Source organism: Python bivittatus, unplaced genomic scaffold (assembly GCF_059951505.1).
Source record: "Python bivittatus isolate LINGU-HERP-01145 unplaced genomic scaffold, Pbiv_v1 ctg000480_np1212, whole genome shotgun sequence".
Classification (NCBI taxonomy): Eukaryota; Metazoa; Chordata; class Lepidosauria; order Squamata; family Pythonidae; genus Python; species Python bivittatus.
This window is the reverse complement of record NW_028277075.1, coordinates 67992296-68136474: the sequence shown is the minus strand read 5'-3', so window position 1 is coordinate 68136474 and position 144179 is coordinate 67992296. Positions and strand designations below refer to the sequence as shown.

General features: G+C 39.2%; 5 protein-coding genes and 1 long non-coding RNA gene across 14 annotated transcripts in view; 4 read left to right on the top strand and 2 right to left on the bottom strand.

The window, feature by feature from the left end:
* The first annotated feature begins 17363 nt into the window (after positions 1 to 17363).
* On the top strand, positions 17364 to 36974 carry LOC103051256 (bestrophin-1). Its single transcript, XM_007426544.3, has 9 exons — positions 17364 to 17520; positions 18641 to 18735; positions 19788 to 20021; positions 26345 to 26499; positions 27361 to 27438; positions 30500 to 30652; positions 31216 to 31296; positions 32066 to 32217; positions 34818 to 36974. Exons 1-9 carry the CDS (start codon positions 17369 to 17371, stop codon positions 36010 to 36012), a joined length of 2295 nt encoding a protein of 764 aa, XP_007426606.1. The 5' UTR covers positions 17364 to 17368; the 3' UTR covers positions 36013 to 36974.
* Positions 36975 to 39192: 2218 nt separating this feature from the next.
* On the bottom strand, positions 39193 to 43789 carry FTH1 (ferritin heavy chain 1). Its single transcript, XM_007426536.4, has 4 exons — positions 43524 to 43789; positions 41828 to 41974; positions 40304 to 40429; positions 39193 to 39509 (listed from the first exon to the last, which is right to left on the bottom strand). The coding sequence occupies exons 1-4, from the start codon at positions 43632 to 43634 to the stop codon at positions 39345 to 39347; spliced, it is 549 nt and encodes a 182-aa protein (XP_007426598.1). The 5' UTR covers positions 43635 to 43789; the 3' UTR covers positions 39193 to 39344.
* A 3609-nt stretch (positions 43790 to 47398) lies between these two features.
* LOC148215003 (uncharacterized) lies at positions 47399 to 55926 on the top strand. Its single transcript, XR_015797136.1, has 2 exons — positions 47399 to 47621; positions 54731 to 55926. It is a non-coding gene; the product is annotated as an uncharacterized LOC148215003 (long non-coding RNA).
* On the bottom strand, positions 55668 to 83433 carry LOC103048679 (inner centromere protein-like). Of its 7 annotated transcripts, none has more exons than XM_025165617.2 (20): positions 82420 to 83432; positions 81785 to 81997; positions 81241 to 81381; positions 80446 to 80562; positions 79120 to 79835; positions 76876 to 76924; positions 71592 to 71622; positions 70481 to 70598; positions 68989 to 69082; positions 67557 to 67692; positions 67358 to 67477; positions 66564 to 66575; positions 66202 to 66311; positions 65863 to 65983; positions 62830 to 62925; positions 62075 to 62172; positions 61668 to 61749; positions 60992 to 61096; positions 57666 to 57825; positions 55668 to 57124 (listed from the first exon to the last, which is right to left on the bottom strand). In XM_025165617.2, exons 3-20 carry the CDS (start codon positions 81375 to 81377, stop codon positions 56910 to 56912), a joined length of 2517 nt encoding a protein of 838 aa, XP_025021385.1. In that variant the 5' UTR covers positions 81378 to 81381; positions 81785 to 81997; positions 82420 to 83432; the 3' UTR covers positions 55668 to 56909. The 7 variants fall into 7 exon arrangements, with proteins under 7 accessions (XP_025021385.1, XP_025021384.1, XP_007426594.1 ...); XM_025165616.2 differs by lacking the exon at positions 82420 to 83432 and adding an exon at positions 82104 to 82199; XM_007426532.4 differs by lacking the exon at positions 81785 to 81997 and having other exon boundaries at positions 82420 to 83433.
* An 853-nt stretch (positions 83434 to 84286) lies between these two features.
* INCENP (inner centromere protein) lies at positions 84287 to 120667 on the top strand. 3 transcript variants are annotated; one of them, XM_007426530.3, is made up of 18 exons: positions 84287 to 84481; positions 86289 to 86433; positions 86998 to 87105; positions 90141 to 90895; positions 92615 to 92663; positions 93383 to 93416; positions 94842 to 94938; positions 97569 to 97620; positions 102469 to 102583; positions 102667 to 102804; positions 106943 to 107052; positions 107142 to 107262; positions 108332 to 108454; positions 114668 to 114840; positions 115034 to 115148; positions 115271 to 115369; positions 117659 to 117809; positions 119443 to 120667. In XM_007426530.3, exons 2-18 carry the CDS (start codon positions 86297 to 86299, stop codon positions 119646 to 119648), a joined length of 2583 nt encoding a protein of 860 aa, XP_007426592.1. In that variant the 5' UTR covers positions 84287 to 84481; positions 86289 to 86296; the 3' UTR covers positions 119649 to 120667. The 3 variants fall into 3 exon arrangements, with proteins under 3 accessions (XP_007426592.1, XP_007426591.1, XP_088002297.1); XM_007426529.3 differs by having other exon boundaries at positions 84288 to 84481; positions 86995 to 87105; XM_088146171.1 differs by lacking the exon at positions 84287 to 84481 and adding an exon at positions 84830 to 84900 and having other exon boundaries at positions 86995 to 87105.
* Positions 120668 to 136318: 15651 nt separating this feature from the next.
* The window catches only part of CIMAP1A (ciliary microtubule associated protein 1A), a 9715-nt gene continuing 1854 nt past the window's right edge, over positions 136319 to 144179 (top strand). The window contains exons 1-5 of the mRNA XM_007426543.3: positions 136319 to 136427; positions 138600 to 138797; positions 139789 to 139890; positions 140643 to 140764; positions 143298 to 143435. Coding sequence (XP_007426605.1) covers positions 136319 to 136427; positions 138600 to 138797; positions 139789 to 139890; positions 140643 to 140764; positions 143298 to 143435 — 669 coding nt within the window. The remainder of the gene's footprint in view (positions 136428 to 138599; positions 138798 to 139788; positions 139891 to 140642; positions 140765 to 143297; positions 143436 to 144179) is intronic.

Here is a 144179-nt window from a genome sequence, read left to right as displayed (position 1 = left end):
GAGTATGCCTGGCTGTCAAATAGAAGAATAAGTGAGAAAGAAACAAGTCAGTCAGTCAGTCAGTCAGTCAGTCAGAGATATTGTTAATTTATGATAGAAAACTGGTTTTATATTTCTTTATAGATCCAGGAAATTTTTAAGATCTTGTGGAAATGTGCCAGAGAGATCTATTTGGCCCTCAGTCACCAAACTAAGTACTACAATAACAACTAAACATTACAATTAAACACAACTGTGTAAAGCTTAGAAACAGCAACACAGAAAATAATTCTGTGATATATAAAAATGGTTGACAGAAAATATGCTGACAGAAATTTTTCAGATGGATAGCAAAAAATAACAAACAGTATTTGGGATCTTAAAGACTAACATGTGTTTTGTGACATAAATTGCTTATGTGGCTCTCCAGATCTGTAAGCCTACCAACCCCATAATCCCCAGACAGAGGGTTGTCATCTAACATAACTGAAGGGTAAGAAGCTGGGTGGCTAGCAATTTCCCTTTGTAAACTTCACTCCGTTTTCTTAAAATTATTTATTAAATTATCCAGGAAGAAATACTTAGCAAACACGAGTAGGAAAAGGCAAAGGTCTCTTTTACTGTGGAAGCAGCTTTATAAAAACCTACTCCAGAACAGTTACAACTGTACAGCTGGAGGAGCCCACCAATTGCAATAACATCTGAGTGGAATTTAAATTGGTTCCAGACACTGTGGTTCCTTCTCTCAAATACATCACCATCTGGAATGCAGCATTCCCTCAGACTATATTGCTTCTCCAGCTTGGCTCAGCAGGAGAGACTGGAGTCTAGAGGCACAGGAAATGAGCAGAGCAATATCCCGGGATGGGGATGGGAATCTTCAAATGGGGGAGGTTAGACTGCGGTGATTTGAAACTTTCTGGAGCCTGAAAGCCCGTAGGCAGTAGGTTAAGGATGGAAACAGAGTGGCTACGTGGCTTGGATGGTTAGTCAGAACTTTCCTGATGTGCAGAAGACAATGGCCCGAAATCCCCAAACCCTCCCCCAAAGAACCATCTGGCTGCACACGATAACTGCTGGTTTTCTCTGGGCACAGGATCTGGATGAGAGACTGCTTGCAGAGGTCTCTGGTGCAAAACATTCAATAGCAATTGCTATAACAGCAACAGCCATCAAATCCTCTGACCATTTCTAAAACTGAGTAACAGTGCTGCTTATTAAAAAGGACTCCCTGAATGTAGAGATGGAAATTCACCCAGATTTGCTTATTCCTGGGGGAGACACATTCCTAAAACATTTTCATCTTTGGTTGATGGTTACTAAAGAGTAAATGTTCATTTTTAACTTAGCTCCTGCATCTCTCCAAAGCCATTGAAGAACTATTTGGATGCCCAGCAAAAACCAGCACAAATATTTGCTGTGCTTTTTACTTGCCTTGCAGAACTGACAGCCCACAAAGGTGGGCCAGCTCACTCTTTGAAAAAATGACTGGGATGGAAATGACCTACTAAAACCCACATTTTCATAGGAGCTGAATGATAGAAAACAAAGAGGATGGGATAAGCTTATTGCCTGGTTGCAGCTATTACAGTTGAAGAGATGTCTTACAATTGTAAAGTATTGGTTGATGGTGAAGTGTGTGAGTAGGGAGGAGTTTGGTTGCTAGTACCCTAGTGAGTTAATGATAGAGAGATGGGTTGTCCATTGGGGTCACATGCTCTGGACCTAAGCTAGGAAATGTTTAGTCTCTTCTCTCTGATGCAATTCACACACAAAGCTATTTGGAAGCGATAAAAGTATTTCTGTCCCATAACCTTTTTCTTCTTCACTTTGGTGTGTATGTGTGTGGGATTACAATTATTACCTTGCATAGCCCTCTTTTGCTCTGCTACCTGTTGTTTGGCTTCATCCTTTTCTCTGAACACTCCCCATCTTTTTTTAGGTTGATTATGGTCTAAGGAACATTCCCCAACCTGATATTCACCAGAGATGTTGGGTTGCAGCTCTTAGAATTCCTTCCTGGCCAGTCAGTGGCTCTCCCGGCTGAACATTCTTGGAATTAACTTCCAGTATATCTGGAGGATGCAGAACTGGGGAAGTCTACCTTAAAGCAACATTTTATTCCCAAGATAGAGATCAGGGCTGTCAGCTCATGGGGCTGAATAGGGTGGCTCATCAAAAGATGCATTCACGTTCTATGGACTCAGCTGAAAATCTTGGTGCAAATATTAATGCACATTGATGTTTTCACATGCAATAACTACATGCACTTTAGCCACACATCTCCTCTGAGGGATCAGTGCACATGAGTCCAGTCTTTGCTTCCTTCAAGGACTAGTCAAAAAGATGAGGAATGAATCACCAGATAAATGGCACTTCTGTCATTTATTAGTCTGTGTAATAATTAACTCCCAGTCTTAGCTATCAGTGTACAAGATCCTAGGTCTTTGGAGTCCAGCAAATTAAAAATTAGCAAACTAGGCTAGAAACAGGAGTGTAGTACATGTATAGGCAGTTCAGCTACTAAAAAAGTGTTAGTGACTATTATCTCTACAAAGGCATCTACAAAGGTGATTATGAAAATTAAAGCTGATCAATGGGAAATTTGGTGGGGCATCTGTGGGAAAGAACTAGCATTCAACATGTTGGATTTCTCAATAAAGGATTATGATACTGCCTGGCCAAGGCTTGTTAGTATATGACAATGTTCTGGACATTGTTATTTTTTGTTGGTTTTACCATTGTTTCAGTGTATGTTTTTATGGTCTCAGCATGAGTGGAATTTGCCAAGGCTGCCTTGCCTGCATAAGGCCTCTGATCCCTCTCCTGCTCCTCCTCCTATTCCTGCCTGTTAATGTGCAGGGAGTAAAACAAGGAGAAAGAGTGGAGGATGCCCCTGGCTGCATTTGCATGACCACTTTGCCTATCAAGTAACCCAGTTTTCTGGGTTTCCTGCAATCCTAATTCCTAATCCTACACTGGATTAGCCCAATAAACTAGACTAAAATGTGGCTAGCCAGTTTGGTTTTATGTGCACGAGAACACAACCGCTGGTAGATAAGATCAGGAAAGCAGACACATGCTGATAAATAGTGGCAATCATGAGGAGGCAAGTTAGAAGAGGTGGATGCACTCAAGGAATGGATGCCCATTGAGATTTCTGACCCGAAATCTTCCTCTCAAAATGAAACTGGCCTTGCCCACTTGGCCTTAAACGAAACATGCAGTAGCTCCACAGGATTTAAGAGTGGGTTATTCCAAACAGTTTTGGGGAAAATGATATAGAGTGAGTTAATCAGGTTGGCCATTATCTGGCAACAGCCAAAGTCAAGGACAGAGTTCTAGTCCTAGGCTCCTTGAGTAGACATCTGTGGCAGTGACAAGCCAAAGTCTTTGAGTCATAGTAAATGCTGCTAACTGTAAGGTAATGCTTTATATGCTTATTTTGAAATGAGTGCATTTGGGGTTTGCTCTTTGGCAGGATTAGCACAAGACATTTTGCTGTCATGGCAAAGAAGATGGCATGATATTTCTTATTCCCTCCCCCAATTCATAAGAGGTGACCAGGTCAGCTGCTGAATGTTACTCCAACTCTGATAAAAAGATGATGTTCTCCACCAGAAGGCAAATAGCTAGTTTGTGGAGCACAGGACAAATCAGCCATCATTCATAACTGTTATCTTGCAGCAGAAGTGAAAGGCCACGGAACCCAAGAGGACACTTGCGCCTCCTAACTCTCCCCACTACCTCATGCAGCTGGCTGCAGCTGGCAAAACTGAAGCCAAAACCAAGGACAGGCATGGTTGTGATCATTTGTCAGGAGGAAGTCAGTGGGCAGGAACAGGTATTCATCTTTCCCATGCAGGAAGATTGTTACAATTGGCCGTACTTTAAGGGAAGGGAGAGGTGGGGAAAACAATGAGAGGCTCTTTTGTAGGAAAGAAACAGTAGAGATGGAAATGGACAACACCCCTTCCCCAGCCTGTTGATGAATTCTTCCCTAGAAATGCCCCCCTCCTGCCTTCACACACAGCAGAAATAGGGCAGAGGTCCAGGAAATGCCTCATAATGTAGGGTTCTGTTCTGGTTTTGTTCATATACATACCCAGGCTAGGCAGAATAACAACTGATATAAACCAAAGCCTGCACCCTTTCTTAAATATTTCTTTTTATGTCTCAGATTTAAGCTCTTTCACACATTACAAATCTAAAGCCTTTGTTTATAAAACGTGCTTACTTCAATTTTTCTAACATGGCCTGAGGCGTCCAGTTTCTTGTCCTTTGCTGGGGAAAAGACAGCAAGTCCAAGTTCCTTGCTTTAGTTCCAGCAGCACTAAGAACTTGGTGGCAAATTGGGCCAGAACTTGACACCAGCAGCTGGTCCAAAGCCAGGAAGAATCTGGACTTTTCAAGCTCCTACCCACTGCCCTCCCACAGTGAAGATGATAAGAAACTCAGCACTCAGAAATAGAGTCTGGACTTCAAAGGTGTGGGATCCAGGATTTCTTGGTGGAAATGTGAATTGTGTCTCAAAAGTTATTGGGGGGGAACTTCAGCATGGGTATAGTTGTCAAAGAGAGAGAAAGGGGGAGAGAGAATAAAATAAGACCTTGGAAACAGAGGCTCTTACTACCTCTACCTCTCCTTGTCCAGTTCTGAACGTTTGTCCAATTGGTTGGAAAGGTTTCATGAAGAATCCACCTGAGATCCTTGAATCTAAGATTTCATTTCAAAGAGGGTGTATGAGAGAAGAATCACAGCATTAAGTCCTAGTCAGCATTAAATAACATACTTTGATGACCAATTAACTGCTGCAATAGGAAAAAGAGATATGTTTAAATTTGAAGCTCCCCCTTCCTTCTCATTTAGAGCTTCCATGTGTAGCACATGACACTGATGTCTACATACCTTTTCTTCTCAAATCACTTTTATGATGAGTTTTAAAATTAACAGTCTGCGCCCTTGCACTTTGCACCAGCTTCCAAATGCTCTTCAAGGGCAGCCCCATTGCAATAGTTCAGTGTGGAGGAACAAGGGCATGAGTGACCATGAGCAGGGCCTCCCAGTCCAAGAACGGGCATAACTGATGCACAATATGAAGCTGTGCAAAAGCCCTCATAGCCACAGCTGAGGGTAAAGGACGTGCAGCCTTTCCAATTGCATCTGCTCTCCCAGTATTCCTGGACTAAGCAGGGATGGGTGGCCTTGTCTGCAGGGAATCTTTTGCTGGATTCATTAATGTATAGTCACATACCAGTGATTGTGAGAAAAAGCTTTTGATCAGTGGTATCTCCATAATAAAACAGGTTTCTGGATAGATTCTTGAACTGGGAACTGGAAGATAAAAAGAAGAGATGATAAACTGGATATAACCCAATCCAAATATGTGGATAGTAGAGATGGGAGATGAAATTGCCCAACTGGGCATAGGAAGGGAGAATAGATGATACTTTTCAAAATGGTTGAAAAAAGTTTGCTACATTGTCATACTGACATACACAATGGTCACCTATTGTTATAACAATAATAATAGCGCAAGCATTTGAAAAATTTGTGAAAGCACTTTACAAAGGGTAATAGCAGCTTAAGTGTGCCATATTACTTTAAATATACTGGGAAGTATGCCAGCTTTTCTCTACTACATTCCTGCTGTCACTCACAGGTGGCCTCCAAGCCTACCTCAGACCTTCATCTGAGGTTGCCTCCAAACTGAACCAGTGAGCTGATGGCCTTTTGCGCTCAGGCAGTAAGATGGTTTTCCAAATCAAAATGACTTACTTCAATACTCCAATTTCAAAATCCAATAAAATCAATTCAAAGATGCAAATCAAATAGACAATTTTAATTGGATTTGATCTGATTCACAAATCCCTATCAGAAGCCATCTATTTAAGCACCCCTATCTGGGAATAAACTTCATTAAATACAAAGGAACTCATCCAATATATAGGAATAATACTGCAAATGTTCCTAGATCTTTATCTAGAGTGTAAGAAATAATTAATCTATGCAGAATGCAAAGGAAGGCAGAGCTCTTATATTCTGAATAGGTATTTAAAGGGGGGAATTTTGGAATGTGAAGCTTGCTGAGCAGAAAAAAACTCATATTTATGATGCAGTACATTGACTCAAGCAGTGCTCTTCAATCTGTGTTATTGATGGATGAAGGGCGTTGTAGTATAATACATCTGGAGGGGCTACCAGGTTAGGAAAGGCTCTGTTAGAACAAACGCTCATATTAATGACATTATTTAGTGCCATATTCATGATCACTAATGCAGATCAGAATTCTCACTTCATCCATAAAAGTGCATGGAAAGAAGATAACCTATTCAATCATGCGCATCACAATGTGATTAATAGTTAATTGACAGATAATAAGGGATGGATCTACACATTGAGGTTCCTGGCTTTGTAATGTTTGCAGTGCTTCCTACTAGCTATACAAAACTATGCAAGTGATCACTTCCAGGAATACAATTACAGTGAGCCCACTATGGAGTTAGCTTTGCAGAGGGATCTAGCTCTACTTTTCCTGCTTATATTCTTAAAATATATAAATGAAAATAGATAAGAAATGTTCAAGTATTAGCATAGTTCTTACTCAGTCTAATTTTAAGATTAGAGCCTGAGGGCATTTTTGTAAGATGTGAATAATCAGATGGTTCTTGGAGACATGCTCAGTAAAGATTTCTAAACATGGCCTTCCCAAAACCCCATGGCTTAGATCTCCCTTTGAATATATACATATGCAAAGAAAAGGGCAAGCAGGTCAAATCATGGCTCTCTTCTCTCCCATTTTATCCTCATAACATCCCTCTGAAGTAGGCTGGCAAAGAATGGCTGGCCAAGGCCCACAAACTGAATGGGAACCATCTAAATGTGGACCTCGTTCAAATCTCCTAATGCATTTCACTGCACTAGCTTATGTAACTGAAGAAGAAAGGTAGAGTAAGGAAAAGTCTCATGGAAGCTGCTAGTGAGATGAGGTTAGTTTCATGTCTGAACAGCAACTGATTAGGTGAAATCTCATCAGCCCAGTCCTTGCCACATAGTCCTGGCTGAGTCTCCTATGCAAGGCAGAAACGGGACTTTCTCTCAAGAAATCCATGAAATTCAAGGAGAGAAAAATACTGCAAACCCTGCTTTGTTCTACCTGTGAGTTGAACAATAATTCAGCATTATTCAACAGTCCAAGTCCTTCTAATACCACTTCAGATTTCAGGTGGGGAATCCTATGCTTGTTTGCAAACAGGCACACACACATATAACCTACAAGTGGAAACCTAACATGCTATAAGAAAATTAACCCATACCAATGCAGAAAGTTGCCTTCTAGTGGGTTTTCTTCCAATAAGAAAAGTGGTTTGTGTTTGTTAAGAATTATATCCTGCGTTTTTTCCAGGCGTTCAAGACAGCTTAGAATAGGGATCTCCCACAACAATAACCCAATGAGATTGGTGGGGCTGAGATAGACTTTGGACTGGCCCAAAGTCACCCAGTGGATTTCCATGGCTGAGGGTGGACTTGAACCTGGGTCTCTCCCTAGTCTTTGTCCAGTACTTTGACCACTATACCACACTGGTTCTCAGCTGGTTTGTAGTCTGGATGACATGTGCTTATTAAAGTACATACAGCTGTTTGTGAGGTATTTAAAATAAATCAAAAGTCTTTCTTGAGCCAACCTTGACTTCAGAGGTTGACTGAGAAATAGACTACTTGGGACGTTGAAAAATTATCCTGAAAGAAAAAATTATCCTGAAAGAAAGCAAAGGCAAGCCACTTCTCTGTTTATTGCCAAGAAAACAAGAGCAGGGATTGAGTTTGACTTGAGCTCAAATCTTTTTATTTAAAAATTGTACATTGAATCCACTATTTGGCATGCTCCCTCTGCATCACTACTGGGGCCAAACATAGCAGACAGATTTTACATATTCAAAAAATGGTATACTGAACAAGTGAAAGAAGGAAGATCCTTAGGCGTTGTGGCCTGTTAATGGTACCCTAGTTATTTGCTTATTTCTTATTCAGAAAGGCCTCTTATGTAGACCAAGTCCTTTCGGAGGTAAAAGTCCAACAAAGCAGGAAGAAAATGCAAGGAAGGTGGTTTTCTTCTCTACATTTCTGCACCAGCAAAAGAGCAAAAACCTGCAGCTGTAATGAAACATCTCCTCTTTCATCTTGGCACCTCATTAGTTAGGCTGAAACCTATGCTGGTCTCTGGGTGCAGGAGGCCTCTAAGAAGACCTCTGCTGAGTCAGTGCAACAGCACCCTCCCACCTTTGCTCCCCTGCTAATCTATATAATTGATTTGAAAACGTCTTAAAGCCATCTGAGTTGGTGATCATCAGAATAGCGCTTGTTCTGAAGACAGTGCTGCATCACAGGCTCTGCTAACCCTAGTGCTGGATTAAGCAGGTACGCAAGGACTCCCCACTCTCCCCCCATAATATTCTTTTCTGAAGCTGTTTATGCTCAGCCTTTGGAGCCCCCTTGTGGTAAAGCTTCGCCTTTTCACATTTAAAACATGGAATGGAGAGGAAAGAAGGAATTTCCTGCATGGAGTAAAGTTTGGTGATTTTGCATTCTGAACAGTAGCCTTAGAGTATGAATAGGCAACCAAACCCCGGGGGCTTTTTTCGGCCACCTTTGAGCAGAGGATTCCCCAGTGTTCACTAGGACCACCATTATTTATGTCAGTGTTTTTCAAACTTGGCAACTTTAAGATGTGTGGACAGCATGCTGGCTGGGGAATTCTGGGAGTTGAAGTCCACACAACTTAAAGAGGCCAAGTTTGAGAAACGCTGATTTGGGTAGCTCAGTCCCTTGCTCCCAAATCAAAAAAAGTATGAAAGGAAACAGAGATTTTGAGCCAAGACATAGGCAAATATATGTAGTTCAGCTACAGAGTATTAAAAAAAAGTCCAAACTGCTTCAAGCGCATTGTGAGAGTCAGTGTGTTTCTGGGAATCTGTCAAGGGCCCTATCTCCACACCTGTGTGACAGCCTCACAACAACAGGCATTACACTCCTTACACTAGTATTGGACCCACACACTCCTAGAGGCCATTTTTGTTCGGCTGAGGCATATTTTGAAGTATGACCTGGAAAATGGCTTGAACAAAGACAGCAACACAAAACACAAAGGTACAAAGGAAAATATGTACTAATACCGTAAGAATAATCATTAATATGATATAAATAAATACATATAAATAATACATAAATATAAATAATCATAAACATGATCTAAATATGATAAATAAGCAAATAATAGGTCTGTCCCTTTCAGGGCTCTGGAAACCCTGAAGGTTTTATCAGCTCACAGGCTTCCACCAAAGTCTCAGTCCCTCAGGTCTCCCTTGATATCTTTGCTCCCACAGGAGATCCGTTGCTTCTCTGATAATATTTGCTCACTAGTTGCATGTTCATTACTAATTTTGGTAGTAATCTGGTGAATATTTCTTTCTTTACAGTTCTCTGTTTGCTTGCTGACTGTTCTGCTCCTCGTTTGCTCAGCTTGCTAGCATGTTTTTTGCAGCCCGGTTGTGTGTCTTTTAATGTTAGGTGGTTTAAGCGGCTTGAACATCTAACTGCAAAGGAGGACTATAAATATTTTGAATACTTTACTGCACTGAAAACCACTGTGTTCTATTATGGCTGCTGTACAGTGACCATATTTTCTTGGAAAAAATAAAAGACAAACCTGAAAAAAGGGCAAATCTGAAAGAGGTTCATGAGGATAAAAAACTGTTTATGCCGATGACTTTGCTTCACAAAGGAAGATTCAAGAGCAAAGGCAAGAAAATAAATAATTAAATTAAATAAATATATAGACAGCTTTCTGAAATAAAGGACTGTCCTTTATAATAAAGGACATATAGTCACTGTAATTAATCACTGAGTGATTAAAAATATAATCAAGAATGTCAAGAAATGTTATACTTGTGTGTAATGGCTCTCATGTAGGCTATATTTAACCTGGGAGATTCTCACCCCCCTTTACTCTATGGATTTTTAAAAAATGCTTTCAAACTGACAGCCAGTTAATGTGTAAACCATTTTCTACACATATATTCCTAAATAATGATATTGTGCTATTCATTTATTCAGCACATGTATATCCTGCTTTTCAGACAGTTGTCCACACAAAGTGACATATCAACAGTAAAGGGGAAAGTTGCAAACATATAGGAAAAGATTTAAAAACAACCCAATCTGAACTGAAGAAATTCAGCTAAGATTAAGGTTGCCAAATTTGGACAAATACATTCTTCAAACTATTTCTTCCTGTCTCCATTCCCAGTATTTGATAGTTGTCTTCACTCCAGACGCCCCCCCCCCCAAATTGGTCTACAGGAGTTTATCATGAGGCAATACGGGGCGGGGGGGATGCCCATTGTATTTGCATGTATTTTTAATTTCTAAATTTCCATGCATCCTCTTTGGAAGATAAATGCCTCTAATATTTCTTTATCTTTCTGATTGTCTAGAAGCATACTTTCAATATCGCATACGTCTGAATGGAGGTAACCTTTCCTAATCTAGGAAAAAGCATATCAAATGTTTTATATGGGATTGGTGCAGCCTTTCTTTTTACACAGGTGGATAGGACAGAGAATTCCTGTGTGTAGTCCATCTTTAAGTTGCTGACAGAAGCAGCTCCACAACCCCCCACGAGATGGAGCTGAGCTGTGTACACAGAATGCACCTCGCTCATTCTTTCAAATCTGAAATAGGACTAATCACAACTTCCTTTTCTCCGGCTCTTTCTCTCTATATCATTGGGCAGCTTCCAGAAATGTGACTCCTAGCATTAATAGTTGTTGATTCTCCAGTGAAATCTGCAATATATATTACTTGTAGACTAGTGGAAAAGCACAAATTACCCCATATATTTATAATCTGTGTACTGATCACATCTTTGTCCACAAATTTGGTTAAGAATTCCCAAATAATCTGTGTCTAGTTCTAATGAATAGCAAAAAGATAGCTCATTAGGAAAGGTTAGTTATGTTAAAGTTAGACTGAAGTGAAGCAGAAAGACAGAGGATGAGCTCTGTTTTTGCAAATACTAATAGATCATCACTGTGACAGTTTTGGTCCTTCATCTGCTTCAGCTCATGGCCAGGTGGTTCATTCAATGCCATGGTCTCTGTTTAGACCAAATTTACCTTACACATAGGATACTGTCTTTAATTATCATTATCTTCATGCCTAATATATTTAAATTAAAACCTAGCTTGGAGATGGAATACTAATATAATCAGCACTCCCTCATACTACTTTCAGGTGCTAGGAGGTGATTTCTGTGCATCCAGAATGGGAACACAGAGAAATAAGGAACATCAGCAAATTTGGTGGCATCCATGGGTTTGAGAAAATATCAGACACAGACTACATAAGTGTAAGAAAAGTAAATGTTGGAAAGGCCACATGTTTGGAGTTACATATTCCAGTTGTTTCTGTATTTGTTTGTTTTCACTCCATTTTCTTTTGGCAAATATGAACAGGTTCAAAACATAGCTCCTTAATTTGTGTGCCCTTGATATAGAGGAGGAAAAAAACTTTTTTCCTACCCAGTAATCCCTTAGAAGAAGCACAGATTACCCCTTCCCCTCTTTGCCATTTCTAATGAATTTCTCAATTTGATCTGATCAGAAAATCCAGTCTAATCAATTTTATAATGACTTAATTTCAAGATATTGATAGAAAATTACCTTTTTCTTTATGTCAGTGCTATGTCCGCAACTGAACTGATAGTACTGCAACTTTGAAACGCATTGCATGTTGCAGCACCCAGAAGTCATGACTGTTCTTTAGCCAGTATAAAGAATACCATTTTTAAAGGGAAAGAGTATCAAGAACGGTGGACTACATGTCATGTGTTCTATAAGTTTGATAGTCACAGTGACAGTACGTGTGTAGATCCATCCATCTGTAAAACATTCACAGAACTTATGCCTCAAACAGAACTTCCATGTCACCTTGTCAAACACAAGATGAAGGAGATATAGCCTCTATCCGAACAGGAAGAAATGGTTGGAAATTGTACGGAAATATTAAAAGAAACTTCCAAAAAGTACTGTAAGGGTTTGATAGTTGAACAACCTGCCATGGTAGTCTCTTCTTTGCAGAAGGTAGTGAAGAAAGAGTTTATGAACAACTGTCAGAGTTAAATCTACACAGCAGAACCTGCTTGGAACAGCAGAATTTGACTAGATAACTTCTCGGGGTCCTTTCCAATGCTACAGTTCTATGATTAGGCAGAGCCCTCCTTGCATGTAGAACATGTTAATTGATGAAGTGATGTGATAGCACATCAAGATCAACACGCACTTGGAAATCAAACCTGGGTTCAAGAACTTGGAGGCCGCAATGTCCCAGCTCACAGCAAGACGTAGTTTGCGCCTGTGTGGGTTGAGCTCCATCCAATATGACAACCCCCTTATAAACTTTGTGGAAAATTCCAGCCCCACTTAATCCTGGGGTTTCTTAAAAACTATGACATTTCAGAAAGATCCAAACAGGAAAGAATTAGTGTGATAAATGCCTTTCTTCTTGCGGAGGCCACGGCTGTGCCAGGAGTCAGCCAGCAGGAACAGCCACAGCTGAAGGGCCACCCCCTGTTTCCCCTCTCCCAGGCTGCTGCCTCTCTAAACACACAAGGCTTACTCAGAAGATTAGGAAAGAGCACAGCAAAAGTCCACACAGTGCCTTTTGTAATGGGAGTGGGATTAAGACATCAAGTGACCAGCTGTGGCTCCCAAGTGGGTTTTAGGCTTCTTAGAGCACCAGGTCACTGTCAGGTTCAATCAGCCACACGCCATAGAGGTGAGAAGAGGTGGAGCACTGAGTGTGCTGCAAAGGAACCTTGCTGGAATCCACACCAGGCCCATCTTCTCAACTCTGAGGGACGGGGACAGAACCTATTGTAAGTAGCTCCTCTGTTGTTATTGTATGTGGAGGACCTGCTTTATGTTTCTGTCTTTTTTACTTGGACAAATGTATCTGTGACAGTGGAGGTGAGTACCAATTCTCTGTGTTCATCAAATCATTATGAGATGCATGACTTAAAAATGAATAATTTGAAATGAACAGAGGAGAGGAAGGACAGAGCAGATCCTGCATTTTTCCAGGATCCACAAGAGGGATGGGAGCTTCAGTAAGTCTAGCTTTTCTTGCTTACACTGGTAAAGCTGTACCTGTCACACTCATATCCATCCTGCAGCCAAGTATAAAGTGGATCATTTTTAGGTACCTGGTCACCCTACTGAGAATCTAGTGTGTTGTTTTGTTTTCTTTGATGAATCATTGGCATTTTCAATCTTTTATTAGAGTTCTTCAAAATGTAAATATTCTTACTGAACATTTACACTGAATTAATTAAATTAAAGATTATTTTGGAATGTTTGGGAGCTGCTGCCTTTTGCACCTAAATAATCATTTTTAAGCTACAATTGGCTTGTGTTCTCTAAGATCTATAAAACATTTTGAATATAATGGCTTCTGCTTGGGATCATGGCTCTTTGTTCCAGATTGCCAAATCTGGGGAAAAAGAACATCTTATCAGTGTATATATAGCATAATATGCTTTATAGATTGCTGTCACCATTCCATGCAGTAGGAAAATCTGTCTTTAACCACACTGGCTGTATTTAGGAATGCCAATGTAGACTGCACCCTTATAAGAAAAAAGGAAAATGAATTTAAAAGAAGATGAATTTTTGTTGTTTGATTTTTGAAGTGAAACTTTCATTTTTGAAGATATATATTAGATTATCTGCCTTTATGAGAGAATTTATAGAATTGGTTACTCCTTACATTTATGAGGAATTTGCCAGGGGGGAGTCTTGCAAAAGAAATCACTAGAACTGTGTGGCCTAAGATTAATCCATCTACCAACCAAGCAGCCTGCCTTTTTACTTTTAGAAAATATTATAATCATTCCCTCATCAGCTGTCTTTGTCCCAATGTGTATGTGTTGGAAGAACGAGATCTTGGGCTATAGAACTGGCCCACAGAAAAGGTGTGCACTGATAATCAAAGGTGCTTCCCATGGAGGATTTTTACTATCAAAAAGTGGTCATGCAGCCTTTCCTTCCATAACAGATTTTTTGTTGTTGTTGTTGTTCCAAGGAACACCAAAGGAGGGGAAAGTAGTGGGGAAACAGCAGGATTATCAGTGGAAGATGAGGCTTGCCTCTCTCCTTATAAAATTCTATGAATGAAATGGGGCAACTGAACAACAAAAACCTTGTCTAGAAGCATCTTTTGTCTCTCCTTGCCAGCTCTGCAAGGTCCAGTTAAAGGATGTCCTATCTGCTAGTGGACTATCCCTCCTTCTTAGCAGCCTGAACATCCAATAAACTGAAGGATGTTCTGTAGCTTTGCTGCATTACATAAGGAGGCAGTATAGCTTTTGAATCTGCTCTCTACTCTGTTCCTAGAAATACGATCTGGCAAAAATTCATGGGCGTTATTTACACAGACATGACTTGAAGTTTTCCATGTTTGGTAAAAATGAGAATTCTGCATGTGCGTTTCATGGTAGCAAATCTACCTGAATGCAGTGAAAAAACGAAAGAAGTAATAAAACGAGTACACAAATCAGTGATATCTGCAAATGATCCTCAAGTTCCCAGTGTCTGCATGAAAAGCATTATTTTTTTTTATTGTTACTCTATTATTTATACCCCTACATTAAGATCCCTATAGACTCAATGCATGCTGTGACTCTGGCTGAAGTAACACTGATATATTCTCCTCAAAGTACAGAAAGGCAGTAAAGATGTAACGTACACATTAATTCCCCACCAAATAATACTGCCAAGAGAAAGAGAGAGATACCTGCCAAGCTACCTGCTATATGATAAGGAGAGAACCCCCCAACATTTAAGGGCTGAGTAGTATTGTGTACCTGAAAGGTTCTAACAATGCATTTCTATTTATAACACAGATGCCCATTACACTATTCCCTTTCAGGGTAAGCAGTGATAGGCAAAGTGCAAAACAAGAGCAAGAAATAGTAAGCCAAAGAGGCTAAAGCATGAGATAAGAAACAGAAGAAAATACAAATAAATTTGGTTTGCATCAAATCATTCATTATACTTCTCCTGGAAACCTTTTATGGACTTTTTGCTGAAAAGGGAAAAGAAATGAATTGGTGATTTATGGATTTGCTGATTAAAAAGGGTTGAATATGAGAAGAAGAGAACCATGTTGTAACTTTAAAGAGGGAGGAAAGATTTGTTTGTAACTGCTGTAAAGAAGATTGGAAGTCATTTCTTTATCTTTTCTTTTTCCTTTTTTCTACCTGCACTGTCTTTTCTACTTCTTCTTTTATCTTTTATCTCTTTCTTTCTTAATTTCACTCTATATAATTTCATGTTTCTCTTTTACTTATGTGAGCATCTTTAATAAAGATTATTTTTAAAAAGCCATTCATTATACTTCTCCATACCTTTTTATCTTCAAGGCCATTCTTCCCCCTTACACCACGCTCATACACTGATTCATACATTGCCTTTTCTTCTTTAAACTTTGGGCTTCTTTTTTTCAGGAGCTCATCAACTCCATCTGACAACTTAATAAGTCTTCTCCTTCCTCTTCACCCTTTGATTCTTCCTTAATATGAAATTTGATCCTTGTTCCTTCTCCATATATGCCCAAACCACTCACCTTTCTATTCAGCACCCATTCATTTTTGACACTATCTCTTCTTGTTTTACCACTTCTTACATACCCCATTCCCACTGCATTCAACTCACTTATATGTTTCTCCTGACACACCCCACTTTTGCTTTCAGATAACAATGGGCAAAAGCACTTCCATAAACAACCATTTCATTTCTTTTGACAAACATGTATTCCTCACAACAGCAGATCACATACTACCCACTATTTTTCCATCGGCATTTGCACTTACAATTTTCTATCCAAGAGTCTTTTCAAATTCAAGCAATCTGTAAATGTTATTAATAAGTAAACACATTTTCTGATCTTTAGTAAACATTCTACCAAGGTATACAAATTCATCTACTTGCTTCAGTTTTTCCCCATTTATATATAATATTCAATATTTCAGTTTTCATTTTTGGTCATCATATACCTCCAGCAGAACTTAGGCAGAAACACAATATAAACACTAGAACGTTATGAAAAGCATCTAATCCATCATGTTGAGCAACTCCAGGCATGATGCGGCTGAGCCAGGAGAACTGTCTCAATGAAAAATTATGACACTTACACCATCAGGAGAAAAAAATGATGTCAAAGATTGCATTCCATTTTGTTCTATCTTAGTTCTTCCTCCCTTGTGTGTCTCTGCAGGACAAGGACACGAGATGTAGAAAGTCTCTCCCATCTCATACTTTATTTTATTTCTGCACTCTGCATTGCAGTGTGTACAGATTCACCCCTTCCAGTCATCATTAGCCAAGAACAGTACTTCAAAGGAGTGTTGCTGATTCCTTGGGGCGATGTGGAAAAGGCCCTTTGGAGGATCAACATGCTTTAATCTTCCTTTTAAATCTGTAAACTCTCCTGGGCAGCAATTCAAACCAGAGTTATGGTACTGCCTAATAAATGACTTTTCCTGCATTGCCTTGTTTTGATTTCCATGCTTCAATTTTGCCCCAATTTAGGAGAAAGCTACATGGAGAAGCCTCTCTATAATGTTACCCCCCCCTTTTTTTTTTACTACACTTGTCCTCAGAATTATTCTTAAGTTCCTTCCTTGTCTGCAAATAAATCTTTTGGCAGTCTGTTTTCATGTTTGTGTGCTCTCTCTGTGCAATTCTGAGCAGTTTTGGGTCTCTGAAACAGCATAAAGACACCATGAGCTGGTGGGTAGATTGGCTGGTGGTTGCTTTAAAATGCTGTTTATGTGCCTTTATCACAATATTTTCTTTCCATTTTCTGCAATGTACTTTCCAATATCAGAGAGATATACAGCTATTCTCTCTCTTTTCCCCCTCCTGCCCCCTTCTCTTTTCCCCTCATCTTCTTGTCCAGCAATTTGCTGGTTTACTCTTACTAGAACCCTTGCCCAATCACTTACAGATGACTTTTGGAATTAGGTCGGGAGCTGTATAAAGTTAGACCAAGATTATGGCTGCCCATGCTGGGTATGCTGGATATAAGATTTCCACAATGCATGTACTGTATATCAGGAAGAGTTGAGCTTGACTTAGCCCAAAGTGTGCATTTACCACTATTTGAGTTCGTGTCCTTGGAGATATGTTTATCCATGATGGACCCTGTTTGTTCCATTCTCCAGCTTGTCATGATTTTTTATTTTTTTATTTTTTTTGGTGTGGCCTTTCTATGGATCTTTCCTCTTGTCTAATTCTTGCCATGCTACTGTTTGTTTCTAGCAGGCCCTGTGATGACAGTGACATATACATACCGTGTGGCTGATGCCCGCCTCGGCACCTTCTCACAGCTTCTGCTTCAATGGAAAGGCAGCATCTACAAGCTCCTCTATTGTGAGTTCTTAATCTTCGTCTCATTTTACTTTGGCATCAGCCTCATCTACAGGTGAGCATTTAAAGTTCCCCAAACCTGGATAGTTTTCCTTGTGAAAGAGAGGAGGAGGATAGCTTTGTCCCTCTTAATCTGGCTGTTACTTCTGTATCTTCTGAAGGTGTGTAGAGAACCAATGCCTCTCAAAAATTGTTTCCCACTCTCCTTTCTGCTCTCCACCCACTTCTCAACAGATAAATTGCATTAGTAAGATTTTCCTTCTGAGGGGCAATTCATAGGATGCCATCTCCCATTCCTTATTTCTGCTTTCCCGCTGTTTCTTTAGCCTCTTTCATTTCCATAAAAAGTGTTCAAAATATACTGTAATAGAGACTAAGAACTTGAAACAATACAATTGCAAAATAATGATGGTAAATTGAAATTTCTAGATTGAAAATTCTTTCTCTTCCCCCTACCCCAGCATGTCAAAAAAGATAAATGCTTATTTTATTTTTTTATTTTTTTCCCCTCTCTCTGACCATCTGAGCCTAAAAGCACCAGTTAAAAATATTCACACAACCTAATTTCTCTCTGTAAAGGGCTTCCCCACCCTGGGCACCCTTTAGATGTGGACTTCAGCTCCCAGAATTCCCACAGAGTGTGGCCATTGCTGAACATTCTGGGAACTGAAAGTGCCCAGATGAAAGAAGACTGCTCTATAGTCTACTATGGAAATTGCAATTCATTGTTACCATACATGCATATATACACACAAATTACCAATTTTCTTTGAAGAGAATCAAAATAGCCAGTTGATGAAAGATAAAAACAGGGTCTCCGATCTGATACAAAAGATCTAACCAATAGTGGTTCATAATTGCCAACATTCCCGTAATAAACAATAAAGGAATTGCTATCTGCAGTAAAGGTTACATATTTCCCAGGTTTAAAGAACAGTCTTTTGAGTGGTCAAGAAAAACTGGTACTTTCTTACAGCAGAAGTACTGCATTAAGACATCTAGCCTGTGTGGAACAAATAAAAACAACTGTAATTTTGCAAAACTGCACTAACAATAGTCAAACCAGGTACAGGAATGCACCTCTGGCTATATTAGTATGCCAATTAATATTTTCTTTGTGCCCACCACTAAGAAATGTTTTTGTTGTTTTGAGACATATCCCAATATGTTTGCAGGTTAATTCTGAATGAAAGTCAAAGGCTGATGTTTGAAAAACTGGCCCTCTACTGCAATAGCTATGCTGAACTGATACCGGTGTCTTTTGTATTAGGTAAGGTTGCAGAAATGTGAGACAAGTGGTGTGAATGGTGAAGTCTCTATTTATATGTTAGTTAATTGACTCATTTACAACAAGCACTAGCTCAAACCTTAGTGCTTAGGACAGAAAATCCAAATGGTGTTTCTAGTCCTTTATGTGATCTTTTAAAAATGAAATAAGTATTAATTAATTAGTGTTTAATGAAAACCATTAAACCAAAGTCCACCTGAACTGGCTGCCTCTAATTTTATTTATAATCCATTCTCTCCAGTGGGTTTAACTCATTTCATTCTCACCAGAGGCAAAATAGAGATTAAAAGATAAAGTCTCATTTGTGTTGAGTTCAACTCCTGCTGACTTCAGGAACAGATCCCTTATTTTTTTTTATTGGTAACATTATGGAAGCAGGTTACTGTTTTCTTTTTTCAGATTTTTTTTTTTTTGCTTCCTACTTAGTGTAGCCCCCCGGTTTTTATTGCTCCTTTTAAAAAGATCACAAGAACTAGGGAGGCTGGGGGAAGATGATGAATGATGAATTATATTTTTAATGTATTTATTGACTGTTTGTAGCTTTGTTGTACACCACCCAGAGTCACCTGTGGTGAGATGAGCAGCTATATAAATTGGTTTAATAAATAAATAATACTAAGTATTATTGTTATTTTTAATTTATAGCATGTATAATGATTTACAAACCTTTCTCCTATTGCAGAATGTTACTGCAAGACAATTTTGCAGTGCTTCTTTATTTTTGACCAATATTTTTATCTCCAAGTGATCAAAATGTTGAAAAATGTGCAATGCTTCTCAGCAAGAGCTTAATCAAAACATTAGTGACACCATTCTACCATTCAGGCAGCTATTTCTCCCAGCACAAAATCTTTGTGGTAATAATTTTGATTATTATTACATATTCTGAAAACCAAGTTGGGGCTTTCATCAAAGCCTGAAATTTGTTAGAAGAGCACATGTATTCTTGGACAATTAAATATAAAAAGTTGGATTCTGTTCACAGATAACTGATTGACCTTGAGTTGTGCCTCACTGTCCTCTTTTCTTTCTAGGCTTTTATGTAACCTTAGTAGTGTCTCGCTGGTGGGGACAGTACGAGAGCATCCCATGGCCTGACCGCATTATGAATCTGGTTTCAAGTGGTGTGGATGGGAAGGATGAGTATGGGCGTCTTCTGCGGCGCACGCTGATGCGCTACATCAATCTACTGAGTGTGCTGATCTTGCGCTCAGTCAGCACTGCAGTCTTCAAGCGATTTCCCAGCATGGAACATGTTGTGACAGCAGGTAGGCATTGCCAAGACAGCTCAGTGGTGGCTAACTAGCTAGGATAAAATGCAATGGAAGTTGGCGCATCCCCTAATGATGCTTCTGGGAACTCCAAAGTTGACTGCAGCTGTCTCCAACTGCATGTCCTTCAGATGTGGTAGACTGTAACTGTTACCAGACCTGTCTAACAGGGGATGAAGGAAGTTATATTCCAATACATCTGGGGAACACAAAGGAAGGGAAAAATGGCTTACCAAGATGCAGACAGTGAGAGTAAATAAGTAGCGTTTAATGATTACACTTGCATCTTACTTGCCTTTTCTCCAAAGGATCCATAGCATCATATATAGTTTTCTCTCTTTACCTATTTTATCCTACAAAGCAGCTTAGAAATAAAGATAATGCTTGCTGAATAAGTCCACTGAATAAGCTGTAGGACTGTGACAATCTGAAATGGTCCTTGCCTGATACTCCCTTCTTAACACTGCCTCTCAATCTCACATTCAATCTATGAAGTTGGAGGGCTCAATCACTTGGAACAGTTGCAACTGTTGTTTATAGTGAATCTCAGAGTGCAGATCATAAGTAACTGGGTTTGATTTCCTTTGGGAGAATATTACTGAACCCTTATGAGGTTTATAACAGTCAGCATCCACAATCACTTAAAAATTCAGGTACTTAATATTCCTTTGTCAAGACCAACATTCTGGCCACATAACCCACATAGATAATCCTATGGATATCTATTAATCTTATTGCTGTACTGAGCAATATACTCAATCAAACTAGGAGGCCTATGCAGACTTTGATGATCACCAGTTGTGTAAAGGTATTCTTTTAAAAAGGATTACTCCAAGCAACTTGCCCAGGCCATTAAGACTCCAGCCCTTTCAGCCTCCTCTAGGTTGTTTAGTTATTTGGTATGAACTGTCTTGTCTCCATGATCTTCTATTTACAGGCTTGACTATTTCTGTCCTACATTTCTACTTAAAAAAACAATAAAAGTAATTAGTGTAAGATCCATTCAGCTCTGAAATCAAATCCTAGATTTAACAAGGAATCCTGTAATCCAGTAAGAAGTAACCAGGTTGATGCATTGCTTCATCCTTAGATCTACCAGCAAGTGTGAAAGTTGGAGGGTGTTTGGAGAGGTTGTTTAAGGGGCAGAGCCATGCATTGACCAAGGAATTAGCTGTATCAGCTCAAAGGCTGGTGTACCTGATGGAGCTCATGGAGGCCAGTCTGGGGGATCCAAAGGCAGTTTTTTCCCACCAAGAGAACATTTCATGTCAGGAATTTCTGCAATCACCATGGGGAGCATTTTGGCATGTTCCAGGAGGCAGGCCTTCTCTGCCGTGATGCCCACCTTGTGGAATCTTCTCCCCCAACAAGTGAGATTAGCTCCATCCCGCTCAACATTCCCCAAGTCCTCAAGATCTGGCTATGTGATCAGGCCTGGGAGTCCCAGGGGACCAGGGAGATTTTGCAGTGGCTCCCTTATTAATATCATCCCCTCCTGTTTTGTGTGCTTTTATAGTATTTTTACTTGTAATTGTTTTTATGTATTTAATCTTTTTAATTATTGTATGCTGCCCAGAGTCACTTTTATGTGAGATGGGCAACTATATAAATATGACAAATAAATAAATAAATAAATCAGCAGCAACTTTCTGTGATAACAGACCCACTCCCTTACTGGCGGTCTCTACTTTATTATTTATTTATTTATATTTCAAATTTAGTCACCGCCCATTTCACTGTGGAGTGACTCTGGGCGCTTTATAGTAAAAATAGAATAAAACATTAATTAAAATAGATAAATATTAATTAGTTAATTAAAATATACTAAAAACAAACTTCCTTTATAATACTTCCAAGAGGCAGATGTTAATTAGATGTTAATAAACTCACAGAGCATCATCAAGGCGCCAGCCATCCCCAGGGTTGATTGTAACTTTCCTCACCCCACGCAAGTTGGCAGAGCCAAGTCTTCAATTCCCTCTGAAAAACTGGGAGGGTAGGGGCCCACCTCACTTCTGGGGGGAGAGTATTCCATAGGGCAGGAGCAACGGCAGAGAAGGCTCTCCTCCTAGGACCCGCCAGTCGACATTCTCTCGCTGACGGGATCCGCAACATGCCTTCTCTGCCGGACTGGGTGGGACGGGTCGATGTAATGGGGGCAGCAGTAACTTTACCAGCAGAGCCAGTGAAGTGGCATCAGCAAGCCGTCCCGTGCCTTCCAACAATCAGCTTGGGTGGGTATGAGATAGGATTTTTAATTTTGGTTGCAATGTTTTATTTCTGTCGGCTTTGTTGTTCTAAAGTTTACAGTTTTCCTTATTCTGTTCCTATACATTTTTATTGTTCTAAGGCTGCCTATAAATATTTACACTGAAGAGCTGCATAGAAATGTTATTAACAGAACAGTTTAAGAAATGCTACCACTGGAGCCCCATATTTATATTCTAAGGGATAAATCTAGCTGAACTCTCTGTAGCAGTGTTTCTCAACCTTAGCAACTTTAAGATATGTAGACTTCAACTCCCAAAATTTTGGGAGTTGAAGTCCACATATCTTACAGTTGCCAAAGTTGAGAAACACTGCTCTACAGTATAGCTAATTTTGAATAAGAACAGTAGTTGGACTTGATGGCCTAAATGCCTCCTTCCAACTATATAATTCTTATGTAAAACTATTCAACTGCAGCTCTGCAGTGTCCAATGGAAAAAAATCCCTTTCAGAATCCAACTCATGATATACTGAAAAATGTTCTTCTCCCCCACCAGAAGTGATCATTTGTGCAGACGGAGGGCATGGAAAATCATACGCTGTGAATTCAGTTCAAGGGTTGTGATTTGAACTATACCTGATATGGCTGGGAGGGGGTGGGCTCTGTGATTCTGCAAATCATAGTTTGCTCCATTTCCACCATAGATCCATAAAGCTGGTGCCTCTCCAGTTGGCTGCTTAGCTTCACAAACACTTTAGGAGTGAGGAAACAAATCTGCAACTCTGCTTCACTATCAGAAGTGGAATTTAATTGGACTTCCTGGTCTCATGAAGTTCAATGAAGTGAAGCATCAGCACAGCCCCAATACTATAAAGATGGATACATGAGCATCAGATTAACAAGCAAAAGAGAAATTAATTCTCTGTGTGTGTCTTTCTCCAATACAATTTCTAGTACTGGGGCACTATCTAGTGGCCATTTTTCGTTCTATTTCTGCCTTTTATTTCCCTTTGCTGTGATTCCCTGCCCCCATTTGGCTTGGAAACTTTTATTTTTAAAAATAACTATTTTTTCAACAGAGCCCAACAGTGTGACAAATATGAAAGAGCAACTAACAAAAGAGACAGTTGAAATCTGACGATATTATTTGTCACTAAGGCACCAGGAACTCAGTTTTAGTGCAAAAAGAAATATACAACATGTTTGTTTTTTTTAAATGAAAAGACTGTTCAAGTTTTTTTCCTCTGAAATTCGGTTCATGAAGTCCAGTTGCACAGGGATAACTGAGGCAATTGGAAGTTCAGGGTTTTTTTCTTCGACTCAGTGGGAGTGTAGCATCAGAGATCAAGCAGGAGTGGGAGTCCCATTTATCTCCAAACCCTGTGGTCATAGATCATAAATTTCTGTGTGTGGATCCACACTTTGTGCTAAACCACAATGTGGATTTTGTTGTGGCTTAGTGAAAGGTGTGAATGCAACTATTGTAGTTTATTCAGCAAATCATATGGCTTAGAACAAGTTCTGAACTTGTAATAGTATGTGAGAATGACCTTGCGAGACAGAGGGAAGACCCACAGGCAGGGGAACAGTTGGAGCCTGAAGTAGGAATGTGGGTGTAGCAAATGTCTCAGAAGGGACCCTCCCTAGTTTCTTGGGTTGTAAAGGTGAGAGGGGAGAGAAGTACTTTCAAACTTGCAAGATTCAGTTAATGTAACCTTACAATAAAGTAGAATTAGTTCATCTGGGAGTGCTTCCTGTCTGGACTACCTCACAAGGCTGACAGAACTTAGCTATTTGTTTTAACCAGAGCTTGTTGAACAAGTTACAGTGATCTGGTTCATATATGCCATAAACCATTAATTTACAAGCCACAATAGCTGGATTCAAATATCTCGTTAAGCCAAACAAGCACATCCCATTGTGGCTTAATAGAATGAATCAGCCTAAGTGATTCAATCTGTGCAATTAGATTACAGAGCTAATCCAGTAGGGTTCTGTTGAAAGTTTATTTTGATTTTAGATTGCAAAAAATACTTTAAAAAAAATTGTTGAAGGAAAAATTCAGTGAAATTATCATAGAGTGAAGATTTTGTGCTTAAAAGAGGGACAAGGGATGTGTGCGAATGTTCTGTTTTTCACTGTTTATCACCTCTCTAGCAGATTGATAGCTTCAGTTACATCCCAAGGGAAGTTATCATTAGAAAACTCCTCCCGTGAGACTTTTTTAAGATCAGGAAATATGGATAACTATGGTCGATGGAGAGATGAGTAAAGAAAAAACAAATTACCCAGTCTCATTACCTTACAACAATAAAATCAGCATAAAAACTTACCATTAGAAGTTTCAAAGATACCCTAAAACACCCTGAGAATGATGTAGAAAGAAATCAGAAACCTTTTTCAAAAGGAAAGGTCAGAGTTTGGCTAAACAATTCAAACACGAATTGTCGGCATTCCATGTTTCATACACATTAAGGATCAAACTGTGAACAACTTGTTACAAGAGCAGAAATCAGTAGAAGATAGAGAATTCTGTACTCTGAGAAACTCAGCTTTCCATTGAAATAAAAAACCAAGTATCTTATCATTACAGTAGCAAAACTAGGTAAACTAAGTTGAAACAGGCAATGTCAAGAAAAGGAAGGAAGTAGCATTTCTGGAATGTGCACAACTTCTATCTTCCTAGCCCATAGAAATTATGCAAAATGTAGTAAATATATGCAAAATTGTCTGATTTTACATATTTTATGAAGTAGCAGGATTCTACTCTACTTGGAATGCAGTGTACAGGATATACAGAAATACACATTCTTTCTTTGTGCTAGGTCAGTTTTCCTGTGCTTTCTTTTCCACATACTTGAAAACACCGGGCTTATTATACATATCCTAAACTCATCCTTCCTGCGTACCTTGTTTCATTTCCAGGATTGAAGTTCTGCTTCTGCTTCTGAGGAAGTGATCCGTATCTTCCTGGAGAATGAGAATCTGATCTGAGCAAGGTTCTAATGAATTAGCTCTTTATAACTTTAACAGCAAGAGGGTGGGCAGGTACCCAAAGGTACAGCATACCTAGTACTCAGTTTACTAGCTCAGTCAACTCTTGTAGTAGACTACCTAGATGCAAACAGAACAAAAGACAGAACAGGCTGTAAGTTTACAACTGGATAGCTGTTCCTCAGTGGAAGTGGGCCAATCAGCTGGCCAAGCTGAAAGAGTCAGTTGATGCTCTGTCATCCACAAAAGTAGAATACACATCAAGCAGCACAAGTGTGCTAAGAAACTGTATGGCTACATAAACTATTTATGGAGTAGAGTAACCAAAGCGAACAGTATTGTCTGAACACAATCAGGAATGTATTCACTCTCCCAGATGAACACAGATAAATCCAGGACAAAACAAAGAGACACATATGTGAGATACACAAGAAAGGGGACTTGTGGAACTGAAATACTGCCCATTGGCAGAGATGATGGCAGATGGATTCACTAAGCTTTTGTTCAGAGGTTGACTCAGATCACTTTGAGAGATGATGGGAGTGGTAGAGTAATGCATGAGTCTAGAGCCTAGGAGAAGGGATACTGCGAGTGTGACTTCAGTTGTATTGACTTTCAGCAGCTCACAACCTACCAACCACTAGGTACAGTAGGGTATAAATAAAGAATTAAGAATTTCCTCGGTGTTCTTTCTTTAGCTCTTACTGTACTTTGCCCATGAGCTTTCTAACTTCTTCCTGCCTTTATTTTTCAAGCATAGTTGCTCTCTTGATTCTCACTTGAAAGGATATTCTTAACTTGGAGTTAGGCTTTAGCCTGACCTCCATGTATTTCCTACAATAAAATCTCTTTCTGTTTAAGTTATAAAGAGATGTTTTACTAGTCCTTCTTCAGATTAGATTCCCACTTTCCAGGAATAAACAAATTGCTTCTTCCAAAGTTTTCCTCCTAGAATATGTCTTTACACATTCAGGAATTTCAGTCATGGAACTCAAACACAAAATGGTTTCAAAGCTTACTGATACATTCATTCTTCAAAATAGAAACTAGCTAAGTCTACAAACAGCAGAATCCCTTAACTATCCTTTCTATCACCTCTTCCTTTCCATCTATGTAGGCCTGATGACACCAGAAGAGCACAAGAAGTTTGAGAGTTTAAATTCAGCCCATAACAAGTTTTGGATCCCATGTGTGTGGTTCTCAAACTTGGCAGTGAAGGCACGTAATGATGGACGAATCCGTGACAGTGTGCTCCTCCAAGGCATCTTGAATGTGAGTTATATATATACCGGGTGTGTCATGCTTTGAGTTCATTCACTGACCATTTTTAGCTTCTATCAGGGGAAAAGCACCAGCAAAACAGTTGTTATAGTTCAGCTTTCTCCTGTCTAATAACATTAGAGGCCTCCTAATGTTGTCAGGTAAGGCTGTATAGCAGTTTAGATTCGGGAGAGAAAAGGTAATTTGGACTATTTGGGGGCACTCACAGAGCAATTATCAGTGATTCCTTAAAGAAGCTCCATCTTTTACTGGGCTTGCATTTCACTCCTGGGAAAAAACACATTTGGTTTCAGGGCATGTTCTGAATCTCCACTGAATCTAAATCTCTATCCAGCTCTATCATCGTATTGCAATATTCATCATTTCAGCCATTGGACCTGCTGACTATAGGTTGTAGAAGAAGTAACACTATTAATCTTGATAGCACTGTGGTGGGAAAGGTTGCCATAGAGCAGTGTTTCTCAAGCTCAGCAACTTTAAGATATGTGGACTTCAACACCAGAATTCCCCCGCCAGCCTGGGAATTCTGGGAGTTGAGGTCCACACATCTTAAAGTTGCTGAGGTTGAGAAACTCTGCCATAGACTATCAAGAATGGATAGAATGACAGGTAATATAGAATCAGGAGGATCAATGTAGAGAAGTTATCAAGGTCTTACTATAACTTTCCAATTCTAAACTGGAAAGAAAAAATTCTTGTGGAAAAAAACTGTTGACTGTGTTCACTCTTATTCTCTCCTAGGGCCAAAACAGCCTGATCTAAATAAAAACCCCTTGGTAACACATTTTTCAGAGACTGCTGATCAGGCACATGGATAAAAAATCTAATGGTACTTGTCCTTCCTTCCACCAGGAAATGAACACGTTGCGCAGCCAGTGTGGACGTCTTTATGGATATGATTGGATCAGTATTCCCTTGGTCTACACACAGGTAAGAATTGGACTTCAACTGTATTTTTTTCTTTGACTGCAACCAGAATTACATCCCATTTATGTGTCAAGGAAATACATCTCTTATGCGCCTCATATTAGGCCGTTCTTACTCCTTAGTTGAACTGCTGTCTAACCATACGGCAGGGTTGGTGCACTCCGGGTTCCTTCAATTAAACAATGTCATCTATTGAGTCCTTGGAAATATACCTTCTCTGTAGTAGCATCTGCCCTCTGGGACAAGGTTCCCCCCAAGATCCAGATGGCCTCCACCCTGCTATTGTTTAGAAGGGCCTTGAAGACCTGTCTCTTCACCTAGGCCTTTGATAAGGGAGAATGAGATCCCTTGCTTCACTGCGCTTACCATCTTTTATCTTTTTCTTTTATTGATTTTATTGTAATTTCTTTGATTGTTGTGAGCCACCCAGAATTGTTGAGAGTGAGGCAGCATTATTATTATTGTTGGTTGCACAGTCAGCCAGATGTTTAGACTGGATTTGGCATTTTTATCCATTTCTCAAATCCTTCCCAAGGTTGTTGCTTGATGGTGTTAAAGGTCGTTGCAGGATGTAAGCTGTTCCAAGTAAAGCTGCCTTTTGCAATTGACTGATGAAGATTTAGTCAATGCTTATGGTGTTCAAGTGGTGCTCTAGATGTTTTGGGATTGCACCCAAGGTGCCTATTACTGATTGATACTATCTTTGCTTTCTTTTGCCACAGTCATTCTATTTCTATTTGCAGGTCTTTGTATTTTGTGATTTTCTCCATTTCTTTCTCTTCTATTCTGCTGTCTCCAGGTATTGCAATGTCCACAATCTAGACTTTTTTGTCTTTCTTATCAACAATTGTTAAGTCTGGGATGTTTTGTGGCAAGTGCTTGTCTGTTTGAATTCTAAAGTCCCAGAGCACTTTAGCTTCTTCATTTTCTATTACTTTGTTTTGTGGCCCCACCAGTTCTTGCTTGCTTTTATCATTATTATTACTTGTATCCATTGCAAATTCAAACTGCTTGTTCCCCATTGCCTTTATTTGCCTCTGTTTCTGGTCACTGCCACTCAGCTGACTTCCCTCCTAGTGAAAGGGTATAAAGCCTAACAGATTGAGATATGCTTGGATGGTGTTGGAATAAGAAGGAAAACTACTTTAACACTAAGGATGTCTTAAGGCAGCTTCAGTTATGGGCTGGGGATGAGATGAAGCCAACATCAGCGGGATCTGGCAGAAAAAATATATTGCTAGAGCATGTATGTGCCACAGTTAAGAATGAGTGGGGAATGGCCACTATGTATTTAAGCCAAAATGGTTATATGTGTGCTATGCACCAATTGTCACATACAAAGCACATTTATTTATTTATTTATATATATATTTTTTCTGTAGAAAAACAGGTGGCTTTTCATGACTTTCCAACAGTCATGCTTCCTCTGGAGTCTTAACAGCAGTTTCTCAGCTATTGGCAAACCATCCAGTGGCCTTCAGTGATAGCAACCTGAATGCAGAGAACACTGTTATCGACTTCAGGCACCAGGCAGATTAGTTGTTCACCTCCACCCAAACCACAGCCGACTGTTTAGATAATGAACTTTGTTAGATTCTGCTGTGCAGTGGAAGTAGAACCCGCTCCTTGTGTACCAATAAGGTTAATGGGAAATTCATAGTCAGCCAAGCTAAGTTTCCTGCAAATCAGAACCCAAAGCAGATGAAACCAAGACCTGATGTCCATGAGAATTTGTTTGGTGTTGAAAGTCACAGTGTTTATGGAAGCCGTATCACTGGTGGAGAGTCTTTGTTGCTAGAAACAGAATTGAGTAGAGTGGATGAAAGGCAGCTTGTCTTGCATATTCTCCAGGTGCCTTTACATTCACTGTTCCGTTGAAGATAAGGCAGCACTTGCTTCCTCTGTCCATTTCACCTCCACTCTTTTGTTGACATCTCTTTTTCTCACTGGCTGTGTTGTGCATTTGGAATCCCGTTTGCTCGAGCAGGTGGAGTAAAGAGCAAAAGAGCAGAAACTGCTGCTTTAAATTACCTGCTTAAAGAAACAGGTAACTGTGCAACAAGGTAACAAGTCTGTCAGTGTAATATAGAACAATAATAAGTTTTGCCACAGTACACTAGCACAAGCTCCAAATAATGGGTTTATTTCTAGTGGTCTATGAATAAATCTCTTATTGCAGGATGGCATTTGATGTTTCTGTTTAAGTGTAAGTTGCTAACAAAAGAATTATTAAGAGAGATCAATTTAGTAGTCTTGCACAAATAGATTCTAGCAGAGGTTCAAATTTATCTTTGTGTTATAGAAATTTAAGCAATGGCAGGAACAAAATTCTGATTCCAGGCTGTCAATGATGTAGAATTTATATGGAATATTAGCAGTGGTAATCGTAGGAATGTCCAAACCTGGATGCAAAAATATAGAAAGAACAGTGTATAAACTGTAGTTAAATTCAAAGTCTGGATTAAGCAGAAAACAAATACAAAAATGGGATGTAGCTCTTCAAAATCTTCATAGCTTTCCAAATAATTTTCTTCCTCCTGAGAGTAACTCTGTTTTCTTTTAGTACTTTATTAATCCTAGCTGTACCAAGAAAGATCTTTATTTCCCCATCAGGGAAGGGAGTGAACCAGGCAAGTGTAGGAGGATATAAATTTAAGGTTGTAAATGGAATGAAATATGCACTCAGATATTGGAGAAAGTAGGCAAAGCTTCTATAGAGAAAAGGTTATACAGTAATTGAGTTGTATCAGCATTGTCTAAATAAGCAAAAGAGAGGGCATTGTGATGTGGCTTGCAGCAGATGCTTAGAAATCTGTGGCTCATAAGTGATATGACATTAGCAAAAACACAAACAGTGAAAGAGATGTGATGTGACAAATTGTGCTCGTTGAAGACATTAAATTTAACCTCTTGAACTGGTGACTTCAGTGTAGATAATGGTATTTCTGCCCCTATAGAAGCATGCATTGGAATGAGTTGTAGTTCAGTACTGCTCCTCAGGACAAACCTACCCCTAGTAAACCAAGGTGTTTCAAGAGATCCTAACAATGTTTCTTTCTCCAAGGTTGTCACAGTAGCTGTTTACAGCTTCTTCCTTGCATGTTTAATTGGCCGTCAGTTCCTGGATCCAGCCAAGAGGTACCCTGGCCATGAAATGGACTTCTATGTGCCCATTTTCACCTTCTTGCAGTTTTTCTTCTATGCTGGCTGGCTAAAGGTCAGTTCAAAACAGGGTTGTCCACCCCCAAGGAACTTCTGTTTGCTAGGATCATAATCTGGAGCTGGTTCTTGCATCTAAAGTGCCAAAACTATGTTATGCATTAGGTAGGACCAACTCAAAATTCCAATGAGATTCAAATAGCATGTAATGGTGGCATTATTAAATACAGACATGCCTTTTTATATGCTATGAAGTAGATGGTGGAGGGAGGATGATTTAAAGTTTTAAAAGGGCCTGGGATGTAGCCTCTCCATCTACTCCTCTTTTACCCCAACATTCCTTAGCTCCAGCAGTGTTTTTTCCAGGCAGTTTCTAAACTCAGAAATGAAACTGATAAAAAGTTGATGAAGTTGGGAAATCTGCAAGGTCTTTCTCTAATAAATACAAATAAACTGTATTGTAGCTTCCTTCTCTATAGTCCTAGATTACCCTATTCTACTAATTTTACTCCTTATTCCGCTAACAGGGAATGTAACCTTAAATATAAGAGTGCAATATATTTTGCTGGACCACCACTGAAGTTACATTTTTCTGATCTTTTCCTTGTTCCAATTTCACAGGTAGCAGAACAGCTCATCAATCCATTTGGAGAGGATGATGATGACTTTGAAACCAATTGGCTTATTGATAGGAATCTGCAGGTGAACTTAAGGACTTAGAATATGTCCCTCTGAGATGTCTCAAGAAGAATTCTCAATAGTTCATGATATACAGCTTTAGATGAAGAAATTATAGCATATATAAGAACTTAATTTATATTCCCTCTCAGCAGTTCTATAGCTGTCTAATATTCAAAGGAAATATGGCTTTGAAAAATTTTATATAATATCCTCCCTGTTGAGCACCTTGTCAGGTGTGGTGTTACCCTGTCATGAAAACCTGTATGCTTCTAGAGTAATTTCATATTTTCAACATACATTCTTTTACTAGCTTTCTGCAGGTGGATGATTTCTGAAAACTTGAAGTTTAAACCCAAGATCTCCCATACAGAGCTCTGACTGAGCTTTCGCTCATGCTTTCTTGCCTGTTGCTCATTCTTTTGTCATTCATGAGGTCATATGACTTTTTTCTGCATCCAAAAGGACTAATTCCACCAGTCTTACCACTTAGAAAAGGCTGCACAGCTTGTGACACATCTAGCCGTGAACTGAACTTTGGAGGTTTTACAAACCTCCTAGTTTTGTTGCCAGCTTGGGACTTAAGGACTTATCAAGTCATAATTCATTCTTATCTTAGTGCAGAACTCCATTATCATAGGCTGTCCAGATACTAAATGGCAGAAAGCATGTCCATAATTCTTTCTTAGATTGCAGCAGTCCCCAAATTATTAGAAATGGGTGCTTTCTCAGAACTGGAGAAATAAAGAACATTCACCTACTGTGGCTGAAATAGTGTGCCATATCTTGGCAGGTCTCCCTTATGGCTGTGGATGAAATGCACCAGGACTTGCCAACCTTGCAGAAGGATCCATATTGGAATGAATCAGACCCCCAGCCACCTTATACTGCAGCAACAGCAGAATATAAGCGGACATCTTTCCTTGGCTCAACCTTTGATATCAGGCAAGTGAAGCTACAGAAGGTAACCACAGGGATCCCTTTCCTGCCATAGAAAGTACACCTGCAGTGGGCTCTTACATGTGGAACATCATGACACAATAAATGTATTTGCCTTTCTCGTGTCACAAGAGGACTTACACATAGCACTGCAGTATGGATTGGATCTGTTCAGGGCTCCAGCCAGCCATGCCATGCCTGGATATTACTGCTTCTTCTGCCTCCCTAACCCCAGTAGCCAGAAATAATTCCAGGCCCACCAAGCATGCTCATTTGCCATTTGGCTGTTCTGGGGTCCTCCCATCGTTCTTTGCCACTAATTTCTTTTTCTATATATTCTGTTGAAAACATTAACAGTGTTAAAGATGAATGCATCTATTTTTTATAATAATTTTATTAAACATTACAATAAAAAGATACAAACTAATACAAACTAAAAAAAATAGTACAGAAAATAAGGGAAAAAATAAATAGAAAAATAGAAAAGAAAAAAAAACTATAGTAAAGAAAAAGAAAAGAAATATATAAAGAAATGACTTGCCCCTTCATAACAACAAGTACATCACTTTCAGAAATTGCTTTTTAACTGCTTTTTAACTATTAGGAACCTTTGCAATGGCAAGTTTTAGAGCACCAGGTAAGTCTCCTTCAACCCTTAGCAAAAGAAATTTTAAATGCAGGTTTAAGGATTTTTTTAAAAAGTTTCTTTTGGAATAAACAGCAAAAGGGTGATTAGAACATTGATTTTGGAAAGTTACAAACAGACTAAGGGTCTAGATGGATTTGAATGAGAATTTTGAAATTAATTATAAGAATCTTTCCTATGGGAAAATGCTGTTGTTTTGAATTCTTAAAGATAAATGCATCTATTATGGCATAAATCTACTTTTTCATCTGACAAGTGAACTGTACTCTTGTTATTTTTCTGTGACCTGATTAATATTGTGCCTCTGAAAGGTATATGTCTGCTGCAAACCTTGGGATTCCCCTGAAACCTTCTGATGTTTTTTCCCTCTTGTGGGTGGGTGCCACCATTTTGTCTATATTAGAATTTACAGTCAGAGAATGTATATATAGGATTGACACACCTCCATATTTCACACCAGATTAGCAACCCGAATTATTTCGTTTGACCAGTTTGTGACAATAGGAAGCTTTTTCATATGATACCCATTACAACAACTTCATTCATTCAAACCCAGTTTTGTGAAGCTGCTTTTGTCAAGTTACCAAAGCAAACTGTTTCCTTTAGCCCTACTGCAGTTTTCTCCTTGAGTCTTTGTAAAACAAAGATCACTATTCAAGCATATCAAGTTGTTTACTGCCAAATAAGATTGTCTCTAAAAGGACAATGCTATAAATCCTGAAGAATGAAATTATCACATGTCACAGCTTTCAGCTTTCTTGGTGTGATATTTAATTGTTCATGTTTTTTTTCTTTTGTAAGCATGCACAACCTTGCTGTAGTTAACTATCCAAAGCAGGATCAGCCCTGTATAATTAGGCAGACTGAGGTGGAACCCTCAAGCAGCTAATTTGCTATAACATGAAAGGGAAGCAAATTCTTAAACTATTCCATTGTAGGAATAGCAGTAATGATGTCGTTCCTGCTTAGGAGTTGGGGAGGCACTTGTGAGTTTCTCTGCCAAAGTGCCAAAATCATTTGGCCAACCATTGATGCTATGCATCTTGAATTGATTTTATAAAATGTAGTATTGTTGTATGCATTTGATGGAGTTAATTTTATACTGCATGGATTTTACAACTGGAAACCCCTTAGAATTTCTTTGGAAAAACAAAAAAAGTAGGGGATACACAGTGATACACATAAACACACTCATAAATTTGGGAGCATCTTGCTGCTCTGCCAAAATGTCTTAGGCAATCAAGAATGATGAATGTTGGCATATTCATATCCACAAACACAGAGTTGGCATGGTTAGGCACACCTGTGAACTTCTTGGGCCTGCTTCATCTACTCCCTCCTTCTCCTGAGTATTGCTCCCCACTTGTTCCCCTATCTTCTCCCTTAGCTACAAGAGGAAGACAGAGAGGAGGAGGAGGAAAAGAAGGAGGAGTTGCATTGAGCTGGTTCTGCTCATTGGCTATCAGTGTGGCAAGCAACAAGGAACAATAATGGGGAGGGGTAAGCAACAGCAACTGCCCTGAGGAAGAGGGGCTCTTTGAGTGACACAGCCAGTGCTCAGGAACAGGAGGACTGCTGAACCTGGAGATGGTGCTGCTGAGAGTTGCCATGGTCTTTGAAGGATTTTAAGAGGGTTGGGAGCAGAATGTTCATGTAACATTCCTTCCCCTTCCTTGTGTATCTTTTGTCAGTATCATTTTCCTTCCTCCATTGTAATTTGATCATGGATCAATGGTTCAGTAAACAGAAGTGCACGGGGAAATCCCAAGTATTGAAATGACTCTTGGAATTTATTTTGCACTTGTCACCTCCACTGCCTTGAATGAAAAGAATTGATTTGTCTGGTCATATCAGGTGTGGTACCCCAGCTGCACCCTCCCCCCAAAGTCTCCACTGCACACCTTTGATTTCAGTTCTCTTCTCCAATCCTTCACTGCATTCTACTCTTTCCTTTCTCCAGCATGCAGAAGGAAGAGATGGAATTCCAACCCCTGGAACAGATCAAAGAGAATGAGGAAGCAAACCACTCGACACCACTGTTGGGGCACATAAGCCGCTTCCTGAATGTACAATCCCCCAGCTTTACCAGGTCGCCAAGAATGAGCCTGATCCGTCGGAGGAATGAAAATGTCCCTCCTTCTCTTTGTTATGCTTATATTGATGGGGGCAAGCCTGGGAACCCTCCAAGTATTAATCAGCAAAGGGGAGACAGCTTCCCACTAGGCATCAGTTCTCAGGATCAATGGGACACTGCAGCCAGTAAACTGAGAGAATTTGATGCCTTCACATCGAGCCCTTTCTATGAGAGGCCTGGATTCTACAGTGCTCCACAGACGCCCATCAGCTCAATTCCGATGATCTTGCCATCCCAGCGTCAAAACCGAAAAAAACCTCCTGCTCTCTCCAGCATTGCTGCTTGTTCCACTTTTCTGAGGGACAACACTACCAGCCAGTCTCCTCGCAAAGTTGGTGATATGGACAGAAGTGAGCACTTGTTTGGCTCAAGATCAAGAGAGACTTTTTTGTGGCCAGCTGAAAAAAGCCAAGTTTCAGACTCATTAGTCATGTCAGTTAAAGAAGACACAAAAAACATAAGCAGTTGGTCAAAGGAAACATCTCCTCTTGGAAGTCCAGAAGGAGCTCTGTCCTCAGGCGACTCTGTAAGCACCAAGTTTCCCTTCTTTGTTGAGTGCACAGGCCCTGAGATGCAAGCCAGTTTCAAGAGCTTGAATAATCTGAAAAGCCACCAGCAACTTCCAGATAACACAACAGCTCCAGACCATGCCAGCATCCTTTATGCTCACAGCATCAAGACTCCTAATAGCAATGGCCCTACTACTTTCTTTCCCTTCACCCCTTTGACTTCCCCAGGGTTTGAGACATCTCATCTGAGCAAAGGAAATGCTATTGTTGGCCCTGGCTCAGAAGTTTCTCCTGGAGTTATGGAGCAAGATAATCCAACTGTTTCTGGAGCTGCAAGTGACTCAGGAAGTATTTATTACACCGAGGAGCAGAGAAAGACCACCAGCTCTTTGCCCAATGACTCTGGCATCTCTCTAGCAGAGAGAGACTTTGTGGGATTAATGGAAGTGATCATGGAAATAAGTGAGAACACAAGTGATGAAGGAAAGGGAGACAAGGGACAGTTCAGTTAAGTGGGCACAGAGTCTTTTCATATGGATGTTGTGGGAGGGATTGCTTTATTATTTTTAAAATTGCTATCCAGCTTTTTAAGGGTGGCAGAAGCACACACTACAGACTACAAAACAAATGGAATATCAGCTTTAAGCTGGACCACTCATTTCATAAATGCATATGAGCTGTCATTAACAAGCAAGTTAAGGGCCATTCATGGAATTTCAGCATCACACAACTAAGGAAATTAATTTCAGCAGACTTACTTTGGTTCCATGCTTAATCTTTTGTTTGCTATTTTATCTGAAAGTACCAAAGAATGGGAACTTGCTGCCAGTGCTACAAATGCACATCCCGCTCCAGGGAGAGTATTGGAGAGAGAATTTAATTGGGACAAATCATATAATCGGTGTGTAAGTTCATTTCAGAAGGATGCAATGGCTTCTTCCCCCCCCCTCCAATTAGCATACTTAAAAATGGAATTTCTTCTTGTGACTATTACCAGCCCACTTAGCCAAATTATGTTTGAGGTTTATTGGATCCTAGAGAAATTCCTTTACACAAGATCACACTTCATGTGGATTTTGACAGTGATTACAGATTAAGATTGGATAGTGGCATGATGGCATACTCCATTCAAAATGGGCAACACCAGTATGACCCAACCCATCCAGTCAGCCTACAGCGCCAAACTTTCCAACCCAAACCCAAACATTTTTATAGACATTAATATGATCTTGGTATTAAGGACTTGTTAGCATGTCCTGTGCTCCAGATGGCGGGAGAGGGTGCAATTCTTGGAGGCATTCCTGTTGCCTTACGGTACAACTGTACCCCTGACTGAGTAAAAGAAAAGTTGGGAAGTCAGAGGACAGTATTAATCGGTCACTCTAGCAAATAAGGTGCCTATTGCAAGCCATCTGGAAAATATGGAGAATGAAATGCATTGCTAGTTTCAATTCTAAAAAAAAAAAAGCCCAGTGTTTCAACAGTTTGGGGAATGCTATTCTACTTGTCTAAGACAACTTGAAAATAAATGGATAGGTAGAAAGATTGGAAGCTTCTTCTCTGGCAAAGTTTAAGGGGTTTACATTGGGCTGTATAGATCAATGGTAGAAAGAAAAACAGTGTGGTTAACTGGCACAGTTTGTTCACACCCTATCTCGAGCAGTTCTTACATTATACTCTTTCTCTAAGCAAAGCATTAGCAAGAGAAAATCATTCTTTGTTTTTTCATGCACATTTGCCTATAATCTATTTCTGAAAAACATGTGACAGTAACTGAAAGCAACTGAAGAATAAGTTTCAATTCCTCATAACGTAAATAGTACAGGTAGAAAGCAGACAATAGTACTAGTCTGGCTGTGCCATTGACAGATGTAATCAAACTCCTGCCAGGAGAATGGAATACTTGCCAGAATAACTGCAGCCAAGGGAAATATGAAAAATTACTGAGATTGGCAGACTGAAGGGAGTTTGGTTTTTATCTATCTTTTGTGCCTTCAAGTCAGTCCTGACTCCTGGCAACTGCCTGGACAGGTCCCTAAAGTTTTCCTGGCAACATTTTCATAAGTTTTTTTTTTTCCCCCAGACCCAAGGTCATCCAGCTGGTTTTGTGCCTAAGGACTAGAACTCAGTCTCCTGGTTTCTAGCCTGCTGCCTTAATCGCTACACCAAAGTGGTGGATTTCTTTGCCATCTTAGAAATCTTGAAAAGGGCTTTATAGTTCTCCCAAGACCCAGTGGAAATGTCCTCCACGTCCATATTTCAGGAACAAATGACACTTGTGAGAAAGTGGGTAGGCCAAGGTTGTAATTTTCCAGTTACTTTAGCTTTTAGAAGTTTGATCCAGAGTTCAGCAAGGTGAGGCTCCAGAGTCACATGTAGTCTTTAACTGTCTTTTCTAGACCCAAAGGCCTCTTTAACAGAAAACTGGTAGCAGCGTTTGTCATGTCAATGCAGAGTACACCAAAATTGCAGTGCAAGTCATAAGGTAAACTTGGTTAAAAAATATCAAATCTCCAAGCACAGGAAAATCCTGGCTGCACTCAAGCATGTCTAACACTGGCTGACTCACTTAGCATCACTGCCCCACCCCCGCAGACCTCTCAAAAATGGTTCTGTGTAACCTCTGGTTCCCAAACGACACCCACCCCTGGGCTCTAGAGTACATCTTCCACTGAGCTTCCTGGAAGAGAACGCTGCTTACCATAGCTGAGCCACAGAGTACAACCCACAGTAATCCGGTGCAGAACAAGCATGACGTAGCCTGTACTTGGTCAGAATGTATTTGGATTAACATTTCTGATCCGGTGCCACCGTAAGACATTGGATGTGCAGCATCACTTAGAGACCTAATCCTTCCCCCAATATCTCAGATTCTGCCCCATTTAAGGCATCATACATTTAATAAATAAATTATATCTTGCTGGGCATCCAGGCAACAGGTTTTAAACTCTTCTGCAAATATAATTCCACGAACAGTATCGAACACCCTAATAAGACAATTTGTTTTTAAAGCAAGCATACTTAAACTTGCTTTAATTTTGCTAACAGGTTTATTTTTCTAATGGAGTCAAGCACTGGTAACCACATTGTCCTAAAATGTAGACAAAGTTTGAGAATGTATGCCAAATGTTATAGCTTAATTCCTGTATGACACTGAAGGTGGGCTTGTGCTCTTATAAGGAACCAACTTCTCTTACCCATGGTTAAACAGATCCTATAGGTCAAACACGGAACAGCATTAACACACTTTTATACATATCTAATGAAGTGTTTACTCCCAGATAAACATCTAGTAGAGCAAGCTCTATGCTGCATATTTCCCAGTATAAAAAATCAACTTTTATAAGTTGCAGCCCGTACAACTGAAACACAGGTGACAGAACAAGGTTTATGTTAATCAGACGCTTGGATAGATAGATAAATTGGGCAATGTTGTAACCAGGAATCCAAATGTGGACTGAGGGAGTGCAAATTAATAGAAATGAACTACCCTTTGAATCCACACCCAGAAAGGTGCTTTGCATTGGGCATGGTGTTAATGCCTCCTTAAAGAAACCACACCCACTCTGAAGCACATTTTCACCTTTGGATCCAAACCAGAGCCCATTGCTTCATTTATGGGGAACTCCACTTGCTGCCTTGGGTATTTCATTAAAATTTTTACTCAAAACATACTGCAGTACAACTGGAAATAACTAGAACCTAGTCACTTTATTGGGCGTGAGATACAACACATACAAACAGAAGTAAATTTTATACAATTATGAAAATATTAGGGATAAACCAAAGCAGCATGCACAACTGATGAGGATAAGAGTCCCATTGCAGCATTCATGGGAGGTTTTTAGTTCTCATTGTCACTTTCCCCCAGAGTGTGCTTGTCAAAGAGATACTCTGCCATTCCAGACTTTGGTGCTCCCATCTTGCGTAAGTTGGTCACGTGGTCACCCAGCTCTTTGATGGATTTAACCTGCTCATCCAAATAGTGAGTTTCAATGAAGTCACATAACTGGAAGAAAAAAGGAATATTAGAAACTTTCTCTTCCCACAGTACAATATTTTTGCAAACAAAAAAAATACAAACATGAATTACTAAACTGAACCAATGCTATTGAAAAGTTCTACCTCAAGCATCCCAAAGAAAGCCAAATTCTACAGCGTGTACAAGTTACCTAAAATAAATACAGTGGAACCTCGGGTTACGAACACTTCTGTTAATGAACTTTTCGGGTTACAACCAGCTCCGGCCGCAAAATTTTGCTTCGGTTTGCGAACTCCGCCTTGGGGTACAAACAGGACACGCGGTCCGCAGCCATTTTCCCACCCCGACACGTGGTCCGCGGCCATTTTCCCGCCCCGACACGTGGTCATAGGGAAGGGGACTCTCCCTCCAAGCAATAGCCACCTCCCTGTCCTCCATGCCAGAACGGATTAACGGTAATTACATTGAACCTTATGGGAAAATTTGCTTCGGGTTGCGACCAATTTGGGTCACGACCAGAGTCACGGAATGAATTAAGTTCGTAAACCAAGGTTCCACTGTATACCTGAAAGCATAGGCAGCAAAATAGAACTTGATTCTTAAAATATGAAAACAAAGACTAAAATGTCTCATTTATGTGACCTTAGTGCATGCTGAAGACCCATTAGCTCGATATTTTAATTCTTTAGAAAAATGAAATTTGAACCAATAATTTGCCTCTTGTTCTGTTCATGATTTTTAAAGAAATAATTATAAAAAAGTCACATGTACATTGTTTTCAATGCCAGCCAAGGACATTATGTACAGCAACTACAACTTACATGAGGGTCATTTTTGTCAGTTGCTAGCTTGTGTAGATCCAGTAGTGACTGATTCACATTCTTTTCCAAGTGCAAAGCACACTCCATTGCTGTCAGTCCATTCTCCCAGTCATCACGATCTGGTTTCTGATTAAAAAATATATATTTTTAAAGCTGAACCACAAGAATCAGAATGACTACAACACCATACTGCCATTTCAGAACTGGTTGCTATATTAAAAGATGGGCCAGTCAGGGATACTGAGCCAACAGCTTTTATCTTTAAAAGTTTATCACCTGTGTTCTAAGTTGCAAGACCAAATGTTTTAATAGCACAATTTTCCAGTTCTTGATCCTAGAATGAGAAAGGTCATTGACTGAAGTAACTTTACAAAACAAGCCTCCATGAGCTTGCTGCCAATAACTACCACATTCTTCCCATCTCTCCTCCAACTCAGAACCTAGCAATGTGGGAAGCAAAAGAGATCCTGAAAGGTCCAAAGATGCAAGGTAGATGTGGGTAAACTATGGTCTTCCAAATGTCACTCAGCTACAATTTCCAGCAATTCTTTGTTGGACACACTAGCTGGACTGCAGTTCAATGACAACTGGAAGACCAAGATTATTTTCCCCTTGTTTGAAGATATTCTCACTAGGGTAAGGCTTCCTGTAACAAAATCATTCCCTCAGCTTCATCCATACCCTACAAAGGTAGTTTTTCTGCCTTTTAAAACACAGGCATTCTACTAAACTTCAAATGCTTTGTGGGTTGATTAAATAGGTTACTTGTTCTGTGCAAGGACTACAGAATCAGCTAATACAAAAGCATTTTAAAACAAATGCATATTCTCCTTGTACATGTTTTAGCCTAGTATCAGTATGCAGAGGACATGTGTTCCAATGCTTTTTCCAGTGGTTGTCAAGCTTACTATCTAGAAAGAACTCCGTGCAAGTCAGCATGTCTGTCAAGAGCCCCTGCAAGTTCTAAAGACTGCTGGAACACATTGCAGCTTATATGTAGCTCCTACAGACTCTTTATCTATGTAACCTGATCATGGGCAGATATAAGCCATGGTGGTAAGCTTGTCTGTCATTTATAAGGGAGCTATGCTGATACCCATTGTGGGGAGTAATGGGGTTCTCAAAGCCATGGTGATGAAGGCAAGACAGGATCAGCAGCCACACACAGTGTAACATCTGGATGGAGCCACTTCAGATTAGCACTTTCAGAGAACCAATTCAGAGTTCTCATAAGAGCTTCCTGCACACCAAAAGCACTGTAGGTAAACCAATATGTTCTTGCATCTTCCAGGTTTGTGGATCATGAAAGGAAACATTTTGCTACACAAAAAAAATTTCCATCCTCTGGAACTAATTTAACAGTTATACAAGTCTGCTAATTACGTGCAGTTTCCTGTAGTCAAATTTAATTGCTGATGCATGACATACCTTGCATTCTCAATTTCTCTATAAAGCCCTAAGCATAAAGCAGCAGTATTTCATCTATCGTATTCCTACCATCTCATCTTCCCTGGTACAACCCACCTTGATATCATGTAAGAAGATGCGGCCACCTCTCTTGTTCTGCAGCTTCATGAGTTTCTCTGCATGCTCACGCTCCTCGTGGGACTGGTGCAAGAAGTACTTGGCAAAGTTCTTCAGGGCCACATCATCACGGTCAAAATAATAAGACTGAAAATCAAAACACAATCCTTGAATTATGATAGTCATCTATGCTTTACACAGCAGTTTGCATTTTTGTAAGATAACTGCTAGCAGCAGCATCCAGGGGACATATTATGATATAAGCTCCACCCCTTTTGAGCATGCAGTGTCACACACAGGTGGGAAAAAAAGGCAGGGCTTGCATTACTCCTGATGCAGCCTAGCCCTTCGCCTCCCCACAGATGTTGCTTACTACTAACAATCAGACTGCCCATATGGTTGTACAGTATGAAATGCTGATACTTTTGTAGGACTGGCATTCAAGATCAAATCAACAGATTCTTTACAGATCCCACAGCAGCAGCAGGACCTAAAACTACCCCCAAATCAAGATAACTAGTTCATTATAACAAAGAACTGACTCTTTGCAAAAAGAGAAAGTTTAACCATTCCAGATTCCAATTAAGGACACGAAACAATTATCTGGATAAATACTGGCAAATCTAGCTTGCAAAAAATTACACAATATTTTAAAATTTGTTTGAAAAAATACTGTCCAGATTTTTTTTAAACATTTCTGATCCAATTCCTCAATGATAAGGGGATAGTAAATTATAATTTCAGTCATGTGGCAAGCTTCAAGGAGGGTTACAGAAATCCCTTCAATTTTAGAAGGCAGCAGCAGCAGCCAGAGTTAAACACTCATACAATTTGGTTATTTACAACAATCTTCTCCAACTTGCTGCCCTCTGCCTGCATTGGACTTTAACACCCATACCAAGTAACAATTTAATCAAATGTTTCTTACTAGAAATACGGGTGTGAAAGCCCATATTCACAGCAAAATTCGGAGAAACAGGTACAAAGTCAATTAAAGTGCAATCACATTTTACCAGAGATAAGGCTGCAGACACAGTTCGTAAACAAGTTGCGTCACCGCTCCAGCAACCCAAAGGCGAAAGAATTATGGCCAAGAGGGATGCCTCCGCCTGTGGCGCAGTTAAGTCTACAAACCTTTAAGTCAAACAACACGGCTGTTACCAAAAGGGGTGCCTCTGCTTCCGCTTCTAGGCACGAGCTGCGAGGCTCGGCCGAGCACCAAAAATCAAGATAGACTAGGCCTAGGGGACCAGACCGAAACTTCTGCCAAGCCGTCAGATGCGGGAGCCACACCAGCTGAAGGCGTCATTTGGAAAAGGGTTCGGGCTGGCTCCGCTTCCCACGGGAAGCAGCGCGTGCGGGCAACCTCGCGCGCCCGTGCAGAGGAGCCCCGAAACCAACTACAGAAGAAGTCCGAGAGGTGAGAGTGTCCGGAGCGAGAGAAGCGTTTACAACGCTCCTTGCACCAGAAAGCGGAGGAACCGCTCCTTTTCTTACAAGCGACAACGCCTGCAGGAGGCATGCAACTCGCTCACCACACAGGCCTCGCTCGCTACCCAAGGACACTCGAGGGAAGTGGCGTAAACAGAGCTGGCGGTGCGGAGGATTATTTCCTCCAGCCTGCAAGGAGCAATCCGTTACCGAGGTCCAGTGCTCCCCGCCCTTCTCCCGCCCCTCCAAAACAGTCGGTACGCACCATGCTGAGGTACACGTAGGAAGCGTACAGCTCCAGGTTGATTTGCCGATTGACGGCTGCTTCGCAATCCTGATGGTAGTTCTGGCGCACCTGAGAAGGGGAGGAAGCCATGGCAGCGCGGTGGTGGTGGTGGTAGTGGTACTGCGTGAATGCAGAGAAGTCGGAGGGGCCCAAGCAGGATGGGTGGGTTCCGTCCAATCACTGTTGAAGCAGGAACCTCCTTGCGCCGCCGGGTCTCGCAAACGTTCTGAACTCAGCCGGCTGACGTAGCATCTATATATATATGCTCCGAAGTCACGTCACAATTGGACAAAAACAAGCCACGCCCTCGGAGCGGAGAAGGTGGGAGACTCCTTCTCAGAACTCTCCCTTCATTTTGGATGCACGCGCTTGTGGAGTAAGCGTGACTCAGCCGTTTCTTGAGCCTCGCCGCTAGTTTAGATCGGAAGGCTTTGTTTGGACCGGAAGGCGTTCGGGGCGGGATGATTCCAAGAAACTGCTGAGTAGCCGTGGCGCTTACATTTAAAAGAAGGCATTTCGAGGGGAAACCCCCTGATGAGGAACCCGCTCCCCTCCAGACTGAGGCAATTCTGACGCTGCCGAGGCATACGTGCGCAGCGCAGTGTCCAGAAGAAAGCCAGTTGTGCAAAATGCATAGCTCCTAATTGTCAGTACTGTATATGTGTATGTTCAAATTTCCATTTTTATGAACGCGAAAACAGGAATCCATTTTCACCTTTTTGGTTGTAAAAGACTACTGTAGGCCATTGTTTGCATTTTCAGGGGAAAGTTTACATAACATACTCCTGTTAGAGCATTCGGCAGAATCTAGCCAACTACAGTTGATTCCCAAGATCTAAAGCTAAGTCAGAGTTATTTGCTCTTCAAGAAGAGAAATCTCAGGACTACAGTTGGAAAAACGTTCCAGAAAAGGCCCCTTAATGCTGCTTTCAAAAAAGCTACATGGACAACCAGGAACTAAACTTGACCCAAGGGAGTATTTACCATACCTTTACTACAAGCAATGGAAATCAGTTCCTAAATATGTAAATGGGAGTGTTCTTTTAAATGACATCAAATCACAAGTGACCTGAGGAAAAAAAAACTATCCAAAGGCTGGTAAAATAGAGGAGCTGATGAAACAGACATAAGCTTTATTTTCTCACTTTAGATGGATTCCTACTAGCTGATCTTTAGCAAATTGAGGTTGTACTGCAAGACTATTTTGAGCCCTACTGGGTGGGGATCTTGGTCTAAAAGCAGAGCACCAACCCATTGCTTCCCCTTTGTGACCAAGTATAATAAAAGGTACATGATATGTTTTGTCTGTTCCAGGTAAAACTTTGCTGCTCAGCTTTGAGGTGCATGTTCACCGAACCACAACAAGCCCCCATTTAAATAAATGTTCATTTTGCTTTGTAGCAGTATTTTTCCATCATGTTTCTGTAGATGAGTCCCTCCAGAAATTCTATGAAATTCTATTGAAATTCATTAATCTTGAATCAAGTAATTATTATTACAATTTGTTGTTGTTGTTGTTCAACAAGAAAAGGGAACTAACATTCTTCCAAATATATTGCAGTTTTTTTTGAAAGAGTAAGATGTGCCCTTTTTTAAAAAAGGATTTTTACACTGCAGAAGAAAACTACATACACTGCCCTCGTATGTGTGGTAAGCAGCAAGCCAAAATAAATGAAGTCTGAAACAACCTTTACCATTTTTTTTTCTTCCTAAACTATACATTTCCATATTTCCTGATAAGTGCCAGAAACATATTTTTATTCTGGGGTGTATATAATTCTGTAATTTCTTTAAAAAGCATTGCACATCATCCTCAACATCCTTAAAATTTGAGAATTTCAAAATGCAGAACATTTCAGTGAAGTTGTGAAATTACTTCCATGTCAGCTGAATTGATTCAATCAGCTGGAAAGTTGCATAAGGTATGACTTTAGTATACCAACAGAGACAGTAGAAGAGATTTTAGTCAGTGAAAATGCACTTCTAGGATCCCTTGGAGATGATGAATTCCATCCAAACTCCTACACTGCTGGAACTGTTTGTTATTTCAGAATATCCGAGCCTCAAAAAATATAATGAACATCTTTATTTTCATCAAAGAATGAGACCATTATGGAAGAAGGAAATCTTAAAACAATACCAGAATGTCACTTGAATGAATTATAAAGTCTCTAGTAAATGTATTTAGGAATACAGTCTGAAACTATAAACCTCTATACAGGTATTTCCAAATATTTATGTAATCTGTTTACCAAAATTGAAGTTCTTATCATCTCAGCCATGACTTCAGAATTCTTGGATGGACATCGAGCAATGTGCCTGTGATTTCTCCTAAGTCAAAACTGAAGTACATTAATCCTTCTGAAGTTAATGGTTTCAGATATACATTCTGAGCTGTAAAGCTGATTGTAATTAGACTCTAAACATCAGAATTGATTGGGAATGTTAGCTAAATTTGCTGACATTTACAGAGCCACAGTGGAATAAACTGAATAAAGAGCATGGATGCTCAGAGTAGCAGGAACCAGACAAAGTTAAAAATAGCAGGTTAAGAAACAAACAAAACCTTTTGGAAAGCATAGGAAAGGAAGAAGTCTCAGGCCAGAAAGGATGGGAGATCAGTCAAATGCCGTAGCGGGACCCCCTTTGCACATATAACACGTCAGTAACGGGTAGCATTTTACGTGCTGAACACACAGTATGTAGTTTTGCTAGCAATGTTAAGAAACGGAATATCTCCAGGCACAATGTCAGGTGATATCTCAGATTCCCTGAACGTGTAAGGGATTCACTCGGTACCCTTCAACTTCCACCATTATACTGTAACCATGTTCCCCTCTTCTACAGTAGAGCTTGCATCTATCAAGCTTGCTACTGACCAAGAAAGGGTTCTCTGCAAGCCTCAATTGGTATATGCATATGAACAATGTAGTGATGGGGACAGATCTTGACTGATCCCTTACGTGGAGCATCTGGACAATGTATGTGAGTAAACACCTACACAGAGTCCCTGTCAACCTTCACACCAGGGTCTGACACTTTATCATGGCTCTTGAGATGCTTAATCCCTTACTCAGGATTCAACTAGTTCTGGCAGAAGATTCTCAGACTCAAACTGTATCGCAGATCAGAATGAAGCCTCTGACAGTCCATTCATCTCCACAGCAGAACAAGAAATCCAGGGTCTTATTTATTTATGCCTCAGTGCTTCAACTCCTCGCCTTTTCTTCCCACATTTCTGAGACAATAGATCCTTACCTGGTCTTTTGATGGCCCTAAGAGGCAACTGGGAGACACTTTCACAGTGATCCTTCTGGCCTGGGAGCTGCTGGTTAGAGCCTCACTGGTTTCAGCCCTTACCTTATCTGAGCCATATGGACAGATGATGGGATGTGGTTAGCCCATGAACTGGCAGCAGAAAACTCTCGTGATCCCCCTCTCCCATAACATAAAAGAAGAGCTAATGGGTTGGTAGGAAGGGACAGTTCAAAGTTTGAAACATAGGAGTTGTGGGTAAGATGGATAAGAAATACCATTACATAACAGTTCAGGATATCATATAATTATTTAAATCAACTAGGCAAATCTGGGTGTAATCCTTCAGAATAAACACCAGTGTCCTAACTATACACATTTAACAACTTGTTTTGAGCCTGACAACATGTTACTCAGAGAGGAAGTAGACGTAGAAATTCTATCGAGTGAATACCAGGGCTGATGTTCTTAAAGTGTGATTGCAACAGGGAGTGACTTCACTGAAACTACGCATTAAGCTGTGGAGGAACTTTGTCCAACAATGCAGAAAAACAACAGTACAAAATGCATCACAAGATGAAGTGACTAACAGACTAAGACAGCATAATCTGTGCTTTAAAATAGGTGTTCAGATAAGTTAAACCACAGTAATATGCTGCATCATGTGATCACCAGTTAAAGGCTGAACAGTCAAACAAACAAACAAAGTTACCCAGAGCAGGACTCCGACTGGAGAAACATCGACTACCGCAAGGGAAACCCAATGGCACTGAGATAGTTATTTGGTCAATTATTCGTCTTGCGTGACACACATGGATGTTGGTAAGTGTTAGTGGGTTATTTTCTTGTACAAATCCCTTGACGTAGGCTAAGCCTAAAAAAGTTGATTCCTGCCACAGCCCTCTATGGGAAATAGGAAGCTATTTCAGCAAGCTACTCTGATGCCAATTCATGTTGTGACATAACACAAAATGCTGCCATTGTGTATTTGAGTCCTGGTGTCTGACCCAAGTACAGAGATCGTGGCATTTATGTAATGACATCTCACACATGCTGTTGTTTTTCCTCTGTTAATTTGTAAGTCCCTGTATATGAATTACAGTAGTAAGTATGAGAGTTGCAATATAGTACAGTATATCACAGACAAAAAGGACGTATCAGGACCATAATTTTCAAAAGCCTCATTTTTTGACATACTGATCCAGTGTGGGAGCTGAAATCTATATTAAGTGGACAGTTGACTAATTATAACTAATAATTTATTTAGCTCAAAGATGGTGACACCACTCCTATAAACCTTATGAAATGCCACTAATTCAGCTTTGGCTTTTATACATTCTCTGTCAAACTAAGATTTATGGGATTTTAGGTTAGTGCTCTGACTAATGATATAGTACTTGTCTTTTAAAGTTTCTTGAATGGAGATCATAAGTTTTGGATTATTAAATCCAATTATTTAGGAATTGATGCTTAGAGCCCAAATTATGTGAAGACTATTTAAATTGGGAGGGTACTGGTGATCTAAAAAATTGGGAAGTGGCCATATTAAATTCATTTGACCTTTTATTTGGATATTACCATCAGTTGCCCCCAGAAATCAACCATAAAATCCCTGGTCACCAGTTTCAACTTTGAAAACCTCCAAACATATAACCCATCTAAAAATTAGGAAGGCTGGCTATGGAGATTTGATTTTTGTCAAATAAAAGCTAATGCAGAGTGGTGGGCCCCTCTGTTGACCTCCATCTTCACATTCTATAGGGATGTCCAAAGATGGTGCTGATCTACTACAGTCTCAATATTTGAGAAAGGCAATACATTGAAGCCAGCTAATTAACATCCAACCAGTCTCTTAAATGTTATTAGTAAATAATATGCTAAAAACATTCATGAGAAACTCACTGATTGGCTAGAACAAGAACAAGTTTTGGTTGATGAATTAGCAGACTTTCTGACAGGATGATCAGCCAAAGATCAGTCTATTATCCTAAATTAAGCTGGCAGAAAAATAAACCTTGAGGTGACTTTTGATTCAATCTCTAGGCAGAGATTGTGGAGGAAACTAATAAGCACATTTAGGGCTTGCTATGTTATTAATTATAATGCTCCATGAGAATTCATACAAGTGAATCAGATATATGACAAGCAAATGACTCTCAGCCCTAATTTCAATAATATGAGAAATTAAAGAAGGCTGTATTCTGCCCTCCTTTTAAAATTTAATCCTGAATTTTAGTTCAAATTCTAACAAAAAGTGAATTCATCAGTTTCAAGTAGTACCTATTCGCTTCATGCAGATAACGCAACCATACCCTTTACCGAATATAAGTTGGTCTTCAACAAAGTCAATGAGCCTTAGATACTTATTGTAGAGAAGAAAAATAGAAATTGAGTATAGTAAAACAAAGTGGCTGTATTCACAAAATGATACGGTAATGGCCTCCATAAATGGAAAATTAACAGCAATCAGACTGAGCAAATTAAAACCCTTAAATACTTAGGAACTGTTTTTCAATGTTCCTGGGCTTGGAAAGAGCCAAAACAAACAAATTAATAAGAAAATAAAATAAACTATTTTACTTCAGACTCAGAACATTCCAATGCAGCAATTAAATATGCCAACCAACATTAAGTAATTATGTTCCGTCTGCAGTCCTGCTATTCAGGATCAAAGTACTGTAAACCTATTACTTTATGGTGTGTAAAAGTGTACCTATAAAGATGTAAAAAAAATTCAATTCAATTCAAAATTTTAAGAACAATACTTTGGAGCCCTTGCTGCATTTCAAATGCAAGTCTGAGACTAGAGTTTGTCCTCATAGTCAATTGAGGCCTGCATGAGGATTTGCCAACTGAAATACTGGTTAAAGTTAATTTGGGAGGGACAGATCCTTAATTCAGTTAATCTTTGTTGACAGATTAGCATAGCCTCAGATTTGGCTAATTGTGGATGCTCAGCTTGGTCCTTGATAACCCTAGGGTCTGAGAGAGCTTTATGAGAAGTTAAACAATATATCCTAGATCTAGACTTATAAAAGGACAACAGAATGTCTCGCCACTGTACCACTGGCCTTTGGAACAGGACTTTTTTTTATTTTTAAATACTTATATAGCATCCTCATTATAACATTCTTGCCAGGTTTAAGATTTACTGTGAGGAATTTGGAAAGGAGGTACAGTTTGTAATCTTCCGTTCCAAGATTGAATCTGTCAATCAGGGTGGAGCTGAATCACTATCACATGTTTTGCTGACACCATTGTACCATCTGGACGCTCTAACTTAACATCTCCTCTCTTAGTAAATAATCATAGCTGTTTTATGGAAGAGAATGTTTTTCTATTAGCCAATAAATTCTTAGAAACCTTAGAAAAAGGTAGCAAAATATTGTTCAGTCATATGTAAGGAAACTGTGAGCGTAAATAACATCTGATAGATTGTTTTTTATGTCAGAAGGCAATCAACTATGCATTTTACTTTTTAATATTTTAGTTTTGTTTGGTATTTGAATTAGAATTTAGGTCTATGACCATGAATAACATTTGATTAATAATTCTGAGCAGCTATTGCAATGTATTTCAGCAGACATGCTATTTTTAGATATATCATCTTCCCCATTCCAAGGTTAGTGAAAAGAACCAATAGCTACCTAGACTCTTCCCAGTTGTAAGTGTATTGTGTTAAATTTCAGTTGAAACCATTGTATAAGATAGAAGCAGAGGCTGTGCACAAAACAACATCAAAAACCAGGTTAAGAAATGGTTAAAACCAGGTTTATCATTTATAAACAACCAGAACTAACCCAAAGCCAAACAAGCCACAATCCCTTGGCATGTTGTTTGCATGAATTAGGCCATTTAAGAATAACATAGTTATCTGTTTGGGCTTAACATGTGTATGAACATACCCACTGTAATTTATTAACTATCGTTTATGTATATTCAAGAGTACAATGAAACTCAAAAGCAATTGCACTCCAAATTGTTATTTCAAAATCACTGCAAAAGGAGAAGAAAGTGGTTCAAATGGTACATCAGTATTTGTTATCTTTGGATTATTTATTAACAGAGCTTATTCTGAGCAATACCATTTTATTTGAATTTTATGAGTTGCACTTAAACTTATTGTTTATTTATTTAGCAGTTATTTTCTCCATGTTATTAGATGCCATTTTCCCCTAAACTTCTGTGTTAACCTATATTATGTGGCATAATCACTTTGTGTTTTGTGTTTGAATTTTAAACTGAAATGTCTAAATAGTCTAAGAACAAAACAGAGCTTGTGCAAATACACCATCCTGCACTGTTGACTCAGAAGTCTATGTTATTCCTTTGCTGTCTACATGCAAACATGAGCCTTCCTGCCCATACATGTTTTGGCACTTCTAGCCTTGATTTAATACTGAATAGTGCGTTGTTTTTAATCACCCATTTTGTTTGTCTTCGTGAGGCTGTGTTTACCTGTGTTTGTCTGTATGTACTGTGTGTACTCACTGACAAAACAATACAGCCCTGATGTTTTAGCAGCTTCAGAGGTACATGAAGTCCTAGAACCCCCAAGAGATGCAGCATCTCAGTTTTACATGGAATTGAAAAACAGGCTAAGGCCAGCATTAGTTCTACACCTGAACAGCAGAACAAAGAACTGGAATATTGAATCTTGGAAAATCAATGGGTCCAGGTCTTTAAAAATATAGCATGTAATCGTTATGATTTAAGAATGGAGTTAATTCATCATGGGACACTGTTTCCTCTTTACTGGACACCTTAAATAATGTTCTAAAAAGCACGGATAGAAGACTTTTTGTGTTGCCATTTTAAGAAATCTGAGAGGTATTTAACTCAGAGCTCCGTTTTGGTTTCAAGTTATAGCGTGTGTTAATATACTTTGGGAAAGAAATGTAACAGAGTAAAGAGGTAAATGCAATGTTAAATTAAAATATTTGTCATTTTATGAGGAGTTTAGATTTGTTAGGATTTTACTACATAATGGGAAAAGACTTAATATTGTCTTGATGTTATAGATTTAATACATGTTTGTTGGCTATTTTTAAAATGTCTTATATTCCAAAAGCGAGAAGATGAAGCAGTATGTTTCTTTATGGTCTCGATTTAATGACCAGCTTAAGAACCGAACCAAATTGATATTAAATTGAGACTACATGGATCTTTTTGTGTTAGTTTTTTTTCCTTTCTTTTCTGTTATGTTCAGTTCATTTTAATCACTATAATGTATGTAGTTTTTTTTAATGTATTGTAAATTTTTCTAGTGTTGTAGTTGCTTGTTGCAGTTCATCATTAAAAAAGTGACATTCCTTACCTTTTAAATTTACAGTCATATTTAAATACAGATCTTTTTTCAAGTTAATACAAATTTTGTAATACCAAAACCTATACACTTGCTTGTTTCCCACTAGTAAGCAGTCAATCCTATACAATCCTCTCCGTGCAACTGAAAGTAGTACATTTTGCAAACTAGAAAATGGTTGGTGTGTTTGGAACCACCCAAATTATTAATAAAATGTGTGTGTGCAATTACACTAGGAAAACCAATTATACAAAAGGCTAGTAAAACCAACGGGCTTCTTTTGTATGCCTGATTATGTCTTTTTTCTCCTAAGATACCTCCTCAGTTATATAAGCATTCTTCCCTTGCAAAAAGCCTTAGGTTGCCTATCCCTGTATTATGGCACTAAAACAACATGCAAGGCTGTTCTCTTCAACCTAATACCTACCAAAATGTTGAAAATAAACCTAGAAGTCTCAACTAGAATGTGGCTTATACACACCCTTCCTGAAGGCCCACAGTCAACTTGCAGGCTTCTTATGTCCTTCCTGCTACTCTGCAGCTGTCCCCACCTTCCCCAGCACTATTTCTACTCAATACTTCCTCCTCTTCCCACTGGGCCGTGTTGTTCCTATTCACACTATACCAGATCATTTCCAGCCATCCACCAGTGGGCCCAGTATTATTGGCACATTTTCCTCCTTACCCAAAGCCACGCAATAGGATCTAGTTGTTTTCAGCCAATCAGAAGCAAAGCAAGTCTTTAGGTATTTGCCATATTTACTTTCTAAAAAGATTTATGTGGATCTCTTAGAGCTTAGAAATGACTAGGAGTGTTTTGCACTTTGAAGCAAAGCCCAGTAATTCAACGCCTGGGATGATTGTGTTTGCCAGGATATACATGGGCAAGATATACCTCTGACCAAGTGTTCTTTTTGCTTCCTTGTAACTGTGCATTGTAAGGACAATTGTGTAATAATGTCCATGTTTTCTTTCAGAAATGCTAGTTCACTATTACAGATTTTCTCATTAAAGATTACATGAGAAGCTTCAGAGGAGTGCCAAAGTCTCTGGAGTAAAACTTGAAAATAATCCTGTATGTTTTTCTCTAACTTTCAGCATGTTAGTTATTCTGTATTTTTAGTACATTCTGAAGGAAGTTTGCACTTTACACTGCCTTTTGCAAAAGCATATGGTATTTCAAATCACACTTACAATACAGCTGAAGACCTGGTTAAGATCTTCAGAGGCAGATCCTTCTTTGTATGCATTGCTTAACATGTAATTATGTATAAGATAGTTTTATTTTTATCAGTATTAGTCATTTGTCACATCATTGAGCTGGCAAACGTAATTACGGTCATGCTAGAACATGAAGGCTCAAGTAGCAATACAAACTCTCTTTAATTATAAATGGAGAGAACTATAGGATATTGTAGCAGAGGCTACAAATGCAGACAGAAGCAGCCACAGCAACCTCTATTTAATGACTGAACTTGTTACATTGCTGACTACCAAGTTTCTTAGCAGTTTACAATACAGGTGATCCTCGCTTATCGACCACTTGTTTGGTGACCTTCTAGCTTACGACAGCGCTGAACAAGTGGAACTTATGACAGGTCCTCATACTTACCACAGCTGCAGAGTTCCCATGATCATGTTATCACAATCTGGGTGCTTGGCGCCCGACTCACAATTAGGACATTGTAGCATCCCGCAGTCACGTGATTGCCATTTGCAACCTTCACTGCTGGCATCTGACAAGCAAAGTTAATGGGGAAGATGGTAGGAGGTTGCATATGGTGACTACTTGATGTTGTGCTTAATGACAGTGCAGGATTTGCTTAGCAACAGCAACTGGAAGTGCTGAAACTGCCATTGCTAAGTGACAGTCACCTGAGATTGCACTTTGTGACCGCATTGCTTAGTGATAGAAATTCCGATCCCAATTGCTGTCATTAAGTGAGGACTACCTGTACAACTTAAGGCCAAAGTTAAATGCAGAGATGTGGAAATCAACACTTAGAATCCTTGATCCAGTTAAAAAACGATTTAATGGCCTCTTTTTTTAAGATGAGAGATTAGGACATCTGAGGTATCTAGAGGAAAGACTGACTCTACTATGTGAGACAAGTCCACACCAATCGTAGATTATCTCAAAGAATGGGGAAACATATGTATTCTCTCAATTAGCCAGAACCCAAGCCACATGGGATTTTAATCCAGGGCTCAGAATTTTGTCCAGGAACAAATCAGTAGCAAGTGCAATGCTTTTAATATAGGTATTACATGGATTCTCTGAGTTCTTTCAGAGATCAACCTGGTTGCTGAGTTTTGTACCAACTGAAGATTCAGTACTAGATGCCATGACCATTTCACTCAGATACCAACCCCCCCCACCCCAAATTATGTAATTGGTAAAAGTACAAAGATCGACAATCCTTTGAATCAACATCCGCAGTCTTAAATACAGATTAAAGTATAAATTACATTACACCACAGACTCAAATTTATGCAGACAAAATATGCTGACTCGGAATGGTTTTTTATTGACGTTTGAGGTGACTCATGACACTAATAGGCAATCTTGAACAAGATTTGTTTTTTTTTTTGGTCTCTTTCCTCCCCACCAAAATTATGAAACCAGCTTCCCATCATTACGTAGATTCAGATTTTTCTTCCTTCTGCTTTGTCGCTAAGCATATCCAAATTGGAACAGAAAAAGCAAGATACTTCCATCCTGTTACAAGTTATAAAGGTTAGTATGAGTAGTTGACCTTTTGGGCTCTTGTTCCAAGACAGTGGAAATGTCATAGCTTTCACCTTCTAGGTACATGTGCTGAGAGCAGAAATCTAGAGTTGGGCAAGCTGTGGAGCAAGACTGATTAAAAGAATCAAAGCTGATGTTCCAAGAAAGGTTTTCATCCCAATCACTCCACCTTAGACCGTGTCTTGTTCCTACGACACTTTATTGAAAACTGTAGCTGTAAGAATAGGTCTGCTCTATATGTAGACTTCATAAATCTCTAATCAGCCTTCAGCTCACCATCAAAAGTACAGTAATCCTTTGGGAGAAATCGAGTAACATGAATATAGACAGGCAGCTCCTGTTCCTAATTCAGCAACTTTATAACAACAGCTTGGTGTTTCTAAGCCTGTTGGAAGTTCACATACCTATTTTGCTTATATTCTTAAAAAAAAAACTAGACTGAAAACATGCACTCATAATTTGGTGGTGCAACTGGAAGAGTAGGTCTGGGGGAGGGGCAGATACAGCTTGCCCTTCCCTGTCCTAGCAGTACAGGCTGCTTCATAATCACAAGTGATGGAGATGCGGGGGGGGGGAATGCTTTGGCTCAAGTATCACAAGGCCACTGCTTCCCTTGCACACCGATTTTGCACATTAGAATGCAACAGCAGTCTCTGCTAGTCCAACTATAATTTGGTGATGGCACAAAAGAGGGGAAAGATAGGAACATGGTAAGCAGAAACAAAATGAGGGAAGGATGCAGATGGAAGGGAATTGAAGACTTCTACTTCCCCACCTTTATTTGTGCAGATACCCCATTTATATTTATATTATATTTGTATTTAACATGCATGCATATATATTTATATTTATGTCTCTAATCCATTAATTTCAAAGCTCTTTAAAAGATGCAGAAAGAATGAAGATGGTCTGATTAAACAGATTGTCCCTGTCTGCAATAACAACAAAAAGGATACAAGAATCTGTCAACTCCAGGATTCACTTTTTACTGTAGAACAGTAAACTGGTAATATCTTGGTTCTATGCTTTTCTTAACTAAGATTTGCCTACCTGAATTAAACCTGTCACATATGGATGTCTTTTATGTGTAATTGCTGGGAAGATACTAAGGTACTGTGGAATCCTACATGGTGTAGGATCACCTTTAATTTTGAATTATCAAGAAGGATTGTTCCTTCTTCTCTTTGGTTATGAAAAGACCCCAAAATTTATTTCCTCAAAAATAAAATCAAAAGAACACATTAAATAGACTTCAAAATAATTATTAAAATCTCAGGGGGCAGAAGCTACCCCATATTTAAAACACTGAATGCAAAACTCTTCATTGCCAAAACAGAGAGCAAAAAATAAGACTTATATCTCCACAAGTTAAGATGCTAGCAGCAAAAGCTCCAACTCTTTCAATCTCTTTGCACAGTGGAACATAGAGGGCCTCCAAAGATCATAAATTAGATACAGGTTATTTCAACTAAATATCTATACTACACCCTTCTGTCAAGGCAAGGACTGTAATCATGAAATGCAAATGTCCCTGAACTCATTGTCTTTCTAGAAAACAAGTAAAACATTTTTGTTATTTATTTGATTGTGAATCTGTGCAGCCTTGTATATGTCACATAACAGAAAAACTTATCTTTTTAGAGAAGTGAATCTGTATGCAATGATCTAATTATAAAACATTGGGTATTGTATGCATAAACCAGAATAGAATTATAAAGTAGAAATAAACAATCCAAGATGGCTTAGTAGAAGCCCTTGCAATTGGTGTAGCAATCAGTTTTCAACGTTAAGAACCTTTTATATTGGGTAGCATTATGAGAGAAGACCGAGTCAGCAATATATCAGATCATGATTGTTAATTTTTTTTCCATCTGTACAAAATGCTAGAAGATACAATGAGGCCCTTGGGACAAAATACATGAAGCAAATTATCCTAGTTACCTGAGAAGCTGAAGATAGATATAACATTTCAACCTTTATTATACAATATATAAAATATTAAAATGATTTACAGATGCAGTTAGCACAGATATAGCTAGACAAGAAATAGTCAGTTTCAGTATTTTTTCATGCTGTTGGATGTCCGCAGTGCTGGTTTGGAACCTGGAAGAGGTGGGGACTGCCATACAGCTGAACTTGTGCGCTTGAAATACCTTGGCTTACTTTTGTAGAAGATATCCTCTAGCTTAGGGCTCAGTATCAGACCAAATAACCTGTTGATGTCTGGAGGATTGTAGTATTGGTATGTAACAGCTTCGTTAAGTTGAAGCCCTGAGGAAATAACCATTTTTCACATTGTGAATAATTCCTGAGGCAGCAACACATCACCAGCCAAAGTACTTCTACAACGTATAAAATGACTAGAATGTGAAGTCCCTCCAGCAGTGGTGCTAATTAAATGGCCTGCAGCAAAGAAGCACTGAGCATGAAACTGAGCAAACTCAGGGAGGCAGTGAAGGACAGGAAGGCCTGGCGCAATATGGTTCATGGGGTCACGAAGAGTCGGACACGACTTAACGACTAAACAACAACAACAAAGAAGCACATTGGACTTCCACAGACTGCCTGTGACTCCAACTCAGGCACAGAAGGTAAATTTCTTAAGTGATCTAAAAAGGATGGCACTATAGAAAAGAACAAATACAGATTTTCCAATCAACAGTGTCATTATTTCATATAATAATTTAACTCTTTACTGAATTTTCACTGGCTCTGGTTCCCCCCACCCCCTTCTTTTACTCTTAGCACACCAGAAATTCCCATCAGATACCAGGTATGCTGTACGATGTAATTCTGAAAGATGCATACATACCATTGGCCCACAAAGGGATGGGTTTGCGAGGCTGGCTTTCATCATCAGTGGAGTCGTCACTATTCAGATCCATTCCATAGTCATTCAGACTGACTTTGAGAGACTTCGTATCTTTCAGATCTTGGGCATTCACTTGGTTGGTGCTCCCAATATAAGATTTCTAAAATACAGGCAAGGTTGAATGCATGAATTAACGTTACAAATGCAGCAGCTTGTCAACAGTGGGTCTTTGTGACTACCCTGCTTGCCTTTCCAAAATTTATGTATACACTTTTTCAGGGAAGCAGCAGCTAAAATTATTGTACATAAAGATTATGGAAGGGTTGTTATTCTCCACCAGATGTACTTAAAGGCAACTGAACTTGAAGCTCTTTACCGACAATATACAGTATAATCAACAGAGAATGATTACTCTCTGAAAAATAAATAGGTAGAAAGAGGCAGATGACTGAGGCACAGAACTCAAGTGATTCAGCTATGCAAGTTTCTAAAAATAAAGTAAGGGGGTGAGAGTGGGTAGAGGCAAATTTTCTGTCTGAATATGCCAAATAAAACAATTGCATTAAGAAGGAACAAATGGCATTTTGGCTGTTTTATCCAATGCACCAGCACTAAACTTGCTTCAATGCACTTCATAGACTCAGAAACCCATCACAACATCGTCTCTTCCTCCTTAAATGGCTGAAATAATGGTTCTAGGTTTTCCTACTAAAATCCTGATGGATATTCCTAATCAGTCTTTTGACTGGCCCATGCTAGAAACCATAAGGAACAGATGGGGAACAAGAACTGAATCTGGTTATCATTACTAGCTCACCTCTTAAAGTCTATTATCAGCTGCAAGCCTTTTTAGGTATCTGAGCTATAACGGCTGTCATATGTTAATCAGTAGATACATTAGTATTCAAGTTAAATGTTCAGGCCTGTCTAAAGCCCCATCTTGCTTTTAAAACTACTATAAGCTGCAAAATATTGGTAGGCAGATTCTAATTTTTAAGAAACAAACTGCTCTGGGCTTCTGTTGCAACCGTTCTTGAAACATGTTTATTTTCATAGGGTTTTGATAAAGTCAGACCTATAGAAGGATGCTAATTTGAATAGACAGATTGAGGGAGAACAGAAAGCAACAGATTATTTCAACTGCTAAGTAATCTTCCACAAGCATTCATGGTTTCAGCTATGTACATATACCATGTGATCACTGACAGAATTTGGGGCATTTATAACCTTTGAGAGCTTACAAAAAGCTTTTAGTTCCAAAACAAAAGCTATTTTTCTATTTTCTGTGGGTGGTAGAAACTATTCCAACTGCATACAGCATATATCTTACAAATAGAGGCTCTGACAGCTATTGCTAATCTGAGTGGCACAGTAGGAATTCTTTCCAAAATCTTATAACAATTTTGATGCAACAACAAATAGCATTCCAAATCATTTCAAGGAATGTGATGCATATACAATACCAGTAAAAACAATTTTGAAAACAATGTAGTGTTATCAGGATTAGGATATCTGTTCATCACTATTTGTCAAACATGAGAATGAATTAAGTAAATAATTATTTTAAAAACTGTGAAAGGGAACTTTTGCAGAAGCCATTTATCTTATCAAAAAAAGGATAGTTCAAATTTCCTCTTCTGTGGTTTAGATGGCTGTGGCAAGCAATTATTTTTATAAGCATTTCTGTTGAAATGTGCCAGGGATTTAATTAGCTAAATACTATGCCATGCTAACATATTTTTGTAATGTATTGCAGTATTTTGCTTTGTTTAAACCTATAATAAATGTGTGTCTAAAGTCTGTAAGACTTTAAATCAGGGCATAATTCAAATTATGTATGTCTAAGATCCTGGACATTTGATAGTGTACTTCAAAAGCTCTAAATCTATCTTGTACTGATTAGCAATAGCTTAGCTAAAATGAAAATGTTTGAATGTGGAGCATTGAGTACCAAGGTTTTTTTTTTAATTCTCTAACTCATTTTTATTTTCCATCCTTTCAGCCCTTCACCTTCTCATTACACTTGCCACAGAACTGGCAGATTAATATTTAGCTTGCAAATACTAAAGTCCTTTGTATGACAACACATTTAAGTAAATCCAGCTATGACTATTACAGAGCAACTTAAATACAGTATTTTAGTCTCCAAACAAAATGGCTTTTAAAAATTATTTAATATTTCATAATAGATACTTGTAGATCTCATTCATACATTACAATTATGTTTACATGTATGCTTACCTGAAATGGGAGCACATTAGAAAGCACTATCACAGACTGTGTCTCATTTACAGAGCAACTATACTGAATACAGCAACCTTTCCCTTCAACAGCGCAATCAGTGAGCTTCATCCATCATGTTCCTATGCCCTCTTGTGATCATACACAAATATTGCTGGACCTTCAGAACCCACAACTGCTTATAGCACAAACAGAGATTACTCCACTGCATTCAGGTGGATAATATTTTGCAGATGCATGTAGCTTCAGGAAGTGCTTAACGTAAAATTTAAATCAAATAAGACATTCAAGAAATTTTGTCAAAGATGGCCAAGTTAAGCATGGGGGACTACAAAGTTTGAAAATAAAGTTAACTGTAATGGAAATGTTTGATATTCATTCAACAACGTGCTGCTGATAATGCAAAGGTACTGACATTTCAGGGAGAAAGAATGTGTGGAATTTCAGAAGCAAAACCATTCCTCAGAGAGTATCTGAATGATGACGGAACATAGAGGAAAGGGAGTGATCACATAAGATAACTTTGGATGATGTTTGTTCATCTGAAAGTAGAGCAAATATATATGTGCAGAAGTGTCCCTCTAATTTAGAACCAGAAAAGGATTCCAGTGCTTGGGAGTTGTCAATGCTTTCTACTTCCAGTTTACAGGCCTTTCCCCATCACTGAGTTAAAATGCTGTCCACCCATCCTTGGGTACGTAGAAAACCAAAGCAACATGGGTTTCGCTGTCTCCCTTCTACAATCCTGATTGTGTCTCAAGTCATTGTAGCCATCTGATTTCCTTCCAAGTAGGGAGTGGCAAAGTCCAACAGCCTTGAAGCTTCCTTTGGACAGTGCCTGAATAAGACTAATTCAGTACCAATTCAGCTTATGAATACTGTGCTTAAGCCAATCTCATGGGTTGGGGATAAGCTGAAGGCAATATCATGGGAACACATCAGGAAGAGATAAAGAGGCTGTCAAGTCATATTTCTGCCATGACAATTTGCAAATGGGGAAAGACCTAAATATCTGACTGCAGGCCTCAGTCATTTGGCCAAGTTCTCATCTTGCAGGAGAAGCCTGCAAAATAGTTCCTACTCACCTGAGCAGTTATATTCAGCCACTTACATGCAGCAGGAACATCTTCCACCTGCACAGCTGTCTTGTCCTGCTGCAGCTGAGCCAGTGGGGCAGAATTCTTTTCTTCCTATTAACCAGATCAGAGTCTTAGTTACCAAGTCCATCCAATTTAATCATTTTGCAGTAGTGGCTTCACACAGAAGCAACAAAAGCACTTTCTTCTTAGATCTCCATTAAGGAGATCCACCAATGAGATCTTGGATATTTTTTCCTTGCTCTGCTACCTGGCAGAAGAGAGACACAGTGAAACCCAACATTTGCCCCATTCTCTCCTATCATAATTACTGCTTGTGTGCCAAGACTATAGTGATAACCACTGCCTTTTTCCTATTCCTAGGGCAAAAACAACTAGAACTGCATAATCTGCTTTAAATATATATAATTTCAATCTCCATAAATCACATGATGAAATGTGTAATTAACAATTTGTTCTCTCCCCTAAAAATCTAGAACAGTGAGTGACATACAAAGGCTTCACTCCTTTCAGACAGAAACAGAGTGGCAGGGGAGAAACTGAACCCATACATTTTGGAAATGCAGCTGGAAATATTAGAAATATTTTATATTTATATTTGCTGGCAAAATCTTGTTTGATGTTAATCCCCTCCCTATATTGGTTTTCCAATAATTTATCACACCTTTAGATTTTCTTCCTCTTCTTTAACTATGGTGAGTTCCTGAACTTTCACCAGCTTCTCTTTATCTTGCTGCTTGTGGTGCCTAAAAGCAAAGCTGAGTTAATATTCAAACACTTGCAGTGCACTGATTACTTGAAAGTAAGTTCCCCTGGGGGTCACTGTGGAATCCTTGCCAAATAAGTATGTTGGAAACTCAAATTTTCCCCAAATGTGAACAGTTTTGCTGGATATTATATAAAAGAACAAATAACTCAAAGAAAGTAGCATCATTTCAGAAGTGGTTATGTAGCTCACAATTTTCAGTTTTGATTGTTTTTGTATCTCCTATAATTCCTTGAACTTTAACCTGCCCATAGTTTCAATTTTCAGAGTTGTTCCTCCTTGTAACTAGGAAACAAAATTCTCACCCCTTTTCCTGTCTTGTGCTATTGTATTCTAGCATTTTCTTAATTTCCCCAATTGTTCTCCATTTTTCTGGACGTTCTTGAAGTTTTGGCCCTTCTTCCTGAAACAAGGATAGAGAATCAATGCCTTTCATAAATAAATATAGGAAGGAGGAAAAACAAGAATACTCACAGAACTATGTTGATGAGAAGTCTATACCAATGTATTTAGACACTCCTTAGCTAATTTTAAAACTGGAGAATTATATAAAACAGTTTTTATTGCAGTAATACGTATTTTAAAAACAAGTATATTATTTTAGAAATGGGATGGTACAGATAGTATTTTTCAAATCTTACCTATATATATTGTCAGATCAGAAACAGAGATTGTGTATTTCTTTCACCATTCCTCAAGACACAAAGAAGCTGGTGTCTGAACTAGAAAATTCTACATTTATTGTATCTCCAAACTTGTGGAAATGACAGTATCTCTTGGACACATGAATGTAAGAAACAAAGCAATTCTAATGGATTAAAAAAGCTATACTAACATGAGTACTTGTACAATCTGTTCATCCTTCATTCCCTTTGAATATTCTTTATAACAGCAAGCAAGCAGCTATTAAATAATCTGTGAGGCTTTGATACTTTCGATCACATATAAATAAAAAGTTATTTCTTAATTATGATTAAAACTTCCTTAGAAGTTTGCCTATTCTAGCTGTAGCCTCCTTCTCTATAGTTCCATTTTACTGGAAAGTCAACATAGTGCTTACCGTTTGCAGCAGTTTCTGTTTTCGGACTTCTGCTTCCATTTTCTTTATAGATATTTTTTTCTTTGCCTTTTCCTCTGCTGTCTTCTCCTCCCGCATCTGTGCAAAGAATTTGTCAAAATTCTGTCTTATTTCACACTAAAGACCGGGGAGGTAAATTACATAACAAATTATAGGTTTAGGCCTAGAGGTGTATTAAAAGCTAAGGTAAAGTCTCCTTCAAATTGAGTTCAACTCCAGGTGACTTTATGGACACTCCCATATGCTTTTCTTGGCAGCAGTACAAAAGTGATTTGCCACTGCCTTCATCCAGGATTTTTTTGCAGCCAGCGGGGAGGGGATTTCTCAGCCAAACTTTCAGCTAGATTAGGGAGGAGAAGACCATCCATGCCTCTCATCCCCAGAGTTGCACAAATGAGAACAGAGTGTGTGAGAGAGACATGAACAAATAAAGAAAATCATGAATATATTGTCATGATATATCTCTTTCATTTCTTTACTTTAAAGCTGGCCAAAGGAAGAGGAACTGGGATTCCAAAGAACATGCGAGGACTGAAGTTTATAGATGATGTCCTGTATCCCCTTCCTTCCCTTTGTGTGAATACCCTACCCTGCTGTTTCCTGAAGGAGAACTCTGCTCCTGATCATTAGGGTTCCCAATTGACAAAGCAATATTGCTGCTTTTCTTCTGACTTCCTGACTCAGCATTTGGTAGCTGCAGATATGAAGAAGTGGCTCTGACATTCATAATAGTTCAGCCATCAACACTCTTTAGCCCTTACTCATTCCTAGAATAATAACAGATCTTGAACTCTTAGTAGAAGAAAGCAAATATTGTTTAATAAGTATAGAGTCATAGTGGGATGAATCTGATGACCGGAATATAGCAGTTGAAGGATATAGTTTGTTCATATGGAAGGAAACAACAGAAATGGAGGAGTTGCACTGTACATTAGAATCCAACTAAATGAATTTAGAGAACATCTGGGTTAAAATAACTGGAATAATAAACAAAAGCAATGCCGTTATTGTTGTCTATTAGTGTTGCCTACCCAGCTAATGAGAAGATGTGGATGATGCTTTCCCAAACTATGAAATATGAAAGAATAGTAATGTGGGACTTTAATTATCCTAATCTCAGTTGGGAAACCAACTCTGCTAACTGTAGTATTTCCAGGAATTTTCTGACTTGTCAGGCAAACAGCTTTCTGATTCAGAAGAATGTACAGAGGATAAGCTATCCCTGACTTGGTACTAACCACTACTGCATGAACTTTTTAGTTAAGGAATTTGGGGAGAAAGTGTTGGAGTTCTTGATTTTAAGGGAAACTAAAACTAACTATAGTCCAATATTATCTTGGATTTCAGAAAATAGATTTTAATAAACTCAACCTTATAAGTAGGATTTGATGATGGAAGAAGCTAATGGGAAAAGGACCTCAAGATGGGTGAGTTTTTTAAAAAGGAGATAATAAAAGTACAGTTGCAAAAAAATCTAATAAGAAAAATATAGAAGAAAGCAGAAGTCATCATGGCTGCAGAAAGCAATCACAAGTAGAACAAAAAAGGGCAAATGTAGCAGATGGGAAAAAAGAACAGATCACCAAGGAAAAGTTCTTACAGGTAGCCAGGAATAGAAGAGATGGTGTCAAGAAAGCTAAATTTCAGAATGAGGTGAGCTTGGCAAAAGATACTGAAAACAAAAAGGACTCTTTTATGTACACTCAAAATAAATTGAAAAGAACAGTATGCCAGTTCAATGGAGACAGCAAAGGCTAACAGATAACAACTCCCCCCCCCCCCCAAAAAAACCCAAGGCAGAGCTGCTTGATTCCTATTTTAACTATTCTCCAACTAGGTAGTGTGAAATTATGAGGAGCAGGATGAAGGAGTAGAACTGAAGCTTGAGGAAATATCTATTTAATCTGAATTTAAATCTCCAGCCCCAGATGAATTAGACTACAGAAGGAACTTGGTGATAGTCTGCCCAAGCCTCAAAGAATTATCTCTGAGAAATCCTGAGGAAATGCCAGATTATAAACATTACCTCAATCTTCAAAAGGGGAAAGGATGAGGATCCAAGGAACACAGACTGCTTGGTTTGACATCAATACTAAAGTCCGTTCTAAATTTGCAATGCTGTATTTTTTAACCATTTTATTAATTAATTGGATTAAGCGAAGAATGCTTATCAAATCTGCAGAACTGGGCAGAATAACTAATACTCTAGGGCAGAAATAATATTTAAAATCTTTTGATAAGTTAGAGAAATGTGCTGAAAATAGCAGTATGAAATTTAGCAGAGATAAATGCAACATTACACATTTAACAAAAATAAATCAAATGACGGTTCTGGCTTGATAACTGTACTAGCAAAAAGACCTTGAAATACTAGTTGATTACAGACTGAATATCAGTTGGCAATGTGATGTAGCTAGAAAGAAAGGCAAATGACATTTAAGATTGTATCAACAGAAGTATAGTTTCCAAATCATAGGAAATAATAATTCTGTTTTATATCTTCACTGTCAGACCCCACCTCAAGATGAATACCAGCCATCACACTTTAAGAATTCAAACAAGCAGGAAAAGACTCAGAGAACACCAGCAAGGACGATCATGGTACTGGAAACTAAATACTATGAAGAAAATTAAAGGGATTGGGAATAGTTAGGTCCAGCTCCAAGAAGAGGTGAAGATATGATAGCTCTCTATCATATTATAGCAAAAGAGGTCACATAAGGAAGTCAAGACTTATTTTCTATCAATCCAGAGTACAGAATGCAAAATAATGGATTTAAATTATAGGAAGGTATATTCTTAATGAACCGATTATCCAGACAGATGGTGGGCTCCCCTTCACTGGATGTGTTCAAGCAGAGCATAAGTGGAACAACCCAGCAAAATGTACCAGCACCTTCTTCGTTCCCTCCAGATTTATGGCTTACTATGATGTTTGAATACTCCATACTAAGAGACAACTGTTAATATGTTAAGACTGTCATGAAGAAAGTCTGTCGTCAGGCCATTTTTCACCTTGTCATTTCTTTCATCAAACTGAGAAAATTTCTGCTCCATTCTCTTCTTTTTTTCTTCCTCCATTTGCTCTACCCGTTCTCGAGCCTGCAATGCCTTTCGTAGTCGCTCTTCACGCTTTCTGTGTAATATGTAGAAAGCACTTCATTTATTCTGATGAAACTCTTCGTACTGCTAACAAAAAGTTTACATTGATAGTTTTACTATATTTTTATAAACATGTATCTGTTCCTTTAGTGTCCACATTCCACAGAAGTTGAATGACACAATAACAATATAGCTAAAAGAAATTTTCCAATGTAATCCCAATTTGCATGAGGGTATAAACAGTTACTTAACAGTTTTATCTCTTCCAACCGACGTCTCTTTTCTTCCTCCACTTTTTGCTTTCTCTGTTGCTCCGCTTCTTGTTTTTTCCTAAGACTCTCCAGACGTTGGCGCTCCTTTTCCTAAAACATATGGAAGATTTACATTAACTGGAGTTGCTACGACCATTTGCTGCCTGATTGCCAACACATTTTCTCCCCATCTTTTCTATCCCGATTAAGTCACACCAAGGCAGCGTGGCAGTGCAGATATGAAACACCAGCACATTCAGAATGTCCCATGTCCAAAAAAGGGTGAAAAGGGCAGTTTAGTGTTTTTAAACAATTTGCAGCTCTAGGATCACAACCCACAAAATAAGGAAAATAGTTACTTACAACAAACTCCCCCTTTGTAGAATGAACATGGAAAGAAAATACAAATTAGCTTCCAGGAACGTAAACGCCTACTGACTATTTCATTCATCAGTGTGATTAAACAATAGCCCTATCTACATCAGTAAAGCAAAGGACCATGGAAAAATGCAATATGGCAGCAGGCTCAAGGTAAATATCTTCATTATCCTACTAGCCAGAGCAGGCATGGACTTCAACATTGAAATTAGCATATGTAACCTCAACCCCTACTTTAAAGGGATTTCAGCTATGTTTCAGATACATCAAGAGTCTGAGCAAAACAAAAGACCTTCCTTGCTGACTCACTTTTTTTCTCTGGTCTCTGGCTTCCAACTTGGTTTTTCCTGGGGGAGATGGGGGTGCATGGTGGGGAGAAACAGATTTGACCACATTCAGCTTCTCTTACTGGTGTTCTCCCTGGATACCCCCTATTCTCATTTGCCACTTTGTGATATTTTATAGAATCATTGTGTTCATCTTGATGCAAGAATGTGATGTAAGGAGCTATAACTCCTTAAGCATAGAATTGTCTTATATTGATACCATTAGTTTATCTAGTTTTCTGATATTCAGCTGGCTGCAGCTTTCTAAGGTCTGATACTGAGGCTCTTAGCTCTACAACATGACTGAAACAGGAGGTGAATTCAGAATCCATCATGTGGAATATTTTCTCTGCCACAAAGATCTGGTTCCTCTAACCAGTGTATAGCAGGTCTTCCTGATGTAAAGGTTTTTATTATTTTTAAACTTAAAACAAAAAACAAATACACTCTTACCTTGGAGGCAGATCTATTGGGAGTACTATGTTTGGGGACATTGTTTCCTGAAGACCCAGGAGATCTGAGAAGCTGATTCTTTTGCATGGTTTGAAAGAAATTTCTGAAAGGTTGTATTATCTGTCAGAAAAATATGCATGCTTTTACTCCTTGGACATAAAAGGACACATAAGAGTGTATTAATCTGATATTTACTTACCTTGGATGGGCCAGAAGTTGATAGTATTTTCTTTGCAGAAGTGGATGTAGTTTTATGATTAGAAGGACTAGGATTTTTATCTTTTGTGCATGAAGGAGCAGGTAGATCCTCCACTGCTTGATTATAACTTTGTTTCCTGGAAAAAAGAGTAAGCATACACCAAATTTTCTCAATTACATACTTACTCTTGTTTAATGGATGAACTTAAGACTTTCACTGTTCAGCATAACCAAAAGGTTTGAGAGTTGTCATTCAAGAACAAGTTAGAAGTCTCCTCAAAAGTCAAAGTGCTCTATAAGCTTTTGGAAAAGTCTTAAGACTGGGGAAAAGGGAGAAATAGAAAGAGGGAGGGAGAGGGAATGTACATAAGAGTCTGTGTGTGTGTGTGTGTGTGTGTGTGTGTAAAGCACTGAAAATCAACTTTTCTATTTTCCTGAGGCATGGACCTTTCACAAGATTCTGTTTTATAAAAAGGCCAGTGATGAAATAATAATTTCAAGATAATCCTCTATTTAAGTGCCACATTTAAAATGGTAGTTTTGCCTATCTTATTTTAACACTGTATCATCATATAGAGCAGGAATCCAGATTCAGTATATGTAGCTACTATTTCTATGCTCAAACCATAAGGCTAAACTTCCATTATTTTCATGTTTTTTTTATCAACCCTCTCCCCTCCAATATTTAGTTTGGGAAAATGATTAGATAGCTGGCAAATAGTCACTTTTAAATCAGCACTCCTCTACTCAGTGTCATGAGATGATTATAACTCCAGATAATTGCTTATTGAAAGAATGAAACCATTCATATTTCATTTCATAAATCTAATACTGACAGATAAATGTGTATGTTTTATATTTTTTAAGTATTAATCGTTACCAAGTTCTCCAACATGCTATTTTGGAGGAAAGTCAGCAGTGTCCACCGTAAAAACTTATATATTAACTTCAACATTATTGGAAATTATGCACTCTGTAAGATATGTTGCCCATGCTACTAAATCATTTCACTCTAAGTTCAGTTTTTCTCTCTCTAAATAACCTCAGCATTACAGTATCACATATGTAGGAGGTTCTCACTTAAGCAATCTAGACTGTTATGCCTATAACAGCCTGAGTGCCAGAACCACACAAGTTCACAAGAAATCTTTGTTTAAAAAATGCTTGTAACCAGTTTCTCAATTAAAAGACAAATATCTAATATAAGGACCTGCCATAGTTTCTAAGAGAACTCTTTTTAGCTGAAGCAGTTTCAGGTAGCTGCCCTGAACAGTTATTGTTCTGAATTATGAGAAACCATTCCAGATTCACCTATGGATGGATGGATGGATGGATGGATGGATGGATGGAAGGAAGGAAGGAAGGAAGGAAGGAAGGAAGGAAGGAAGGAAGGAAGGAAGGAAGGAAGGAAGGAAGGAAGGAAGGAAGGATACCGGATATTCTGCATTTGTTCATAGGGACTGTTGTTCCTGGCTAAATCTTCAGAATTACTGATATGGGTGTCAGTAATTTTAGTTTCAAGTCTGTCTGCAAGGAAAGCAGAATTAGTAAGAGAGGTCTTGCCACAAAATCCATCTTTCTGTTTGGTAATAGCAGCTAAGTTGAAACAAAGCATATATGGTAGACAGAACTTGTTCCTAGTAGTGCTAACCTAAGTAAACTATGCCAAGATTCAAGACTGCTTCATAAAATGCTTTTAATTACAATGACAAGATGCTACATATTGTAGCAAATGTAAGGACAACCGCTTAAGTTATGACTTACAAATAGAAGTCCAGACAAGATCATACGCATAAAAATTATACAGATAGCCCTTGTTTAGCGACTGCCTTATTTAACAACCGTTCAGTTATGAAGGCGATGAAAAAGTAACTTTACGGCCTCCACTTCTGGTGGCTGGCATGGCGGTTTGATTGTCTTCGAGCTTGGAGACAGCCCTTCAGCTTTTTTAGCACCCAGCGGGACTACGGGACTACAAGATGCTTTAAATTCTTCCAGACAATGGGGAAAGCTTGAAATTAACCTATGAGTTCTCTGAACGGCTGCTCCTTGTGAGTAAATTGCAAGAATGGAGGTTTTTGCAAGGAACCCACAAGTGGAGCAGCTGGGAGGTGAGGATTACAACTTCATTCAAAGCTGAGGAGCAGCCTGCTTAATGGATACTAAAACCAACCGATCCCCATTTCTAATGCACCTTTTAAATGCAAATTATTCTTCACTTTAAAAAAGGCTTCTTATAGCAGATAAGTATTCCTCTTGGCACTTTTCATTTTTGGGGGGGATTTTGAAAATTAAGATAGATTGGTAGAGTTAAAATAATATTTTTTGGACTATTTGCAAAAAGCTGATATTAAAGTGGCATAAGAAAGTTAACAATAGGGAAAAGGGGTGATTTTATTTTTTTTATTTTTTTCCCCCTAGTTTATCTTTTCAAGAATCAGCTTTGTAAAATCACAGCTACTTTAACAGGGATCCACTTCTCCATGAGAAAGTTTTTTAGTTTAATGTAAACAATCAGGCAATTAGGTGGGATTATATTTCAAAGGGGAATGACAATCAGTTTGGTTTATTTTTAGCCTAGCTCTTCCTTAATAGAGTCACCTGCAGGCAATTGCCTGTAATTTCCCTTTTTAACCATTTTTTTTTTAAAGCAACTTTACAACCAATCCTCACATTTATGACCTTCGCAGGCCTGTAAAGCAAAAGAAAGCTGAAGTAAGATTGTAAGCACAGTCAGTTTCACTTAGTGACCACTTTGCTTAATGACCAAGTTGCTGGTCCCAATTGTGGTCACTAAATGAGGACTACCTGTGTAGGGAAAAATGGAATAAATGATCCCTAGCAATTAAAAAGCAACTTCCAAATTTGCTTGAAGGTTTTTAACAGCATTTAATGAAACTCCTAGCTGTTCATGACATTATTTACCTTTACTGTAAGTCTTTTCTTGGCGCCTCTCAAGTTGTGCTGGATTGTGCACAGGGGTGCTAACAATTAGACTAGATGCATCCAGAACACCAGGCTCTTTTTGTAGATTGTTCAGAGACTAAGAAAAAAAATACGTGTCACTTCTGTACTCTGTAGATAAAGCAAATTCCTCTTACAATATTCTCCCATTTCTGGGCTCTAATTTTAAGATGACTACATGTGTCAAGGTGCTACTTGATTAGAAAAGGCAGGAAAAAAATCAAAGCAGCAGGGCTATCAATGGGAACAAATGCAAGAACTGTTGTTTCTCATTTTGTGAAATAAGTAACTTATGTGTAATATCTAGCCTATCTCACATAAATACGTCCCTGAAGGTGGCAGCTCTTAGCTGACTTTAGTGCTTCTTAGAAAGAGGGACAGTACTTGGGTAGACCACCATCAGTACATCTAAGGCAGTGTTTCTCAACCTTCTCATGCTGGCTGGGGAATTCTGGCAATTGAAGTCTACATATCTTCAAGCTGCCAAGATTGAGAAACACTGATCTAACACTTACCTTGCCTAGGTAAACAGAGATTAAGAATACCCCACAATTTGAAGCAGTAACTTCAGGTTATTTCCTTCAGTTTATAGACACAATAAGTCTTCTTGTATGGTGGTTGATTGTTCACTGTTATATAATCCTAAAGCCCCTTAAATGAGATAATTGAACAAAATTCTTCACAAAAGACACAATAGAAAACAAAAGTGTCAAATAAAAACACCTTCCCAAGATCATATCAGGTATTAAAATGCAGAGTTGAACTTGGAGGCTTAGCGTTATTTATTCTCTGTCCAGTAGATCCCATGCATTTTGATGCACCTAAATCCATTGAATTTGGTGGGATTGGACATGCCCCAATCTCCACAGAATTAAAATCTGTGCATTCCAATAGTTGACCTGAAGCATTAGTCACCCACAACCTTGACTGGATAATTAACTGGAATATAGTAAATCCAACTATCATAGCCTTAGAGATATCTTAAGAATTGTGATCAGAGTTCAGAGAACTACACTGAAGGCAAAAGGCAATCCATCACATAAACCCAACAGGTGCATCTCCAAGACCTTACCTCTCCTAATTCAGCATTCTGTGTCAAAGGCCTAAGAGAGAATTTTGGCAAATATTAGCCATTTCGTTTTTTCCTGTTTTTATTATTTTATTTAAATATACTGTGATCAACAGACATTATTTAAACATACAATTCACAATTCACAAAAAATGTAAGAATAACAGTGTAAAAACAGTGAAAATGTACGTGTGTATATATGTATGTGTATGTATGTGTGTGTATATACACACACATACACATTCTCACACACACAGATAGTCCTCATTTAGCGACCACCTCATTTAACTACTCTTTGCAGTTACGAAGGTGATGAAACAGTAACTTTGTGACCAGTCCTTGCATTTACCACCTTTGCAGGTCTCTAAAGCAAAGGAAAGCTGAAGTAAGATCATAAGCACCGTCATGGTTTCACTTAGCAACTGCTTCACTTAATGCCTGCCATTCCCAATTGTGGTTGCTAAATGAGGACTACCTATGTATCTACATCCACCATACTATTTCCTTTCAGGGAAGCAATGTTATGCAAAACACAGGGGAAAAAATGAAACGTTCTAAGAAAAAGAAATTAAAGGCAGGAGATAACAGGGAAAAAAAGGAAACCTAACTAAACTTCATTTTAGTTTCTAGTTTCCAGCAGCATCATTCACAGTATTCTCCATAACTTTCTATCTTTGCAGGCCATATTTGCTTCCACTACTGATTCATGTATTGTTTTTTCTTTCAACTTACCAGCTCTGACACTTTCAGGATCTCATCAGCAAAATCCTATCTTCCCATTCTTCTTCACCTATTCATTTTTTCTTCATATAGAGTGCATTCGGAAAGTATTCAGGCCCCCTTCACTTTTTTCAATTTTGTTATGTTGCAGTCTGATACTACTGATACTACAATCATTCAAATTCATTTTTTTTTCATTAATCTACACTCAGTATCCCATAATGACAAAGTGAAAACAGAATTTTAGAAATGTCTGTAAATTTATTAAAAAGAAAAAACTGAAATATCACATGTACTTAAGTATTCAGGCCGTCTCCTCAATACTTTGTTGAAGCACCTTTGGCAGCAATTACAGCCTTGAATCTTTTTCGGGATGAAGCAACAAGCTTTGCACACCTGGATTGGGGGATGTTCTGCCATTCTTCTTTGCAAATCCTCTCAAGCTCAATCAGGTTGGATGGGGACCATCAGTGGACAGCCATTTCCAGGTCTCTCCAGAGATATTCAATAGGGTTCAAGTCAGGGCTCTGGCTGGGACACTCTAGGACATTCACAGAGTTGTCCCTAAGCCATTCCTGTGTTGTCTTGGCTGTGTGCTTAGAATCGTTGTCATGTTGGAAGGTGAACCTTCGGCCTAGTCTAAGGTCCTGAGCACTGTGGAACAGGTTTTCATTGAGGATATCTCAGTACTTTGCTCCATTCAGCTTTCCCTCAACTCTGACCAATCTCCCAGTCCCTGCTGCTGAAAAACACCCCCACAGCATGATGCTGCCACCACCATGCTTTGCTGTTGGGATGGTACTGGGCAGGTGATGAGCAGTGCCTGGTTTCCTCCAGACGTAACATTTAGAATTGAGGCCAAACAGTTCAATCTTGGTTTCATCAGGCCAGAGAATTGTTCCTCACAGTCTGAGAGTCATTCAGGTGCTTTTTGGCAAACTCCAAGTGGGCGTTCATGTGTTTTGCACTGAGGAGAGGCTTCCGTCTAGCCACTCTGTCATAAAGGCCAGATCACTGGAGGGCTGCAGTGATGGTTGTCCTTCTGGAGCTTTGTCCCATCTCCACACAGGATCTCTGGAGCTCAGTCAGAGTGACTATCGGGTTCTTGGTCACCTCTCTTACTGAGGCTTTTCTCCCCCGATTGCTCAGTTTGGCCAGGTGACCAGCTCTTGGAAGAGTCCTGGTTTTGCCAAACTTCTTCCATTTGAGAATTATGGAGGCCACTGCTCTTGGGAACCTTCGGTGCAGCAGAATTTTTTCTGTAGCCTTCCCCAGATCTGTGCCTTGCAATAATCCTGTCTCTGAGCTCTGCAGGCAGCTCCTTTGACCTCATGGCTTTTGCCCTGGTACAGTATGTATTGTCAGCTGTGAGGCCTTCTATAGAGAGGTGTGTGCCTTTCCAAATTATGTCCAATCAATTTAATTTACCACAGGTGAACTCCAGTCAAGGTGTAGAAACAGCTCAGCAACTATCAAGAGAAATGGGAGGCACCTGAGCTAAATTTCAAGTGTTGTTGCAAAGGGTCTGAATAGTTATGCCAATGTGATATTTCAGTTTTTCCTTTTTCATACATTTGCAAACATTTCTAAAATTCTGTTTTCACTTTGTCATTATGGGGTACTGAGTGTACATTAATGAGGAAAAAATGAATTTGAACGATTGTAGTATTAGGCTGCAACATAACAAAATTGAAAAAAGTGAAGCGGGTCTGAACACTTTCCAAAGGCACTGTATTAGCTTTGTGATTTGATCCTCATTCATATTTTCTGTCTGGCCATACCACCAATGTACAGTGTTTATTTTTCACTTTTGTATTAATACCACATTCATTCATCAATTCATTCTTGTCCCTATTTCTTCCTATTTTACCACTCATATTTCTTAAGCAACCCATTCCCACTGCAGCCAGCTTACATTTATGTTTCTTATAACACATCCAACTCTCATTTCCACCTAAGAGAGTGGGCAGAAACACACTCTCAAACATAACCATTTGCACTTTTTTCAATAATCTTCACAACAATCCACATACTATTCACTATCTTTTTACCAGTATTTATGTGTCCTATAATTTCTTCCTCCATTTCCGCATCTTTAGTAAACATTCTACTAAGGTATATAAATTCATTTACTTGCTCTGATTTTTGTCTTTTAGGTATAACTTGCAATCATTCACTCCATTTTCCCCATCACTTACCTCATCTTCAATATGGTAATTTTCAGTATGATCCACTGCATCATACAATCATACAGTATGATTCGCTGCATCATACAATCTAACATTTGCTGGAAATCTTTCAGATTCTTAGCCAACAATATGGCATCATCTGCATACAACAAATATACACACATCTCCAACCAACACATTTCTAAAAACAGTACCTTCTTTAAACATATAATCCATAAATAATCATAGGGACATCACACATATGTACCTTAGTTCCTATTCAATGCTGAAACATTAGAATCTGCACAAGAGCTAAATAAATAAATCCCTATATTTTTCTAATATAGCAAAAATGAATACCAGTTGTTCATTAATTTTTAATTAAAGGATTGTTCAAGATTTTTTGCTGCCATGTTAATTTTTCACCAAATGCTATTTCCTGCACTGATCAACGATTAAAATGTATTTTACTTTTCCAGCATTTTGCCATAGTAAATCTAGCACCTAACAACAAAAAATAATGTCTTGTGTTCATCATTTATATATCCTAGAAAAAAATGGACCATAAAACGTCAGTAGAATTATTAAAGATTTGTCTATTTTTTCCAGTTTTCTTGAAAATATTCAAATGAAATGAAAAACTGAATAGGCATTGCCACCAGAAATGATCCCATCTAATGATCTGATTACAGTCCCTTTATCACAATCTAAAAAGATTTAAAATAATTGTTCGGGAATCTATGAATTATTTTTATGGTCCATAGAATTAAAGGGAGTTTTATATCTCAAAGAGATCCAAGCTGACTCCAAACTTCAAATCCCAAGTCCTCTTTCCATACATTAAAAGTCTTTCAGGAGAATCTGCTGTGTTTCATAAAAGAGTTCAGTATAATATTAAAGAGATTTGTTTGATTTTAAAGGGCTGATATTCATCATTGTTTAAGCATTCTTATTAATTGGTAAATATTACCCAACCAGCATTCACTTGTTTATGTTGCATATAGCATAAATGTAAAGTGAATATACTATTAACTCTGAGGACGTTTAAAACAATCAATCAGTAACAGGCTCAGGTACCCAGCTGTCTCTGAAGAACCCTGATCTTCAGTAGCACAGTACAAATGACTTGAACTATACAGTTTCCTAAGATGCCAGCAATGATCAGTCTTATGGGCAAATGTGCCAAAAGTCAACTTAAAAACTGTTAGGTGGTGCCACCGTAACCTATGTCCTAGTATGTATAAAAGCTGTAGTGAACTTTTCCATGACTTGGAAAAGAAGAATTTTACTACAGCCACCTTACCTTAGTCACCTGTTATTTAGATAACTGTAATATTTGTTAGACGGAGCTGTCCTTAAAAAGGGGCGAAGTGCAAAAACATGGGAGACAGATCTGGAATGTGCTATATAGACATTTAACACCAGCCTTCAAAGAGAGGTACCAGGAGAGAAAAATAATCCTTGCAAATATTTATCCCAAGGAAATACAAATGCTTATACAGGTAAACTCAAGAATAAAACCAAAGCAAATAAACAACAAAACCTGGAGGTATTTGGAGAAGAAAATATTTTTCTTTCTATTTTTCCCTTTCCTGATTTTTCACTGCACGTTTGGGGGAATTTCACTAATAAACTACCTCTGAATATTATTTCCCTTGCTGGAATGAGCAAAATACTATTAAAGTAAAAAAAAAAAATACCACCTCTGCAAAATGCATGAAATATTTTGAGATGGGGTATAGAAAATGTTTCAGATTTGATCTGTTTCAAATTCAGCTCAAAATGATCAAAGCAGCCTGTCTGAAATACTACAAAGCAACTGTTTTTAGCATCTTACCCATCTCAAAGCATTTCATGCATTTTGCAGAGTTTTTTTTAAACTTAAATAGCATTTTATTTATTCAATTTCACTGCTATTTGAGATTCAAAGGTTGTTAAAAATCACAAAATTATGCCCTGAATTGTTTTCTTCCCATTGATTCAAAATTTAGGGAAATTTTATTTCTTGTTGCTTGTCATTTGTATTTTACACAATCTAATGATGTATTGTAATCATCTTTCCCCCCCATTCCTCAAAAAAGAGTTGGTGGCATTGTCAGAAAAGACATAAACATCATTGTTGCAAGAATTACCTCTTTTCCAACTCAAGAAAAACACAAATTCTATAATTAGATGTCTGGATGCTGTATGATTCTGAACCATTTAATATAATGTTAATTTTGAGTATATAAATAGAACCATAGGATTCTAGTCAAAACTTTTTCAAATTTTCAAACAATTTCGAAGGTTTACAGATTCAGAATATGTTTGTTGACTCAAGACTAAGTTCAGCAATGTTTAGTGGAGTTTCCCCCAAATTATTATTAGAATCCTTCAAAGGTTTTCAAGAGTTTGCTTACCTGTGTTTGCTGTTTTCATCATCCATAAATACTTCAGTGGAACTATGGCCTGGAGAATGGAAATGTTAGACTAAATCATGAGTTGAATAAATGTAGTAAGTATAGGGATGCATCAAGAAGTGCTGTTAATAAAAGGGAAATGCAGGAGGAATTCCAGCATTTTCCTTATTGCAAGAGACACATACGTTTGTGAACTTCTTTCCTGTCCTTTTTTTATTGAGAGGAAAACCTTTGTATTTGGAAGCTGCATCCCAACCACATTTCTGCTTTCTAGGTCCTTGGATTAAAATTGCAAAAGACAAGACACTGAATAGGATCTAGGTTGGATCTATCCTCTATTAGGGACAGCCTGCATCCCCAACAGACTGCACGTGGTAACATTTTATGAATAAGATGGACTTTCTATCAAAAATGGAATCTTCAGGCTAAGTTCTCATTTTGCACCTGCTTTGGTAACATTAACAGGTTATGTGTTTTATCATGCCACTTTAATGGGCATTGATATGGAGATGTAATTTGTAGCAAGAATCCCATGTGATTCATAACATGTAATTTTAGATCAAATCTCTACAAAGAGCAGGCAAAACTTTCAGGCCATTTAAAAAAATTGACACTGTAATTTCTGATACAGTGGTCTATCACAAAGCTTATTCTGCCTATATTCCCAACCTGAGCTTCCTTCCATTACTTCACTTCAGTTTATTTTTTGTCACAATAATTTGGATTTCCTTTTTGTTGTCAGCTATATTTTTGCACACAAGATTCCTTTGATCTATGACAATTTATAAGACTCAGTGCTTGTCCAAATGCTATCTGACATGCAGTTCATAGCAGGGTTCAGATGATTTCTCCTTCAGATTTTTGATCTGCCCTTTATCCACCGACAACATCTGAAAACTCTACAGATGCCCTTCGGTTGCATAAATGGGATTCAATACATATGGCTTTGAGGGATATGAGAGGCCTCTGGTGAGGATGACAAAAGTCTCCTTTTAACCTAGGTTGTTTTCTTTGGTTTCCATCTGGTTTGTTATTCTGCCATCTCTACTTTTTTGTTATTGTTGTTTTTATTATCTTTTAAATAATTTGTAAAGCACCCTGAGTCGCTGGAAGTTGGGTGGCACATACATTTAAATAATAATAATACGCTTATCCTAAATTTAGCCACCAAAATTTATGTTGTTACACAAAGCCTAGGTTTGATCATTACAGTCCTAGTGGACAGACAGCTGGTTATTCATTCCAAAAATTGTATTCATTTGGCTTTCCATGAAAGGTTTGTTTCTTATTCACTTGTAACAATATTATGAGTACCTGTAATCATACAAGTCTACAGCATACAATAAACACACTTTTTTCAGGAAACATGTTACCAACAAAGGCTAGAAACATATTAAACTAACTGTATATATTCAAGATTTAATTTTTGACTTCTTAGAGATGAAAGCAAATACTGCTCTGCAGATCCTTACCAGATTTGAATTAGAAAAGGGGCAAGCTCAGCTATAAATCTAAGTTTGCAAAAATCAGAATTTACTCTATCAACTAGCAGTAGATACAGCCTTAAACATGTTGAGGCCTCTGAAGTGTAGAGGACTTTAATCCTGTATATCATATATGAAATAATCAGAAGACTATCTCAGGTGATCCAGTTATGAGCGCATTTTCACTTTCACCATGCATAACAAAAAGTGACGAGATTTTACATTAGTATTAAATCAGTGGGAAATGTAAGCAAAAGTTTGTTGCAATAAAAGGAATTATCAGTGTTTTGTTCAGAGGAGCCTAGTCTACCGAAAACAGGAAGCAGACTACATGCACTAAAGACAATGCCACTTCATAAGACAATACAAGGAGGAAGTGATACTATAATAAATTTTCCTCCAAAAGAAGAAAAATGCTGGAAAAAAGTGTATTGAATTAGTTGTGGACTTATTTTATTTATTTATTTATTTATTAAATTTATATGCCGCCCATCTCCCCCAGCGGGTGACTCTGGGTGACTTATGTAAATACAGCCTGGAGAGGCTTCCAAAGCAGCCACACGAGCCTAGAAAAAGGCTGCTTTAATAATTGAAAAAGAGGTACTCTGAATGTGGTCCTAGCATTGAAAAACACCTCTTTTGAAAAATATTCACAGCCCTATACTATAATTTCTATAGAAAAAAGCAAGAGAGTTGGAGCTATCAACTCTCCTACAACTTACAAAAGTTACATATTGATCTGGTGATTGCCTTTACTTACAGCTTACTCGACTTGAAGTGGATGATGAGTCCTGAGCTACTTGCTTCCTGGCAATTGTCCTGCTGATAGATTTTCGAATCGTGCTTTTTCTTTTATTGCTCAGCGAGTATTTCTCCACAAGTGAGATCCTTGGATTTTTGTGTGGTCTACTTAGAGGACGATGGCCTGATAGAGGCCCTGTGGAGGCACCAGTGCTTTCTTTCAGGTTTTGGGAGAGTTCTCCCTCTGGGTCCAAATTATTATTAACTAATTCTTGGGGTGGAATTTCTTCTTCACATTTGTGCTTCCCATTTGGGAAGGTTTTTGGAGTGGATATACTTTGTAAGCTTGATGCATCCCTATTTTTTTCTGCCTTTATTGAATCAGTGGTGTCTGGAACTACCATGACAGGATTGTCTGACATAATGGCAATATCAGTGATCCTTGATCCATCAACTAAATGGTCATCTGAATGCACAGTAAAAATTTTAGGGATTCCATGCATGTCCTTATTCCTTTTTTCTCCTACTTCACCATTTTTACAGCAGCCAATACCAAATGGTTCCTCTCCTGGATCCACAGCTATCTTATACTGTACTTCTGAACTTCCTTTAGAAGAGTTTGTCATAATATCTGGCAAGGATATTGTGTCCCTCACATCATGGTTATTCAGTCCTCTTCTTGGAGAAAGCTTCTGAAAGGATGCAGTCTTTACACTGCCATGTCCTCTAGACAATCTTAAAGAACAAACAAAAGATTAATTCACAAATTAAAACAATTTCAATAAATCAAATTGTTCTTGTTTTAAGCAACAAGATGGCACTAGAAACAGAAATAATTTCCACATTACATCACTATGTATTTACTAGACTGTCTAGTTGCCTAATAAAGTATAGAGACTACTAAGTGCAGTTAGACAAATGAATGAGCACATAAATGTGTCTTAAAAGTATAAAATTGCTAGGCAGACCAATTAGACTATTGCATGCTAATTTAAAAGTGAGATGTGAGGCACTATTACTTTGTGTTCAGATGTACTGCAACCATTTCATTTTTACCAGCAAAGGGTAATGGATAACATTTTGCCTTTAAGTAGAATTCATGGGCTGACATTTTGAGCAGTTTGCAGGGAAATTAAACAAGTATGAAAAAGGAAGTTTTTGTACAGAAGTTTTAGGAGATGAAAATATAACTATGAAGCACTACAGGACTAAGTATAGTTTTGTAATAACATGGCAAACTCTTTATCTTGAGTCACAAAAATAGCAGAAGAAAAATCCATAAAAACTGAGACCTTTGGGTACAATTCCAATATAGAAGCTTAAATATTGTTAATTGGTTTGCTACCTTTTTCTAATCAGTTCTTTATTTTCATCTTTAAACAATGAAGACCGCTTCTTTTTCCGATACTTCTTCTGAGATGGTGTTTTGGGCATCAGTTCTGGTTCAGTACTGAAATTGTTACTGGTCCAAAAAAAAAAAAAAAAAGCCTACAGATCTCAACATTGCAATTAACAGCAACACAGGGAAGTCTGTATCTTGCTTCCTTGACACATGTTAAGATGTAACTTAAAATATTCTTGACTTACTATCTAACCAACTTATAATATATTCTTTACATTGATAGCAAAAGAATCCATAAACTCAGGGCAACCCTCCACCCAACTAATAACTTAATTTGTATTTGGAACAGGATGGACAAAGGAAGTATAGAGGAGGAGGAGAATTTATTAAATTTATATGCCACCCAAAGAAAGCCTTGTTCTCCTTCCCAAAAAGAGAGGAGCTAGGCATTTGCCTTTCTTGCAGAATAGTGGATATGCTGATCTATGCTAGGGGTTTTCAAATTTTTTCAGGCCGCAGAACCTGTTAGTTAGAAATAAATAAATTCCCAAATCTCTGACCAAGCGGCAATGCTCTACTGATTAAAAAGTGGCTGTGTCACCTTTTTTTTTTTTTGCCCCAGAACCCCATCAGGTTTTCATGAAACCCTAGGGTTCCATGGAACAGAGTTTAAAAAATCCTGCTCTCTGCAATAACCCTAACCTTTGGAGTGAAAATATGGCCTGAAATCATGTTACAATCCTTGGGAGTAAAAACTTAATAAACTTTCTATTTTGCAAGATTCAAAAGATTCTGTACCTATCAAATATCTTCATGGCTTCCTCCTCAATTTCTCTCAACCACACCAAGCATTTATGTTCGGCGTTGAACAGGAATTCTGAGAATTTTTGATTACAAACATCTAAAAAGTGAATGGGCTGTCTTGCCTCAGCCATGACACTGCATAAAACAAAGGAAAAGGAGATGCTAAATGATTTAAGTCTACATTGAAATTCATTCCAGCAAAATAGGAAAACAACATCTGAACTACTCAAATGAGAAGGGTAACAACATGCACTTATTCATACAACAGGAAAGGTTTATGTGAATATATTTATTAAACAACAGAAAGTAAAAGAAATATTTTGTTTTCACAGGGGGGGAAGTCACACAGCCTCACAGACTTTTAGCAAAGAAATCAAACATGACTTTTTGTTTCTGATTTTTCTGGTTTCTAATCTTGGTTTTGTTTCTACAGAAAGTCAAGGAAGCTCAACCAGAGCACAATATCGTCTCAATGATAATACTATGAGTTTTCTGTATGAAAGCACGCAAGGATTTCAGCACAAGTTAAGAGAGTCACCTTTTTTAAGAAGCCCCACCAGGTTCTCTTTTTAGAAGAATGAAGGGCAAACGCTTCCAGGTAGCCGCTTCCAGAAGAATTAGTTAAATTCTAGCTGGTTGTTTGGGGGCTTGTTCATTTTCTTGACAATTTCTAGCTTATCTTAATAACGAACAATCAGGACCACAGAGGAACCAAGCGCAGAGCCGAGAAGTAAAAACTGGCTCATGGGTCCTATTAAGACAAATTAAAAAACAAAGTAAATACTCTTCTTTTCCCTTCCATCAGTAAGAACAGAAGCACGCTCCAGATAGCAAAAAAGGCACGGGGGAGCACACACCTTCGGCAGCACTCCCCACTTCAACAACAGCAAACACCTGAGCCAAACTCACAACACGCCTCTTGCGAAATGTGGGCGGGCGCTATGCCACTGGAAACGCTTTCCGGCCGCCTTCCGGAGCGGCGTCGCATCCCCGGACGCTCCGTGGCTTTCGTCCACTCTAAATTAAAGCGCCCCGACTGGCTCTGTTCCCCTGCACGTTTAAACCCGAGGGGAGGGAGGGGAGGGAGAAGACTCGCTGAACCAGCCCGTCAGGCTGCAATCGCGGAGCCTTCAAAGGGCGGAGGGGGGATTGCATCTGGTGCTTTAGACGTACCTTTAAGCGAGATCAAAGCAACAGCTGGTCTTGGGGAAGAGGGAAAACCAAGAGATGTTGTAAAACCTGCTACGGAGGGAGTTGATAGCGAAAGGAAAGACGAGAAAAGTATTCAAGCCTTCTGGGTTCTCGGAGGGCGCTTGAGGAAGCTAGACCCCGATACCTTTCGAGGCGTTGCGCTGCCTGCCAGAGCTCCCTCGCCACGGAGCAACCGAGGCTGCCCTTCGCTTGGTTTTGCTGGGCTCTTGTTCTCGCTCGCACCCCTATGCTAGGAAAGGGCGCTTTGGTCGCCTTCTCTCTGCGCACTTTTTCAGTTAGGCAGGGGAACTACGGACTTATTTTGAGAGGGGAGCCGCCGCTCCTTCTAGCCTCATTGAATGGTTTCTCTTGGGCTGGAGTGTGGGAGCAAAGGCTTGAAAAGCGAGCTGGGGGTGCCGGTGCCTATTTTAAGGGTCGCGGCAGCAGTACGTAGCTGGTCCCGGCTGATCTCTAAAAGATAACCCGCGTCCGACCTGGCTGGAGCTTGGTGGGAGGCCACCAGAAACATCTCTGGGCTGACCGTTAGACTGAGATTTTAAAAAAGGGAGCGAGAGGCAGGGGCAGACCACTTCCGTATTGTTGCCAAGGAAGCCTCAGAGATACGTCCAGGGAATTAAACTCGACTTCCAATAACTTTTCCGTATACCCGAAGCGCTTTTGAGCCTTCCTCCCGCGGAGGAGGACGAAGAGCGAGGAGTCAAAGGCAAGGACGTGGCTGAAAAGCCGGTCGAGCCCCGCACGTAAACAACAAGTCTGAAAAAACTGACGCGGCTGTAAGAGTCCGGTTGCATCTGTGGTGAGGGAAAGAGACCTTGCCGGCTCTCTGCAGAGTAGTCCAGCAGCATTATATACGTAGGAGGAGCTGTAGTCTTTTTTTCCCAAGAATCCGAGTTTGTTAAATAAGCGCACGTGCTGTCCATCCCACTCTCACTTTCTCTCGCTTTCGGTTTGCAAGGAAGACATAAGCCACCTGTATCCACATCGGGCTCAACAAGAATATCTAAATTTGCTGTAGTCTTACATAAAGTTGGGAGACTTGAAAGAACAGGTTAGGGATAGATCGTCATGAAGAAAATCTATCTATGTGGTCGCTAGGAGTCGAAAACGGCTTGATGGGACATAATCAAAAAGTCTTACATAAACATTCCTTGAAGATAGTTCTATTGTGTTCGTAAGACTTACTTCAGAGCGGGCATTTATAGGATCGCGCTTCTTCAATGAATCACATTGCAAAAGTTTCAGTTATAGCCTTTCCTGTTTCTTAATTAGAAATACATTTTTTAAATCAAACTATATCTGTCAAAAGACATGTTCCTTAACGTTTTGATATCTGTGTTATCAGCTACAGCCACTTCGTGCAGTCATTGTGTATATAACTAGAAATCTGATAGCACCTTTTATTAGAACGGATAAGTCTTTCACGAAAAGCGTGTGCCTCTTAATAAAATTTGTTAGTCGGAAAAGATGCTGCAGGACTTCTGATTTTTTTGCTACTATAGACTAACAAACTAAATCTTGCCAAGACAACTGCAGGGACTAGTCCAGGCAGTCGCCGGGAGTCAACACTGACTCGAAGGCACACACAAAAATAGACTAACACAGCTCTCCTGAAATGATTTTATACTCTAACGTGATTGCGCTGGCTATACATTACGCACTTTTTCCTCTGCGCCCTGAATGTTTATTCTCGGGTTTATTAAAAGAAATTGACTGTATTCTCTACAAAGCCTCGTAGTTCCTTTTCCTCCAGGTCCCGGAAGCCTCGCCCCCGGAACCCCGCGTATCTGCAACCGCAGCTCCCTTCTTCCCCGGGTGGCACCTCAGCCAATAGCAGTCGCCCGCCTTTGAAAACTCCGCTTCTGATTGGAGCTCTGGAAGTGTGACGCTCTTTGAAATTTGTAGCGGGCGCCGCAAGGGTGGCTGTTTCGCCGACGTTCCTGCCGCGGGTTGCTGAAGGAGGGCTGACAGAGCGCTTGGGTCTGTGCCGGGTCCGGATGAAACGGGCTGTCCCTACGCGGGAGCGGTGAGTGAGCCGGCCTTCGGGAAGGGAGGAGGATCGGTGTCTGGTTGGCTCCTTGATTGCCAAACGGCGGGGAAAGTAGTGGGTTTTACGGCTTTCAAGGGGTCTTATTTTGCTCTCAGTGTAAATCCAGTGGCGAGCAACGGCCAATGTGGAGTGCAGTTCCCAGCCAGCATGGCTTCGGTTAGGAATAATAGGAACTGTAGTCAAATATCGCTAGGGGGCGCGGAGGGCGGGTTTATAAAGCAGACTAAACTCAAGAGTCTGGGTTTGCAAAGCGCGCTTAACCCGGTTGGTGAAATAATCCACTTTCTGCATTTAGATGGTGCGCTGAATCGTAAACTAGCCACGCAAACGGGGGTTGGATCTCATCCTGAATCGCAAATATACTGTATAACCAAGGTTAAATTGAACCAAGTTTGGTATGTGCAAATCTAGATCTGGCCTGGTTAATTTTGTGCAGATACAGCCTTGCTGCTGTATTATTCCACCCTAATTTTTTTTCCGTTCCAAATTATGTGTTATATGGAAAAAAATATGAGGAGGTACCTGCTTCTGATGCAGACAGTAACTCTGAAGAATGTTCTGATGGGGTTGCTTTAAGATTTTGGTCACATTGTTTTGTCAAGACTGGCATCTGGCAGAACACCATGTAATTATGTTTAAAATTTCAGTTCCTGGGAGTTAGGCTTAGGTACCATTCAATTATCAAGACTCAGCCAATTAAGTCATCTTCTGCTTCATTCGGCCCACTTACATGATTAGCTAGCAGTTGCCGAAATCCCAAATCTGTGTTTTAAATACTGTATTGCAAAAGTTGATCTGTACTTTTTTGAGGGCTGTGGCCAGGCTTCTTACTGATAATCTGTTTGTTCTTGTTTCTGCTGTTTCTAATATTTTAAGTTGCTTTATTTGCTCTGGGGTTTGGTTTATAAATTGGGCAGCAGAGGAAGTTATTTGTTATATGTAAGTTATATAAGTTAATGTCTATTAATTTTATCTTTAATTTTGTTTTAGTGTTCTGTAAGCCAATTTTCAGGGCAATATCAAATAATGAGTTGCAGCCAGGTTTCTCAAGCTGCAGGTTGGGTTGTAACCTTGGCAGGTTACAATCAATTAGAAAGGTGGGGGGAATGCAAATTTTTTTTAAAAAATTGATCACAGTTTTGCAGGCAGATGGAGCACTGTCAAAACTTGTTCTGGGAATTGGAATATTTATTTTTTGGCCAAACTTAACATCAGTGAAATCATTAGTTTTATTCATGGGGGTGGAACCCAAATTCATTATCATTTTAAGAAGCTGCAATTCCACAGCATTTGAAAACCACTGAGTAAATTATACAGTATATATTTTATAATTAATATATATATTTTAACATTAAATATTAATATTATAGAATTACATTTTTTTTTTAAAAACTTTTCTTATGAATATATTTGTAGAAAAATTTTGGTTTTGGTTTTCAGGTTATCACTGGCTTTTGCATGCTTCTGGGAAGAAAAATATCAGATAACTAAACATTTCTGGATTATTAGGATTTAAGCACTTATATGGTCTCTCAGCTAAGATTATGGGATTCTGGGCAGTGAACACCAAGGGAAAAAAAAACATAACCAACACAAAAAACACAACTCATTAAAAATTACTAAAGCAATAATGTGACGATCAGAACTGTAAGATAATGTGGAGTTTGAGGAAAATGGTACTTCTTGCAACTTTACATTGAAACATGCAATTTGCAGCATGTTAAAATCGAGTCTTGCTTTTTTGTGACTTTAGCCAGAAGTTGTCATTCTTTGCATTTTGCAGGCCAAGCCATGTTGAAGATGCTGAACCCCATGGCATTGGAAGAGGAGGCAAATAAAAAGCTCACAGAATTTCTCCAAAATGTCCATAATAGAGATTTTGTATGGATGGATGAGATTCTTGAAGAGGCTATCAAGATGTTCAAGAAGTAAGAACTAACAAATTGCTAGAAATGGTACTAAAAACTTGTTCTTTTTTCTACCCATCCGTCAAAACAATAATAGCTTAGTACAAGGGTACCTCTTGGACATGACTCCTAGAAACTCTCCAATCGCAAATTCTTAACGTAAATCTTTATAAACAGTAGGATAAACTGATGGATTACAGGAAATGGTTTTATCTGTACTCAGTTTAAACGTAGATAAAATTAAAATTAGTTTTTGTCCTGGACCTATCCAGTCCTTTGTCTTAGTTTCTCCTACTTATTGGAGATGCTCCTTGGCTTCTGATTTTCAGAAAAAGGTGCTAATGCACCAAGCCACCACTAACCAGCCTTCATGGGAATAGAGCTCCAAATGGCTCCAATTTTTCATCTTTTATAATATGAATTAGTTTGAATTTTTTAAGAAAATGGCCAATCCTCCAATACAAAAGTGTGGATCTGAATAATTAAATTAGTGATCAGCAAATATCCTAGGAAAAATTGGCAAAATTCTTAATAAAGGCACCTAGCGGTTAAATTGTTCTTTTCATTTCTTTTGTATCAAAGTAGCAGCTTTGATGGAGAACCAGAGCTGATGCCAAAAACACCATCTCAGAAAAATCGTGGTAAAAAGAAATGTCTCTCTTCTGCTAAGAATGATCAATTTGCCACAAAGAGGTAGGATTTCAGTTTCATGTTTGTATGTTCTATACGCAAATATTTGGTTATATGTATAATTCCATTTGATATTTGTGGGAAATGTTAGGATTAGGAGTAGTTACAGTAAACTGAATAAATTTACTATTTGAGGATGGTTTACAAACTCTAATAAGCTAAAGTACAAAACAATTTTTCGTGGGACAGAATGTGGCTACTGAGACATACAGTACGTATCTTCATCTATAAATAAATGCATTGCAATCTAACTGTGGATCTGTTTTAGACTCATATAATTAATCCTTACCCTCAGATCCCTCTGCTGTCAGATACTAGGATGTGCTCTCTGGCTGGAGGGTGGGAACGGGAGTAGAATCTTGGTTGTACCTGTAGGAATCTCCATAGATATAAATTTATTGGTGATGGGCCATTCTGAATATTCAACATAATTATATTGTAGGTAAAATCTTGGATCCAATGAGTTGAAGTCCCTCTTACTTATGAGCCCTCAGGATTGGACTCTGCCTACAATAACCTCAGGCTGACAAAGTTTTTTTTTCCTCCCATTGAATTCAGTAGTAACCAGTTTTAAAAACTCTCATCTGATGGAGTAAAAGATCTGCTGCTTGTTTTGGCCTGCGTGAGCCAGAAGATCTTTGGAAGATCCAGCATTTTGTTTCTTCATCCCTGTCCTCTTTACAAATCTTGCACAGCAACCAGTCCTTTAGTTTGATCATCAATTTAGTCAGGTTCTTTATATGTGGACATAGTGAGAAAATCAGGATGCTTAAACAGAATGATATGGATTATAGATTCACAGGAACAATAAGCCAGGTAGATAGAATGTTTGGGGATAAGAAACAACTTGCTACAACTTCTGAAGATAGACTTAGCAAGCGTGTGCAGGCTAGTTCAGAGCTTTGGGATCTTGGGCCTACTTGAGATGCATGGCCCAGGAAGTCAGTTCATGTTCTGGCATGTTTGTATTTTCTTTTGTTTGTAAGGAGCTTGAAACTCTTTGCACTCCTGTATTGGTACAAACACTTGTTTAGAATGTGTGCTGTCTCTCTGCAGTGTCAAAAGGGAAAAACAATCTGAGACGATGGCATGGCACAACACATGTGGCCTTACCACATGTAAGGCCAGATGTTTTGCTATAGAACTGTTTCTTTAATGTTAATGGAGTTGGTCATACATTAAAACATACAAAATAGGATAATAATGGAAGGTTGCATTCATCTCCTATTCTGATGAAAGCATATGAAATACAATAAGCCTGATGAGCAAGAATTGCTGTATATAGGATAATAGCTTATTATACCTTTTTAGACTTAATCTTCTGGAGGAAACATGAACTAAGTTAGATTCTAGCATTCATAGATGGACTTTTAAAATATTTCATTTCCTGCTGCACTTAACTCACAAAAATCAAACTTAGCCCCCCAAATAAGTGGTTTCCATTACCATTGTACTCCAATAACCAGTTTCCTTCAGGCAATAGATATGCAAAGAAGTGTGCATTGGACAAAGGAGCATTTCAAGATTATACTTGGAATTATGATTCTAAGCTGCTGTCCAACTTTCATATGGATGTATTGGATTTTTTTTTTTTTCCAGCACAGCTCCAATTCTGATCCACCCAATTTTTGAACTTGATTTTTTTCCTGATTTTGGCTTATCTCTCTCTGTGCCAAATTTGGTCCAGTTGTGTACTGTTTTTGGAGAATTGTCTTGATGATGGACAGACAGATGGCCAGATTCCCAGGCCTCTTTACATAATTTATTTCCAGCGTACTGTTTGGTTCGAAAGTATAAAGTGGATTTTTAGAGTTACCTGATATGGGCTGCAGAAATATGGTTCACCGCTCGATGGAAACAGAGAGATTCAGAAATCACTTAACCTAGTAGTCATTTAGGTTTTTGCAGTTCTGATTATTTGATTGCAAGTGTGGGAAATATTATTAAGGACTTCAGAGTCTATGATAGTTTGACATTGTATAACATTAAATAGTAGGGCTGGGTAAATCTTTGAAGAAGTGTTCAGTTTTGACAGACATTTGAGTGAAGCACCTCTTTGAAAACTTCCTCAAAATACCAGGAACGCTTCTGAAGACAACTTGGAAACTGCAGCTGTTGCCCAGTGCTGAAGCTAGACTACTAATCAGGGACATTTGATGTTGTTGCATTGACCATCAGGCTTCAGGACCTAACTTAAACGCTGGTTGTCACTTATAAAGCCCTATATGGCATGGTATTCAGATATGTCAGGGAGTGCCTTATGAAGTATGAGTCTATCTGACAACTCCAAACATTGAGGAAGATTTTGAAAGGATTTTACCCCCACTTGAAATCTGAACTAGGAGATAGGTATTCTTGGTAGTAGTCTTTACATTATGGAATGCAACATGTTTGGCTCCCGCTTGTTCAGAAAGATTCTTAAATCATTTTATTTTACCCTTCATGCCCAGATGATTTGGCATGACTTTATTATGAAATATTACTGTACTTTTTTAATGCTTGGCATGGTTTGTTTCTGGTTTGCTTCCTGTTCATTGCCCAGAGTTGCTCCGATTGGGAATATTTATAAATTCTGAAAGATAGCTAAGATCCTCTGATCTAGAAAGCACATCATGGCTAGTGAAATGTCTTCACCCTCAAACACCATCAAGAATTGCTTTCACTGCCATTAGCCCTGGGGCTGTGAATCTAAAGGAAGGCAGCTTCTCAGACCTCATCAATTGGGTAGGAGTTTGCCTACTAGGTTATGTAGCACTTTGGTTAGTCTAAATGGCTATGTTATATTTATGATGTGATTAATTTCTCTAGAGTTTTCTGCTAGGTAAGATATTGTTCACTGCAATTTTGAGAAAATGTCTTAAAGATCAGCTTTATCTCAGGGGTATGAGGGAAATCTTTTGTCCAATTTATTTTAGCAAACTGTAGCTCCTCCTGATTGCTTTTATTGTGCAAAAAAGTAAATGGAGGCACGTTCTGCTTCGCTCATGATAAGTGCCGGCTTTGGCATTGTGTAATTGACAATATGTTTCTTTTACCAGATTGTCAAAAAGAAGCAGTGCCCGGACGAGGGCTTCAAAGAGGATTTCCCAAAATGTCCAGCACAAAAAAGAACTGGAAATTCTGAAAGCTGGACTAGAGAACGCCTCTCCTTGTCTTCGTGTAACTAGATCACAGGATGTTGGTTCTTCCAGCCCCCCCTCAGTTGCTGCTGTTAAGAATCCGGTTGTTGATTTAGCCAAAGGGAGGATACCACTGGTAGAAATTAGTGCCAATGAGAGGCGCAGTGCAGAATTGCAGATGGAAAAAACACCACCTCAAACAGCAAAGATTGCCTTAAGCCATACATTGTCTTCATCACCTGTTAAGAGATCACAAACCTTGTCTAAAGCTTCTGTGCTCGTGATCCCAGACACTCCTGAGGAAAAAATATCAAAAGAGGGACGGGCAGCATGTAAGCTGAAGATAGCAAATGTGCCTCTCTCCGAAACTATTGAAAATGAAGAGTCCAGTGCTCAAAAATTACATCCACAGCAACAAGAAAATGAGCCACTATCTGAACCCAAAGCCACTCTGGACTTAAGTGAGGGTTCAGAAACACCTACTGCCCCTAAAGGAAGCCGTCGATCAGTGCGCCGAAGCCTGATGGGCAGAGCCTCCACAAGCTGTAGAGCCTCTCTGGCCAAGAGATGCTCACTAAGCACCAAAAGGGAACAAATAGTCCTGAGACGCAGTGGCAGGACTGTGTCCAAGCAGCAATTGATCCAGCAGTCATCTGTTCATAGGAATGTAAAGAGTAAGGGTTTTTTTCCAATTTTATTTCATAAGTTTCTTGGCCACCTGTCCAAGAGTGGCCCTTTCAGAGGAGTATGGAATTCAAAATAAAATTCCCTAACAAATTATAAAAACACTGCATTTTTACAGGTTCAAAATTCTTTAAATTATATGCAGTTTCAAATTAGATATGAGCCAGTTTGGTGTAGTGGTTAAGGCATCAGGCTAGAAACCAGGAGACCCTGAGTTCTAGTTCAGCTTTAGGCACAAAGCCAGTCAGACCTAGGAAGCAGGCAGTGGCAAACAATTTCTGAAATCTTGCCAAGAAAACTGCAGGGACTAGTCCAGGCAGTTGCCAGGAGTCAAGACTGACTCAAAGGCACCCAAAAAATTAGATATAGTTTGTACTTTAACAGTGAAAGTATTTAACACAGCCCAAGGTGTTTTCAAAGTTCCCTTATAAATATCCCTAGATGGAACCAGTTTAATCAAATAGGGGCTACTACTGACAGAAGTCCCTCTTTCTGATACCTCTCAGCCTTACTGACCTTCATGAGGGACTAGTAAGTGGGCACTCTGAAAATGATTTAAATGATTTGGAAAATGCATAGGGTGGCAGCAGCTGGCTGAACCTGTCCAGGTTTGGAAGTTAAGGAGAATCAGGCTTAGTTAGCACTTGGGTGGGAGACACCCAGAGAATACCACAACTAATTCGACTGGGAAATTATAGATAGATCAGAAGAAAGCAGCAAACACTTTTATAGGGTTGCCAAGAAAACTACATCTATAGACAGGTCCATGAAATCACCAGGAGTTGAGCTCAATCTTGATTCAAAAAAGCTAATGTCTTTAGGATAGGGTGCAGCTGACATACCAAATTAGTTTTGTGCCATCTGTCTTGCAGTTAGCAATGAATCAAGAAGGACCCCTAAGCAGTTTAAGATAATATTATACAAGTTGAATCCCTTTGTCCATGTGAGAAGGCTTTCCTATCCAAAGTATCACTGTGGGATTTTTTGTCTTTTTTTTTTATATTAAGTTTAAGCTTATCCTCTTTTGTCATCTCAAAACTGTCCCAGTATCCACAGAGGGCATCCAGTTCTGAAGTTAGGTGGGAAAACAAGGTAAAGGTGGATGCCTGTCATCTGCATATTGATGTCATTCAGCATCACACCTCTGGATAACTTTCTCCCTGTGGTTTCTGTAATGTGAATTTCTATGTTGCCTACCTTTTTTCTGTTTGTTCATTGATATGCTGAAGAAAAACAGATGAGTTAGCTTAATGTAGCTGTCGTGGGTATTCTCAGGGGAGAAGCATCTTTGTGGGAGAAAATTCATTCTTATAAACCACTTCTCCTTTAATGTATGTTTAAAGTTGATCCTTAAAAAATATCAGAAACTAATTGGTAAAAATAGTCAATGTAAACTAAAAAAAAAGCCAGTAGAAGAATATTTTAAGAAATGAGGAAACGTTGATATGAGGAATCAGAGATCACTCAACAGACGTAACTCAGATTTCTGGCTTGCAAAAAATGTGTAGTCTGGGATAGAATATCCAACAGCACGTTAAACAGGCTTCATGTGCTTCAACCCAGACTAATTCAATGAATTACCTTTCTTTTGGCCTGGATGCTGCTATAAAGTGCAGTAGAAAAAAGATCTCTTTGTAGATGTTGTGTTTTATTTTAATAGTATAGCCTGTGTTGGGGATAAAATGTTTTTTATGCCTCTTCTCTTTCAGCTCAGGCTGTAATGGAGGAATTTCTAGATAAAGAAAGTACTGAATCTGGGTAAGCTTATTTCAGTCAAATAAGATTTGTGAAAATAAATACTTGATTGAAGGCATTACACAGCCTTCTGTAGCCTAGTATGGAGTGTGGATAGAGAATCATTGATAACCAGTTAATTTTACTTAATCATTTGATTCATTTATTATATGGTGTCAAAGACATGTTCTGGCATGAACAAAAGTAAATAATCTGGTACTAGATCAGACATTTAACAAAACAAGGAACTAGTAGAAACTATGTCCCACACAGAACCAAATCATTTCTACTTACTTATGTAGAGCGGCTAGAAGAAAGAGGCACAAGAAATTTGAACACTGCCTGTTGAAATTAGAGCTTGCTTTTCACACACAGCAGTCTTTCAAATTCTTTCATAATGGCTTCTTAGCTTCTCTACAATAAAATCTACTTATCAAAAGTTTCTGGATTCTTATGTGCCTGTTTAATTATTCACAGTAAAGCCTGACATACAGTGATGTGAACAATTAAAATTGGGCCTGGAACCATATCCAAGTTACTGGTTTGGAGGTTTACTTCCAAAAACTGCCAAACCTCTGAAAAGCATGTTCTAGGTGGAGGAGGTTTGGCATGGTCTAGAGAGTAACAGAACTCTCTAGAATCAGTGGGCTTTGGACAATCTTAATTAAAATCTTACTAGTAAAAACAAATCTATAGTTTTGATACTATATATCTCATGTTCTTTCTTTTTTTTTCTCCCATAGAGCAAAGTTAGATTCTATGTCTCATTCTCAGGAGGTAAGTTAAAATAGATGCTTAAAAAATCATGTTTGTTTGAGCAGAGCACTCCTTCAAAAAGCATTAATCATCTACGTCCTTTGGTAGAGTTGCATAACTACCTCTAAGGCTGTCTCTAACTCTGTGTATGTGTGTACATGTAAGCCTGCCAAAGAAGTGTTTTGAACAGGGAGGACTTTGCTGATGTTAATACATATTGCAAAGCACCTCTTTTGAATGCTTTGTGTAGTCCTTCTATCTGCTGAACTGCACTTTGGAGCCTCAACGGGACAATTCCTAACTGGTCAAATCTCATCTGTATTAGAGGAGCAAGTGATAATATTTTGTCCCCTGGATAAGGACACATCTATCCCACTACTGGGACTATTGACAGCCACATATCAGAGCACATGTTAAATTTCAGATAGCCAGCTATAAATGTTTTATCCTTAGTGTTTCCAAATAATTCCTTCGCTGTCAAATGGTAGAAGTTTGGCTTCTTATATTTATGGTTGGTACCTTATATGTATTTATTGTATTAAATTTATACATTGCTACATCATACAACTTTTTTGAGCTTGTACTATAGGATGAAAAAATTCATAAGCAACTTGCCCTTGGCTAAATGTAATACTTTCTTGTCTAATCTGACTGGCACTAAAGCAGGAGTCTGGCAGGTAGACCTGCCAAGATAAAAGCCTATAGCTTTTCTGGTCAAGTCTTGACCATTTTGGTACTGCTAAGTGGGAAAGAGCCTACGAGTGCATTAGGACATTCTTAGTTTTGTTGTAAACTGCCCAGAGTCATTCAGTGAGATGGGTGGTGACAAATCTGATAAATAATAATAGTTGTGTACATTAATTAATATAGTAATGGAGATTTGGTATAATCCCTTATATCAACCATCCTGGAGGTGACTGGTACAATCAAACTGTCCCTGTTAGGGGCTTTGCATTTCTAAGTGCTTTTATTGTTTTTTATTGCTTTAAAACAGTTTGTATTAAAGTGATGTGAGCATTATATTTGTGGCTGTCAATAACTGAACAGTTTTTATTAAGATATTGTTACAAAGATAGTTGAACCGGAGAGATGTCCCGAAAGAATATATAAATTATGTTTGGGGAGCCTTATGGTCCTTGCTAAAGTGTTAGATCATCTGGAAAGCAAACGTACAATTCTGAAACTGCCAAACTTATCTGAAGTGAAAAATTTCCGGCCCATTTCTATGCTTAATATTTCTCAACCATGCATTAGACTTTGACTTAATCATACTCATAACACAGGATTTCTCTGTCATTTAAGTCCCATTGATTTCAGGAGGTGAAATGTAAATTTCAATGAAAGAAATTATATTTAGGTTAAGCCATTAAATCAGTGGTCAACTAATGACTCTATATGATTTGCCTGGACAGATATATATTCAGAATATGATTGCCTTTACCACAGGTTGATGAAAATCTCAGGAAATCTCTTTGTTCTAACAAGACTTGCATGCCAGAAACTCTCCAATCCCAAGAAAAACAGCACAAAGGAGGCTGGGACGGTCAGTATATTCAGTTAGCTGAGTGGCAAGAATAATGAACTTTGAAGCAGATGGGACATGCCTAAGGAAGACAAAACCCTAATCTTATTTATTCAGTACTAATCCAATTATTTGAGGGTACTTGGCCAGTTTAATAGTGGTAATAGGGTTTTGGGGAGGGAGGGAGAGACTCAGCCATCTTTCATTGGTGATTAGACTTGATGTATACCCTGCATTTTTGCTCTGTCAAGCACTCAAGGCACCTAATAAAAATTTAAAACAAAAACAATATAAATAGCTAAACACACAAATTAAAATTAGCAATGTCACTCATGCCTTGGTTACTTTTTTCTGGAGTACTGTAAAATATTCTACATGAAGCTGCCCTTGAAGACCACGCAGACTACAGCTGATCTAGGCTGTAGCAGCATGAATGCATTTGCGCATCTGCATGAGCGCATCAGTGCATCTCAGTACAGCCATGCAACACTGCTACTGGGTAAGCTGCACTAGCTATCAGTGGGCTTCAATTGCAATTCAAGATACTGATGGCTGCCTGTAACACATATCAAGCTGCAGGGTCTGGATATTTGCAAGACCATCTGTCTCCAGTTACCTTTGCCCATCCTTTAAAACTTGAGAGTTGCTATGTTCCGGGTTGCATCAATTAAACATTGTCACTTACAGGACCCAGGAAACATGCTCTCTGTGTCTGGCCTATCAAACAGTCTTCACCCAGAAACATGATTTGCCCTGACCCTACTGGCCTTTAAGAAGGCCTAGAAAACCTAATTCTTCCCCCAGGAGCTGGCCCAGTTGTAACTATATGAATTGTGTGTCTAGCCCCCAGTGCAGTATGCTTTATTCTGTTATGGTTTTTTTTTCCCCCCCTTTCTATTTTAAGGAAATATTTTAAGTTTTTAATTCTTGTTAGCTTGTTAGCTGCTCAGAGTTACCTGGTAAGTGGGCAGCCATATACACTGAATAAATTATCTTTATTGAATTTAATATCAAAATAGCCAGGTTTAGGCAGGAAATATAAGGGTGGGAATGTGACCACAAGATTTCTGGAAGATGACACAATTCTTTTTTTATTGTTCAACTCCCTCTCCCCCCCACACCCCGATATTCCCCACTAGACCAAACATGTTTGACCTTGCCCTTTCCAATGTTGCTCCTCCATTATCAAAAGGTGGGCTGGGAGGCTAAGTTGTGGGTCCTTGGCCTAAAAACCTGTGCATCTCTTTATTAAAGTGTTCAGTCTTTATTTTTGTCATGAAGCTGACTGGCTGAATTTATGCTGCTAGTCTCTTAATTATGCCTATCATAGTGGGTTTGCAAAAATCCTAGATAAGAGTTCTAAATCTTTGCTATCATCTAGTGGTCATCTGGATTTTTGCTGCTTAGATAAGGTAGGTCTAACTTAATCAGCCTCACAAGATTATTGTGCAGAAACAGTGTGTGCTGAAGTCAAATTTTTAATTCAAAGCAAATATGCCACTAGAACAGAGGCAGAAAATATGGGTAGTCCTTGAGTTACAACTGCAATTGGGACCGGAATTGCTGCTGTTAAGTGATGAGGTCATGAAGTGTGACATCACATGACCACATTGCTTAGTGATGGCAATCCAGGTAGTCCCGGTTGTCATCGTAACCCAAGACATGTGGGAAACAGAGGGAGTGCCGCAGGGGTGTCGGGGAGGCCTGGTGCAGGCTGTGCACGAGTTGGGGGAATGGGTGCTCAGTGTAGTGCAAGCTCAGAAAGGCCGGGGAATGAGACCCTGGGGTGCATGCGATTGCAGGGAGGCTGGAGAAAAACAGTGCGGGGTGCATGCGTGTATGTGTGTGATCACAGGGAGGCTGGGGAAACAGGGTGCAGGGTGTGTGCGAGCAAAGGGGGGAAGGAGGGGGCGATGCATGTGAGCAAAGAAAGGCTGAGGCAGCAGGAGAGACTTACCCCAGCAACTTGCGACCTTCCTTGCTGGCTTCCCATTGTCTTTGCCTGGGGGAAGCTGGCAGGGAAGGTCGCAAATGGCAATCATATGATCGCGGGACACTGCAACTGGTTGTGAGCACCAGCTGGTTGCCAAGCGCCCAAATTTTGTTCATGTGACTGCAGGGGCACTGCAAAGACCAGAACTTTGAGTACCAGTCATAAGTCACTTCGTTCAGCACCATCGCAACTTTGAATGGTTGTAACTCGAGGACTACATGTAAAATCTAATTGGCCCTATTGCATAAATAGTACTTCCAGCTTCAGACTTTTGAAGTCAAGTAATTCAGAACCCCAAAGACTGCTACAGTAAGTTATGTATTAAGAAATTAATTCATTAAAATTAGGATAGTGGTTTGGCACTACTCTGGGTTTATAGAAATGGTTTAAAAACTCTGGTTTTAATCTAGCACAACTGTAGCCTGTTCATGGACAGGAAGAGGTAGAGAGCTGCTATTTACTTTCTTTACTATTTAGTTAATACTTTAAATAACAGCTTGTATGCATATTTTCTGTAGAAAGAATTTGTAGACATATGAACATTTTGCCCTGACAATTGACTACTTATTTATTTGTTGATGAAACAACTTTGCCTCTCACCTAACTTAGCCAAACGCTTATTGAACACTACTCACTCTCTGTTTCTCTTTATATGCAGAAGGCAGCTCTGAAATGAGTGATAAGTTACAAAAGCAGCCTCACAGTGCCCGGTATGTTTCTTTGCCTCTTGATAAAAACTCTTTGATCAGTTTTATTTAAACAATTAGTGTTGACTTTATTGCCAATTAATGTGTTAAGTCTTAGGAATCTTCTAAGCAGCTATGTTGATTAGGGGATGATAATAAGATTGTAGTCCAAGACATGAGAAGGGCAAGTTGAGGAAGATTTATCTAGAGCAGCGTTTCTCAACTGTGGCAACTTTAAGATACATGGACATCAACTCCCAGCATTCCCTTGGCAGCATGCTGAAGTCCCCACATCTTAAAGTTGCCAAGTTTTAAAAACACTGATTTATGTTGAGAAACTCTGATCTAGAGAGAGGGAGGAAAATAAGGAGGGGATCCTTTCTACTTTGGATATAAGAGGTAGTCAGGATAAGTCAGGATAGCCGAAAATGCAAAGGATTTGCAAGCCTTAGTACTAAAACTCGAAGAGCACAGTGAAAAAATGGGACTAAAATTAAATATAAAGAAGACAAAAGTAATTACAACAGATAGAACAATCAGCCTTAGAACTGACAGTGAAGAGACTGACGTGGTGGATAGCTTCTGCCTTTTAGGATCAACCATCAACAGTAAAGAAAGGAGTCAAGAACTATGTCACAGACTAGCATTTGGTAGAACAGCCATGAAGGCCTTGAAAAAGATATTCAAATGCCATGATATGTCTATACCTACAAAGATTAGAACTGTACAAGTCATAGTATTCCCTGGGACACTCTATGGAAGTGGAAGCTGGACTTCAAAGAAGCAGGATAGGAAGATTATTAACACCTTTGAACTTTGGTGTTGGAGAAGACTCCTGAGAATACTGTGGACAGCCAAGGAAACAAACTGATGGTTCATTGAAAAAATCAAACCAGAGTTCTCAGCTCTCTAGAAAAAGCTGCAATCCTGGGAAAGTTGGAAGAGGATGACCAGCAGCAAAGCAGATGAATTCAGTTACAGTGGTGATGAGTGCACCGTTGGGAGACTTGAAAGGACAGATTAGAGATAGATTGTCATAGAGAAAATCTATGTGGTTGCTAGGAGTCAAAAATGACTTGATGATAATCAATCAGTCAGGATAAGGTGTAAATCTTCCTAGCTAATTACAGGGAACCACGTGACTTAGTATCAAAAGCTATATTCCTTTAGTAAATTCCTTCCCAGTTCTTCTGTGTTTTGCTCAGAACAGAGGCAACTCCTCCTTCCCCAAACCTCTCCTTCCAAAGATTTTGAAACTTCTCTATTTTCAGAGCATTGTAACCTTAATTTCTTTAAGAAAAAAGGGTGTACAGTTTCTTTCTGTTTTCCTTGCCTCTGTTTCTCACAGCACCCACAGTGAAACGTGTGATGTAGCAAACCTACAAAGAAGAAAGCTCAGCAGGTCCAAGTCACAGGACAAAAAAGAGTCATCAGTTTCAGGCCAAGCTATTGAGGGAACTCCTGCTGCTAGTCTTCCCAGCCATCTGTGCAAATACTAAGAAATGCTCAGCAGAAGTCTCCCACAGGGCAGTCCCTCCAGGAATTCAAAGGCATCTTCTACCAGCTTCCTGCCAAAGTAATCCAGTGGTGCCTCTATGTACCCCCTGCCAGAGGTGGGCTGCATGTAGTTCTTCAGATGTCAGTGCTCTGCATCTCCCAGTATGCATTACCTTTGGTTAGAGCTGATAGGAGTTAGAATTTAATAACTTCTGCAGATTATTGTGTATCCCAGCCATATGGGAACTGCTCTCAGAAGCCACCAATGGGAGGAAAGAACAATAGATGCAGCCTTTCCAGATGGCTGAAACCAAAGGAGGCTTTTCTTTTTCTTTCCTTTGGAAACATCAAGACAATCTTGGAAAAGAGAAACTTTTCCCTAAAGCTCTAGTGTTTAATTTTTCTGTGATATATAGGAGGCAGTTACTGATCAATTGATAATATCCTCTCAAATAATCCTTATCCTTTCCCCTGTCTGCCTCTCAGATTTAAGGATAAGGGGGTTTTAGATACAATCTTAATCCTAAATAGGCTAATCTTGGACCTCTACCTTTCCTTGAAGAATCTGGTAGTGAAATGTAATTTACCCTTAAGAAAACTTTCTTTAATCCTGAAGACAGATCACATAATGATCAAGTTTTGATTCAGGCAGTGAAATATGGCAGCGCCTCTCCTTTCATTTAAATATTTTCATTCTTCAAATAAGAGGATCAGATCGGACTGATAGATCTACCCACCCATCCACCCCAAATTGTTGACCTCTAGACAGTTTTAGGTACCAATTTTCCTTGTTTCCCCCAGACTGTCTTAGGTTTGCATTGTTATAAACATAAATATATTCCACCAATAAACAAGGGGTATTTCAGTCCTTTAAAAGTTTGGAGCGTCTCATAGTCTTCTGCTCTTCCTAATGTCTGCAGCTCTAAGTGGTAAAGAAACAAGCCATGCTCATGAAGACCTAAGATGCAGCAGTCTTGCTGAAGCCAAGCAAATATGGGGTTGCTTAGTGCCCGGATGAGAGAATTTTTCCACTTAGAAAGCTCTCCTCAACCTAAAATATTTAATTAATTTTGCTTGGAGGGAACATTATTTTGCCATAGCACCGAAGAACTTTCATGTCAGGTTTTTAGCTATTCTTCTGAAATGAGACTCCTCACAATTTTATCTTCTTCAAGAGGTTCTTTTAGATACATATCTGGATACTTCCTAATCTCTCACCTGGACAAAGAGTTAAAGTTTCATCTTTAACATGCTTACAGAGCCATGGTCTCTCGTAAATAGTAAAGAGATCTAAGACTTATGTTGATCAGATAAAAGAGTATTGCTTTTCTATTAAGTAATAGTAATACTTATTCTATTAAGGATATGGCCATCAGAACTGATCCTTTGTTCCTTTCAAAAGTGAACTCTATGCTCACTTATTCTATCATTTTCTTGTCATTCTGTGGCATAGATGGTGCAATTGAAGAGCATTCAGAATGTTGTGCAGTGGCTTCATTTTGGAAATAACCAGGTTCATATTTTACATAAGGCATAATTTATTTCAACTCATGTTTGTCAAGTGAGCTTACTCATATGTACTGCTAAGCTATAAACCATGATTTACAAATCATAAATTGCATAATGGTTTAGTGCAGGGGTTCTCAAACTGAGTTAGTATTTGCTTTGGGGTGGGGATGCAAAAAATTAAATGGGATTGCACATTTTCAGGGGGAAGGCACTTAAATATATGCAGATTACTGCCAAACCTCATTCTGCCTAGACAGATGCTTCTCCAGACAAAGCAGGAACACAGTTTGGCACAGCTCTGGAGTGGTCTTGCAGGGGTCCAGGGTGCACCCTGAAGTTTGGGCTGCTGTTGGATGGGGAGAGAGGACCCAGAGTCCAGGTTGCAAAGTTCAGACATGTTCCTGCAATGATGCGGCCCTTTGCACTGGATCACTATTTGTATTTGGTCCTGTACTCCTTGGATGAACTGGCAGAAAGTTCAAGATTTGCTCTAGTTGCAGAAAGTAAACCTTGATCCCGAGTGAATATGGGGTGAGGAGTTAAATGTAGCTGTCTAGAAATTGGGGACCAGGTTTCAGGGGAGTTGTGCAAGGTTGAGTGGACTCATCCTTCACATTCATTGATACAGTTTTGAATTTGATTGTTTTGATGTTCCTTTCTAATAATGTTGTTTGTTTTGTTTTTTGAGGCTGCAGAGTTCTATCTTTGTTTTCTTTGAAATGTAGATGAAATGTTGTTATTGAAACTAGGCTGTATGTTTATTTATTGCCCAGCCTAGTGCAATGACTGGGTTTGTTTGGGAGCAGGGGCACACACACAGGTTATTTGCCATCTTATGGAAGTTGCTCTTGTGCAAAGTTAGTGCCTTGTGTGAGCCTAATCAATCTCTAGTTCTCTTTACACCTCCAAAGGAAGAAAAGATGCCCTTTCCTATAATAGCATTATGATGCAAAATTTGCCCCCTAGCTTTTGAAATGTAGCATATTCCTTCCACATGTAATACCCTAGCTCTCTTTATTAAAGCAGCAGTAGCCAATTCAGGATTCATGCTCCTATTACTAATATTGGCAGGACTACCTCTAATTCTTTGGCTGATACATTTAATAAAGAGTATATGTTTGACATTCATAACACTACTGAGGCACCATGTGAAAATAATTCTTCCACCTGTGCTACAACCGCAGCCTATGCAGGATTTTACATACCCTTGAGTGTGCAATTTTGAAACCCTCTGCACCAATCAGAATGTAAAGCTGGTATTGATCATAATGGCTCTCATAAATTTGGTGTATCTACATACCCAAGATCTTACTAGGATTCCAAACTGAAGGTCCGTTGCTTAAGGGTCAGTGGAGTTTTTAATTCATTCATAAATAGCTTTCGTCAAAACAATGCCTGCTCTTTTTGTTCTGTTCTTTAACTATCTTCTCATTTTGCTGGTTGCAGTATGGAATTGGGGGAGGAGATGTCCCCAGGGGGATATAGTATAAAAGGTTAAGTCACATGATTATCTGTCCTAAGTAAGGAGGACTGGATAAGCCCACCTTTAATATCTTTGCATACCAAACTGGAAAGGATCTTCACAGTAAGTATTGATAATCTGACCTCTGTTGAAGAGAGACTTGCAAGACTGTACTGCAAACTTAGGTAACCCCAGAATAGGCCCATGGTGCCAAATAGATAAAACCAGTTTCTAGTAAATGGCGGGTTTCATTAGATAGTTAGCCAAGCAGCTATTTTGCCCCTGAGTCTTTTGTGAGTTCATAAGCCACTGGATATAAGATTTTATACTTTGTACCTATATCTGAGACAAGGGTATGTTAGGGCTGACTTGCTGTGTGAAATGAGCCCTTTATAATCTTACAGGAGAAAGCCAAGCTATAAGAGAGCAGTTAGTGATAGAGATGATGAACATGACACAGAAGATGAGCTCTCTCCACCAAGAAAAAAGACTCCATCTCCTCAGTGCCCTGCCAGCAAGGTAAGGCAAGCATTGCAGCCCTGAGAGCACACCCAGGACACGGGGTTGACTTCCACGGATTGATAATGTTCTGGGTTTTTCAGGTCGTACGTCCTTTCAAAACATTCTTGCACACAGTGCAGAAGAACCAGATGCTGATGATGACTCCTAGCTCCGTGAGTCGAAACAGCACTATAAAATCGTTCCTCAGACAGAACGCTCCCCTCCGCACCACTCCCAAGGTAATTTAAAGTACTCTGTACTTGGTACCAAATAAAAAGAAGAGGAGCTTCTGGATTGAGGGTGGGAGTTGTCCCCCTCCCTTCAGAAGTTCTGAATATCAGAAGGTTCAAGTTGTTCTTGTCCTTTTATTGCTTTTAGCTAAGAAACTGGTTTCACATGGCATTTATTCTGCTATTTCTGAACATTTGTGTTCCGGTTGAAAGTCCCTCTTTGGAGCTCTCTTGGTTCAAATCATGAAAGGCTTTGAAGTATGGCTGTATCTCAGTTGAGTTGAGCTAGTAAAAGAAACTGAGGTTGGAAAGCAAGAATCTGAACAGTTGGTGAAAGAAGCAAGGAGTTTAAGAAGCAGGAGGAACTCAAGTTATGTTATGTTAACGCTTTATAAGCAACTTCTGAGCATTTGAAATTGTGCGCTACTGGCAGCAAGAAAGGAGATGGGCAAAGGGCCAAAGAGACTGAAAGGCAGGCATCGGGGTTGGGAAAGGCATTGTTTTGAAATTCTGAGCCGTGTCTTTAGATTCAGCGGTTTTTTAAACCTGCAAGCTAAATGATTCTGTCTCACACACCCTAGCCTTGCAGTTCAGTATTCTTCCATATACGTTTCTGGCAGATCATCCAACCCATTGTTGCTTCTTGGGTTAAAGAGCTCAGCAGGTTGCTCTTACTGATTCTGCAGGATAATGGAGTTCAGTCTGAATTAACAAAATGTATAACTAGCAGGGCAAGATCCTATGTGAGGCTGTAGTTCAGCCCTATGGTAGACTTGGCAATACATAGATATTGAAAAGATTTTGCGAATACCCAAATATATTTATTAACTATGTCTCAATCTCTTCTTCACACAGGGAGGGTTTGTTGTAAGTAACAAGAATGATCTTACAGTAGGTGCATTTGTGCATTATTAACCCAGTTTGTCTAAAGCTGCCCTAACTTGCATAGAGACCTTTTAAAAGGGAAGCCCAGCATATATTTAGTGGTTTTCAATTAAATTCTACTAAAAAGTAGATAGTGCATGTACAGTTATTATTAGAATTATTATTAGCCTTCAATATTTCAGAATATGATACATTTACTATTTCATCCCACTCATGTCTCAACTTAGATCCATTTTTTCAAGCTAACAAAGTGCAACAAAGAATCTATTGAAGCTACCTTTTGATCACTTCATGTGTATTGTTAGTAATACAGTTGCTTTAAGGTGTACTATGTGAAGTGTAAATGAAAAATAGAATTCATACTGAGATGCTCAGATATAACTAGCTAAATATATGTACAGGTAGTCTTCATTTAGTGACTGCCTTGTTTAGTGACTGCACTTACAATGTTGATGAAGTAACTTTACTACCAATCCTCACATGTATAACCTTTGCAGGTCTGTAAAGCAAAGGAAAGCTGAAGTAAGATCATAAGCACAGTTGTGGTTTCGCTTAGCAACCGCTTTGCTTAACAGCCAAGTTTCCAGTCCCAGTTATGGTTGGTAAATGAGGACTATCTATTCTGTGACAATGTTTGGTTTATGACATCTAAAGTAGCCCTTTGTTGCAACTCATAAATGCTAACTTGCTTACATTAGTTAAGCCTTAAAATGGTCCATGTCAACCTTCTTCAGTGTGTATTAACATTCCAAATATTTCTGGCCCAAATCCAGCCATGTATGAATAAAGTTTGCATTTTCTATTCCCATACAAGACCAAAATGATTTGGCACATTCACCATAACATATAATTGATATGATTATTCTGCGGTCTGTGTTGGGATACAGTTTGATAAAATTACACATCTCGACTTTTCCTGAATAACATGGCCTATTTTACATTTCTTGCCCAAATCATAAATAAAGAGACAAGAATGTTAATCGGGGCAATATTACTCAAAATCTCACTGAATTAAATGAGGCATACTTTCTAGCCAAATTGGATGGCAATGAAACCTAGTGGGGCCAAGTCCCTTGCCAGTCCCCTCTCAAGCAAAAGGGATGGACTCAGGGGCCTGGCCCAGCATTTGCCCATCCTTCTATCCTTTCTGCAGTTGATTTTGTTGACAGATTTAGTTCTTCTCCGCTCTTGCTGGCACCTGTGGCTTGATACTTTGCTGCTTTGAACTGAAGAGGGGAAACAATAATTTATCTGCCATGTTTTTTTTAATTAATTAATTCATTCATTCATTCAATTTATATAGCCACCCATCTCAGACCAGTGACTCTGGGCAGCTAACAATAATAAAAACAATCAAACACTTAAAACAATACAGAAAATTAAATATAAATATAAATACAGCCAAGAGATCTTATGTTATGCTTCATGCACTTCCTCCTCCTCCTCATGCCTGTTAGTGTACACTGAATCTTTCCCTTAGTCAGGATTGTCTGATTCTGTATAACAACATATATTGCCTTCCAGACATTTTGCACTTTAGACTCTCATCAGGTTCAGCCAGCATTGCCAAAGGCAAGGGATTCTGGGAGTTAGACCAACCATTTGGACAGCATCAGATTGCTGATCCCTACCATATATGAAAAAGAGCTGTTGTGCTGTAAATGATAGCATCTATACATGCTTTTTTGGTTCGTAAAAGCACAGGAATGGTATTCTCTGTTAAACAGGCAAGGCTGCCTGTTAAATTTTCTTTTGAAGGATCATTTGTGATCTGGCTAAATGGCTCTTCCCAGTGGTGGAGAGCACAATGTAACACACTGAAGTAGAAATTGCTTGCTGGTGCTGCATCTGTGCAAAAACATCCTTGATGTTTGTTCCTACTTCAGATCTGAGTGGACTTTAACTAACCATATTAACAGTTTGCAGTGACAGTGGAGCTGTAAAGGGCCAGAAAAAGAATTTATTGTTCTCATGGCTATTTCTTTGTTAGTTTTTTTAATGAAAACAATGGATGATGGAATGTTTCCTAACATTTTCTTCTTAAATGATATATGGAAAGATGTGAAAGAAATTTATGTAGATTTGGAAAGATATTAAATCAAGAAATAGACTAATAGGTAGAAGGATAGAAAAGCTTTTCTTATTATAAACAAAATTTCAGTTTTCGAAAATCCATGAAAAGAGGAAAGAATAAAAAGAAAAGCCAAAAGATATAGAAACTGCTGACAGTTAAAAGTATTTCAGACTCAGAGATGGATTAAATGTTTCATATGGCAAAATGTATATTCTGAGTCCTGACATTTTCTTCCCATTTCCTCAGCTTTTTTTTTTCTCCTGGAAATTAGTATATTTTGCATTTGATACAATGGAAGACTTTATTTTGCTACAATATTGATGATTTCTTCTGTTTTCAGTATAACATTTTGCATGCCTGATTCTTCTAAACATGCAAAAAGGAAGAGATGTTCCACTCAGATGTTTCAATTTTCCACTCCAAAGTTCAAACCAATTCATACCTGACATATTTTAAAAAGTAATAAAGTGCCTATATAGCTATAAAGGGTGCTAAAACCTAAGTATAGCATGTTTCAGGTTTTACCAAAATAGTTGGGTTTTTTAAATCCCCACTCCTGATTCTTTTTTATTCCAGTTGCTTGAAAATTTCAGGAATTTGTAGTGGCAGTCAGCATGACTTGCAGGAGCAAAGCTGTGTGTGCAAATAACTACTCGGGCTCTTACATGTTTTTCCCCCTTGAAAATTGTGACTAAATTGGAACTATTATTTTGTATACACAGAAAATATTCTGTTCTTCAAGTAAGAACTTGTGTAGGACACTGAAACATTCCACTTTTTTCCCAGGCCTCACAATCATGAGAATTGTTCTGGGGTTGATCCAAAAGTATTCAGGAACGCCTGTTTTCTGTTTCTGCCAGTCTATCTCAGAAAGCTTTTGGACCACTCAAATGAATAGCTGGATTGTGGTAGTCCAGGGGGGAAAAAAAGGAACATTCTTGAGTTCTCAGAAACATTCCATCTTCTGAACAGGATGTTTCATGTTCCTATTATTTTATTTCTGAAGCCATTGCAGTCTTACTGTGAAATGTGTTTGCTAGACTAGAGAGAAGGTTACCTTTCTTTAGCTAAAATCACAGTTCTGCTTTCTACCTTTCATCTCGGAGGACCATTACAGTAGCAATAAAAATGGATGCGGCTTTTCATAAGGCACTAAGATGAGCTTCTTCCATCTCTTCTTCTGTCTAGGAAAAGGAGAGGCAGCGGTTAGAGAATCTGAGAAAGAAAGAAGAGGCTGAGCAACAAAGAAAAAGGAAAATGGAGGAGGAAAAAAGACGGAGACTAGAAGAGATGAAGCGGTATGGATTTGAGTCCTTCTGGCTTCTCCTTCTGTAATCTGCCCTGAGTTTTTTGTTTTCCTTCTAATCAGTCTCCTGTGTGCCCTCAGAAAACGTGAAGAACGCCTCCGTAAGGTGTTGCAGGCTCGGGAGCGAGTAGAGCAGTTAGAAGAGGAGAAGAAAAAACGAATTGAACAGAAATTTGCTCAACATGAAGAGAAGAACGAGAAGGTAAATGCAGTGAGGGAGTTTTTGGGGATGATGGGGTCTCTCTACATAATATCTGGCTGTAAGATGTTGCTAACGTTGTGTCTTCTGCTAAAGCCAGATGGGGTTGTTAAAATCATGCTCTTCAAGTATTACCTTCTTATCTCAGAACCACTCTGTCTGTCAGTAAATTCTTTATATCAGATTTTTCAGTTTCATATAAAGAAAACATCTCTTTTAACTTTTTCTTTTACTTCCTTTTTTTAAAAAAATGATTGCTTTTTGATCCGTAACAAAAGAGAAAAAAGAAACAATAATCCAGTACAGTAATAAATAATAATACAAAAAACAAGATAAACCAGAATATAATTAAAACTTAGAAAAAAGGTAATAATGATAACAACAAAAGCAACAATGAAGTTACACATATTAGAACAATGAAATATAATAATAAACTCTTAACAAATTAAGCCTTGACCACATGGAATCATATTTATCAGATTTCTCACAGCATTGGTGGAAAGTAAGTTCACCTGTAGAAACTCCATCCAAAATTGTAACTCAGATACTGTCTCTCAGCTGGAGTAGAACAGTCTTCTGAGCTGCTGCTGCTCCCATGCACGATAAATTCATGTTCTCCATACTTCACTAGGTTCCAAATTTTCAGAATATAGGTAATTCCACATCACATTCATGTTTTGGACTCTTACTTCTTTCCCTTGCCCCTGCTTTACAACTCTAGAGGCCCCCTACCATGTACAGACCATAAGACTCTCTTTTGTTTCTTACTCCTCCCATAATGCTTTCCTACCAACATGTTAATAAAACTGTTTCCTAACAATTTGAGGTGAGGAATTCACAGAAACTGTAGAAAAAACAAAGAACCCTCTATCCCATTTTTCTCAAAGCTGGAAAAAAAAAAACCAGTCCCTTCCAGGTGTGTGACATGGCCCTATTCACTGTTGCACTCAGCCTTGAAAATACTGTTTGCCCGGTCTTAAGAAAAGGGACTATTTTGGCATAATGTATTGTCCGCCCACTACATGTCTAGAACAGAATATGTTCTCTGTACAACGCAAGATGTATATTTTAGGTCCGAGAGGAAAAAATGGCAGAGGACAAAATTAAGAAAAGGGCAGCTACCAAGAGGCTGGAAGAGCTGGAAGCCCGGCGCAAGCAAGAGGAAGATGCCCGGAAACAGAGAGCATTGCAGCTGGTAAAGTAGAGGGCTGGTGGGCAAAAGCAGGGAGGTGATAGACCTAGGAGATTGAGGAAGGGGGAATGAACACATCCCTGTTTGTTATTTACCCAACTGTTTAATTTTTGCTGATTTTTGGTGGTAATCTTAAGTAACTATATCCTTAGTTTAACCAGATGGTAATGTATCTGTACAGTGGTCCCAAGCCTAGATAAATGGGGAGGATTAATCTTCTGCCAAGGGATTGCAAAATAAAGCATGCATCCATACAAGCAATGGGACGGAAGTGTTCACCGAGTAATGCTACCACATCCAGGGCCTCAATGATAGTTAGCTACTGGCCAAGACCAACAAACGATCCTCAGTCCAATGAAACAGCTGCTACTCACTGCCTGGAATGTCTGTACTGGCTTCTGCTTTGGCCAGGAGAAGATCATTATGCATGAACCACTAAGCTACAGAATATCAATGGCTGCATTGGATGATGCATTGTGACTGCCTGGTTCAAGCGACATGTGAATCATCATTCCAGACCCTGAAAAATGGATGATATATTATTCAAGCTGACCAGCACACAGCGGGTATTGGTTTCTCAGTGGACCAAAAGGCATCTAACAATATTGTGGCTTTTCAACCTATTTTGAGTTGACTTGCTGTGCTCACATTATTAGCTATTATTCAAATTCACTTGGTGAATTTTGTCAAATTAAGCAAAGGATGAATTCTACTCCCAGTGCTAATCCACAATGGACTTTCTATTACACAGCCATATTATCATTATTGCAGGAAACCTGAATGCCCATATTGGGGCAAATTAGCCAGGACAGGAGGACATACTGTACTCAGAAATTTGTGGCACGAGGTATTTATTTATTTATGTATTTATTTATGTATTTATTTATTTATTTAGTGATCAACTTATATAGTTGCTCATCTCACCATAGGCAGCTGGGCGGCATACAACAAAGCTAAAAACAATCAATAAATACTATACATTAAAAATATAAACATCAAAATAGAACAAAGAATAAAAGGATGTTAAAAATAAGGGAGCCATCTCACATTTATTTATTTATTAAACCAATTTCTATAGCCACCGATCAGCTATATAAACGATAGGCGGCTGTATAAATTGGTTTAATAAATATTAAATGGTAATGGCTTGTGCCTGTTATCATTTGCAGCATAAAATTGGCCAATGATTGGAAACAACATGTTCCAACACCTGCAGAACACCAACTTATGTGACACATACCCAGGAAGAAGAATGCCACATTCCTGGACTACTTTATAATACTCATCTAATTCAAGACCTCATTTAAAGTCATCCAGCAGACTGCATGTCTGATCACCATCTTGTACATGTATGTGCAGCTCTTGCTTCAAAATACCCATCCCCAAGGCAAAACTCTCACACTGCAGAGAATGGTCTTCACTGGCCAATTATATCTTCAATGATTTCAGCTAGTCCCATCCAACTGTTTTGCAAAGCTTGCAGAACCAGAAAATATGGAGGAAGCTGCAAATCTCTTTGCTTCAATTGTAAATAAATGCAGCTGGTCTCTTTACAGCCTGTAAACAGCCAAGATGAATGTATAAGGTAGTATATATGGCTTAACAACCACAATAGGGACCAAAAAATTGGTTGTTAAGTGGGGCAGTCATTAAGCAAGTCACCACGTGACCGGACCTGATTTTATTTCCATTTTTATGACAGTTATTAAGTGAATCACCATGTTTGTTAAGTGAATTATGTGGTTGTTAAGTGAATCCAGCTTCCCCAATGGACGTTTTTTGCTGGAATTCACTTAACGACCACATGATTCACTTAATGTCCATTGTAAAAAAAGTCACAAATCGTGACCACAGGGGGGTGCAGTGGTTCAAGACGGCCGTAAGCATGAGTACAGGTCATAAAGCACTTATTCCAAAGATATCATAACTTCAAACTGTCATTAAATGAACGGTCGTTAAGCGAGGACTATCTGTAGACATCATTGACCAAAAGAATCAATGCATATTAGTTATTGTATCCCAACACTACTAACGTCACCATATCATCTGCTGTTATTACTGTAGGGATAATATCCCTGCAGACTTGCAAGAAGCTGTACATCGGCAAGAATACTAGATAGTGCACACCACAATATCTTAGAGATTGTATGCATAGCATCAATGAAAACATTAGCAACACTCATTTGTATGTTCCAACACTGTGTTTGAAACAGTGAAAATATTTCTGCCAACTATATAACCAACAAGAATCTGATATATAACCTGCAGAACTACCCCACAACTTAGGCCTTCCTGATGAATCAACATCAGAGGAGATGCCAAGCATTGAAAACAACAAAAGCAAGACAAAACTGCTTTATGTGATGTCGCAGCAGAAGTACAGAAGTCAGCAGATGACACTTTACTATGTTGATTGTGCTAGCTAATTCAGCTGATCTGGCTATCAGAGCAAGTACCAAGCACATGGAAGCAAGCTATCATAGTCCCCATCTTTAAAAAAGGAGATAGTAGTGAGTGCAGAAACTACAGTGGGATCAGTCTGTTCTCCATGGCCAATAAAATATTTATGCAGATAGTCCAATTCTGAAAAGCAGAACAAGGTGGCCCATGAAGAAGAGCTTCCTAATCTGCAATGAGGTATGCTAGGGATGCATCCTGGCTCCATTGCTATTCAATACCAAAGTAGACAACATCATGAAAAAAGTCTTCACAAATAGACATGGAATTGAATTTGGCGAGGGACAGTTCATTGGAGACCTCATATATACAAATGGTATTGCCATTTTTGCTGATGAAAAAGTGGAAGTAGAAACCACTGGATATGCTCTCTGACATCAGGGATGTAACAGGGCTATTTGAACTGGTCATCAGCGTGGAAAAGATTAAGTATTGACCACACAGTACTTAGCAGCTCAGCAGTATCCATATACCTAAATGGAGTGCAGTTTAGAACAAGTTCAAGAATTCAAATCCAGTTCCACAGTACAGGAAAAGGAGGTTACCTTAACAGCTGGAGTGAAACCCCAAATTGGTGTAGAGAGCTGTGGAGATGACCTTGGAGAAGAAATCCAGGGGCCATTAGAGAAACATTAGGTGGAGAAGAAACATGACCTGAGTCCAGAGAGGCAGGAAGATGTTAGAAACTCAATGAGCCCTCTTCCCTGACTCCCGGGGTATAAGAGGGAGGAAAGGGAAGACACAGGCAAACTTGCAGGATTCTCTTATTATAGTCTATTTCAATAAAGTATAGAAAAGAATATATGTAGCTCAGGGTTGAACTGTGGAGTCCTTGGGGTTCTCTGAGCTTGGTTGTTTTCTTGCAAGCATTTCATTACCCAGCTAGGTAACACCATCAGTGCTCGAATGGAGTGGGGTTTGCTCTCTGTTTTATATACAATGGCTTGCCCTGCCAGATCTCACCAGCAATCATCACCCAGATAAACAGGGTTTTATCACTAAGATTATCACCAGACATACAGTCAAGCTGTAAACAATACCCTAGTCAAGGATCTACCAGGGGGCGAAAAAACCCACCTCCACCAACACTGACAGGGCAAGCTACTGTATATAAACAGAAAGCAAACCCCATTCCATTCTAGCACTGAAGATGTTACCTAGCCGGACAATGAAATGTTTGCAAGAAAGCAACCAAGCTCAGAGAACCCCAAGGACTCCACAGTATAGTTATAGTCCTCCTATGGACTCTGTTTCCTGATCCAGTCTAACTTGAAGGGCTGATGTTGGTGCTGCCACAACTCCTTTTGGTTTACTCATCTGGTAGAAGCCTAACATTACTATATACATCAAAATGTATAACTGATACTACCAATTCTGTATAGGGCTAAATAATAGATGGATCTACAGCCATCTACTGGAAACTTCCAAAAGTTCTATCTCCATAGAATCCTTGGCATCACATTGATAGATCACGTACAAAATGAAGCTATCTGTCAGAAATGCTGCAACCAGCCAACAATAGCCAAAGAAATCCAAAATGGTGGTTGAGATGGCTTGGGCACATTTGCAGAATGAATCCAGTTTGCTACCCATGCAAGCTCCTTTGGAGAACATAACCCCATGGGCAGAAAATTTAGTGCAGAACATCAAGGAAAACCTGGACAAAGCAGATTATAACTGATCTTGTGCAATGCAGATTTGACTTGACAAAATCATAGCAATGGACAAATTGCAAAGCACTTTGGCAACTCATTGTATTAAATATCTGGCCTTGTAGCACCCACATCAGTACAATGGTTGCAAAAATGCACTAGAGGGATCAAGTTCAATTCTTAGTTTAGACCTCCTTCCTACAGGTGAAACTCGAAAAATTAGAATATCACGCAAATGTTCATTTATGTCAGTATGGCAACTGAAAAGGTGAAACCAATATATGAGATAGACACATTACATGCAAAGCGAGATATGTCAAGCCTTACTTTGGTATAATTGTGATGATTATGGCATACAGCTTATGAAAACCCCAAATTCACAATCTCCGAAAATTAGAATATTACATGACATCAATAACACAAGGATTGGAAATAGAACAATATCGGACCTCTGCAAAGTATAAGCATGCATATGTACTTAGTACTTGGTTTGGGCCCCTTTTGCAGCAATGACTGCCGCAGTGCGGCGTGGCATGGATGCTATCAGCCTGTGGCACTGCTGAGGTGTTATGGAAGACCAGGATGCTTCAATAGCGGCCTTCAGCTCCGCTGCATTGTTCGGTCTCATGTCCCTCATCTTTCTCTTGGCAATACCCATAGATTCTGTATGGGGTTCAGGTCAGGCGAGTTTGCTGGCCAATCAAGCACAGTAATCCCATGGTCATTGAACCAGGTTTTGGTACTTTTGGCAGTGTGGGCAGGTGCCAAGTCCTGCTGGAAAATGAAGTCAGCATCCCCATAAAGCTCGTCTGCGGAAGGAAGCATGAAGTGCTCCAAAATCTCCTGGTAGACGGCTGCGTTGACCCTGGACTTAATGAAGCACAGTGGACCAACACCAGCAGATGACATGGCTCCCCAAATCAACACAGACTGTGGAAACTTCACACTGGACTTCAAGCATCGTGCATTGTGTGCCTCTCCATTCTTCCTCCAGACTCTGGGTCCTTGGTTCCCAAATGAGATGCAAAAGTTGCTCTCATCAGAAAAGAGGCCTTTGGACCACTGGGCAACAGACCAGTTCTTTTTTTCTGTAGCCCAGGTAAGACGCTTCTGACGTTGTTTGTTGTTCAGGAGCAGCTTGACGAGAGGAATATGACATTTGAAGCCCATGTCCAGGATCCGTCTGTGTGTGGTGGCTCTTGATGCACTAACTCCAGCCTCAGTCCACTCCTTGTGAAAGTCCCCAACACTTTTGAATGGCCTTTTCCTGACAATCCTCTCCAGGCTGCGGTCATCCCTGCTGCTTGTGCACCTTTTTCTACCACACTTTTCCCTTCCACATAACCTTCTATTGATGTGCTTTGATACAGCACTTTGGGAACATCCAACTTCTTTTGCAATTACCTTTTGGGGCTTTCCCTCCTTATGGAGGGTGTCAATGATGGTTTTCTGCACAACTGTCAGGTCAGCAGTCTTTCCCATGCTTGTGATTCCTACTGAACCAGCCTGAGAGACCATTTAAAGGCTCAGGAACCCTTTGCAGGTGTTATGGATTCATTAGCTGATTTGAGCCTAGAATATTGAACCTTTTCACACTATTCTAATTTTCTGAGATTGTGAATTTGGGGTTTTCATAAGCTGTACGCCATAATCATCCCAATTATACCAAAGTAAGGCTTGACATATCTCGCTTTGCATGTAATGCATCTATCTCATATATTGGTTTCAGCTTTTGAGTTGCCATACTGACATAAATGAACATTTGCACGATATTCTAATTTTTCGAGTTTCACCTGCATATAGAGCTTTTTTTCTGACAAACTGTTCCCCACCCAGTCAGGGTAAGCTTCAAAATGTCAGGACAAATAATTGGAAGAGTTTTTGGCCTCTTTTTTCTTCAAAATCTTAGAAATGTTGAAGTATTGTATGGAACCTTGAGTAGAAAAACAGGCTATTTCAGGTTCATAATCTCAGATGGGATTGTGGGAGAGATGTAGCTAGTGTCATGTAGCTCTTTCCCAAGACTCTTCTCTGTGATTTTAGATTAACTGGCTTCAGTTGCCTATGGTGTGAACCTCACCTGGAAAATAACATGATCTTTTCCTAGGAGGAGGAAGAACGTAGACATAAGGAACTGATGCAGAAGAAAAAAGAGGAAGAACAAGAGAAAGCAAGGAAGATTGCAGAACAACGCCAGGCTGAGCTGGAAAGAGAAAAAAAACTGTCTGCTGAGAGAGAACTGGAGAAGAAGCGAGAGCAGGAAAAGATCCAGGCACAGCGGTAAGAACAGAATAGCTGAGCATCTTTCCACTCTATGAATTCTCATAAAAGCAGGCATAGGAAGAGTTCTGAGGTACGCAAATATATGATTAGAACATCTGGTGGCATAGCTGGGACTAACATGGGGTTCAAGTTACGCTGAAAAGATGATTGCTTTTCTCTTCAGGTGGTAATGTAGCATGTTTGCTTGCAGGGAGCGTGAACAGCAAGAGAAAGAAAAGGCTGCTCGCTTGCAGAGAGAGGTTTTACAAGCAGCTAAAGAAAAGGAGAGGCTCAGGAAAGAAATGGAGGAAAAAGAGAGGAAGTTGGTAAGGGGCTCATCCATCTCTCTGAATGTCTTTTGTTATGTTTGCAGCCTGCCCACCTCATCTGGATCCTGTTGTGTGGCAACAGCCCTGTCCTTTCTCAATATTGTATGGCCTCTTTTTAGCAGGAACAACGGAAGCAAGAAGAGGAACTGCAGAAAACAACTTCAGAGCCTCAGGCAAAGGTTGCTAATAAACAACTGAATGTGACCGTGAATGTTGAGGTAACCTCAGAACTACACTGAATAATTAGCAAAAAGAGTAACAATAACCCTAAATATATTCTTTTAAACTTAAGATTATATTAGAAAGCAGGTTACCTCTTGTTGTTTAGTCGTTAAGTCGTGTCCGACTCTTCGTGACCCCATGAACCATATTGCGCCAGGCCTTCCTGTCCTTCACTGCCTCCCTGAGTTTGCTCAGTTTCATGCTCATTGCTTCAGTGATGCTATCTAACCATCTCATCCTCTGCCGTCCTCTTCTCCTTTTGCCTTCAATCTTTCCCAGCATCAGGGTCTTCTCCAAAGAGATCTCTCTTCGCATTAGGTGACCAAAGTATCTGAGCTTGAGCTTCATTATCAGTCCTTCCAATGAACAATCAGGGTTAATTTCCTTTAAGATTGACTGGTTTGACCTCCTAGCAGTCCAGGGGACTCTCAAGAGTCTTCTCCAGCACCACAGTTCAAAGGCATCAATTCTTCGGCGCTCAGCCTTTTTTATGGTCCAGCTCTCACAGCCATACTTTACTACTGGAAAAACCATAGCTTTGACTATGCGGATCTTTGTCGGCAAGGTGACGTCTCTGCTTTTTAATATGCTGTCTAGGTTTGCCATAGCTTTCCTCCCAAGGAGCAAGCGTCTTTTAATTTCATGGCTGCAGTCTCCGTCTGCGGTGATCTTGGAGCCCAAATAAATGAAGTCTGTTACTGCTTCCATTTCTACCCCTTCTATTTTCCAGGAATTGATGGGTCCAGATGCCATGATCTTAGTTTTTTTAATGTTGAGTTTCAAGCCAGCTTTTGCACTCTCCTCTTTCACCCTCATCAAGAGGCTCTTTAGTTCTTCTTCACTTTCTGCCATTAGGGTGGTATCATCTGCATATCTGAGGTTGTTGATGATTCTCCCTGCAATCTTGATTCCAGCTTGTGATTCTTCCAGCCTGGCATTTCTCATGATGTACTCTGCATATAGGTTAAATAAGCAGGGTGACAGTATACAGCCTTGTCGTACACCTTTCCCTATTTTGAACCAATCGGTTGTTCCATGACCGGTTCTGACTGTTGCTTCTTGGCCCGCATACAGATTTCTCAGGAGACAGGTAAGGTGGTCTGGTACCCCCATCTCTTTAAGAATTTGCCACAGTTTGTTGTGATCCACACAATCAAAGGCTTTTGCATAGTCAATGAAGCAGAAGTAGATGTTTTTCTGGAACTCTCGTGCTTTCTCCATTATCCAGCGAATGTTGGCGATTTGATCTCTAGTTCCTCTGCCTCTTCGAAACCCAGCTTGTACATCCGGTAGTTCTCGGTTCATGTATTGCTGAAGCCTAGCTTGTAGGATTTTGAGCATAACCTTGCTAGCATGTGAAATGAAGGTTACCTCTAGTGGGTGTTTAAGATTTAATTTACAGAGCCATTTTTAATAGTGCCAACAAAGTGGAACGTCTGGGTCTTCAGTTGTTGAATTGAATAGGAACATCTCTGTATACATCCACTCCTGCTGGGAATTGTAGCTTGGCAGCATCTGGAGAGTCACAGTCCTAGTCCTACAATAAACACAGTTTGATGCTGAACTGCTACATAAACCAGAATAAGATGGCCTTGGCTCTGAAAAATGCAACAAATCAAAATGTTGGCCTATTTTATTGCCCTGTAACATTTTAATATCAAGTTTGCTTCTCCCATCATTCCTCTGTTTGTATGTGGATGTGTTGTATTTGGGAGGGAGTTACTTTTTAGTCTCTCCCTCTCCCCCTTCCCCTCTCTCCCTCCCTCCCTCCCTCCCCACAAATTTTTTCACAGATTTGGGAAAACTTGAAAGTATAGTGGCAGAAGTTAAAATGTAAAGAGGAATCTAAAACTAAAGGGGAAAAATAAAACTTCATAGAAGGAAATATCTGGATTAATACATTGGATAAAAAATCTGGCTGCCTCCTAGGACTTGCCATTGGAAGGCTACTGTTTTAATAGAAAATAACTTTTAAGGCTATTGTTTTAATAGAAAATAACTTTTTCTTGAAATAGAAAGGAACTTTGGATCTTCAGGTTATGCTTCACTACCTTTGAAGGAGGGGGCGTGCAGCCTGGGATCTCTCAGTTGAGACATACTTTTTAGGTCTTCCTGCTGCCATTGTTGGGAAGAACTAGAGATTTTATTTGGGAATGAGAACAAATAAGTTATGTGAGATACTCTTCTGAAAAACAATGGGAAACTACTAACATGTGCTACAACTCTTTTAGTGGTTCCAGGATCCAATTCCAGTGACTTGATTTTCCTGGCATTCTTCTTTCTAGAACTCGCCTGTCTGTAATTCATATCAGATGACACCTCAAGGCCCCAAACAACCCAAGATTGATTTAAATAATTATGGGATGGATTTGAACAGTGATGATTCAACAGATGATGAGAGCCAGCCCCGCAAACCCATCCCTGCTTGGGCTACTGGTATGTTGGAACCCATCTGTGTTCTTTGAGTCACATTACAGCTGAGCACTCCCTTAGATCTGCTTTTCCTAATCCAGTGCCCTGCAGATGTATGGAAAGTGCAACTTCTAGAATTCCCAACTGTTTGCTAAGAATTCAGAGAGACAAAATCCTAATACGCCAGGAGAGTACCAGCTTGGGGACGGCTTTGCAGTATTTTATGGAACCTGTTGCCACGGGATATGGTAGTTCACTTTAAAAGCTGATAGACAGGTTTACAGAGAACATCTTTATCCTGCTATTAGCCTTGAGTGCTGAAAACACCTGTGCTCAGAAGCTGTGTATTTCTCAGCACTAGTATTTGGGAAGGAGCTGTTAGCATTTTGGAAATTTCTGGCTGGCCCCTGTAGGAAATGATATAGATGTTGGGCTAGATATGACCCAGTGTAACCAGATTTTCAAGCATCTTCTAAACACGCTTGCTTAAAAGCAAAGCTGAGCTTAATGCAAAATAGAATTGTATTTCTTCTCAACTTCTCAGCTACTAAAAATATGAAAATTCTGTGTAATGTGACAATGCAGTATTCATGATGTACCTGGAGACTTGACATAGTATCTTTTAAACATAGTGGTTTAGTACCTTGGTCTCTTTTTACACTTTGTGAATATAGCTTTAAAATGTGCTAGGAAGCAGAATTTGTACTTCCTGCTTGTTTGAGAACAATGACTTTTTCGTTTTTAATATAGAAAAAGAAATACATTGCAAAAATTACATAAATACATCCCAAATAATATGCATCTATATAGGACGTCCATCTCTTCTTCTCTAATATACTGTTAAGTATATTTTGGCAGACAGATTTCACTGCTTCCAGCAGCAATCTGTAATGGTCTGGAAATATTTCAGGAAGGAAATGCTTTGCTAGCAATGGACAAGATCAGTTCTAATTTTAATCGCACATGCACAATATTTTTTCATTTTAAAATGTTCGTAATGGTTGCTACTGTCTTTCGCATGACTTGGATTATGAGAGAAGAAGACAATTTCATCTGTGAGATTGGGGGGAAATTATTCATTCTTCCTTTGGAATTCTTGCTGTCCCTTTTAAGAACTGAAACTGCAGAATGCAGACCCCAAATTTATTTATTTATTTTATATTTCAAATTTGGTCACTGGCCATCTCACTAGGAAGTGACTGGGCGGTTTACAGTAAAAACAGAAAATAAATATTAATTAAAATATGGTTAAAGTACAATAAAAATACAATAAAAACCATATTCATACATAAATAATAATATCTTCCAAGGTGCTGCTGGTAGAAAGGATATTAACATACAGGAGCATCTTCAAAGTGCTAGCCACCCCCAGGGTTGATTGCCTCTTCTCGCCCCATGCAAGTTGGCAGAGCCAGGTCTTAACTGCTTTCTGGAAGGTCGAGAGAGTAGGGTCCTGCCTCACCTCTGGGGGGACGGTATTCCATAGGGCAGGGGCCACAGCAAAGAAGGCTCCCCTTCTGGGCCCCGCCAGTCAACATTCTTTTGTCGACAGGGTCCACAGCATACCCTCTCTGCTTGACCGGGTGGGACAGGTCAATATAATGGGGGTTGATTTTATTTAAATGGCAATCAATATGTCTGTTCTTCCCTCCCTTAGGAAATCAACTAAGCCAAGCGATCTTGCACCAATATTATAACCCACCAAACACCAAAGCACTCTTTGGAGTGGTGAAGAGTCCCAGGTTAGAAGAAATCTTCTATAAGAGCAAGCCGCGTTATTTCAAGCGCACTAGCTCTGCAGTGTGGAATTCCCCACCTTTTCCAGGTGGCAAATCTGTCCCTTCTGCTTTCAAGAGGTGCTGATGCCTGTTCAGTCTAGTCTAATGTGTGTCTGGTTCTGTTTGTCAAAGGAGAAAATGTATTGCTTTTTAATGTGTGCACTCTTTTTTTCTTTTATCAATATTAATAAATATAATGTTCCCATAATGAAGTTGCTGTCTCTGCTCACGGTGCCTAAGTAATCTGCTAGGATTGGCAACAATATTATAATAACCCTATTGTTATATATGACAGCTGTTAGGGACCTATGTGTAGAAAGTAAGGGAGCTGACCTTGACAGAAATATATAAGAACTGTTACTTAGGCAAAGAGGGCTGGAACATTACTTAAGCCCTGGGAAGCAAAATAGTGTTTGGAAACAGCTCAGAGAAATGTTTGCCTGATTCACTGAGATATAAGTAGGAGGGGAGGTACAGTACAGTCAGACATGCAAGCTTCTGTTATTATAGCCAATCTCAATAAAGTATGTTATTTTCTGGCCTGTTCTCCCTAGTGGGGCTGATACTATGTGATGGTGTAGGTGGCATGTAAGACTAAGAATAAGGACATGTAAGGACAAATCTTCACTTGACATTGAGTGACCTTGGGTGATTGCACACTCATTCTAACCTATCATTAGATTACTATGATGGGACGAATCAAGCCCTTGAGGGAAGGGAGATAGAAATGCACTATGAAGCATGCCTAAGGTCATATATTTAATTTCTTTACATTTCCAGTTATTTAAAAGATCAGGTAGCAGACAATGGGAGGTAAATGTCTCTTGGATGTATTTTTGAGCTTTATTGTTAGAGATGGTAGAGAATGCAACTGTGATAAAGGGGCTTAGTTTTCAGTACAGCTGTGCATAGGATTGGCTGATATTAATCCCTAGTTTCCTTAATAAATTCTGCCAGTCCTTTGATTACTTTGTCCTATAATATATTTGCCTCAGTAAAGTTGCCCCTTCTTCACCTTCATTCTAAGGCACAAACCATAGTTACGAATCAATAACTGGTTTCATACAAAATGCTGTATTTTCATACCATACAAATAAAACAATTCTGGACTAACACAATGCATGAATTCTACGATTTTAGATTGTTCTGGAATGATTCTGCAAAAACTCCATCTGTACTATTTTGAAGAAAAAATTGCTGAACCATAGCCTAGCTTGCTTTTAGGCACAAATCTGCCTATCAGTCTTTTTATGATATAGAGGATATATGGTCATATCTCATGTTTATATATAGCAGGAACCTGTTCGCATAGAATTAGATTTTTGTATTTGGTTCCATTTTTTTTTTGTAAAAACTTTAAGTTGTTTAAAAAGGAACAGTAAAAACTAATAAAAACTAATATTGAGAGGAAGCAGAAGAAAAAGAAAATTGAAAAAAAAGAAAATAGTAAAGATCAAAAGTGCAGAAAAGAGAGGGGAAAAAAAGAATTGACCTTTGACCCTGCTTGCAACAGATATAAGTAACAATATATATCAAACTCTTACTCTAAATTTAAAACATAACTTTCATTATTTCTCTTGACCCATATTATTTCTAATCATCAAATCCACACAACATAATTTAATTTTTTTTCTCTTTCCCGCAAAAAGTCCAAAAGTATTTAGTTCCATTTTTTTTTAATACCAGGAACGATACACTAAGAAACTAAAAATAGCTATTTTTTAAAGTCTAGGCTCACACGACCAAAATTCCATTATAAATTGTTTTATTCCTTATGGTCTTAGATACTTCTTGTCCCTTCAATACCCTGTGTAATCTTCATTCCTTATGGTCTTAGATACTTCTTTTCCCTTCAATACCCTGTGAAAAATTTAAAATTCCATTATAAATTGTTTTATTCCTTATGGTCTTAGATACTTCTTGAGCTATGCTTTGTATGTTTCTAGTCCATAGTAAAGATCGGCCCAAGAAATTTGCTTCCTGAAGAGGACTAAATCTCATTGCCTCCATTCTGTTTATAAAAGCCAACCAAATATGTGGCTGAATCTTCAGGGCTGGCAAGCGTTCAGCATCCTTAGGGCACATGCAGCTCTATCCACAACTCATCTTTCAGGGACTGCCTTCTGAGGTTCTGACTAAGGGGAGGGCTGGCCTTATTTGGAAGACCTCGACCATACAGGACTCCAGCAGGGGAATCCAATAACATTGACAACTATGGTGAATTGGATGGACACTTAGAGCCTATCCACACAGCCCCCTAACCTTGGTGTCAAATTCCCTTTGGCATGAAGGATACTTCCTCATGGCATAACCTTCCTCTCATCCTCACTCCCAGCCAAGGCCACCTAACTTCAAGTTTATCTAATCCAGGGCTATAGTGATGTTCTCATCTTCTGACAAAAGCCTTGTTATATATGGTACTGATGTAGTTTTGACAGTAATTGTGATAATGTGGCATCAGGCAAAAGCACCCCAAAGCAGGTTGGGGTGTCTACAGGGTGGGAAAGGGAAGTCCAAATTTGCAAGATGGTAGGTGCAGCACTGTCAAAATCCTATCCCTTTGGTACATGAGGCAATGAAGCCTGCATGTACAACAGGCGCAAGATTTTGCTTGTGACATCACACCCACTATCTTGCAGGTTTTGACCCTCCATGGCTCCAGGTGTACCCATTCCCCTCTTCCCTCCACTGTCCTTTTGGTGTTTGCCCATATAATGCCTGACCAGAAGTATTGCTCTAGCCCTTAACTATCCAGGAAAAAAGGTGTCCTGACTGGCAGGCAGTTCATGAGGTAGAGCAGCCCTGGCTGAAGCAGGGAGTCACCCAGTAGTCCCTGTCAGCAATTCCCCCATCTGTTTTGGGATGGGAACAGCAAAATAACGTAAGTGGTTGAGAGCATCAGCAAGCTGGATGAACAAGTGGGACAGAAAGGCAAGCGAGCACAAGAGAAAGATGAGCAAGGAAGTGAAGAATAAAAGTGAGAATGAGCACACAAATTAGTAAGCGAGTGAGTGAAAGATGAGTAAGCAAGAGTAAAGATGATCCAGGGAGCAACAGAAGGAGAATGCAAGAGAAGCAAGCAATACAAGAAAATGAAAAAGCAAGTGAATGAGAGGATTAATGGGGCAACCACCATGTGGGCGGGAGGAGGGCTTCCCAGTAAAGTAAGAGGGGAGACCCTCTTTGTTTTACCAGGAATTACAGCACATAAACCCCAGTGGGGGCTTTCTGATAAAGCTGGAGGGCCAGAAAACCCCTGTCTATTCTATGGATCAAATCCTGACAGATAGGTAAACCAATAGGTCTAAGCCATCTACCAAAACTCACCTTCTCTTCCAGCCCCATCCACATTAAGGACAACATTTTACACCCCCTTGACTGGAGGAAAGCAAGTTAAACCAGCTACCTTAGTTGCTAACTAGCCTCAAATCAAAAGAGACAGTGAACTCTGTAACAATGTGCCGCAGTGCTGATACTGCATCCTTGATGGAGAAAATATTGAGTCCCCTAGCGATAGTGTTCCCTGAATTCAAAAGAGCAATTTCAGAATTAATTGTACCAATGGCAGGCATTTGTCACTCATTACTAAATGAAGCCCCAAAAAAAGCATGATAATAGGCAATCGATTTAATAAAGCAGAAAGAATTCAAGACCACCTAAGTTTGTCTCCCAGCCAGCATGAATCAATAACAACACACATAGATACACGGGTTCTGTAAACGAATGGATTGATTAATTTCTGATTCACATTTCTAAAATGGATTGAGAGGTTATATTTTTCAGCTCCTGATGTTCATAGTCAGCATCTTGAATTTGCTTCTTGCAAAAGCCAGAATCCTGCAAAAGGCTCAGCGCATAGCCAGTACTGCTTCCTGTAATGAAATGAAGATTACACAGGGTATTGAAGGGAAAAGAAATAGGAAACAGAGTGTAATCCCATGCATGCTTCAGAAGCAAATCCCACCAGGTTCCATGGGGCTTATACCTTATATAAGTACCTGTGTGTGGGGGGGGTTAGGGGAATTTTTTATTATTGTTTACTGTTAACTTCCTAGAGCAGTGTTGTCCAAACTTGGCCACTTTAAGATGAGTGGACTTCAACTCCCAGAATTCTGGGAGTTGAAGTCCACTCATCTTAAAGTGGCCAAGTTTGGACAACACTGCCCTAGAGCCTTTAAGAATAGATGCCATACAAGTACAGTAAGTAAGTAAGTAAATAAGTAGGTTGGTAAGTAAATAAATGATTTCTATGCACAGCATGAAAATCTCGGCATTTGTCTACTCCAAACTAAGCCTGTTTGGCTTCAGTCTGATTTATTTCTACCTAGCCTGATCTCAGAAGTTAAGCAGTGTCAGTCTTGGTTAGTATTTGGATGGGGGAACCACTGGGGAATTCCAGAGGCATTGGTTAGGTTGATAAGTCACAAAAACAAAATCCCAAAATGCAACAGTAGCAAGTCATTTCTGTAGCGCTGCCAAGAAAACTGAATGGATGCTGTCATTAGCGCAGTGCAACTGCATCTTCACTATATAACTGTATATACAAATGAAAGCTTTGGGGTGTCTGGCACAAAACACTGTTGCTTCCAGAGAAAATGGATGGGGAGTTGCAGGTGAAAAAGAAAATGCAATGGGAAATTTTGTGCTGGTAAGAGAAGTATTACATTTGAAATTGTTGAAAACAGGATGCAAGTGTATTCAATCAGCTAATTAACATTCCTCTGGAAAAATACTGTTATGTGCTAAATAAGTGAATTATTATATAAGGACTGTAAGAGAGCAAAGGCTGGACAAGACATCTGAACCTTTTTTAGGATATTAGCATTTATTTTATGATCTCTGATCTATATTTTACCATGTACAACCATATTTTGAAATCAGCAGAAATTTATTACTATTATTATTATTATTATCATCATCATCATCATCATCATCATCATTAAGATTGTTTTTCTAACTGTTGGTTTGAACTTGTACACTGCCCAGAGCTGCTGCTGTGAGATGGGTGGCTGGATAAATTGTATGTATAAGTCAATCAATCAGTATCATTTTGGTTAGGAAAAAAAGTTATAAAAATTCTGCATCTTGTGGTGAGGATCTAGTACAAAAAAAGTGCAATTCCCACCAGTTGGCATAGAGCTTCTTTTTCCTGCAGTGAAAAAGTATCAGAGTATTCTTTTATTTTCTTTACAGCCTCTGTTTCCACACTTGCTGGATTATGAAGCTGCAGCTCTTGAAGCAGATCACCTTGTGATCCTCCATACAGTAAAACTCATAGCTTTTCAACTGAGCTGCAGAGGACAAAAGCTAAGAGAGGAAATAAAATGAAAATATGAACAGGAGATTAAAAGAAATAGGTGCTTCAAAAAAAAAGGTTTCCTTTCTTGGAACTAGTGTTCTCAGTGTTAATGCAATTTGGAAGATATTATTATTATGGTTTTGTTACTCTTCTATTTTATTGTTATTGTTAATTTTATCATTGACTTGTAAGCTGCTTAGAGTGGATCAGATTGGATAGAAGTTATCATATGAATGAATGAATGAATGAATGAATGAATGAATGAATGAATGAATGAATGAATGAATTTATTCAGTGAGAAAATGGGAGGGCTTCACTTCCTCCTGTTGATGTCATAGTGCATATTATTAGCTACTCCATTTGCAAACCTTCAGTTGAGATGAAAATGCAAGTGGTATCTTTGCTGCAAAGTGGTCATGAAGAAGGAACTTTCAGAGGTTATGTCTTCTGTGTGGAATATGGGTAAAAAATCAGGTTTTTCTGTGGCTGAATTTATCCTAGAATTCAGGTAGTTGCTATAAGACAGAAAGGGGCAAGTTTTAGGTTATGACTAGGCAATACTGTATAGATGCATGTAAACAAAATGTACATTTCTGCTATCCATGAATTGGATGGTGGGGGAAGTGTAGGAATTAGATGATGACTTTCCTGGTCTTACAACCCAAACAATTGTTTGGTGGTGGACCAGCAAGAATCTAATTGCTTTGGGGGAAAGCTGCATGGGGATGACTCTCCTTCTTCACCAGCACATTTCCATTCAAAACTCCTTGCCAAATAGCTGCTTAACTGGCTATCAGGAGCCTGGTTATCCCAGGAAAGAAGACACGAGAGAGAATCATCTCTATGACTTCATCCCCAGCACTATTGTGGCCAAAAGAACAAAAGGCTGGCAATTCCGTTACCAAGAGTAGTGGGCCCCCTTTCAGCTAGCAATCCATGGGGAGCCAGTATGCTCAGTAACTAAAGAACAACCGGAAGAACTGCTGACATTAGGCAAGTCAGGTGGAAATGTAGAGGGAGTCCAAGTCAACGATGGTGGAAGGAAACAGTGGATAAGGATAGTTCAGAGGTCTGAGTGGTGACTGGATGACCTAATAGGAAAAAGAGAGAAGAAGGCAGAGGAGGAGGAGAGGAGGAGGAGGAGAAATGAAGCGGTGACCAGAATAAATCAAGTAGGCAGGCAGTTATCTTGGCTCAGATTATTAGATTTGCTAAATACAAGTTCTGGATGTGGCTTCCATAGACATCTGGTAGAACATGTATTTAGTTATTAATATTTTGGAAATATGCATTACTTATTAATTAACATTCCTGAGTGAAGTCCTTGGTGCTCTCTGAGCTTGGTTGTTTGCTTGCAGATGTTTCATTACCCAACTAGGTAACATCATCAGTGACAGCACCAAGGATTCCACAATTCAATCCTGAGCTATACATATATTCTCTTCTATTGGAACATTCTTGAGTGTTTTTCTGGTCTGTGTGGAATCAGCTCACACTTTATGTAGTCAGACATTTAAAATTAATTGTCTATTTTGAAATTATGGATTGTAATTCTACAATCATTATTACTGAAGTAATGGTTTAGAATTTAGAAAGGATTATATAATTCCTTTTAATACATACATGGTAAAGTTTAGGGGTGTATGGGGGGGTATAATCTGTGGTGGAGGGGCCTGCTGTGCCCTTTTTAGGGCTACTCATTCAACTTTGGTCCCCACCTGGCATTCAGTTCTCACCTGTGGCTCCAAGTATTTGTAACATGCACCGTGGCCACACCCCAGTAAACTGTCTCAAGCAGATGGGCCAAACCAGGTGAGGGTAGCTGGTGGGTCTTTGACTCTCGGTGAGCTAGGGGATCTGTCTATCCCAGCGTATAAAGTCTGGCCATGGCAGATTGAGGGGAGGAGACTGATCAATGGTCCAACTGTCAAGAAGGCAGACGCAAAAGTCATTGTGGAGCACTAAGAGCATCCTGGTCATCCACTGCAACAGGAGAGGTCTCCAGCTGTGATGGTTCTCCATGCCACTGGATTAAGGTCTCTTATGCTGAGAGAGTGAGTCTGCCCCTGCGCAACGGCTGTATCACTTAAAACTCCATCACGCGCAGGTTTCTGTTGTGCAACCCATCTCCATCTACAACTCATTTGCAACTCATCTTCCAAACCTAATTCACTGAGCCTGCTGCCCACCTCCATGTCCACAGATGAGCTGCATGACAGCATGTCTTCGAACCCGAAGGACTACCAATCAAGGTAAAGCTTGAAAAATCCTTGTTTCTTGCAGGCTGTGTTTGCAGGTCACACTAAACCACAAACTATCCAAACTTATTTTAGCCTTGAGTCTCCTATGAACCCAACCCATGTGGTTAGTTTCTGGCTCAGTTTGTCATGCAAACTCAGAAATTGAATTTATTTCAATAACCCATGGTTCAGTTAACCATGGACATGTGTATCATGAGAACACAGCTATACTATCTTTGGCCAAAGACCAGTCTGAGACCAGGTAATCTATTCTGAGATCAGAGATACATCTCTGTCTATGCCAAAACTGAGGAAATACATCTGCCCCTTTAAAAAAAGTAAAGCGATGGCAGCAAGGTGAAGAAGCTTCAGTCGGCTTTATTCACCTCCACAACTCTCCCCGCATCTCTATAAGCAGCTGTGCTTGAATTGAAGGTGAAACGACAAAGAAAAGGGCAGCAGTGAGTGTAGCGGGCAGGAAGAGAAAGGACCCCAGCTCTCCCAAGACCCCTCCCCCCTGGTAAGTACACATTTCAAATGATATACCACAATGTAGCACAAAAGCCCAACCAACACATTTGCAAATATTAAAGCTGAATTTATGATGATTGAGAGACCTATTCTGTTCAACAGATAAAATCAAGCTCATGGAGTAACAGGCCCATCTCAGGAAACAGTTTCCTGTTCAGCAAAGAGAAACATGTGGCCGCTAGTATGTCTACCATGACATCCGTAATATCACAAAAGGGCATGATGCTCCTATGACCTTAGATCAGTGTTGTCCAAACTTGGCCACTTTAAGTTGAGTGGACTTCAACTCCCAGAATTCCCCAGCCAGCCATGCTGGCTGGGGAATTCTGGGAGTTGAAGTCCACTCATCTTAAAGTGGCCAAGTTTGGACAACTCTGCCTTAGATGAAGACTAAAATGAGTGTAATATGCCATAGTGGCCAGCTGTCTGCAGCCTGATTTTCCATCTTCTTTGATCTTCCTTTTTTAGTATTGTTTTAAATTTTGGATGTATTATGTGTTTTAGATATATTTATAGTTTTAATGTTTTTTGTAAGTTGCCCAGAGTCCCCTACTGTGGGGGAGATGGGCGGGGGAGAAATTCCAACAAATAAAAATAAATAAATAAAATGAATTTTTAGAAATTGTTATTTTTCCAAGGCTTTAATTAACTCATAACACTGCCTTCTGCACTTATGCTGATTTTTGTTCTGTTCATTTAATTTCAGAGAAAGGTAATGGATAACTGCTGATCATCCCAGGAGTTTGAGTTTTCAAAGAAAAATATAAAAAGCCTACAATTTAATTACCGGCAGCAGTAACCAAGAAATACTGAAAGAACAATGCAGCCTGACACCTTGCGTCTCTATTGACCAAGAAGTCCAAATTTTCATATATAAAATATCCATCAAAATGAGTATTCCAAAACATTTAAAGGTCTTGTTTCATTAAACTCATTGGTAACTTTCAAGTTCTGTTTTATGAATACATGTTGCTTGCTTTTATTTCATTATAAGGATGCCAATAGAATTATTATTCGGAGTAAAAAAAAGAGCCCCTCCATGAAGGCTTAGTAAATTCATAAAATATCATTCACAAAATTTAATAAAAATCTATTCAAAAGAATGTTAACATTTATATTATTATGTAGCAAATTTATATGCCATCCAATGCCAACGGTTCCGACAGCTTTCAAAAACGAAAACCTACTGTAAAACTAAAACCACCCAAATATAAAATTAAAATTTAACACAGAACACAACCCTCAGGAGAAATATCAGTGAACATTATTGTTTCAAGGATTTTTTTTAAGACCTGCAGAGACAAATTTTGATCTATGCTGGCAGGGATAGTCCTTTAAAATGGGGAGGCCTGGTGAAGGCATGTTGCCCCAGAGTCCATCCCTATTCAAAGTCAGTACTACCTGTCTTTTACTGCTTAAAATCTGAAGCTGCTGACCCTTCTACTTTTAGTACATCCTGCTCACAGGGACTGTATCAATGCCACAAGAGCTGGATTGAGTATGCATAATACTTCACATCCAGAATTTGAGGTCTTGCTTAAACTCCCTCCACTGAAAAGCATTGCAAAATGAAAAGTGTGTTTTTAGATATTTAAATTACAGCAACTTGTTCACACATGTATTTCATTCTGTAAGAATTAGCCTCAAGATCATGATGGTTAGACACTATCAGCATTACAACCATGGGCAAAGAAGAAGGGAAGTATACCAAAGACCTGGACCTGTAACTCCTGCTTCTTCTCCATCTTTTGTTGGAGACATAAAATCTTCAGGTAGAGAGACCACTAGCACTGCTACTAGATCTGGTAGATCTAATTAAGCCCACGGCAGGCTAGCTTACATAGAATAAGACAATCCCTATGCCACAAAAGCTCTGCCTTTCAACAAGCTTATAGGATCATGATTTTCAGTTTCTATTACCTGAGACAGCCGCATCACTTTACTTAATGGTAGAGTCAGCTTTGGTAGAACATCCTGATCCTCTTCCAAAGTTTTTTGTTTTAACATGTTACAGACTGCACAATACTCTTTCTAAAGCAAAGCAAAGCAGAGTTTACTTTGAGGTATCTGAGATGATTTTGCAGTCTCTAGTCCCAAGCAACCCGATGCTCCTAGCAATTGCATGATGGTTTCACTGGAGTGTTCTACTCACAATTTCTTCTGTGTCAGAGTATTTTTTTATCCTTGAATGCAAAAAATGTCATTTCAGTCCAGTGAATGCTGCTTTAGAGCCAACAGTGTATTGATTTTGGGTGCTTTAAGAAGCAGCCTATGCTCCCATTGGAGGAATTCTTGCCCCACATCACCTTCTGGCTCTTCTGCTCCTGTTCTTGTAATGCAGTTTAGTTACAGTTAGAAAAAGGTGCTGGATTGCTGGAATACCAGCAGTATAAATTGCAAGGGTTTGTAGGGCAACAAAGTTTTGTTGCCATGTTGACTGGAAAGCTGTTGAGGATTTTCAATAAATTTGCTTATATTTTTAAACAACTGATCTCCCTGTTGTATAGGTTCCCCTCATACTGTCTCTGATATATTTTGCAAAACAGTAGGCCAATGCAATGTAACAGGCCTTTTCTTTTTTTCATTTTTATGAAGTAGGGGAAAAGATGTTTGTTTAGGTAATCACTCAGTGGAATCTAAAGAGACAAGATAGATCACTCCCTTATTGGGCATCTTGACCTGATACCAGTTAGGCACTGATACGATGACAGCTCTCTCTCTCAGCCATTGGCCAGAAAGAGCAAGTGCTGATTGTCTGATAGTGCTCTGTAAGCCCTAGGTTCATAAAGATGTAGACCTGCCATGCAGATAGCATCTTAACATCCAAATAAATCTCAAATAATCCAAGGGGCCAAATCAATATCAATGGTGTTTTAAACTGAGCTGAGATGGATTGGGTGATGGGAAGTCTGATGGCCTGGAGGATCACATCTTCTCTCAGACAGTTAAGACTAAAGACTGTCTCTTTGTAAGCAATGGTCACTCTCTGCAAGCTTTACTCAGCTTCCAGTGGGAGGGGGCTGTCGATTGTACTGAATCCATTTCTTGCCTTTGATATTTTCTATTAGAGATCTGGACATCTCTCTATCCAACTCTTAGTCGGTCAAATGGATTGGTAAATCTTAATTCAGGCAGTGATGTTACTATGAATGTCTCTCTCCAAACTATCTTGAAGTTAAAACTTTCGTTATTCTTTTGATATTGAAGTCAGTGTGGAAAAGAATAAATTTCTCTCATTTTTAATCTGACCTGGATGAGCCAATAGGACTAGGATGAGTAGCTTCCCTTGGTCCCTTGTTGCCTAAGACACAGTATTAGGAAAGAAGCAGATCTGGCTTCTCCCAATATCTCTTTTTAAGATTGCAAGAGTAACCTAAGGTTATGTCAGCCTTAGAAACAGTGGAGAGTCTCTATGTTCACAATAGATGAGAACAATGTCCCACTTTACACAACAGCATATTATAATTGCAGTAGAAAGTGTGGGCCTGTGTCACCACCAGTCCCAGTACATTATACACATTATTGAAGACACACAAAATATGTCTATCTTTTTCTTGTATTTACTCAAAAAGATACAGGTTTGCATTGTTGCAATTGTGTTTGCCAGTTGCCACATGCCAATCTATCCTGGGTTTTAAAAAAAACCCAGAATTCTTCTATTTTGGCCAAAATACCCATTTCCATTCATACAATAAATAAGAATGCAAGTTTACTCTCAGTTGACAGAAACTTGACAGTGTGTTTCATTTTTGTGAAATCCATAAATGGCAGTTAATATTTTATTTGCTTTTTTGGGAAGTTGTCTTAAGGGAGGAAATTATCTTGTTATGTTTTCATATGTGTAATTTTGTATGAGAAGTGTTGCTTACATAGTTCTTTGTTCTGTGTTATACTTGGCTAATGATCACCACATTCCCAAAACTGTGTTTCAGACTATAATCCATGCAGGAACCCTAGGAATCTCAGAGATTAAAGACAATACTACCTGCATGTTAAATACAGTTGTGTGAAGACTTTTTTTCCTGGGCTTCTAGAAATCACCAGATAAAGAGTAATCTCAGCTTTAACTGAAGCTGAGCACAATGATTATCTAGAAGGAGAATAATAAACAACTCATTTATTCTATATGTAGGCTACTCCCTAAATCCTATAATCATCTTTTGGCAGAAATGAAAAAAAAGTGATTGTGGCTTAATCTCAAGTAGCAATTTAGACATGTCCAAAAGATGTACCCAGTCCATCCTTTTTCAAGTCTGGAATTGTAGGCCATCATACTGATAAAAATGCTATAAATGCTGTGAACTCAGCCCTCTGAGCTTCAAAGTAGGTGGTCACGAGCTAATCAGTTTCTCCCTTCCCTCCCTTCCTCATTCTGGGATATTGTTGCTTTAAAAAATCAAATGGGCAAAAATACATATATCTTATGCCAGATAAAACAGTTATAGCATTAGCTGTCAAAAGACATTATGCAACTTTTGTTTCTTAATGGATTTTCTCTGGGGAAAAGAGAAAGAAGTGATGAGGAAATGCAGGAGTATTCTGAATGAAAGACAGCATATTTAGACCCCACACAATTTTATGTATTAGTGTGAATTATTGCCATCTATTCTCAGAAACTGTTTGTCTAACAGGTTTTCATCTCCAAGGCTAATAGCCATACTGGAAGAAATTTGCCTAGGAAAATATAGATGTGTGTATGGGAAGATCAGTCACCCTCCTCCCATGCAGCCCTGACAGTCCAAACCTTCCTTTTACAATGTAGAAAAATACACTAGGAGACCTAGTCATGGATCTCCCACATATATAGTTTGACCCTAATTCATGACACACAGCTCAGGCTTTCCCATTTGTTGCTGGGGTTCTAGAATACCAAGAAGTACTTTGAAGGGCAATTGTTCGTTTCTATGACAGTTTCATGAAGATTCTTCTCAAGCCCTCATGGAGGGGAGGGCAAATCCTGGCAAATAGAGATGGGTCCTGCCTGGCCAGCATTCCATCTTCTCTTCGAACCATCCATAGCCTGTTGAAAGGAAGTAAGGAAAGATATAGCAGACAAGAAGGTTACCTATATACATTCAATTTCCAAAGACAAAAGAAGGTGAATTAGCGTTCGGTTGTTTAAGAAAATCCTTATCTTCCTCTTTCTCTCCTATTCCTTTTTATAGTGTGGTTGGTTTCTGTGTTTCCTTGGAAATTGATGCCAACTGAAGGCTTGATAGGGGTCATCAGAAACTGCAGAATATACCAATTTGAAAGATGAACTTAATACACTACAATGTGAACAGAGGGAGGCAGATATCAAAATAGCCTAAATACTGTCATCAAATTTATCATACATCAGGCCTCTTTTTTAGCCCTTAACTGAAGCTTAAGTTTAAGTTCCCTTTTCTTTCTCATAAAAGAAGGGCAGCCCAAACTTAATCTTTTCCTGGCGTTGCCTCTCTTGTTTGTTGGATATCTTCTATAATTACACATCTCTCCGTGCCCCTTAAGCTGATAAATCAATCCAGCCAAATGACTGGCCCTAAGAAAAGCTGCACAGTATCTTTTAATTGCTAACACTCAGATCCTTCAATTGGAAGCAAGTCTTGTATAAGTCTGTCAACCTGTTTATTTCTAGGTTGAAGCCTTTTTGTTAAGAATCAGTTGATGATCCGTTTGTTTAGTTCAATCACACACCTCAGTGGTTAGGCTCTGGATGATGTTCCTTAATAACAAATTTACCACCAACTATTTTTGACTTAGTATGACATTTAGGACCAAACCTGTCCTCTTAAATGGCTTGTTGAGTTTTCTACTATGCCAAATTGGGGCTCATAGGGCGGTCAGAGAATTCATGCATTTAGGCTTTTTCACACTCTGCATGGGCTTCATTCACACTTGTAGATCTGCTTAAGTGTTATTTCTCACTGGACTTGCCCAAGGAAATACAGACACCAAATGTATGGCATTTAGTGGTAAATTTTACCAAAAAATTACTTCAGAAACATCCTTAAAACCATTCCAAAGTGCCTAAATTTTTCATTCTACCCTATCTTAAAGACAACTGTAAAGTAATGGCATGGGAATAGATGCAAGGCCAGCCTATATCTCCTTGAAGGGATGTCTGTCTAAGCAGAGTTTGATGAAGGAAGCCAATAAAAAGGGTGAATGGAGGATGTGTCCACAGGACTGATAATGATCACCACTACTGAATCTGGGTATTAGGAGTTGTTTTATGCTCCATGTCCAGGATCTATACTGGACTTCTTTTCTTTCTGGTTGGTCTAGGTCCATATATCTGACTCTGGGTTCTCTTCTTTCCAAAAACTCCTTTCTTTTTTCTTTGTATGTAGTTACATCAATTATCTCTTACCTGTCTCCTCTTGCATATAGCACTCCTGCCTTATACCTCTGCATCTTTAAAAATCTCAGCCTGTTTTGTAACTGTTTTTTGTCAAAGTATTTTCTCACACTTTCCAATACATATTGATTATATTTATAACATTACATTGAACACGTATTGTGCAACTACTACATCTATCACTATATCCTGAGATTTCCTGTGCTTTCCTGCCACATTTTATTGTTACTTAGATGAATCCAAATGTTTTCTTCTTCTTTGGTCTTTCCCATCTTTTGTGTGTTCATCAGAAGGCACCTCCATGATTCTGTTTGCTGTAGGAATCATGTTATCTGTCAGCTTCAGTATAACTTGAATTCCTCTGTGTTTTCTTTCTACCTTAAAAAGCCTAGTTAGAGCCCGAATGAAGAAGGTGATGGAGTGATATGGCTGGAACAGACACTTTAAATGTTAGCCAATAGCAACTGTCGGGCTGGGTGGGGGGTATAGCATGACTAAATTACTGTTTGGTGAAGAAGCTTGAACCTATTTTCCTCATGAAAATCTCTCCATCAAAGATTTTATTTTTCCTGATAGGAATCTACAGAGCACGCTGTAATTTAAACAGGTACAAGTGTGTGTGTGTGTGCATGCGTGTGTTGAGTGAGGGAGTGCATACACTTTCATATGTTAAAATCTTCCCACATGTGAGAAGATTATGGAGTTCAATAACTAACCTCGTCCTGCTGCTGACAATGTGCATAAACTAGCCTGTTTGAAGGAAAAGAGTCTGAAAATATGTGGCTCAAAGTCCTACATGCATAGAGTCATAGCCACAAATAGAGATATCACATCATTATTGTTATATAAGCATTGCAATAGTTGGAGTATGTTAGAAGACACCAGAAATCATGCCTTACTCATGGGCTGAAGAGAATAAAGAAATGGCCTGCCTCACTCATGGGCTGGAGCTGAGATGAAAGCAACGTTATGGGGATATGATTAAAAAAAAAGATGTTGCATATTTGTGCCGTACTTAGATACAAATGGGAAAATATTTTAAGATTACAAATCTGGTTGATTCTTCCGCAGTTTGGTGAACAGCTTATTATTTTATGTGTTCCCCTTTCTAGGTTGGGTGAATGCACATAAACCTAGAAAAGGCATTAGAAATTATATACAGTAGCTAGTGCATAAGGCAGAGAAAGTTAACTGCCAGCAAATAGCATTTCCCTCACTGGAAATTGTGGACTCATACAACCACTAAAAGCAGTTGAAAAAATGGGAAAGCCTGTTCAGGTTCACAGTTCTGCAAAGAAAATGGAACTATTTTTCCATTACTGTTCACTCATCATACTGACATAAGATTTAAATTTGGATGAAGGAAGTGGGGAAGGGAGAGGAAAACAGGTTGGTTATGCAAATGCAGGTTACATTTGAGACAGATTACAAGTACCTTATCAACTGACAGTTTGTTAAGACTTTCTGAGATAGCCTGAAACCTTTTGATGTACAGTATGTGAGTCCAGTAGTTTCTTGCTCAGCACGGTTGAGTGAGAGACTACAGTACTCAGGTACATCAGAAGATTTCAGGCTAATTCAGAAGGTCTTAACAAACCGACATGGATCTGATGAAGTGAGGTGTACTTCATGAAATTTTATGCTTTTTAACAAAATATGTTAGTCTGAAAAGATGCTACCAGACTCCTTCTGTTTCTGGCTGTCATAGACCAACACATCACTCCTCCTACAATATCTACCAGACCTGTGAAATATAACCAAACAACATTCTGAAAAATTAAAATAAGTGTGCAGTCTTAAATATGTGTACAGGTGAGTTCAGTCCAGAAAAATCAATATACCTTCTTCAGGGGAAAGTGTTTAGGAGCCAGTATTTAATGAGAAATTTACTTTTTTCCATTGCTGGAAGACTTGAAAGACCAAGATGGAGACATATTGCAATGGAGAAATCTATCTATGTGGTTACTAAAAGTCAACAGTGACTTGACGGCACATACTCACTCACTCACTCCATCAATCAAAATACTTTTCTTCCCACAGAAGTCTACCATTAAACTTCCCAATTCAATTTGTGCCTTCTATGCCTTCTTGGCTTTTAGGAGAAGCATGGTGATATTTCCACTAAGTGTAGAGGTAAAATGTCAAAAGGAGAAGAAGAAAGGGAGTATTATATATAAAGTAGGGAGTAAAGACCAAACATCTTCATGCTTAGCCCTTGAATGCCAATAAAACAGAGAAAATGCAACAAGGCTCTGTAAAATATAAAAGGAAATATCCGGTCTTTCTTTTAAAGAATTTGATCTGTATTCTTCATTTCTTAGGTTTTGGAATAAGTATCCACCATGAGCCAGGGAGGTTGGATAGGGACATGGAGGCCTCATCATCCAAGAGGCCCAATCATGGCCCAGTATACCAGTCCTGGCCCCAAGTATTTCATACCAGGAGCAACAGGTAAATAAACAGAAATAAAAATGTCCCAGGTATGTATGTGCATATCTATATTGGTTCAGCCAGGACTTTAAAATGCAGTCAGTGTTTTGTTTTATATTTCTTTATCATTGACATTTGCAACAGACCCCGCATAAAAATGTCTTGGGTTGGATAACAATATGAAACATCCAATAATAAAAATTAGTAGAAGTGATTTTTTAAAAAAGCAAAAACACATCACAACATACACACATGTATTCTTTTTTGGAAACAGCTTTCTCTAATGATTTTCTGCACATTTCAGCAGAGCTTGTACAGAGTGATCCCTACCAGTTAGTGCCCAATGTATACTATACTACATTGCTCGATGATGATATTTTATTTACTCTTACATACTTATTACATTTATGGCTTTTGAAAACTGCAGTACTGACTTTGGTGGGTTTTTTAAACTGATTTAAATAGAATTTAATTGTAGCACTTGGAGAGCTCCTGAAAAATCATCCTCTCAAACCTCAATTCTTGACATTAAGTCAGGGACACCACAACTCATAAGATCTAGACCAGCCACCCCCATCTTAACACCCCCCAGAAGTGCTGGGATTGCAATTCCCAGAATTCTCAGCCAACACAACAATTTTTGGCAAAGGACAAAATTTTGAATTGAGAGCACTTAATTTTGGTTCCAGATTGGTAATGTCGCTGAGGGCAGATCTGCATGTCCAAGTTGCATCAGCATGAGTTCAGGCCACTAACTGTTTCTCAAGGGTGGCAATGGATGAGGCCTTCCCTTTCCTGCCCTCAGCCACCAGGAAGATGACCTCAACCATCTTCTCCTGCTGCACATAAAAAGCACTGTTTTCCAACTTGTATCGGCACAACCATGCTTCCCTGTTTACCTGTTGTGCTTCACTTCATGGTAGACAAACATTGCGCTCTAACTAGCCATTAGGTCCTGGTCACTGCTTTCCACAACCATCTTGTTCTGTGCTGCTTAGCTGACTCTCCCTTTCTGACCAGACCTTGACTGATGAATCTCGGATTATTTTCCCCCTTCATTTCACCACTGGACTGATGAAACTCAGGATCCTTTTCTCCTTACAAGTTCACTAGTGGAATGGTAAAAGTGTGGATATTTTTTAACCAGGATAAATTGACAAGTGTTTTGCCAGTTTCCCCTTCTGGCTCAGGTGACAGAAAGAATGGTAAAACAAAGGTGTTTTCTCTTTTGGTCCTTTTTCCCTTCTTTTTAACTGACCCACCAATAGAAGTGCTAGATGGGAAGGTCTCCATCAATGGAAATGACCTCCTCAAAAAACCATACATGGAAAGGAAAATGGTTGGCACTTGCTTTCCCAGTTCCCAGAGTAAAGAAGCAGAGGATTTCACCACTTTGGGATCATGGGAAGTGTGGTCCAGATGGAACACCAAAGATTTCATCCTAGCCAAAGTTAAAGAAGAGGTTGAAATCTGGAAGGGGCTTTCTTAAGCCTTTATTTCCAGTTGCCTTATATCCAGGAAACAAGCAGTTTAAGGCTACTATCTGGAAAAGCCATCAGTGGAAATAAAACCTAGACCAGGTTTCCTGGCCTGGCACCCTCCAGATGTATGGCAGTCACAACTCTCAGCCAGAAGGAAATGTTGGGTGCTGCAGTGTCAAGACATCTTGAAAGTGGCTAGGTTGGGGAAAATTGATTTTTTAGAACAGGATCCCAGCTTCAGCTCTCATCTCTGTATTGGATTATAGGATATCAGGTAACAGGTATAACAAAGCCTGTGTTAGTTGTGACCTGAAGAATCACAGTTGGTTACAGTAGAAGATGCTAAGATGATACAACTCAGTGCAAAATTTCTGATGGCTAAATCAGGAGTCTGGTAATACCTTTTCTAACTAATAATTTTTATTCAAAGGCATAAACTTTCATGAACTGCAGCTCATAAAAGCATCTGATGAAGCTCAAAAACCTATGCCTTTGAATAAAATTTATTAGTTAGAAAAGGTATTACCAGACTCCTGATTTTTTGCTATTATAGCCTAACACAGCTCTCCTCGTATAATGGGGGTTTCTCCAACAGTGGTTGGGATCCCCTTGTGGGAGGTCACACAAATTAATTTATCATTTTAGGGGGTCACATTACTAAAAAGTTTGAGAATTCCTGTTATTGACATGACGCAACTCCCTTTTCCCCCAGGTTACGTATCGCACACCCCCACCAAAAGGAAAGCGCCTGCCTACAGCATGTATGGTGCAAAGCCTCCCTCTAGCAAGGACAATGTTCCAGGTCCTTACTACGTGCAGGGTTCTATGACTCATAGAGGAAGGAAAGCTGCTCCCTCTTATACAATGGGTGGGCGATCCAGATCGAAAGTGGAGACTACCCCAGGTCCCGGTGAGTAATGGACTTCTATCCCAAGTATATAAATCGAGTGGATTGCCTCTTCGAAGAGTTCTGGAGCAGCATTTTGGAGGGTTCCATATGGGTACATAGAAGCAAAAGCACCTGTACAAGAAAAGGAATTGATGTTGTCCTATGCAGTTTCATCGTGCAGAACTGTTTTCAGTTAACAAGGTTTTGTTAAAGAATGGATCTCGGTACTTGAAGACTGACCTCAACTCTCATACGATATAGCTAGTATACTTGGATTATAAGAATAGGTATGAATAGTCTGCTGTTGCTCAAGATCCAAAGGATGTTCAGATGGATCACTTGTTGACTAGATGAGATAATTTTTGTGTGTATACACACACACACACACACACACACACACACAGAGGCCTTTTCCTCTAGCTTACTGCTTTGCACATTCTTTCTCCTCTGTATTACTTCTATATTCCAACCCTGTTCCTCTTTGCAGGCAGAATAAATGGTTCAAAAATCGTATTTTATCCTGTAACTTAAGATACCTGGTGGCCACAGGACAGGTTTATGTAGTTTGCCTAGCAACAGTACAGAAGTGGTTTACCATTGGCTTCTTCCAGGATGTTTTTTTTTCAGTATCCCAGTTTGGCTTACAGCTGTGGGATTTCCTGGTGTTTTAAGTACACTTCCCAAAGCCACTCCAAAAATTGCTACTACATTTTTTAACATGAGGGGGGGGGGGGGGAATTACTCAATAAATGGAAACTACCTTATCTGAATTATTTATTTTATTTTCAGTAAATTTGAAATTCAATTCAATTCAATTCAATTTTTGCCCTATCCTCCCCTGTTTCTTGAGCCAACTCTACCTGTTTTTTACAGTGTGGTCTCTGGTCTAACCCTCAAAAAGAAAGGACAATATATGGCCCTGAAAAAATTGCTCAGTCCCACTTTAAGACATATGGCATCGTGGAAATTAAGCTTAAACCTAATTGTCAGCAATGTCATCTGTTTTTCCTAGCCTGTTACTCACCCGATAAGGCAAAAAAAGTTATCTATAAAGCTGCACCAATGCATTCCATGGGATATCGGACTCATGGAGGAAAGGTAGATAGCACGCCAGGTAAGTCTGATTCCTTCTGCTTGTTTTTTTGCTTTGCTATTCTTTGAAGGAATCATGCCCAGATCCTGTTAATATCATCTAATAAAGTGGGATGCAGCTCAGTTCCATGCAGGTTTCCTTGGAGGAAAGTCCAACTGAATTTGGTTATGTGTAATTGAACAGAAGATCATAGAAATTGTGATTCTTCCAGCCACGAAAGGGTTTTTTTTCACTGAGGTAAGCTTCAGTTGCGCTATCTCTGTTGCACTATGTCTATAGATAAATTCTGGGACTGGTTGTGCAGCTAGAATATAATCTTTGTGGGAAACTGATTTAAACAAAAAATTTGGGCACAGCAGGGAAAGAACACTTGGCCTCTTTAAAGAATAAAACTCAGAAATTGCTTTTGGAATTGAGAGGTATTCAAAAATAATTTGTAATGCCTTGTGATAGTTTGATATTCAAAGAAAAATAGTCAGATATTCTCATGGACATCCTTCCATAGTCTGGTTCCTTCTAGACATTCTGTGGGTTCAACTTTCAGAATTCCCAGCCAGCGATGCCGCAGGGAAGTTTCTTAGCTGAAAATTTTGGCAACTGCAGTCCTGGAATGTATTTGGAAAGCACCTGGAAGAGGAAGGTTGAGCTAGGATATTCCCAAGTCCCCTCAACAAACTCAAAGTAGCACTTTGAAGGTCAACCATTACCTGTCTCTTTCTCTAGGGTTGTTGAAATTCTCACTGTTCATTTTGGTCATATTCACATTTTTCCAGGTCCTAACAATTACATGATTCCAGAGGTGCTTGGGCCACACTCAGTGGCTACCTCAGCCAGCCCTTCCTATTCTATGACAGGAAAGAGTAAGCTTGGACGTTTTGATGAAGACCTTCACAAGGTAATCTGTTGGCTCAATTCATATTTTGTTGTATCAGTCTTTGTTACTTCATAGCTGCAATGGGCAACTTGGAAACGCATCTGGCTTTTAAACCCCACTTTGCTGGCCTTCTGCTACATATCTTTTGGCAGCATAATGGTTGCATTGCTGAGTTGCACTTACCTCCCTCCTGCCCCTACCTTGATAGAGCCAAAGCTCCTTTCATATGGCTAATGGGGGAATGATAAAAAGTAGCAATGATGTCCCTTGTTGCCGCAGAGGTCGTAAGTATGGTGGAAAGCTACCAGAGAGCCTCGCTTCTTGACAGAAGCAGCAAAATCTTAGGATCTTGGTGGCAGGACAGTGAGGGTGTTTCCAACATTAATGTGTCCAACTGTTTTTACAGTGTTTCCCCTGGAAGAGGAGCAGAACTAATTAATTAGGTTGGAATCCCAAGCCCCATGGAAGCCTCGTGATGTCACTGATCTCAGTTAGGCACAGCTTATGTATGTGGAAGGGGTCTATAATGTAAGCCCTAAAATATCCTTTCTCTAAACTGGAGATGGGGGCAAGCGGGGAACTGCTAGAGAACCTGTCTCTAGTTTGCATCATTCACCTAGAAATTATAGCTTTTCCCCTTCTCCCAACTTGAAGTACAGCCTGAAGAGATTATCCACACTGCCAACAGTAAAGATATCTCTGAACTGATCTATTTGCGTAAAATGTGTTTTAATATTCAATATTTAGTATATTAATTACCTGCATATTGATGGCTGCTTGTGTACTTAATGGCTTACTTTATACATATTGTGAATACTCTTGCAAAAATAGCTGCCGGGTGAAAGGCTTGCCCGATAACAAAATGGCTGCCATGGGGACATGATTTGCCAGAATGCCACCAGAACCCCATCTCCCACTCCCTGCAGGATACTTTCCATTGCATCTTATCTTTTTTTGGGGTGGGGGGAGATGGGCATACCTCTAAGCCAAATACTGGATTGCAGCTACCCAACATTTTAATCTTGTCTGGTTACAGGGGTCAGTATGGCTCCTTTGGGTGTAGTGGGGAGAGAGAGGGTCATTCTCTTAAGTGGAAGGAAAGCACAGCAGTTGTACATTACAGCACCATTTTTCAGTTTCCTTGGCTTACATGTGTGGGATATGTTCTGCCTGGGGTCTAGTGTTGTATTTTTGCCTCAGAATCTCAAGGGTGGGGTGTTGAGGTGCTCTTTACATTCCAAATCTGGCCTGCGCAATGATTAGTGAAGCAAGTTTTATAATTATAAAAGAAAAAAGATTTATTTACAGGAAATACATGATTGGAATAGGCAAAGCCTAGCATCTACATCCTACACACCTACTCTGTGCTTGGGTGCCTAGGAAGAAAGGCAGAAGGAAGCGACCTGCGATTAGCAATATCATGAACAGAGAACAGGAAGGGTGATGGAAAATAGAGAAGAAAAAGTGGACAGTTTTAGCTCTCTATCTACACCCTGCTGCTCCCTGGTAGTCAGTAGATCATGAAGTGCTGAAGAGTGAGCGCCACTGGATTCACACTGACGACACAAGATACATTACCTAGAAGACTTGGGCACTTAGGCCCAAATGATTCTTAGTTGTGCCAAAGTAATATTTTCTTGGGCTATTCAGTCCTTCAGATTTGCTTTGAGGCAGATGGGAGCAGATGCAGGGCACCTATTCCCAACTCCTTACAGTAGCATTGACTTTTCCTGAAATCAATCCCATGGCCAAAACCAGCATCCTCTTTACCCTGGTCTCTGCTTTTCCCTCTCTTACACACTCACTCCTCTATCCTGCCTCAACAGGGGGACATAAACCTGTCTCCTAGCAATGAACTGAGATGGGTTATGATGGCAATGCGGCCATAAAGCGCAATGTCATGTAACCACATTGCTTAGCAACAGCAATCGAGGCAGTCCCGGTTGCTGTTGTAACGCCAAAACGTGCAGGTCCTTAAGCGGGGTGCAGGCCTGTGCAAGTGCAGGGAGGCCAAGGAAAGGAGGGCACAGCACGGTACAGCATGACTTGCAACCTTCTCTGTCAGCTTCCTCATTGACTTTGCTTGTGGGAAGCCAGCAGGGAAAGTCACATTCATGTGACTGCAGGGCGCTGCAACTGTCATAAGTGCAAGCTGGTTGCCAAGCATCCAAATCATGATCATGTGACCATGGGGGCACTGTGACAGCCAGAACTTTGAGGACTGGTCATAAGTACCACTCATTCAGCACTGCTGCAACTTTTAATGGTCGCTGAATGAGTAGTCAGTAAGCAAGAACTACCTGTAATCTATTGTGCTCCTTTTCCTGCAGCAACCTGGTACTTCTCCCAACACAAACAGATTGGTAGAGGAAGGCTGGAGTAGAACATTATTTAAAATTAATAAAAAAACAGAAGGAACAAAATAAGACGTTAATATGCACATAACAATAGTTCATGAAATGTGTAATGAGCTGCTGGATTTTTCCAAAAAATGATAAATGGACTATATAAATTCCTTTTCATCTTGGGGCATCCTATGGTTTTTCCTTTCTAGACCCCAGGTCCAGCAGCATATCACAAGCCCAATGTAGAGATCTACAAAAAGAGTGCACCAAAATATACCATGGGAGGCAGAATCAAAGATCACAAAACCGAAAAAATGCCTGGACCTGCAGACTACGAATTAGGAAAGGTGAGGAAATCATATTTTTTCCAGATAGTGAGAGAGAGAGAGATGTCCGCCCATCCACCTGAAACAGTGTTAGATTATCGTCATGAAAAAAGGCTCTGAAATTTATCAGGGCTAAAATATATGGAGGAAAGAATGTTGTTCTTGTTCAATAGGAGAAGTGAAGAGGCAGTTTTGCAATACACTTTATTTTTAAGAATTCAAAAGTTCTATACTTATATCGGTCCATGCCAACATTCAGTAAATGTGATCTTTTCCCCTAGCCTGCTCCATTCATATATTCCAGTGATTTGTTACATTAGGAATGAAATGGGGCATTCATTCTTCCTAACTTTTACCTTACTCCAGAAGAAACTTTCTGCTTTCTTAAACTACAATTGACTATGATATTCAGAATTCCAACTATAACATAAGCCCTTTGCACAAACTAAGATAAATCTGTGGCTTTCAGCTCTAATCTAAGGGAAGTGCTCAAAGGCTTCCTCTGGCTACCCACTCCTTGCCCCCTGCTGTCAACGAGCCTGATTGTCTAAAGTAGGGCCATCCTATCTAAACTACAAAATTTAGACCATAAAATGGCAGCAGAGTTACCTTAAGCCCAGATTTTTATGATCCAGACAAGATAGCCCAAGCCCAGGGTCTCAAGAGGAGCCATAGAGGAAGAAAGGCATTGAAGGAAGAAGGTAGCAAAGGACAGAGGAACCGACATCTCAGAGATTGCTCTCCCCTCCTTTTCTACTGCCCCTT

Coding starts and splice junctions, on each gene's coding strand:
- LOC103051256 (XM_007426544.3), top strand. CDS start 17,369: ATGACAGTGACATATACATACCGTGTGGCTGATGCCCGCCTCGGCACC. Junction 17,521..18,640: donor GGCATCAGCCTCATCTACAG/GTGAGCATTTAA, acceptor ATATGTTTGCAG/GTTAATTCTGAATGAAAGTC. Junction 18,736..19,787: donor ACCGGTGTCTTTTGTATTAG/GTAAGGTTGCAG, acceptor TTTTCTTTCTAG/GCTTTTATGTAACCTTAGTA.
- FTH1 (XM_007426536.4), bottom strand. CDS start 43,634: ATGGCTTCCTCCCCTTCTCAGGTGCGCCAGAACTACCATCAGGATTGC. Junction 41,975..43,523: donor CCTACGTGTACCTCAGCATG/GTGCGTACCGAC, acceptor TTTGATTTTCAG/TCTTATTATTTTGACCGTGA. Junction 39,510..40,303: donor CTGACAAAAATGACCCTCAT/GTAAGTTGTAGT, acceptor TTTTTCTTCCAG/TTATGTGACTTCATTGAAAC.
- LOC103048679 (XM_007426532.4), bottom strand. CDS start 81,377: ATGGCTGAGGCAAGACAGCCCATTCACTTTTTAGATGTTTGTAATCAA. Junction 62,926..65,862: donor TTGATGAAAGAAATGACAAG/GTGAAAAATGGC, acceptor TTCTTTGCACAG/ATGCGGGAGGAGAAGACAGC. Junction 57,125..57,665: donor CATCCCTTTGTGGGCCAATG/GTATGTATGCAT, acceptor TTATTTCCTCAG/GGCTTCAACTTAACGAAGCT.
- INCENP (XM_007426529.3), top strand. CDS start 86,297: ATGTTGAAGATGCTGAACCCCATGGCATTGGAAGAGGAGGCAAATAAA. Junction 107,053..107,141: donor AGACTAGAAGAGATGAAGCG/GTATGGATTTGA, acceptor GTGTGCCCTCAG/AAAACGTGAAGAACGCCTCC. Junction 107,263..108,331: donor ATGAAGAGAAGAACGAGAAG/GTAAATGCAGTG, acceptor TGTATATTTTAG/GTCCGAGAGGAAAAAATGGC.